Source organism: Cricetulus griseus, chromosome 2 (genome assembly GCF_003668045.3).
Source record: "Cricetulus griseus strain 17A/GY chromosome 2, alternate assembly CriGri-PICRH-1.0, whole genome shotgun sequence".
Taxonomy (NCBI): Eukaryota; Metazoa; Chordata; class Mammalia; order Rodentia; family Cricetidae; genus Cricetulus; species Cricetulus griseus.
In genome coordinates, this window is record NC_048595.1 from 287,557,952 (window position 1) to 287,702,130 (window position 144,179).

General features: G+C 43.8%; 2 protein-coding genes, 1 long non-coding RNA gene and 1 other non-coding gene across 5 annotated transcripts; 1 reads left to right on the top strand and 3 right to left on the bottom strand.

Annotated features, from left to right (window-relative positions):
* The first annotated feature begins 5,406 nt into the window (after positions 1-5,406).
* Positions 5,407-55,641, top strand: LOC118238372. Its single transcript, XR_004768483.1, has 4 exons — positions 5,407-5,665; positions 47,119-47,212; positions 48,343-48,460; positions 53,381-55,641. It is a non-coding gene; the product is annotated as an uncharacterized LOC118238372 (long non-coding RNA).
* LOC113834106 lies at positions 16,498-16,602 on the bottom strand. The gene has a single exon (XR_003482406.1). It is a non-coding gene; the product is annotated as a U6 spliceosomal RNA (small nuclear RNA).
* A 5,376-nt stretch (positions 55,642-61,017) lies between the features above and the next one.
* Positions 61,018-96,424, bottom strand: Rsph3 (radial spoke head 3). Of its 2 annotated transcripts, XM_035440438.1 has the most exons (9): positions 95,683-96,420; positions 89,175-89,262; positions 85,319-85,460; positions 82,430-82,575; positions 81,113-81,316; positions 79,273-79,435; positions 76,234-76,320; positions 75,760-75,878; positions 61,018-61,168 (listed from the first exon to the last, which is right to left on the bottom strand). In XM_035440438.1, exons 1-9 carry the CDS (start codon positions 96,210-96,212, stop codon positions 61,115-61,117), a joined length of 1,533 nt encoding a protein of 510 aa, XP_035296329.1. In that variant the 5' UTR covers positions 96,213-96,420; the 3' UTR covers positions 61,018-61,114. The 2 variants fall into 2 exon arrangements, with proteins under 2 accessions (XP_035296329.1, XP_027256884.1); XM_027401083.2 differs by lacking the exon at positions 61,018-61,168 and having other exon boundaries at positions 74,857-75,878; positions 95,683-96,424.
* An 11,875-nt stretch (positions 96,425-108,299) lies between these two features.
* Tagap (T cell activation RhoGTPase activating protein) lies at positions 108,300-113,631 on the bottom strand. The gene is made up of 6 exons (XM_035439107.1): positions 113,491-113,631; positions 112,876-113,037; positions 112,349-112,458; positions 110,838-111,033; positions 110,140-110,254; positions 108,300-109,706 (listed from the first exon to the last, which is right to left on the bottom strand). The coding sequence occupies exons 1-6, from the start codon at positions 113,614-113,616 to the stop codon at positions 108,475-108,477; spliced, it is 1,941 nt and encodes a 646-aa protein (XP_035294998.1). The 5' UTR covers positions 113,617-113,631; the 3' UTR covers positions 108,300-108,474.
* Between the last annotated feature and the right edge of the window lie 30,548 nt (positions 113,632-144,179).

The following is a 144,179-nucleotide window of genomic DNA, read 5'->3' on the forward strand; positions in this document are numbered from 1 at the left end:
AGGAAGGGAGGGAGAGAAGGAAGGTGAGAGGGAAGAAAGGAAGGAGGGAGGGAAAGAAGCAAGGACTAAGTGGTCAGCCCTGAAATCATATACATACAAGTAACATGGTAGAATCGAACAAGTTGTTTCTGTACATTTAGGAATGTAGATGTGTGTAAGAAAAGAGGCCACAGTGATGGAAGCAGAGGCAGACATCCACAGATATACACTGAACTGAACTCTGGAACTTAGTTGCAGAGAGGGAGGAATGAAGATGAAAGGGGTCGGTACCAGGCTGGTGAAACCCACAGAAACAGCTGGCCTGAACAAGGGGGAGCACATGGACCCCAGACTGCTGCCTGGGAGGCCAGTACAGGACTGATCCAGACCCCTGAACATGGATGTCAATGAGGAGGCCTCTGCACTCTAGGGGGCCCCTGGTAGTGGATTAGTATTTTTCTCTGGTGTAAGAAGGGACTTTGAGAGCCCATCCCACATGAAGGGATGCAATCTTGACCTGGACACATGGGGGAGGGCCTAGGACCGGCCCAGGATGATGTGGTGGACTTTGGGGAGCCCTGTTGAGGGCCCTGTCCTGCCTAGGGAGTGGAGGGTGGATAGGGTGGGGGGTTGGGGGAGGGGAAGGAGAAGGGATTGACATGTGAAGCAAACTTGTTCCTAATTTGAACTAAAAAAAAATAATTACAAAAAATTTTTTTAAAATTTAAAAAAAAAGAGGCCACAGATTTGAAAGAGAGCAAGTGGGGAGGTACACAGGAGGGTTGGGGAGAGGAAAAGGAAAGGCAAAATAATATAATTATATTTTAATTTTTAAAAACTCAGCTAATTATAGCTCACTGTAGCCAGTTGTAACCTGGATGTAAATTTGGATCATCATAGAAATGTTGAGGCCGAAGGCATGCACTGCTGTTTACACAAGAGAAATGCTGTGACCCTGGTGTCATTTCTGAATTTAGGGCCAGCAGAGGCAAAGGGCACCAGGCAAATGGCCCAGGCATAGTGACTTTGTCTGTTTCTAAGCAATCTTCCCAGGGAACCATCCAGCAAATATTATTCCCTTGGGTAGATCTACATTTGATCTCTACCCTACCCCTCCCCACACACACACACACACTGGATGCTAGGAAGTATGAGGTATTAAAAAATAATCCAAAACTTTTCTGCACTGACAGATCCATGTTGAACTTGTGTAGCTGCCACTCCAAAGCTGGGAAATAGTCGGTGCCTTCTAAGATGAAATGATATTTGTCCTTGGCTTGATAAAGATCGATGAGAAAGCTCCTGCTTGTTCCAATAGAACAACTCCCACCAGCTCCAACCCCTTCTCTGCTTCAGTGCCTTCAGACTTAAGGAGCATAGAATTGCTAGCATGTCCATGCTCTGTGTTGTTTTCTAGAATGCACCCCCCATTAAAGTAGGCACCCTGCCTGCTGCATTCTCGGCCACTGCTCTAGGGCCCCAGTCAGTACCTGCCAAACAGAAAACATTCAATGAGCATCGCTGGAATGAGTGAATGAATGACAAATTGGCTTTTCTATAACTCAAGAGATGACTGACTGAGGAGTCACTGCTGTGATCTAAGGAAATGGACTTTGTGACCACAGAGGCTCCTGTCCCACTTGCTGGTCACCTGCACAGCTGCTTCTTTCAGAATTGACATTTGCTGTTGATGGTGGTGGTGTTAACTTAAGGCATAATTCTACTCTTTTATTTTCCTCCTTTTGACAGGGTCTCATGTATCTCCTCAGGTTGGCCTCTAATCTGCTACGTAGCCAAGGATGGCTTTGAACTCCTGGTCCTCTTGCCTGTACTTCCCGTGTACCGGGGTTACAGGTATGTGCCATCATGCCTGGTTTTCTAGATTTTCTAGAAAACTTCATTATATGGACCAAAACCTAAGGGGAAAGTCAAGCTTTTTATCACAGTTTTCTAATTGCCTTACTCCCTACAAACTCTCAATAAAAAAAAAAAAAAAAAAAAAAGTTTTGTTTTTGTTTCGTTTTGTAGTTTTTGAGAAAGTTAGAAATCATGGCGGATTCAATCAAGTCAGAAGTTAGGGAACTCCAGCCCATCTTTCCTGGGGAACCAATGCCAGAAGACCACCGAGAAAGTGAATGTAGAGTTATACCCTGGGGGAGACACTGGTGGACAGAAGAGGGGCAAGTACTAGGGCATGAGAAGACCAGGGGTGCCATTTGCCCCAGAGCTGGCAGTGCCTGGGGGGCTGACAACTCATGTCTTCCTCAAAGGTCAGCAAGGCCAACATCAAACTAATTGTTCAGCTGGTGGACAATGGGTAAATGAAGTCTCTCTCCATTTCCTTCTCCAGCTGTTGCCCCTGCAGGGAGGTGGGGGTTGGGGTAGCTGAGTGAGCCTTCTAATCCCACTGGTTGTGTGCAACTGATGGCATTCTGCATGTTCCTCTGCTCCTGCCTACTTATCTTGCTGCCGGTAGCATTTGTTTACACTTCTGCGTGTGCCCTGGTAGATTGCAAACTCTCCTAGGCCTGGGCCTCTGGACTCATGATTCTCCTTATCCTCAAGCACAGCCCACGAAACATTTGGCAGGTCATTTACAGACCTTGTAGGGAGGTGCACCTTTGCCCTGGAGTTTCGTCAAAGCCGGCGATGGTATAACCTGAGCAGGGAGCCTCAACTGAAGAATTTTCTGTCTCAGGTTAGCCTGTGAATAGATGTATTGGGGTGGCGGTGGGGTTCTTGACTGTTAATTGATGCGGAAGGACCCAGCCAGCAGCCAGCATTCTTCCATAGCTTCTGCCTTCAGGTTTGTTCTCGAATTCTGGCCCCAACTTCCGTCAGTGATGGACTGTGCCCCCCTCCAAGAGTAAGCCAAATAAACACTTTGCTTTTCCTAAGTTGCTTTGAAAACTCAGAGCGTTTTATTTATCACAGCAACAGAAACAACACTAGAACAGAACCATTCAGTATGCAATGAATTTAAAATGTAAACACTAAGGTTTTGAAAATCCTTAGGTCAGCACTGTAACGTGGTTGTTTGTCTCCAGTCAACTGCGGTCTGGTTGTCTGAAAGACAGGGCTGAGTTTCTTGAAAAGCTCTCTAAAACTGTAACAGATTTTGTAGTAAACCGGGTGGGTATTCAGGAGATATCCAGGTGGTGAGAGAAGAAATTTCATTTTCACAGAGAGAACTTCATAGTAATAAACAACTCCGGTCAGGTATGGCGGTACACAGGAGGCACAGACAGGAGGATCCCTGAGGCCAGCCTGGTCTACGGAGAGTTCTAGGATGGCCAGGGCTACACAGAGAAATTGTGTCTCAAAAACCCAATAATAAACAACAATACAAGGAACAGCAGCGACAACAAGCCCAATAATGACCCGAATCCAGTCTCTCAGACCCACATGGTAGGAATGAGAGACCTGGCTTCCACAACTGTCCTCTGTCATCCACACACGCACTGTGACACCTGGAAATCCTCTCTCCAAATAAAGACATACTTTTAAATTAAAAACAGAAAAACTTGTTTCTAGAGTGACACCCATATCTAGATTGGCCCTGCCCACATTCACTGATACTGTACTTCTTTCAAATGCTGTAACTCTTGCCTGGAGGATCAGTATCTGTCCAGTCTTCCTAAGGATAGGGTGACATTTTTCCCCTCTGTATCCTCAGATGTAGCATACCACAGATATTGAATAGATGAATCCAAACAAAGAAAGGATTCGTGGGGTGTTCATTTACTGGCTCTGCTGTGACAAAGTACCACAGGCTAGCTAGCTGAAATAAAAGAGATTTGTTTCGTCACCATTCTAGAGTCCCAGACAGACAGCATGCTTCTTCCTGAGGGAAGGGTCTTTCCCAAGCCCCTCTCTTTTCCTTGGGGATGGCCATCTTCTCCTGTGTCTCACATTCCCTTTCTGTGTGTGTGACTCCAGATCCAAAATTATCCTTCTGTGGCACCAGCTATATTGGATTCGAGTTGCCCTTATGACCTCGTTTTGAACTCGATGAGCTCTATAAAGACCCTGTCTCCAAACAGGACACATTTAGAAGTGACTAGTAGTGGGACTTTTAACATATGCCTATTGGGGTCGGGGGGGCACAGTTCATCTCTTGAGAGGGGCAGGGAGGAGCTATGCATGCTGGTGACAGCAAGTGGGTACTAGACGGATCTAGTTAATTAAAATGTTACCTGTTGCCAGGCGTTGGTGGCATATGCCTTTAATCCCAGCACTCAGAAGGCAGAGGCAGGCGGATCTCTATGAGTTCAAGGCCAGCCTGGTCTGCAGAATGAGTTCCAGGACAGCCAGAACTACACAGAGAAACCCTGTCTCGGGAAAAAAAAAAAAAAAGTTACCTGTTAGCTCCCTGTTTCAGACACTCCGGAAAGTGGAGAGACCAGAGACGACCCCCCCCAATCTTTTCAAAGGCTGACTCACTTTCTGGCAAAGGCTTAACCAAATTAGATAATCTATCCAAACCTATTTATGGGTTGAGCTGTGTCCCCCAACCAAAAAAATGTTTGGAGTTATTTATGACTGTGGTAGCACATACTTTGAATTCCAGCACTCAGAAGGCAGAAGCAGGAGGATCTCTGTGAATTTTGGGCCAGCCTAGTCTATGCAGCAAGCTGCAGAACAGCCAGGACTATACAGAGAAACCCAGTCTCAGAGAAACAGATAAACAAACCTGATTTTAAACAGAGGACCTGAGATGGGAAGAAAATGACATGTCCTGACATCACAAAGGAGCTGGGCACTCTGTCTTTGGTGAGTAGGGTTGGATGCCTTCATATTGAGGCTACTGTCTGTTTACACGAGAGAACCTTTATGCACACTCGATGGAATAGGTATAGACTGGGGTGTACAGACCACATGACTTCAACTAACGTCCAGGCCTTGGAGCCTTCGAAGCTGACAAAGAAAAAACACAAATTAGCGTCTGTTTTAAAAACAGGCTTGGGCATAGCAGCACATGCATTTAATCCCAGAACTCAGGAGGCATGAGCAGGCAAATCTCTGTGAGTTTGATCTAGGTCAGCCCATCTCAAACAAACAACTGACAACAGTAACAAACTTAATAGTGGCTGAGAAGGTGACTCAGTGGATAAAAGTACTTGCTTTGCAACTGTGAGGACCTGGGTTCAAATTCTATTAAAAAAAAAAAAATCTGAACCTGGCTGTGGGCACCTATTAACCCAGACAGACCTCTGGAGGTTACTGGCCAGCCAACCTAGCCAAGGTAGCTAGCTTCTGGTCCAGTGAGAGTCCCTGTCTCAAGGCAATGAGGTGAAGAACAATGGAGGCAGACATCTAATGTCTTCTTATGGTCTCTGCATGCTCATACATAGGCATGCATGCTCACATGCACACTCACATTCTGCAGGCTCATGGGTGGGATGACTCATTTAATCTCAGGGAATACTGAACTCTTCTTGAATCTAAAACTGCCTACATGGCTAGATTGAAAGTCACACTTTCTTTAGTGTTTAATTGCTGGGTCTAATTGCTGAAGGACTGAAGTTTGCATTCCCCCTCCTTTGTAGTCCCTACCAACAGCCGAAAACTGTGGAGGAATAACCGTAAGCCATGCACTTCCACCCTTCCTGGCTGGCAGTTTCTGCCTCCTACAGATGTCCTCGGAGCCACTCAGACGTGTGTGAGACTTCGTGGAAAAAAGAAGGTGAGTGGAATTTCCCAGATGTGGAAGGGTTAAGCCCTGAGTCAACCTAGAGCAAATGGCACACCCAGTGTGAGGTCCATGGGGGTGAAGTGACTTGTCTGTGAGTCACATCGATGGATCACTGTGTTCTATAGAATGTTGGTTAGCAACTCGCTTCCAAACATTGTGTCCAATGGTTGTTACACATCACATTTGAAAGGGAGGTGGGTCACTCATGTAGACCTGGTACCAGGCAGCGAGATGAATGTGGCACGGAAAGGGACTTGGGCTTCGACTCTGAAAAGTAGCGCTATTAGTGTGGGCCTCCATTCCAAGCAAGGAAGCCAGAGAAAGGATCCCCGTGCCCCCAGGCTGAAGAGCAAACAGTGACACCACCACCACCAGGCTTTGAGAGCAGGAAAAAGACAGAAAAAGGAATCCAGCCCAAAGGTCCTCCCTCCGGTCTTGCTGTGCCCTGGCTCTTCCCGAGGCGTGATGGGACTGCATGAGGAGGAGCTGGCAGGACATCACACTGCTTGGTGTTTTAAACTGGAAACGTAAAGTCCAGGAACAGCAACCACAGATCCTATTAAAAGATCTTCCTTCCTATTTGTGAATTAACAGGAATGAGCCTGCAAGAGGGTGGGGCTGTGCGTCTACTGCTGGAGACAAGGTGTGATGACTCCCTGTTTGGTTGCTAGGCGATAGTTTTTATGTGAAAACAATTCCTTTCCTCTCAAGAACTAGAGTGCTTTTTTTTTTTTTTTTTTTTTTTTTTTTTTTTTTTTTGGTTTAATGAGAGCAGTGCGTTTTCTTGGTACAAGCAGTACATGCAGTTTACGCCAATTTGTGATAGTATAGTAAACAGGGTTTGTGTGAGAGAGTGCTAGTCTATTCTTGAATTCTTGTTTGTTTTATACCACCACCATAGAAATCATTTGCCTGAGGGGACAGACTGCCTCTTCCTCTTGTTTGTCATGTCTGGCTGTGGCCTGCATGGCATAGATTGTCTCCAAGCTTGCTTTTGAGCCTCTCAGCATTGGAAGTGGGGGGGGGCACATGAGAAGGCAATGAAGCCCCTCACTCCTCACTGTGGGATTGAGTCAGCCTGTCCTAATGACTGCTAGCCAAGAAACGTCAACGTAATTTACAAAGTCGAATTGCCTTGTGTTGGCTAGTTTTCTGTCAACTCCTCATGAGCCAGAGTCAAGAGAGAACCTCAGCTGAGAATTGCCCCCACCACCAGATTGGCCTAAGGGCAATCTTCGGAGCATTTTCTTGATTAATGATTGATGTGGGAGGGCCCAGCTCACTGTGTGTGGTGCCACCTCAGTCTGGTGGTCCTGGGTGCTATAAGAAAGCAGGTTGAGCAAGCCAGTCAACAGTACTCCTCCCTAGCCTCTGCATCAGCTCCTCCCTTCTTGATAATGGACCTATGAACTGTCAGATGAAGCAAATCCCAGGTTGCTTTTGGCCAAGGTGTTTCATCACAGCAATAGAAACCCTAAGGAAGACTCACTTCCAGAGATAGCATGTGTTTGCCTAACACACCTCTAACAGGTCTGTTAAAGACAACGGAGCCATGTCTATGCAGAGGGAGAATGTTTGTGGCCCTGAATTTTCCTGATTTGTACTCTTCTCTCAACTCTAAACATAAATAGTACTCCTTACCAAAACCACCTTACAGTTTCTTATACAGAAGGAAAATAATGGAAGAAACAGATTTAAGCCAACTCCTGTATTTTTACTTATTCTTTAAACTTTAAGCTTTGCTTAATTTTTAAACCTTGCAAATTGCATCCTTTGAGGAATGTAACGGTGAAAGCCACAGGATCAGGCAGGATGGGTCAGTAGATACTGGCTCCTGTTGCTAAGTCCATAGACCTGGGCTCATCCCCAAGACCCATGTGTAGGGTGGAAGGAGGAAACTGTACTCTGCAAGTTGTCCTCTGACCTCACATATGACATGCGTGTTCACAGACATACATTCAAATACATACATACATGCATACATAAGTGTAACTAAATACCTAATAGAAATTTCAATTTAAAGAGAGAATGAGGGGCTGGAGAGATGGCACAGAGGTTGAGAGTACTGCTCTTCCAGAGGACCCAGGTTCAATTCCTAGCACCCACTGTCTATAACTCCAGTTCCAGGGGATTTGGTACCCTCACACAGGCTAAACACCAATGTGCATAAAATAAAAATAAATTATTTAAAAAAAGAATGAATGAAATGGCACAATTATATATGGCCACTATAAAGACACCTAAGCTTGACTCTCTAGAAACCTACACCCATTTCAGTTGGGTGTATTATCAGTTGGGTTGTGTATTATCTTTCCCTATGTGTTACTCTGTCTAAACACTTAATACATTCTCTGTCTCTTCCTGAGTGGAGGGAGGTCCCTGTGGTGTCTGTGCTGGGCTATGTCTCCCTGCTGCCACTAATGCATTTCTTCTTTCGCTGCTTTTTAATTACATTCAACTTACTTACTTATTTTATGTGTGCACATGTATGTAGGCCAGAGGACAACTTGCAGAAGTCTCTTCTTGCCTTCTGCCATGTAGAGCCCAGGTCATCAGGGTTTGGCATCTTCACCCACTGAACCATCTCCTGGGTCCACTTGTATTGACTTTTTATCATAAAATAAAATGGTATATATTATTATTAATCTCTGTACTATATCTATGAATCCTTACAACCTTAGTATCTGCTAATGTAATATTTGACATATGATGTGTTAACAAATAATTGTCTAGATGAATGAACAGATGTTTAATATAATATTGTGTGTTCCGATTTTTTAATGGATTTCTTTAATAGATTTGGGGCTCTGAAAGCAGTGTGGTGATTGGAATTAAGGATATTCCAAGAAGCAAATCTCCACAGACTTAATTTAGGGTCCTGTCTTGCCCTGTCTTCATGAAGCCACGTATTTAGGTAGAAACATCAGTAGAAACTTCTCAGCTATCGATTCAGAATGTGGATATGCTCTTAGTTTTAGGCTCATGAAATGAATTTTCAAAGTAGAAAATTTTAGGTTCTGGGTCTATTGTGGTGTCAGACGACTTCCCCAGCTAATGAATGAAGCCCTGGGCTCCATCCCCAGCACCCCACATAAGGAAGGCATGCAGGCTCACAGGCCAGTCCATTGGGTCAGTGGCTTTCCCTCAGGCAGTGTGTGTGCTTCCTGGAGTAGAGCCACAGCTGTGCCACATCGCCACATCATCTGAAAAGGTATCTGCAACAGCCGGAAGTAAGATGTGTGCTGGTCTTACTTCCTTTCCACTGCATACGAAAATCCATGGATGAACTTTGCCCTCAGGGTTTCAGAGGATTAAAATGCATGCTCTAATAGGTCATTGGTGGACTATGGGATTCTGATTTATAGTCCCCAACAGTGATGGTTAATAGCCATTGAGGTTTTAAATTCTTTACCGAACCCCCTGAGTCTCACAGCAGTCCCACAGGGTGTGTGTGTGTGTGTGTGTGTGTGTGTGTGTGTGTGTGTGTGTGTGTGTGCTTCTACTGCACTTTGTAGATAAATTGCAAGGCACAGAAAGGTTAAATAAATCGCTTAAGGACTCTATGTAGTGTGTGACAGAACTGTTTGGTTCTAGACTGGCAAGGTCCAGGGTTTATACTCATAACCCTTCTAGGTCTCTGCCTCTAAATCAAGAAGAGAAAAGAAATACCTACTCAGAGCAGTCATCAAGACTGTCTTTTATAACTGTGCTCTCCTTGACTTTGCTCTGGGATAGGCCTGACGGCTCACATGACCCAAGGCTCAAAGGTCTTGCACACACGAGGCAGTGCACAGGTCCAGCTCAACGCCAGGACTCTCCTTGCCTTGATCTGAGATGGTACCAAGGTGGAGATTATCTTCTCTGGGCTTGGCTTGAGACCCGCCCCTGCAGACTCATAGCCTCAGCATCCCGGACTGGACTTCATAGGGAGCCATAAAAGAAGCCTGCTGTACCCAACAAGAGTTTGTCTCCTGCACCCAAGGAGAGGTGATGACAATCACTGGAGGGAACATTCTACTCTCTGCACTTGTTGAAGACCACTGGAAACACAGAAGACCATCTCTGAAAGGGAAGGGGTGAGGGGGCACATAATACAACCCCAACACACACACACACACACACACACACACACACCACTTACCTTACATCACACTCTCATTACAGGTGTACTCTGTACACCACACACACATGCACGACGTGCTTCCCACCACTTTCCTTTATCAGCAAGCCCTTCTGGAGGCATGGCCTACACTAGCATTCCAAAGACTGCACAGCTCACTCCCCTGCCTGCAGAAGGCCTAACTCCCACACTAAATCATAGCAACTGCCAAAGAGCAGCCAGCCCGTGGTCCCCACCCTTTCTCACAGGAAGTAAGAAAGAGCAAATAGCTAGTTTTTCTTCAAGGGCTGGTGCACATGTTAAATAAGTGATTAAAGGGAGAGGGAGAGAGCTGTTTAGGAGGTAGTGACAGCTCTGGGTAAGCACAATAGGGCAGGGACCAGGCAGCAGCCAGGCAGAGACCTCAGGATTGCTGTAAAGTCTTTTATGAACAGAGCTCTGAAATTCCAGAGCCCGCAGGAGGTGGCTCCCTCTTCGGTTCAGTGGGGCTGTGCTGCCAAGAATGCACAGAGCCTTCAGTGCCCTTGGGACACCTGAGCTCTGGGTCAGGGAGGTGGCCCTCGGGAAGAATTCCAGGATTGGGCCTGGGCTCTTTTGGCATTAAGAAAATCAAAGTGTGATATCTTCCTTGAACCCGGGGCTGTATCTCAGAGGGCCTGATAAAAAACAGGGCTTGTTTATGTGCCTTCAGGACCCAGAGGAGGGTGGGACCCAAGAGGCTAGGAGTCTTGGAGGAGTGGTTGACAGCATACCACCATCTATGGAGCTGTGATCCATCACTTGGAGGATGAGGAGCTCCCATTGCCAGCTCTCCTCTAGCCAGAATACAATCTGGATTTGTAGAAGCTGGTCTCAGCACTTACAGTCCCTTAAGAACAAAAACAAACAAAAAAATCAAAGAACTACAGGGAGATAGCTCCAGAATCAGAGGTTTGGTGGTTAAGGGCTCTGGTGTAGAGGGAAACAGAGTTCAGAGTACAAGGTGCTTTGGTCCCACCTGGAGCCTTGTTAAAATGGGAGTTTCAGGACTGGGGAGATTGTTCATGCAATAAAGGGCTTGTCAATCAATCATGAGAAACAGAGGTTGAGTCTTAAAATCTATGTGAAAGGCTGGATGTGGTGTTGTGTGATGTGCTTGCAATTCCTGGGTTGGGGAGGCAGGGACAGGAGCATCTTTGGGGCTCATTCTCCAACCAGCCTGCTCTAATGGGCCAGCTCCAAAAAGAAGTAAGAATCCTGTCTCAAAATCAACATGGAGGGACTGGAGAAATGAGATGGCTTAGTCCTCTTGCAGAGGACCCAAGTTAGGTTTCTAGCACCTGTGTTGGTAGCTCACAACCGCCTATAATTCTAGCTCCAGATCTAACACTTCTGGCCTCTGGATGTACCTGCACACACACACACACACACACACACACACACACACACACACACACACACACACACACACACACACTTAAAAATAATATAAATATCCCGGAGGTTGGTAGCATACACTTTTAATCCCAACACTCAGAAGGCAGAGGCAAGTGGATCTTGATGTGAAGCCAGTCTATTTTACTTGGCAAGTTCCAGGCCAGCAAGGGCCACATAGTGAGATCCTGTCTCAAAAATAACAATAGTATCAAAAAATCTTTTAAAAACAAAGTGGAGAAGCCAGGCAGTGGTGGCACACAACTTTAATCCCAGCACTCAGGAGGCAGAGGCAGGCAGATCTTTGTAAGTTTGTGACCAGCCTGGTCTACAAGAGCTAGTTCCAGGACAACCTCCAAAGCCACAGAAAAACCCTGTCTCGAAAAAACAAAAAACAAAACAAAACAAAAAACCAAAGTGGATAGCAATTAAAGAAGATATTAGAGGCCTCCATACACACTTGCACACATGTATAGGCACATTATGTACACACCAAGAGACAGGTATTTCAAGAAGGGTCTCTATCTCTACCAGGCAGTGCCAAGGCTTCTGAGCCTTGGACTATTCTTTGAATATCAAAGGGCCCAGAGAGTATGTGGGAGGATTTAGTCAGTGAGTGCTTGCCCTTGTTAGCAGGCAGCTGGGAAGGCTTCTTGGAGGAGGGGTTGTATTGTACTCTGTTGTAAGACTGCATGAAGAAGGTGATAAAGATACCCAGATTACCCTATATGTGACCTGATGAGTCTTCATCATGCATGGCCACTGTCTAATCCAAGCCAAGGGTAAAATGACTCAAGACCCTTGAAAGGGGGAAAGAGAAGCCTAAACAAGCCTTGGTGAATAGATTTGCCATTTACTACCTGAGAGACTAAGCAGGCTCATATTCAGTCTTCTCTGAAAATATGAAGGTAACAATCCCCAGCCCCCAAGGATCGGGGCAAGGATGGAACCAAGTGGCATAACAATGTGCTTACCATAGAGCCTGGCAGAGCACAGGAGCAATAAAAAGATGCCTGGTTGAGGACTGTTGTCCTCTTGTTATTAGGAGCGGGGGAGTGGCATGTCTCCTGTTGGCTTTCGAGGTCAGCCTACTCCACAACTCATGACTTTCCGTTGAGTCACCTGCTGTCCTCTCCCTGTCTGTGGTTCTTGGAGTGCAGGGCAGCCATGACTCTGGGATGGATGGATATGTCAGCTTTGTCCCCTGAGGCCAAGGGAAGCCCCAGCTGCCTTGGCACTGGGCAGAACTCACTTCAGAGCAGGGGACTTGAGATGAGCATATGGGGTGGAAAGTTATTTTCAAACCCTCTAAGATGGGCATGGCAGCATGTGCCTGCAGTTCCAGCACTGGAGGAGTAGAGGCAGGAGTTCGAGGCCAGCCTGCGCTGAACAAGACCCTGCCTTAAAAAAATAAAGCAAACCATCCAACAACAACAACGACAAAATGCAACCAAAACAATTTAAATTGCTCTGCCATTCTGCCCAGGGGTGTTAGGCTGTCTACATCTCGAAACACAGGAGAGCTGTAGGCAGAGGGGGGCCCAGCTCAGGGTAGTGACTCTTTAGTTTTGGGTTATGTAATGTCTCCTTTCCCAGCTTAGCTCTCTGCAAGAGAGCAAGAGCATCGTGAACAGGGTCTGGCAACAGAGGGTGGACAGATGCATTTTCCAAACATTCCCTTTGACAGATAACCAGCCCAGAAGGTATCAGGCACCGCCTGGGCCCTGCTGGGGAGGGGCAGCCAGGCTCTCGATGGCATGACAGGAATCTAAACAGAGGTGATTTATTCCCTCACCTCCCTGGCAGGTTTTCATCTTTCCATTTTTCTTCCTGTCTAGCAGGGCAGAGCAAACGATCTTTCGGTCAATTGGCAATGCTCCACTTTTTTTTTTTTTTTTAATGTATTTGTACATGAAACTTGAGTCTGTTAGATGGATGGTAATGTACAAAGTGTCTCCTCTTCTTCTATTCTTTAATTGTGTCTGTTGTGTGTGTGTATGTGGGGGTTAGAGGTCAACTTGGGATGTCCTGCCATCCACCTTTTTTTTCTTTATATTGATGACATTTATTTTGATCCTGAAAAACAAATACATATTATAATACTTAATAGGTTTTAAATTTTTGATGGTCTTAAAAACAAAAGTACAAAGGATATTTTGTCAATGTTAAAATTTTTTTACATTTAAATTATTACTTTGTTATTGCTATTATTGGGTTTTTGAGACAAAGGTCTCTACATAGTCCTGGCTGCCATGGAACTCATTACATAGACCAGGCTGCCCACAAACTGAGACCCACCTACCTCTGCCTCCTGAGTGCTGGGATTAAAGGTGTTCGCCATCACTCCTAGCTGTAAATATTTTATTTTTTAAGATTATAAAATAATTACACAATTTCCCCTTCTCTTTCTTCTCTCCAAATCTTCCAATGTATCCCTTCTTGCTGTCCCTCAAATTCATGGCCTCTTTTTTTGTTAGTTGTTAATTGTTGTTGTTGTTGGTGGTGGTGGTGTGTGTGTGTAAAAATGCAACTTGCTCTGTCTTTATAATGCTATTTGTATGTATGTTTTCAGGGCTGACCACCTGGTATTGGGTAATCACTCAGTGAGCTCTTCCCTGGGAAAGATGACATCTCCCACTCTTAGAATTCCTTAGTTGCCTGTAGTTCTTTGTGTAGTGTTGAGACCTTAATCCACCTTGTTTTTTTGAGATAGACTCTCACTGGAACGTGAGGCTTGTTGATGTGGTTGGGCTGGCTGGCTGGTGAGCCCCAGGGCTCTTCCTGTCTCTGTCTCCCCAGCACTGGTGTTATGGGTGTGCACCATCATGTCTGGCTTTTTACTTGGACTCTGGGAATGGAACTCAGGTCCTCATGTTTAAGCAGCAAGCATTTTAAGCACTGTGCTATCTCTCTGCCTCCTGCTCCTGTTTTTTATCTGATCTTTCAGGAACTGGCCAGATAGGGATGTTTCCCAGGTGAGAGGCAGAAAAACATGAGCAACCTTTACTCTTCCATGCTGAGCACAGAGCCCCACTCCCTGTGAGTGGTTGTCCCTGGCCCAGTGCCTTCCTAGAGAGATCCACACCTGCCTCACCCTCCTGTGGAGCCCCACCTAAGAAAGAACTGCTTGTACATTCGCACAGTAGCTTCAGTGAACAAAGTTTACTGAAGCTAGAAGGCCCTCCCACCTGTGGACTTCCTCATCCCTCAAGACTCGTGCCATAAAAGATGTCATCTCACTGGAGGCAAGGGACTCCCTACGCTCCTCCTCTCACCCTGAGTCATGGATGCATTTAACCGACAGGGGACTGGCAGATAAACAGTAAATAGAATACTTGCTGCTATTATCAACGCCAGTAGGTTAACCGATAGAAACAATGCAGGGCCAGCCACAGCAGACATAGCCCTGTGGGCTGGGTTTGCAGGCCCGAGCAGGATGTGACCCCTGCCTCTGGCAGCCTTCTGGTCACTGTGAAATAATTGCTAGGGCTCATATTATGGAAATGGGAAATGGTGGGCTCTGTGCCCAAGAGACAGTGTGACTGTGAGGAATGAGAGAGACCATAGCAAGAAGGTGACCTGAGCTTTTCTCTCCAGAGAGTGACAAGAGGAAGGGACATCTTGGAAGAGAGAGTCACAGGAGAGAAGAGTAAGGACTCTGGGGAGTGGCTTACTCTAGCTTGGCTGGAGTGGAGTGTGGACAGGAGATAAAGGTGAAGGGAAAGGTACAAGGGAGCTAACTGAGGGACATCCCTCTGCACCACGCAGGAGCCAGAACCTTGTCCTGTGAGCATCAAGGAACTAAACAGGACAGTGGCTTTTGTGAGCCACGGTGGCTCCATCAATAGGAACCTGGGAGGGACCTCAAGGGAAGTGTGATCAGGGGAGATCAGAAGAGAAGACCAGGGACTCCCTGGAGGGAAGAGTTATGTAACACTTAGTGCTCAAGCGAACACACACACACACACCCCAGTGTGTCATCCATTGGGGATCATAGGTGATACTTCCCAATGTACAGATAAGAGAAACACTGCTCCAGCATCTTGCTCCACTCTCCCACGTGACTCTACAGACTCCAGTGTGAAGTCCACAGCTCTTCTCTGGGGTTTTATTCTTTATGGCGGCTTGTTATCTGCATGTGAAACGTGGTCCCCAAACCAACGAGTGTGACTGGTCAACAAACCAGCAGGCCCCTGGCTTGGTCTCTCTTTCTCTCTCTCTCTCTCTCTCTCTCTCTCTCTCTCTCTCTCTCTCTCTCTCTCTCTCGTTTCTCAGAACACTGACATCTTTGAGGGTTATGGAAGAGGGATTTTGTAGACCTTTCCTCAGTTTGGGCTTGTCTGATGTTTCCTCACTGTAAGTTAAGTGTTTGGGTAGAAATTCCACAGAAACAATTCATGTTCTTATTGCAGCTCATCAGATGGAACATGAGCCCATGTGTCTTGTTATCGATGCTATTTATTTTTCATGACAGCTCCTGGTTCAGATTTATTTACACAAATCGCACTTAGGGATATCAACTCTCTGTAGACAGCCGCCCATGAAGACAGCAGTCTTTGTTTGTTTGGTTTGGTTTGGTTTTTGGTTTTGGGGTTTTTGACACAGGGTTTCTCTGTGTAGCTTTGGAGGTTGTTCTAGAACTCGATCTGTAGACCAGGCTGGCCTCAAACTCACAGAGATCTGCCTGCCTCTGCCTCCCATGTTCTGGGATTAAAAGCATGAGCCACCAACGCCTGGCGACAGCAGTCTTTCTGTCCTCACATGGATTGGTGAAGACCTCTGTCCCAAGGATTCTTGGCCTCGGCACTGACCAGCAGAGTGGAGACACTAGTGATGTAGGCGTCCATGCATCTGGGTTGTGATGTGCTTCTACAGTTTGGGGTGGGCAATGTGGACCTGTGTCTGAGCCACTGTTGATTTCGACTTCCTTGGGATTTTTCAGGGTCTGGATAGTAACGGCATGTGCCACAGCCTAGGCACTTGGCCTACAGCTTCTGGAACCTTCCCTCTGATTCTTAGCAAACCATGTGTTTTTCAAGAACTGCTTATGGTTTCTGTAGTTTAATTTCTTCTATGATTTCTGTGCTATGATTTCTATTTGGGGGGTGGGAGGGTTGTGCTGTGGTCTCCAAATTTGGCTGTGTCTACTCAGTAGCTGGACAATAATGTTAGCAATGATTGGCCTGGCTCAGGTTTTAAGTAAGGTTTTTTCACCAGAAACTACCTATTTTCTTTTCGTTTTTTAAATAAGGACTTGAGACCATGCAAATTTGTCAATAAAGCTATGGAATAAAATATGGAATGCTTCACAAATTTGCTTGTCAATTTCACAGGGACCATGCTAATTTTCTCTGTGTCATTCCAATTTTAGCATACGTGCTGCCAAAATGAGCACTAAATGGTGACTTTCTAATCTTATAGTTTATCTACATTGATTGGCATGCTATTGTAAGGCTGAGCATCTATCTATCATCTATTTATCTATCATCTATCTTCTTACTATGGACTCCAAAATTATTTGATGATTTATAATTTTTGCTGCTACATATATATTTATATTTAAGATTTACTTCTTTATGTCTATGAGTGTTTGCCTGTATGTTTTATACACTGCCTGAAGAGGCTAGAAGATGGCAATAGATCCCCTGGAAGCAGCATTAAGGATGGTGGGTGCTGGGAACAGAACCTGGGTCCTCTGCAAGAGTATCAAGTGTTCTTGACCACTGAACTATCTCTCTAGCCCCCATGATATATTTTACTGTTTGAACTATTCCAGATTTGGCTAATGAAAGCACATTATTCAAGTTGGCTTCTGTGTCCTCCTGATTTGTCTCCATCACACTTTCTGATGTTCTAGCTTGACAAGGTATTCTAAGTTTATCTTGTACTTTTACTGATTGTTTCAGTTTCATCTCAGTTGCTGTGATAAAACACCAAGACCAAAAGCAACTTAGAGGAGGAAAGGGTTTATGTCACCTTACAACTCCAGGTCACAGTCCAACACTGAGGGAAGTCAGGACAGGAACTTGAATCTGAAAACATGGGGGAAATACTATTGCTGATACATTACTTCCCTTTCATGCTTAGCTAGCTTTCTTATACAGCCTAGGACTACCCAGGGAATGATGCTGCCCACTATGGGCTGGGCTCTCCTTATCAAGGAACAATTAAGAAATGATGTCTTAATGTCCACAGAATGATCTGATATGAACAATTCCTCCACTATGACTCCCTCTTCTGCCTGATGGTAGTGATGCATGCCTCTCATCCCAGCACTCAGGAGGCAAAGGCAGCAAAGGCAAGCAGATCTCTGAGAGTTCGAGGCCAGTATGGTCTACAGAGTGAGTTCCAGGGAAGCCAGCACTACACACAAAGAGAAACCCTTTCTCAAAAACAAAAACAAAACAAAACAAAAAAACCCCAAAACAAACACCAATGCCCCCCCCCAAAAAAACTCACACAAATAAATAAGAAGACTCCATTGGGTTTCCCCATGCCAGAATAGTGAGTGTGAGCATTTCTGAATGTCACTCGAATGGATTATGTGCCATATTCACAGATAGTTATTCTTAGAGAGTCTAGATGTGGCATAGATGTATCTTTTTAAAAGGAACTCTGTCTTTGTATAACCAATAGTGTTAAGAATGTGCCCCCTCAGTGACTATAGTATTCTGCAATATCACCTCTACAGCTAGAGCCTTCAGTGAAGTTCTTGGATAGGTGCCAACAGAGAGCCCCATCTTGCCCTTTGTAATGCCAGAAAAAAAAATCTCCAACTTGCAGCTCTTAGACAGAAGGCCAAGTCTGCATGTCAGTGGTATCAGAGCTGAATGTGTTTAATGTGATAATTGTCTCCAGTGCTGCTGCTGCATTTGCTTGCCCTTTGGGAACAATGACTTCTGACAGAATGGTTGCCCCCAAGCCCCACAAAGTTACCTCAAGTTCTAGGTCTAAGGAAGAGAGCAAAGTACATTATGGAAAATCAAAGAAACAAAATACCATAGGGAAGGTATTAGGGACAATAGTACTGCTCAGGGGACCTGTACACCACATCCGGTCCTCCACCATGAAAGCCAGCCACTCCTGGAAGTGGCTTTTCTGATTACATTGACTTCAGGATGAGGTAAAATGCCTTTTAGTATAGGCCTGAAGACATTTTTTGTTTGTTTGTTTGTTTGTTTGATTGCTTCATCATAGACACTCCAGGATCCTAAGGCCTTGCGATTGGTGTTGCCTATCTTCTCCATTGCTTCTTCCATCTTTTCAACTTTGTACATAGTACACTTAAATTCTTCCATGTGTGTTACTTGCTTATTTGTCTCTCTCATCCTCACTTGACTTCAATCCCTGCCTTTCTGTAGCACGAGCCACAAGTCACAATTGTTTGTATATACCTGGGACATAGCAAAAGATCAAGAATTACCTGTAGGATGGATGAATGCTTCTAAGGAGTCTACTTAAAATGTAGATTGGAGGTTGACAAGATGACCCAACAGGTAAGGGCATTGTTATCAAGGCTAACAACCTGTATTCAACCTCAGGGACCCACACAGTAGAAAGAAAGAAGCGACTCCTGCAGCTGTACACTATACACATATACAAACACATGAAATTTCAAAAAAAATTAATGTAAATTGAGCTCTAAGGTGAAAGCTGTGTCCTTTTGCTTAGGAAAAGATAAAGCAAGCTTTCTCTACTATTTGACTTCTCAGTTTTGTCAACAAAAGATGTTTCTTTGGGGCATCAGTAAAGAGAGGGAGGGAAGGTTTTCAACAGTAGCACTTGGTTGAAGCAATGACAAGCATGAAATCACCTGGGTCAGCCACACCCCAAATCACCACCCACAAGGCTATAAGTTATATTCAGACATACTGGCACAGGGCATCTGTTTTATTTCATGCTCTGTTTGTGTAACTATTTTTTTATAGTTAATAATTTGTCAGTCATTATATGGTGGATGCTAATTTCTCATCACTAAAATGCAATTTTTGTGTAATATTGCTAAAACTAAAAGTTATGATAATGTAGTCTAAGAAGTGAGCCTGTCTCACTTCTTTTCTGTTGAATTGGCTGCTCAGCTGATGGAATCAAATAATCCAAATCAGCATGTGGGTATTAAATATAAATATAAGTCACATGGGTTGAGTCAGAAAAAAAATTATTCCACTTACATTCAAACCACTCAGTTAATATTTTGTTTGCTTCTGATTACTTAAAACATATTTGGATATTGTATTAGGCGTCTCTAGAAGGCTGGAATTTGTAGAACGAGTATACACTACATGCAGGGATTTATTAGATTGGATTATATTATACTTATTATAAATATATTTATTAAATTGGCCTATATGCTGGAGAGGCTGAGACACAGTAGCCACTCAGTCTATGGATGCCTCTTTCGAGATCTGGCACTAAAGTCCCCAATCTTTAGCCCACAGTGTAAGGCCTAAGAAACTGGGTTCCCATGGCAATGAAGGATGCAGCAACAGAGTAGATGTGCTCACCAGCAGGAAGCAAAGATGGGCAATGGAAAGTCCTGCTTTCCCTCTGACTTCTTTATTCTGGACACCGTTAATCCTCTCTATAAACACCCTCTCAGACCCTCTCAGACCCCCCAGACTTTCCCAGTTGTAGTGCCTTAGTTAATCCCAGATCCAATCTAGCTGACAAGCAAGATTAACTGTCACTAATGGATAATGGCTTATGTCCTGACTGAGCAATGTCAGAAACATAAATGAGCATGTTTGTCTTACCACAATGTCAGAACAACAAAAAATCCAAAAGGTACATCAATTTCGTTGACTTGAACTCACCAAGTACTCCTGATTTCACTTAGTATTTATGGCCACTGAATAATGGATTCTTTTATTCTAATCCTAATTACTAATATTAACTCAGAGATCATACATACTCCATACAATAGTATATAGGTCACAAAATGGCTAAAATGGTTAATTAAAACTCTTGTTGAGGGTGGGGTGGGCTGAGTGGGGCGGGCATGGTGGCACACATCTTTAATCAGATAGAAAGAAGAATGTTCTAATTCGAGGCCAACCTGATTTACAGAGTGAGTTCCAGACTAGCCACAGCTACAAAGTGGGACTGTGAAACAAATGCTGTGGGGTTCAAAGGGTTTACTGAAGACAAACTGGGGGCCACTGTAGTTGTTTGGTTGAGTAACAGAAGAGCAATTAAAGAGCTGGCTCCAGGTTTACTGGATCTACACCAACCACAATTCAAGTAGTCTTAAGTCAGGTAGGGAAGGCAGGGGTCTGCTCAGCTGAAGCCCCAAGGACAGAATCTGGAAGTTTATCTCTTTTTTGAGCCACTGACCTGTACACCAGATGGTCTGATGATGGCTGGTGGGCGTTAGCTGTGGTCCAGATGAGGGGGTTGCATGTTGACTGGTCTAATGTGTTCAGTAAACTCACTGGCCAGTTTTCTCCACCCCCTCCATATGGTTTTGATATATCCATGTGTTCTTGATTTAATCTGGTTAGTTCAGAGTTGGTGCTCTTTTTATTTGTGTAAATATCTTATCAGTTTGTACCTCATGGTTTGCACTAGACAGTAACTGTTAACTTACACAAGCAAGATGCAGAGTCATTCTACGCACTATGGGGCCAACTGCTCTTATGAAATGGAGTCACTTAGGACAAGACACGGTCTGAAAGGAGTATAAATAGGGAGTGACTAAGAGTAAGGTATTGCTTTGTCTTAGGGTTTCTATTGCTGTGAAGAGACATCATGACCACAGCAACTCCTATAAAATAAAACAAAACAAGAATGTGTTTAATTGGGGTGGCTTACATTTTCACTTATCATCATTGTGCTAATGGTAGCATGCAGGCAGACATGGTGCTAGAGCTGAAAGTCCTACATCTCAATAGGCAGGCAACAGCAAGTGGTCTGTCACTTTGACTGTGGCTTTAGTGTATGTGAGACCTCAGAGCCTGCCCCCACAGTGACACACTTCCTCCAACAAGACCACATCTGCTCCAACAAGGCCACACATCCTAATAGTGCCACTCCCTTTGGGGTCCATTTTTTCTTTCAAACTACCACAAACTTGATGTCAAGTTTGTCAAGTTTGCTAGTAACTTCCACTACCGCCCAGCGCTCACCACGCCCACTCATGCACTGCATGCTTTAAAATTTGGTACTTGAAGGACTTGTTGCCCTTTGATTAGTAGCATTGACAATAATCTTTTATATCTCTTATACAAAATCAACTGACAAGAAATTTCAATAGCTTTGATGGGGGAAAAACAACCTCCTCTGAAGTGTGTGTGTATTTATATTTATACTAAACAGAACATCTTTATTTTTTGCTAAAATCTGCTCTCTGTTCTGGTGTTTTTTGTTTAGCAAAGTTTTGGTTTCTTTTGTATGTACTTATTCTTGCTAGTTTGAGTCATATTCATGAAGTGTTGTAAGGTTAGAACCATAGAACAGAAAAGAAAACATGGTACTTCCATAAAGGCAGGCTTTATTTTCCTGATGACTGCTCATCAACCAGGCTCTTGGACTAAACTGTTTTCACAAAGTTCTACTAAAGAATAACAAATATAGTATGTGAGATGCTGGGGGGGGGCACTTGCCCCCACATCTGGGCTTTCTCCCTGCCATCCACATGGTGGAAGAAGAGTATCGACTCCTAAAAGTTGTTTTGAGATCTATACAGACACATCATAGCCCACACAGAGACAGACACAAATAAAGGAATAACTGTTGTGGTGGTTTGAATAAAAATGGTCCCCATAGGCTCATAGATTTGAATTCTTAGTCATTAGGAAGTGGCACTACTTAAGGATTAGGAGGTGTTGCCCTGTTGAAGGAAGTGTGTCACTGGAGGATCGGCTTTGAGGTTTCAAAAGCCCAGGCCAGGCCCAGTGTTGTTGTCTCTCCCTGCTGCCTGTGAATCCAGATGTAGAACTCTCAGCTAATTCTCCAGTACCATGTCTACCTGTGTGCAGTCATGCTTCATGTCACAATAATGGACTAAACCTCTGAAACTGTTAGCAAGCTCCAATTAAATGCTTTCTTTTACAAGAGTTGCTGTGGTGATGGTATCTCTTCACAGCAATAGACAAGTGTGATATAACTTTTAATTTAAAATACCAAATGTCTTATGCCTGACATATTAGCGAAAACCATTTGTCAAACGAAGGACAGACAATTAAGTCTGAAGTTGCTATCTGGAAGTTAGGTTGACATTTGTTGACATTCCAGTAAGGACATTTGGATTAATGGATGGCAACTGGGCATTACTGCACATTGCTTCCGACTTTGAAGCCAGCACAGTCAATGACTGCATCTATGTAAAAGAAGCAATAAAGTTACAATCATCACAGCTCAGATGGGTTTTCTTCTTAATCATTCAGGGGAAAGGGCAAGAAAGTTCACAGTTTTGAGTGCCAATGCATGCCATTCATTCACTAATATAGGAGCGCCACAGGTCTCATCAATCTTTTCAGTATAGTAAGTTACAGGTAAGGAAACAGAAATTCAGAGGTTTGGAAAGCCACACAAAATCAGACAGAAAGGAGGTTGGGGTTAAACACGGGCCTTGCTCCAGGCAGTTCCCACCCCAGCTATCTCTGATGTAGTCAGAACTTAGAACCTCCGTCAGCGAGCAGGAAAGCAGAGAATATTTTCAAGTCATGCTCATGACCTGTTTTCTTCCTAGTTCCTAATCCTGAGCAGATCTGAGGTCACTCTACAAACAGCTCGGTCTCCTGAACTGTGAACACGGAAGAAATCGAAGTCTTAAAAACTCTGTCCTGTAGATTTAATGTGATCTGTCGGTCAGTTTCCCTCTCTTACATCAGCAAGCAGTGGGGCAGATGTCTTCTTGATGTCTGATTTTCACAGAGCTATGCTGAATAGGGAAGTCTGTAACCTCTATAGTGACTGGAGCCACTGTGAGGAAGGCCAGGGAATAATTTGTCATTTTAGTGGAAAATAGGTGGTCACTGAAGGTGACCTTGTAGTTTGAATCTGGATTTGCTTTACCAAATCCAGACGTTCTAAGAAATTAGGATGGCGGGGTGGTGACACATGCCTTTAATCCCAATCAGGGTCCTACCTGGCCACAGGCAGGAACTGTTCTTGCTATTTTCAGCCAAACAGGCCCCTGACACAGCAAACAGACCCCTAGCACTGCAAACAGACTCTTGACACAGCAAACAGACCCCTGGCACAATAAAACAAGACCCCCGACACTGCAACCACAGTCATGAGCCAATCATAAAATGATTCTTATGCCAGTAAGGGTCTACACCTAATCACTTCAAAGTATGCTTAACCACAGCTGGAATTCCCCTAATCCTGCTTTAAAAGGAGCCTTCGAGCTTCTCTCAGGTCGCCATTTTGTCACTATGTCAGATGCTTTGACCCCTGCAGCTGGAATTTTTGCTCTCCAGCATTTAATGTTCTTGTTGATCGCAAACATGTCTGATGGTCTTTTATGGGGCTTCTTGTGGACCCTAACAACAACCATCTGTAACTCCATTTCCAGGGGATTTGACCCTCTCTTCTGGCCTCTAAGGGTATTAGGCACACAGGTGGTACACATACTTACATGCGAGCAAAATACTCATACCCATAAAATAAAAATAAGTAAATATTTAAAAAGAATATTCAAGAGGTTCAATGTCTTTAAAACACAGACCAAACTTTAAACTCATAGACCAAACTAGATACCGGTTTTGTTTTTTAAAGATTAGAAATGTTTTTATTTTGAATGCATGTATGTGGACCATTGTATGCGGGTACTCAAAGAGGCCAGATGAGGGTGATTGCATCCCCTGGAGCTGGAGTTACAGCAGGACTGCTGTGAGCTGACCATTGTGGGTGCTGGCACCTAAATCTTATTCATCTCCAAGAGCAGCAGGTACTCTTACCAGCTGAGCCAACTCTCCAGCCCTCAACTAGATATTTGTGATCCAAGCAATGATATAAAAAAGTAAGACAACATCCAGGTGTGGTGGTTCATGCCTTTGATCCCAGAACCTAGGAGGCAGAGGCAGGTAGATCTCTGTTGAATTCAAGGTCAGCCTGGTCTACATATCGAGTTCCAGGACAGCCAGAACTACTTAATAGTGAGACCGTGTCTCAAAAATCAAAACAAACAACAAGGAAAGAAAAAAAAAATCACATTTTAGTAGTTGAAGGCAAATGGAGTCAAAAGGCCTTGGCACGGCACCCTATTAACATGAGATTTCTGTCAAGATATTCAAGCCCTTTCTGGGAAAGGGACACAATAATATCTATATTATGAGTTAAGTGAAATGACCGTTAAAGATCCATAATTCTTGGCACTTTGCAAGTACATAAAGAATGACATTTTTGTTTTGTTTTATGTGGATGGATGTTTTGCCAGCATGTATGCTTACATACCACCTGTGTGCAGTGCCGTTGGAAGCCAGAAGAGGACGTAAGAGGCCCTAGAACTGGAGTTGTAGATGGTTGTGAGGCACCATGTGGGTACTGTGAATCTGGCCTGTAAGGACTCAGGCATTATGCTGGCCTGCCCCTGTCACTTAGCAGAATGCACTCAGTCAGTACCCTGGTCAGCCCAGGTACAAAGAACCCCTTTAAAAGACAGCCTCCACCCACTTACACAGTCTTTTCCAGCTCTTACCCCACTCCTCTCTTTCTGCTCTCTTCTTTGTGGTTCCCCTGGGGCAGATAGGACTTTTCCTGTCTCCGTCTTCTCTATTGTCCTTGCTCTGTCTCTTTACCTCTTTTCTCTTTCCTTCCCCCTTGCCCTCCTCTTTCTAATAAAACTTAAGCTTTGTCTGCCTGGCATATTTGTCCCTCTGCTTCAGTCACCCTCACCTGCCATGGAATCCTCCAAAGTCCCCCACGCAAGGTTCACCACACTTTATCATAACATAGCCCATGTCCTCTGGAAGAACAGCAAGTGCTCTTAATCACTGAGCCATCTCCTAGCCCCAAGAATTGTAATTTTTAGAGATGTTGAATACTCACCTGTTCTAAATTCTGAATAGTTCAACATTTCTCCCTGCATTCAAATACAATGATCTTCAAAGTTGTGTACTCAGGATCTAACCTCTCTTTTACTCCTGTTCTACTTCCTTATTTTGAGGAAGAAAAAATTCCTGAACAGAATGTCTTCAAAACAAAGTTCCCATCCAATAACAGGCTACTCAATAGCCTCGTTAATCTTAAAAAAAGAAAAAAAAAATGTGTGTGTGCATTTATGTGAATGGAGGTGCATACGTGGCGATCAGAGAATAACCTACGTAGGTTATCTTCATCTTACACCTTGTTTGAGACGGGGTTTCTTTGTTGTTTTAAGGTGCCTATGCCAGGACAGCCGGTTGTGGAACTTTCAAGGATTCTTGTGTCTTCTGAGCTCTGGGATACAGACACAGATAACAGAGACTTGTAGTTTGGGGACTCACCTAGGTCCTCATGGTTGGGCATCAAGTGCTTTAACCCACTGAGCCATCTTGCCCGCCCTTTAAAAGTATCCTAAGGATATTTAGCGAATCCCAAGGGTAGTTCGTTTCGTCCATAACTCACTAACCTGTGAGTTATGGACAGGTTTGAAACCTGTGTGTCCAGGAAAGACATTCACATGCCTCGATACTCAGAAAAGAAACACTGCCTGATGAAACAGGCTGAATCACAATACCACCAGGAAGTCCCTGGTTTCTCTGAGCACTGGATGAGGATGGAGTGGAAATGAGAACATTTTGTGATGTTGAGCCCAGACGGCTGGTTTAGCGAAGGGCCAAGTCAGGATTTCAGAAAACCGCAGGCAGAGGGTTTAAGGTAGCTCTGGGTTCACGCCCGGGTAACTTTTGTCTCCCGACTCTGCCATCTGGCAGCTTGCTCCCACGAAGGCGAGCCAGGCCCCGGGAACACACAGGTTTTCTTATGGCAACATGAAGACACTGTTCAGCAGCTGGAGGCCGCCCCACATTCCGCAAAGGTAAGGCGGTACCGCGCCGCCACCCGGACCAGGCAGCCGGAAGCTCACGTCCGGCGAATCTCTCCTCCTCCACCTCTAGGCGAGAGGGGGCGTGTCGTCATCCCCGACTGGCCAATCAGAGCACGCGACCAAAATAGCGCCGTATAAATACCGACCGGCGGGCGCCGGCCGAGCAGCGGCAGCGCCGGGCGGGGCTGCGCGCGCAGGTGAGGGCCTTCTGCCCCGCCCACTGCACACCTGCTTCCGTCTGACGTGGCCGCGGAAACTGCTCCAAACACTGACGCTTTGGGGCTTGTGAGGGAGTAACGGGCGGTCGGCTGGGCTTGGGCTCGGGCTCGGCCTGTCCCGCCTCACGGGCTTCTCTTCAGAGAGAAGGCCGCCGCAGCCGTGCGTCATCAAGGACGCTCTTTAGCGCGCTTTGCAGCCGCACTTCCGGTGGGGACGCGCCCCACCCGGGTACTGAGGAAGGTCGAGCCCCTTCTCCACCCCGGGAGCGTTCCTTCTCGCCCTTCCTGGCCCTTCTAGAAGGCCGGAGCTCTGGAGGGTGAGAAAGGACCCTGGAGCACACCTCAAAAGCGGGCTTCACCATCATCCCCATCCTGCCTGTGACGTCACTGCATCGCAGCCCGAGCTCACCGCTCTTCTCCCTCCCTTCGGTCTCTGCCTGCCCTCCATCCTCCCGTCCTGTCGGTTATCAGTTACCTGCAGAACATTTAAACATGCCTTTATAAGGGAGGCTTTAAAATTATTTGGGAATAGGATGTTGGGCTGGAGAAATGGCCCAGCGATTAAGAACAAATGGGTACGGTTCCCAGCACGTACTTTGCTCACAGCCATTCATAGCTCCGGTTCCAGGGTTCTTAAGGGAGGTCCCCTGTGCCTTCTGCACCTTGGCGCATGAAGGTACATGTAACAAAACCCACTCATACACAAATAAATCTAAAAACGAAAGAATAGGATATCAGCAATGTGAAATTCTAATATATTTCGAAATTATGTATGAGCCAGTATTTTGGATATATTTAATGACATCAACTCAATAGAATGATGCAGGGCATTGCTTGAGTCCCTCCTTTGAGCCTTTTCCTCCCTTCGTTCTCTTTCGATTTTTCTCCGTCGTTACTCACTTTTTAAAATACACAGTTTCCCCCACAGTAAACTACAGATCTTAAGAATACAGCCAAGTAAACATCTGCATAGGAGTAAAAGAGGAATTAGCCCCAAGGCCAAGATCTGGATCGCTAAAACATTCCAGGTTCCCCATTGTCCAGCCAGTACTATGCACAGATAACCACTATTCAGACTTGCATTGCTTTCTGTCCGTTCTTAAACTTCATATAATTGTAATCAAGCCACGTTCATTATTCTTTTTGCTTTCAGTTACTCAGTATACTGTAAAAATTCAACCATGTCTGAATAAACCACTAGTTTGTAGATTGTTTACTGCGGATGTTGTTCTATTGTGTGAATATACTGTAGTTAATCCATTCTACCATTGGTGGATTTTGGATTATATTCAGTTTGGGACTGTTAAGAACAAAGTTGCGGGGCTGGAGAGATGGCTCAGCTGTTGAGAGCACCATCTGTTCTTCCAGAGGATCCGGGTTCAATTCCCAGGACCCACAACTGCCTCTAACTCCAGTTCCAGGGGATCTGATACCGTCACACCAATGCACATAAAATAAAGTTAAATGAATTATTTTTTTAAAAAAAAGGATAAAGTTGCTGTGAACATTTATATAGTTTTGGTGAAAACACACAGATTTTTAAAAAATCCTGGGAGTTTGTGTGTGTGGTGTATGTGTGTGTGGTGTATTGTATGTATGGTGTGTGTGGTGTGTGTGTGTGGTGTATTGTGTGTATATGTGGTGTGGGGTGTGTGTGGTACATTGTATGTGTGTGGGGTGTGTGTCTATGTGGTGTGTGTGTGTGTGTGTGTGTGTGTGTGTGTGTGTGTGTGTGTGTGTGTGTATGCCTGGAGGCCAGACAAGGATGTTATTTTGTTTCAGTGCTATTTCTCTACCTTATTCCCTTGATGTAAGTGAGCCTGGAGCTGGGCTGGTATGCAGGAAGCTCTAAGGATCCTCTTGTCTCAAAGATCCTTCATAGTGCTAGTGTTTTAGGTTGGCCTTTCTTGTGGTGCTGGGGATTTGCATCCCAGTCTTCATGCATCACTGTGCACACATTTTACATGGATCCTAGGGACCCAATTTCAGATGCTCATGTTTGCAGAGTAAGTACTTTACCATGGAACCATTCTTAGCTTATGCCTATTCACTTTTGATATCTTTATTTGTTTCTAAATCTTTACAGACAATAACACTGCCTTTAAGAAAAACAGTCAGGTGGTGGTGCATACCTTTAGTCCCAGCACCTGGGATGCAGAGGCAATGGATCTCTGTGAGTTCAAGGCCAGCCTGATTTACATAGTGAGTTCCAAAACAACCATGGCTACACAGAAAAACCCTGTCTCAAAACAAAACAGAAACAAATGTGTAGTTTTGTGAAATTTCACATATACACCAAATAGTATGGCCATTACCAAATCAGAATCCAGAACAGTCCTTCATTCTCCAAAGTCCTTGGTGTCACTGCTTTGTAGACATGTCATTCCTACATGTCACCCTTGAAAGACAGTAGTCCATTCGTTGTTGCTTTGTCTTTGCCTTTCCTGGAGGGTCACTTTAAAAAGCACCAGACAGTGGACTCTTTGAATCTGGCTTCTTGCATGCCTGTGTGATCTGTCTCAACTTCCATGTTTCAACAGTCATTCCCTTTTCATTGGTCAGTAATATTCCATAGTGTGATTATAACTTTATTCACTTCTAGAAGGAAATTTGAGTTGTTTATCTCCCCCATTCTCTCTGCCAGTCTCTTGATATTTAGCCTATGCTGTCATTCAACTGAAAGCCCTCCTGGTTCAGCCTCCTGAGTGCTGGGAATTGCAGGCATGCATCACATTACAGTCTCACTTAGGACAATTGGGGCAATTGCCAGAAACAGTTCTCATTTAAAGGCATGCTTTTGTTTGCTTCATTTTCTTATTTTTGAGAGAGGACCTCATCATTTAGCCCAGACTGGCCTTAAATTTACTGGTCTCTGACTCACAGTAATCCTCCTGCCTCAGTGTCCTCAGTGCTGGGATTACAGGGAAACTCCACCACAAGCAGCTTTCATTTCTTTTAATCCCTAGGAGAGGATATTTAACTCTACAGAAGTCTTCTAAGTGTTTCCCTAAGGGCCATTGTGTGCTTTTGTTAGCCACAGGTAAAAGTTCACAGCACCCCTGAGGACATCCAGCCTCTAAGCCCTTCCAGATGCAGGTGGTCAAGCTCCACCCTACAGAGTAGAAAGCCTAAATATAGGATTTGAAGACCCAGGAGTACCTGAGCTTGAAATTCCACCAATGCCCACCCTGGAAAGTTCCAGGCTCTCCGACCCCCACCCCCCAAGAAACCCTATATAAACCCTGTCTTCTGCTCAGTTTTCTGTTGCTTCTCTCCTGAGCAGAGGCAGCCACCTTCCTCATTTTTTCCCCTCCCAATAAATGTCTTGTGTGACGTTTGTTGTGTGGTGTGACTTTGTGGTATTCCTTGGCTCCTGACTGCAAGGAAACCTTTCTCTTCAGATCTGTAACACTTACACCCCCTAGCAGAGCTGTAACCCATTCTGTGTCCTTACTAGCACTTCTCACGACTATTTTTAGCCATTTTAATGACTGATACTGGAATCTCATGACTTTTCATCTTTTTTTTTAATTTATTCATTTTTTGGTGTGTGTTCTATATGCATGTACACCTTTATGCCAGAAGAGGGCATCAGATCCCACTGTAGATGGTTGTGAGCCACCATGTGGTTGCTGGGAATTGAATTCCAGACCTCTGAAAGAGCAGCCAGTGCTCTTAACAGTTGAGCCAGCTCACCAGCCTGGAATCTCATGACTTTAAGGAACCTCTTCCTAAGGGCAGGTGGTGTAGAGTGCTGTGTCACATGATTATTCACCATGTGTTCATTCTCACTTGTGAAAGGTCCTGCCCAAGCCTTTTAACGCTATTTTTAAAAGTCAGGTCAAGAGCTTCAGGCGTAGTCTAGTAATAGAGCGCATGTCAAGCTCTGGGTTCTGTCAGTAGCATAGCAACCCATCCCCCTGGCCCTAGCCCTGCCAAAGAACTGGCTGTGCTGGTTAGCTTTTTTGTTTGTCTTCTTTTTTGTCAACTTGACACAAATTGGGTCATCTGGGAAAAGGGAACCTTAGTTGAGAAAAAGGCCTCCATCTCGTTGGCCTGTAGGCAAGTCTATGGTTGCATTTCTTGATTGCTGATTGATGTGGAAGGGCCCAGTTCATTGAGAGTGGTGCCACCCCTGGGCACGTGGTCCTGGGAGGTATGAAAAAGCAAACTGAATGTGAGCCTGGAGAGCAAGCCAGTAAGCAGCGTTCCTCTGTGGGCTCCGCTATGGTCCCTGGACTCAGGTTCCTGCCTTGAGTTCCTGCCCTGACTCCCTTCATGAAGGACTGCAAAGTGCAAGATGAAATAAATGCTTTCCTTCCTCAAATTGGTTTCGTTTTTATCACAGCAACAGAAACCAAATTAAGACACTGATTTGTTTTTCTGCTGAATTTTGAGAGTCCCCTGTGTATTTGGGATATAAGTCATTACTTAGTTAATGAAAATCATCCTTCTACTGAATTGACTTTGTGTCATTGTGAAAAATCCACTGGCTCCATTTTGTAGGGATTTGTTTTGGGGATTTTCCTCTAAACTATCTGCCCCTTTTCCACTACCACATTGACTTGATGACCATGGCTTTCAAGTGATTCCTAGAGTGCTCCAATTTGTCCTTTCTCAGTTATTTCCATATTCTACTTCCTTTGACTTTCCATAGAAAATACAAGCAATCTTTAAAAAATTATTGTTTTATAGATTAATTATATGGGAACTGACATCTTTCTGCTTGGTGGTTATGTATGTATGTATGTATGAGTTTGAACCCAGGGAATCTTTCATCTAAGCCAGTGGTTCTCAACCTTCCTAATGTTACAACCTCATGTGTGGACAGAAGTTTTTGTTCCTCTCACTCCCAAATAAACACACAGAGGCTTATATTAATCATAAACTGTTTGGCCGATGGCTCAGGCTTCTTATTGACTATCTCTTAATTATTAACCCATTTCTATTAATCTTTGTAATTCCATGTGGTCTTGGCTTACCAGTGATGCCTAGCCCTCTTGCTTCCTTAGCAGCTACATGGAATCTCCTTGAGACTCTGTTTTCTCTTCCCAGAATTCTCCATGTCTGGTAGTCCCGCCTATACTTCCTACCTGGGTATATCCTGTCTGTCCATTGGCTGAAAGAGCTTTATTCATCAACCAATAAGAGAAACATATATTCACAGCATACAGAAGGACATCTCCATCACTCATGTTATGATGGCTTCCACCCATAAAATTAATTTCATTGCTACTTTATAGTAGTCCAAGAATTGATGTCTTAACTACACTGTATCTTTCAATCTGTGAATATAATGTGCCTGTATATTTATTTAGGTTGCCTTTTATTTCTTCACTCAACATTTAGAAGTATTCCTCCTATAGTTCTATTACCTTCTTAGTTAGATTTATGATGTTTTCAAATTATATTCTTTCTATTTTTTCTTAATTTTAGTTCCTAAGTCTGTTATTTGTTATTTTTAAAGAAATGTGGTTTGTTTCTGAGTGTTGATCTTATATATTCCAAACTCAAGGTTGGTTGGTTTGTTTGTTCTGGAAGGTTTTTTGGAATCCAGGGACTTTCCACATAGACAATTACATTGTTTGTGAATGGGGATAGTTTTATCTCCTCCTTTCCAATCTCTATAACTTGTATTAACTTTTAGTGCCTTATTTCATAATAGAACATTGTGATATTGACTAGGAGAGGTGATTTGGATGTTTCTCCTTGTTCCTGGTCTTACGGAGAGTACAACATCTAGTCTTTGCATGTAGTATGTTCATTATAGGCATTTGTGCCTGTGTGTATTAGTCTGATTTTTTACTGGTCTGTTTTTATTACTCCAAGGAATTACCCAAGGCAGGCTGACTTTATAAAGAAAAAGTGTTTAACTCACGTTTAAAGACTGAAAATTCAAGATCAGGAGGCCCTATCAGTTTGGCCTGAGATGATGATGACCTGGTTGACATCACATTTGTCCAAGCAAGAGGTCATCTTTCCCAAAATTCCTTTTGAGGCTTTGATCTCAGTTCATCTAAAGATTTCCCACTTAAAGATCCTGCCTGTCAAAATAAAAACGCAGAAGACCAAGCTTCCAATGCACTGAGCAGTGGTGTGTTTATTAGGTTCAGTTCCTCACTAGTTCCCACTAAGGATCATGTGTTAAACCTTCTCAGATGTCTCGTTTATACCCTTGATGGAGTCTTTGTTCAGATACTTAGGGGTTTTCAAATATTGCACTGGGATAAATCCCACTTAATGTGTAATTCTTTATATTATTGTTTTCAATATGTGCTTTGCCTTTGTGTTCATGAGAGTTATTGATACATGAGGTTATTTCTTGTCTTACACATTGTCGATTTTTATTTGCCTCATGAAGGCTTAAGGGAGGAAAGGTTTCTTTTGACTCTGTCTCAGAGGGTGTCCACTGTAGCAGGGATGGCATGGCACAGTCAGCGGCTTAGTCTGTGGAAGTGGCAGTCTGTGGTGGTGGCTATTCCCGTGGCAGTGGGTCAGAAAACAGAAAGTAGGACCCGCTAGATTGTTCAATGGAGAAATACGCTTGCCAATAAACATAATGCCTTGGGTTTGAGCCCCAGAATCCACATGGTAGAAGAGAACCAACAACCACGGGTTAGTCTCTAACCTCCACATATCACACACACACACACACACACACACACACACACACACACACACACACATATATACATATACACACATATACACATACACACACACATATATACACACATACACACTAAAACACACACATATATACACATACACATATACACACACTAACACACATGCACATATACACATACACACTAATGCACACACATATATACATACACACACTAACACACACATATACACATATACACACACTAACACATACACATGCACATACACTAACACACATATATACATACACTAACACACACACATATGTATACACTAACGCACACATAAAAAAATAATTTTAATGAAAAAATACCCAGAGAGAATTAGGCTGGATCCTAATTCTTGAAGATGTGACATACCCTTTCTTCCCTCCTTCCCTCCCTCCCTTGAAAATTTCTTAGCTTGTTTGTTTTTTGTTTTGTTTTTGACTGAAAGGGAAAAGCTAGGGATTGGCTGACTGTCATTCCTCTACATAGGACGAGCCTCTGGTAGAGCAGTCTGCCTCAGCAGGCAGGCCTGTGCCACGGAGGACCCGCCCTCTCAGTATGATCTCTTGCCTGTGCCTGCAGCTCTTGTGTGGTTTGTGGAAATAGAACCCACACATGGGGCAGGTACAGCCCACACATGGGACCTTCTAAGATGTGTCCCATGACAGTTTAAACTTTAAGTATGGCGATTTTCCAGTTACCTTTCTCTTATCATATTCCTAGACATCCGTTCTTTTGAAGCTCAGTGTGGCTTCTTTTCCATGGTATGTCCTGGGAAGAAAGGGTTGGCTGAAGAACTATACAAATGTCAGATTAGGTGGCTGGCAGTTTTCAGGTCAGTGTCCTCACTGACATTCAGAGAGGGGTCTTGAACTCTCTGTTCTCCTTTCCATGCTCTTAGGCACATGTGGGTTCAGGTGGCTCTTAGCACAGTGTCAGTGGCTTTCACTTGCGTGAATGCAGGAACATGTGTGTTTCTCCCTGTGTGTGCCTTCCACTGACCATCCCACAGCCCCAGGGGCTCTGGAAAAGACACCAGCAGGTTTGAAAAAGTCAGGACTTCATCAGCCACAAGAGATCAGCTATGGTGTCAGCATTTGTATCAGTTCCTCGAGTCCCACCCAGAGGAGACAAAATGACACCTCCATGCAGTAGTTCATTGTGGGAGAGGACTCCATACAGACTTTTATGAGGGGGAGCAGGGTGCAGTGGCTGAGTTCAAAACAAACTCGCTCTTTGCTGGAGAGAAGCCCATGTCTGTTTCCCGTGGTGTTGACTGTGTAAACATCCTTGAAAAGATACTCAAGTTCCAAGGAAGTCATGGGCAGCCACAGTGAGTCACAAGACAGTCGGAAATGAGAGGGTCTTCGGAGAACAGGCTTCAACGGTAATGCTTTTTAGCCCTGGTAATCTTTCTTGCCCAGAAATCTGCTTGGATGTGAACACAGAGTGCTAGTCAGCTTTCCACAGCTGTGACTGCATACCGGAGAGAACCATCTACAGGGATTGTTTGCTTGGGGGTCACAGTGGTTCTGGGCTTGTGGTGAGGCAGGAGACTTTTCACCTCACAGTGGACAGAAGGGACTAGGGACCAGGTGCAACTTCTAAAACATGCCCTAGTGGCCTACTTTGTGCAGGTAGGCCCCACCTCCTGGTTCCCCTAACCTGACCAGCTAGGGACCAAGCATTCAGAATTTGAATGCCAGCATACTGAGTCTCAAGGTTCTGCTCTTGCAAAGGACCTGGACTTTGTTCCCAGCATCCCTATAGGGTGGTTCAAAACCACCTGTACTCCTGCTTCAGGGGGTCCAACATCTCTGACCTCCTGGAGAACCTCACTCATATGCACACACCTACATGTAGATACACACATACACACACTTGAAAATAAAATAAATCTTACAAACAAACAAAATCTTGGGTCTGTGGGGGACATTTTATACACAAACAATTATCTGTAGTTATTTGAACTTCTCTTGGTTTAGTATTTCTGGGATATATTATATATTTCTGGGATATATATATTTTCTCCATTTATTTTTAAATTGCCTATCAAATACTTAAGGTGGGGTATGTGTATGTGCTTGTGAGTTGTTGTTTTATAGATAGCATATAATTTGTCATTAAATATTTTATTTATTTTGGTAAGTTTATATCAAGGGTTATCAAACTATGCCTGGCCAGTTGCTCATCTTATAAATACAGTTTTATCAAAAGACAGTCATGTTAGGGCTGGAGAGATGGCCCAGGGTTTAAGAGTACTTGCTGTTCTTCCAGAGGACCTGGGTTCAATTCTCAGCATCTACATGGTTCCAGGGGCTCTGATGCCCTATTCTTGATCCAAGGGCGCCTCATGTACATGGTACACTTGAATACACGCAGGCAACACAGCTATATACATAAAAAACAATAAATAAATCTTCAGAAAAGACAGTCATGTTTGTTTGCGTATGTATTATCTTGGTTGCTTTCAAAAGCAGAAGTGAGCATATTGCAACAGAGAACATGTCCCATCTTTGAAGGTTGTGTCTGGCCCTGGATCTGGCCTAATTCTATCTGGGGAAATTAAGATGGGATGCTACAAAATTATCATATAATCAGTAGTAAGGCAAGAAAAGAGAAACTGAGGAATAAAGAACAAAGGGGGGCTGACAATGGTGGTACACACCTTTAGTCCTAGCACTCGGGAGGCAGAGGCAGGTGGATCTCTGTGAGTTCGATGCCAGCCTGGTCACAGAGCTAGTTCCAGGACAGGCTCCAAAGGTACAGAGAAACCTTGTCTCAAAAAACAAAAACAAACAAAACAAAACAAAAAGAACAAAGGGGATAAATTTAAAATGCTAGAATAAGTATAACCTAACTCCTAAGATTTCAATAACCAAATGTAAATGACATAAGCAAGAACAATAAGAGTTCTTAACCACTAGACCATCTCTCCAGCCCAACATTTACTTATTAATCCTGATTGTGGTTTATTTTCTATTTTTATAATCATGTCATCTCTAAATATTTTTGCATCCTTCATCCCAACCCTTATCCCTTTGTTTGGTGGGACATGAAAACGTGCTTCCTCCCTACCCTTACAGGTTCTGCGGCTGATGAAGGAATTGACTTGACAGCAGACAGATTAACAGGAAAAGCATTATTTAAATTACATGGTTATGCATTGTGGGGAGTCCCACAAAACTGTGACACTCAAGGGAGTGACCGGACACTGAGGCTTATACATGAGCCTGCCCTATAGAGAGGAACAGACTTGCCCTACACAGTTGGGAAAGAAATGTATTGTGTATAGGCAAGAGCCTATGTGGATGAAAGCTGTTTGAGAGCAGCCTTCTTCCTGGTACACATCTGCTTACCAGAGAAAATCTCCTTCATTGATGTCCATTTCCTTATATTTCATGTTAGGGAGTTGGAGTCCTACAATATTCATTGTTGCCTTAGGTCAACATGGTGAGCAGCCACCTAGGGGGCAGCTGGCTCTGAATTATTTTGTTTCTTACCTTAATGTACTGTGTGGGGACTCTGGTACAATGGTAAGTAGAGATGCTGAGAGCAACCACCCGGCAAAGGACTTGGAAGGATGAAAAGGCTACCCCACCTACCTACGTGTGTGCCTCTGTCTTGGTTAGCATGGTCTCACATGGGTCCTTATTGTTTCCTGAGATGTTAACTCAGCCTTTGGCAGGCTCCAGGGAGGCAAAAGGCCCTAAATTCTGTGTACCTTAGTTCTTTTGTCAATATCCACTCCTTTGGTCTGATCATAAAAGTCGGTGATCTTTTCTCTGGGCTGTTGTTGACTAGCCAGGTCTCTCTCAGGACACAGTCGGTTGAGTGTGGACCGGCTCCCTCCCTCTGTCCCCTGGAAGGATCTGTGCTGGACACACTGAACAGTTCAGGGGGACCAGGAACACATGATAACTTCCTTGAGGGCTAGGACCTACCTCTTCCAGTTCTGTGAAACAGAGGACAAGTCTTTGAGTGTTTCACAGGGCTTCTGACCCAAATCAATGGATGCCACCCTCTGATGCACAAAGATACTACATTCCTCAAATTACGTAGAAAATAATTTCGAATCCCAGTATTAGGAAGATAGAGGGTTATCATCGCCTTTTCAGTCTCTAGTGCCTTTCTGCTTCCTCTCTTCGACCCCTCACATGCCCTTTCAGCATGCATGTGCTTGGTCCCAGGTCAGCTGGATTTAGAGGTCAAGGGAACATGGCCTGGATTGGGAGGTGACAGCTGAGAAGAATTCACTTATTACAGGCAGATCTTCCATAGCCAAACTCTCCACTCAGGGGCATTCATTCTTCCCTGGTTTTCTTTCTCTCTTTCTCTCTTTCTTTCTCTCTTCCTCTCTTTCTTTTTTTTAAAAAATATATTCATCCCTTCAGCCCCCCATTTTTTAGATTTATTTATTTATTTATTTATTTATTTATTTATTTATTTATTTATACAGTGTGTGCCAGAAGAGGGCACCAGGTCACAATACAGATGGCTGTGAGCCACCATGTGGTTGCTGGGAATTGAACTCAGAACCTCTGGAAGAACAGTCAGTGCTCTTAATCCCTGAGCCATCTCGCCAGCCCTCTTCCCTGGTTTTCTATTCCATTATTTTTGTTGTTATCAAGGACTGTGAAAAGTTTCTGTTATAAAATGTAAATGACTCTATAAGGAAAAAGCCCATTAATTCATTACCAGCTTTTAGCACCAGCCTTCATTAGCACACTATGATGTATTTATCAGCTAGCTTTCTAATGACTCAGCATAGTTTTGTTGGCAGAACAGGTAGGATGGTATGAAGACAAGAGACAGCGCCAAGGGAATCTCATAATCTGCAGAATAAGGGAGTGTACACTAACGCATCATTCCCAGCTCCTACAGCTGGGGCTCTCAGTAACACCTGCAGCCCAGTGGGAGGAGGGAGGTGAGAAGCAGAGCTATGATCAAGCTAGTGGTGCCTGGGGCTGGTCAGATCCTCCACCACAACTCCTGTGAGGGAGTCCTTCTACCTAGAGGCCTCTCCTCATTGATCCTGGCTCCTTGAATTTTTTCCAGTCTTTGATCTCTCTGAAGCCTTGCCAGAGGGCGCTGCCAAAACCAGGGGTGTGGGAGTCAACGGCAATACTCATCAAGTGGGATTAGAGACTTTCCTTTACCCCGCAACTTGGTGTGTTCAGAGCTCAGCATCACAGCTGCTGGTTGCTTTGCTCTCTCACTTTAGGCTTTTAGTCTCCAGGGTGGATATTGTTTTGTTTTAACTCTAGCCTCTTCCTCTTTCCCCCCTCCCGCTCTCCTTCTCCCTCTCCCCCTCCCCCTCCTCCCTTCTCCCCTTCTTCTCCCACTCTCAGTCAGGGGGTGGTTTATGTAGTCTGAACTAGTTTTCCTGCCTCCACCACAGGGCCTGCCACACAGTAAGTGCTCAACACAGTATTTGGTTGATGAATAGATGTGAAAGGGATAGAAAGGGGGAGGTGGGGAGGGGGGCTTGAGAGAGGTTAAGAGCACTGACTGCTCTTCCAGAGGTCCTGAGTTCAATTCCCAGCAACCACATGGTGACTCACAACCATCCGTTATGAGATCTGGTGCCCTCTTCTGGTGTGCAGATATACATGGAAGCAGAATGTTGTATACATAATAAATAAAATCTATTTATATAAAAAAGAAAGGACAATCCAATTAAAAAGTGGGGTACAGAACTAAATAGACAATTCTCAATAGAGGAACCTAAAATGGTTGAAAGACACATAAGAAAGTGTTCAACATCCTTAGTCATCAGGGAAATGCAAATCAAAACAACTCTGAGATACCATCTTACTCCTGTCAGAATGGCTAAAATCAAAACACCAATGACAGTTTATGCTGGAGAGGATGTGGAGAAAGGGGAACACTTCTCCACTGCTGGTGGGAGTACCAACTTGTACAGCCACTTTGGAAATCAGTATGGCGACTCCTCAAGAAAGTAGGAATCAATCTACCACAAGATCCAGCAATTCCACTCCTGGGCATATACCCAAAAGAAGCACAGTCATACAACAAGGACATCTGTTCAACCATGTTCATAGTAGCACTATTTGTAATAGCCAGAACCTGGAAGCAGCCTAGATGTCCCTCAACTGAAGAATGGATAGAGAAAATGTGGTGCATTTACACAATGGAGTACTACTCAGCAGAAAAAAACAATGGAATCTTGAAATTTGCAGGAAAATGGGTGGAACTAGAAGAAACTATTCTGAGCGAGGTAACCCAATCACAAAAAGACAAACGTGATATGTACTCACTCATATGTGGTTTTTAGACATAGTATAATGGATTACCAGCCTACAATCCACACTGCCAGAGAAGCTAGTAAACAAGGAGGACCCTAAAAGAGACAAACATTGTCCCCTGGAGATGGGGAAAGGATCTCAATCCCCCTGAGCAAATTGAGAGCATGGGAAGAGGGGGGAGGGAGCTACGAGAATGAGAAGGGAAGAAGAGGAAGAATGCAGAGGTCATGAGGGAGCAGAAAGGTTGAGTAGGGAAGAATAGAAGAAAGGATATGTGATAGGTAAGGTTTTAGTTGGGGGGGTGGTAGGGGAGGACGGGAGGGAGAAGGGAACTGGGATTGTCATGTAAATCAATCGTGTTTCTAATTCAAATAAAAAATGATAAAAAAAAGAGAGAGAGAAAGGGATAGGAAGGTGGATTGAATTTCTTGGGTCTGTAGTCCCACTCTCTTTGATTCTTTCCTTACCGTGGACCACTCATGTCTAGTTAAACACTAAAATTTACTGGTTCTGACTGCACAGTGACTGCCTTTAAAACTGTCCCCCTAAGGTGCTTTCTCTCCGGTGTAAAGTCTAGGTTCCTTCATTACAAGATCTACCAGCATTTCTGTACCAATACCCATCTTGGCAATGCCGTATGATATCTTAATGTGTTTTGAACTCAGCTTGCAAGTATTTTCTTGAGACTTTTTGCACTAATATTCATCAGGGATATTGATGTATAGTTTTTTGTTGTTGTTGTTGCATTCTGTTAATCCTGCCAGGAGAGAATGAGACCACTACCATAATTTTTGAGCAAGCTTTATTAAATACTGGCCAGAGGCCAGATGGTGGTGGCACATGCCTTTAATCCCAGCACTTGGAAGGCAGAGGCAGGTGAGTTTGAAGCCAGCCTGGTCTACAAAGCAAGTTCCAGGACATCTAGGGCTGTTACACAGAGAAACCCTGTCTCAGGAAAAGAAAAGAAAAAAGAAAAAAAGAAAAGAAAAAAAAGAAACCCACCACCACCACCACCAACAACAACAAAAAACTGGCCAGGACAATAGATACTGGCCAGGTCCATACCTGGAGTTCCCAGAGTGTGGCCCGCAATTATATTAGGCAGGGTCTTATAAAGGCAAAACCCACAGGGCCATATAGGTCCCATGAACAACCAGCCTGCCTCCATGTTAGGTTTAAAAGCCACCTTATAGTAAAGATAAACTAGGTTTATTCCTGTTTGTGATTAAACCTGTTTCTCAAAGATGGGGCTATGCCCTACCTTAACTACAAATGGTTCTAAACTTCTTGTTCCAGTAATGGCAACCATGTCTTTGCTTCAAAAAGTTGTTTATAATCAGCCAGCAACCCTACCTTCGTTTCAAAAGGTTATATGACCACCTATGACTACCTGTTGTTATGACTATCTTGTTATGCCCAGCTTGCAGCCATGTCTTTGTTTCAGGAGGTTGTTAGGATTAACTCCTTATGATGGCCCCACCTATTTTGGCCACCAAATTCCCCATTTGAAAACCCCTACCTACCCCTGAACTGTAAAAGCCCTGTCATATTCATTTGCAATGCTGACCTCTCAAGTCCGACCACAGGGGAAGGCAGCCTATGCCCATTAATAAAACAGCTTGCTTTAATTACTTACTTACGTTAATAACTTGGCCATGATGGTTTGTGGCAGTGGTCTTTCTATTAACATCCACCTTCATCCAATCAGGGGAAAGCATATATTTTGACTTACTTCCTGCATATGTAGTGTTCCTTCCCTTTCTGTTTTTTTTTTTTTTTAATTTTTTTAAAGACTTTATTTATTATGTATACAACATTCTGTTTCCATGTATATCTGCACACCAGAAGAGGGCACCAGATCTCATGACGGATGGTTGTGAGCCACCATGTGGTTGCTGGGAATTGAACTCAGCACCTCTGGAAGAGCAGTCGGTGCTCTTAACCGCTGAGCCATCTCTCCAGCCCTCCCTCTCTGTTTTATGGACCAGTTTGAGAAGCATTATTTTTTCTTTTTTAAAAGTTTGATGCAATTCACCAGTGACTGCATCTAGCCCTGAGCTTTTCTTTGTTGAGAGACTCTTATTACTGCTTCAGTCTTGTTTATTATGGATCTGCTTAAATTGTTTGCAACTTCTTGACTTAATTTTAGTAGGTCATATGTTTTAGATGTTTATCCCTTTCTTTAGAGTTTTTTAGTATTCTTGAAATTTAGGTTTTCAAAGTATTCCCTAATAATCCTCTGGATTTCATTGGAATGAATTATAATGTCCCTTTTTCATTACTAATTTCATTAATTATGGCCTACTCTTTCTCTTGGTTTGATTGGCAAGGGACTTGTCAATCTTTTTTTTTTTTTTTTTCCAAAGAACCACCTGTTTATATTCTGTGTACTGTTCTATTAGTTTCCATTTCATTAATTTCTGCCTTGATCTTTTAAAATTTCTTGCTACCTAACAGGGTTGTTCCTGTTTTTGTTTTGTTTTGTTTTTTTTCCCCTGAGATTTTGAGTTACAACATTAGGTTGTTTATTTGTTTATTTGAGATCTCTCTGCTATACTAATGTTAAACACTCATAATTATAAATTTTCCTCTTAGAATTCCTTAGCCATATCTCAAAAGTTCTGGTTTTAGTGTTTTGATTTGATTCTAGAAATTTTAGAATATCCCATCTGTTTCTTTAATGACTCATTGATTCTTCAATTTCTTCATTGAGTTTCAGTTTGGATGATCCATCTAAAAAGGTGAAAGGGAGGTATTGAAGTCTTCACTGTTATTTATTTTTATTTGTTTACTTTTTTGGGGGGCGTTTCGAGTCAGGGTTTCTCTGTGTCGCTTTTTCTGGAGCCTGTCCTGGACCTTGCTCTGTAGACTAGACTGGCTTCAAACTCACAGAGATCTGCCTCTGCTTCCTTGGTGCTGTGATTAAAGGTGTACATCACCACCACCTGGCCAACAGTCTTCACTATTATTGTATCAGGACCTCGATGACTTTCTGCGACCATCAGTGTTTGTTTATGATATTAGAAGAAAAAGAGATTGTATAACAGACACTGAAAAAAGTTATAAACCAAATTAGGTAAATGTATGAGGGGGAATAAGAAATAGTTTAAAAAACTATAATAAAGTAAAATTACCACTGAAAGTATAGTTAAAATATAAAAAGAAGAAAGTTAAGGGGCAAAAGCAAAAAAAAAAAAAAAAAATGAAGCATTGGAGGGTATTCTTTCTCAACCTTTGAAAACTGGGGCTTTCCACCTCTAAGCAGGGCAGGAGGGACATTGATTGGGACTTATAGACTCTTGCTGTTCCTTTGAGTTTTCACTGGAAAAGTCCTGTAGTAGACAAGTGTCTAGTGCCCACCAGAGCTGTCTTCTCTTGAGTAGCTTCCCTTCTTTGCATAACAGAGGTCACTGCTAACCACACCTCAATTTGCAAATCTGTGGGCTGGGCAGGCTCTTAGACTCCATAGTTTTAACCTCCTGGAGTGGCTGATATTTTAGCATTGGAAGTGTTGGAAGCAACCACAGCATAGAGGTCTGTGTATTAAGTATGCGTGAGTCTATTTCTTTATCGTCAAATCCTTCTTGATGGAGTTAATCAGCCTGCCAGAGGGCTGTGTCTGTGAATGGCAAGTTCTCAGGTTCTACAGCAGGGTCTTAGCCGATCTGGGCTGCTATGACAGAACACCAACACCGAGGCTGAGCCATGACTCCAGCACCAAACCCGGCTTATTTTATGAATGAGTCAAGCCTGAGGAGACAGGACAGCAAGTCTCAAATGCACTTCTCCAAGGACGGGTTAGGGCTACTTAGGAGCTAAAGACACAGGGGAGCTTGACGCATGGGGCAAGGTGGTTGGCGGTAAGGAAAGGTGAAGTGATGGGTGCTCATCACACGCACGGTCAAACGCCATGTCTCATCACAGGGCACATGCTCAGAAAATGGTGGCACTAGCAAGATTAGTAGGTGGAATTCTTTTATTAACATTTTTTTCATACAGTATTTTTCATCATGTTTTTCCCCTCCCCCAACTCCTCCTAGGACCTCCCGCACCTCCTTACTTGGAAGATGGAAGTTTTGGCCCTTTGACATGCAAGTCACATGTGTCCCACTTGCACAGACCTGGGTGGAGGTTGGCAGAGAGACGGTCCAGGAGACATGATCAGGATTTACATGTCAGGGGATTTACATATAGCAACACTTACAGCGGTCTAAGATATCTGGCTTTACTATGTGACCTCTAGAGATGGTAAATTCTAAAGACAACCAAAAGCAAACTGAAGCAAAGCAAGTAACTAAAAGCAACTGAAGTGGCTTAAATCTAGATAATTTGTGCACCTTAACTCAGTGGGAAACAGGAAGCAGATGAACTGTTGGTCATTGGGAAGGTGGATACGTGTCTGTTGGTACAGAAGGGTGATGAGGGCCAGTGGAGACCAATGAGCCAGAGCCAGGGTGGCAAACATAGACTGGGACACTTAACTGTCAGCTTGAAGAAGCCAAAAAGAGCATTGTCCTAACTCTCTAATGGCAGTTACGGTGACTTCTTCAAAAACAGGAATAAGGACAGAAGATTGAGATGGAACAACCAGTTCAGGGGTAAGGGCCTTGATTCATATACTTGGTTATATACTAAAAATGTTCTTGAACCTTTCTGGCTGAGGGTCAGAAGAGTCAGTGTTAGGGGACTCTGGTCTCTGGCCTGATTCCTAGATGATTTTAGGTTTTTTTTCTTAAGCTGGGATAATGATGAGATAGGAAGTAGAAACTGGTCAGGCAGGGCAAGGGACTCCCCACCTCCAAGCAGAAGTTCTAGGAACATGATTGCTGGAGGCAGGAACTCCGGAAGGGATTTCTGGCTCCTGCCTTGTGTTCTCCTAAGTATTGTGCCTCAGTGATTCTCAAACAGTGGGTCACCACCCCTTTGGGGGTCAAATATCAGATAACTATATTATGGTTCATAGCTATAGCAAAATTACAGTTATGATGTAGCAACATATAATTTTATGATGGGGGTCACCACAACATGAAGATCTATCTATATTAAAGGGGTGCAGTAGAGAGAGAGGAAGGGAGAGGGAGAAGTCATTTGAACCCTTCCTGCCTTTGAGGGGCTTGACTGGGGTGGCTGGGTGGCTGTGGTGGCTTGGCTGGGGTAGTTGGGGTGGCTGGGTGGCTGGGGCTGCCAATATCTCCTCTCATAGCTGGTGTATTTGAGCCTGGGCTGAGCCCCTAAAAGGATTCCTTCTTGGTGTGTCCTTCAATCTCAGACATCCTCTGAGTAAACAGATCCTGCTGGGGCTCCTATTCTCCTTAACCCTTGACTAGCAGATACTTGTTTGGAAACTCTTCAGTCTCACAGATGGAAAGAAAATTCCATGATACGACTCGATTGCGGACGAGCTTGGTTAAAAACAGTTCGATAGTGTAACTTAATGTATTTAATGCAATCATAGAAAACTTCCACTGCTTGACCTCGATTCTTAAATATTTAAATGTTGCCTTCTCTTCTGGCAGTTCTTTCTGGTGTCTGGGATATCGAGATGTGATAATGACACACGGGCCTGAGCAAAACCTCTTGAATTAAATAAACTATACTGGGAAACTGGCCCCTTGCTAAGTTCCCTCTGGAAGTGACACCTGCCTCTATTGCAAACATTTTCTTCCCGGAGTGGTTTCAATTCCAGGCCAAACCCGTTCTGCAGCGTGCTTTTGTCCCTTTCTGGGACTGAGCGGTATCAGCTTGCCAGGACTTTAAACCCCTTTGGTTTCTTTCATTACTTAAGAGCATCTTTTCAAAGCTTTCCGTAGACCATAGAATTAACATCTAAAAAGTAGCCAGAACCCTGGAGACCTGGCCAGTGTGCCACCTTAGCACCTCGCTGACCTTCCTGAGGTCACTTTTCAAGAGGAAGGGGGCTTTGCAAATGGGAAAATGGTGGCTCTGAGAGACAGGGGGGAACCAGACCAGTTAATAGTGACCTGGGTCAGAGCCCAAAACTCCCCACTCCCCTCCCTGTTTCTTTTCTATCCTTCCTTCCTCTCTCTCTCTCTCTCTGTCTCTCTCTCCTTTCCTCCCTCCCTCCCTCCTTCCCTCCCTCCCTCTTTCTTTCTTCCTCTAGTTCTCTCTTTTTTCCTGTTCTTTCCTCTGCTCTATTTCTCACAGACAGGGCATTAAATGCCCCCCTCCCTCCTTTGTATTTCACATTTTCTCTAGCTCCATCCAGCGCCAGCATCTCCCTCCCAATGCTTAGGAGAAAAAAACCCAGAACAGGGTTTTTATTGTTTTCCTTCTTAAATGCTCAGTCACTTTAGTTCAGTGTAAACTATGTTTGAATGTGCATTTTCTATTCATTTCCATTTTTTGAAACACCAGACAGCGGTTTTCTTTAAAGGAGCAAGGATGATCTGGGGGTCATACTCTAAGAGTCTGATATTAACCAGGCCTCAGTTTACCATTCAAGTCTTTACTTCTTTCATTGTCTCTATCTTCCCCGCCCTGTGGACTTCCTGGAGCAGATGACAGTGCTCAGGCTGGAGTAAGCGGTGGGGTGAAGGATGGGGGTGTTCTCTAATAATCTATCATTATTTTGAATGTGGTTCCTGGCCTTTCTTGTACTTCAGGGTTATCTCAGAGAAATCCGACCACTGTTCTCTTGGTAAAAATGATGTGTCATCGGAGGAAATAAAAGGATCATTCCTTTATTTCTTCTCTCCATTGTTCCTTCATTTCTCCTCTCTATCATCCCTTCATTTCTCCTCTCTATGGTTCCTTCATTTCTCCTCTCCATTGTTCCTTCATTCTCTTCTTTCTGACCTGTTTGGGTACCAAGGTCTTATCATGCTGCTGACTAAAGTTGTGATTTTAGAAGTTAGCAGCTGGAGAGAGGAGAGCCTACCTCTTGCTGGGGCCCTGTAAGGGAGACAGAGCTTTCCAGAAGCTCAGTTGTCCATTCTATAGTAGTTGATCTTTGTACATGCTTTGTCAGAACGGCAAACTAACGGGATGGAGGTCAAAGATCTGAGGGCTGGGAGTGGGACTGAAAGCTGCCTCCCTGGGGAGTCACTCTGCTCACTGACCGTGTTATATATCATATTGTGGGCAGCATCTGGAAGCCTCGAGAGCAATGCAGTGTGGTGACTGCAGTTCATGGGGACCCAGGAAGCCCACAGTGATGGTCACAGGACATGCTTTGTCCCTTTAGAGGGCTGCTGCACATGGCTGGCCAGATTATACTTGCAAATGTGCTTCAGCATGTTGGCGGCAGTAAGGGGACATCAAGAGCACCAACAGTGCGGCCTTTGTTCTAATGATGCTGCAGGGAGGGGCTCTAGAGAAGAGGCAGATTTGGGAAGCATGGTCCATGCCAGGCGATGTCTGCTACATCTACATCTCGTGGGAAGCCTACTCTCAGTCTGGGCTCCTGGTGGCTTTCCTCTCTCTATTTGGGCCTACAGTAAAATTCCACATCAAAGCGTTTGTTTCAGTTGGCTCCTATTGCACAGCCTGGCTTCCTGGTGGAGGTGTCCATCCTCCTCTTTCTTCATTGACCTGTATTTCTCATCATGATACTGTTTAACTTGGGCCATCAGGCTTCAGTAAGACGTCACCTCTGCTGTCATCTTCCCAGCCCCTCTGAGGCTCAGTCCTCCTGTCCTGTAGACAGAGCTCAGCACCACTTCTGCCTGGAATGTCCTTAGTGGTTCCCACAGTCACTTGGGGTTTTTCCCCTTCTGTCTCTGGCTTCTGATTCTCTTTCTCTGTTATTCTTTCCTTGTTTTCTGGCATTCACAGAGACAAGTTCAAATCCTAGTGCTACTGGTTGCCTCACGGAGTGAAGGACATGCTCAAACCCCAGCCCCTGCTCCACCGGGTGAAGCTTGTACAGGTCAGTATTTACAAAGTGATTCACATGGAGCATTTCACAGAGAACATGCTTGATGCCTCCTGCTGCCTTGCGTTACTGTCAATCACTTCTCGTTCAGCCGGCTGCCCATCCAGTCCCTCCTGTGTTCTGAGCCCCGACAGCCCCAGAGAGCTAGCTCTGAGTGCTGCAGAGCGGGTGAGGAGGGATTTTGCTGTGCTGACTGTGGAGTCCATGATGGTTACCGAGAGAAACGAAGCTGATTTTGTTCCTATCCATTCTCCCTGGGGAAAGATGTTGGCTCCGTGTGCCTCTGGTGATGTGGGAGCCTGCTTCTGCTTGAGTCTTCTCCGAAAGATAGACAAATCCCTCACCAGCGTCTTCCCGGACTGTGCCATTCTGACGAAGGGAGTGGGATGTGTTTTCCGAAGTTACCCGCTAGCCTTTTCATTTTAGGCATTCTTGTAGTTTTTTGTACTGTAGTAAAATCACAAAGCTACGTAGCATGGTATCTCTGGGACTCTGTAGCTGGTGTATAGTGTGAGATGTAACCACGCACCTGGGCTGGCCCTCGGGAGGCCTCCAGCTTCCTGTTGTCGTCCCTCGCCATTAGAGGAAAGTCTCTCTCTGCTCACTCAGCACCACCTTTTGTGTTCCTACCCTGCTGCTCTGGGATCAGGGTGCTTTTCAGAGTGCTTTTCAGAATGCTCTCCTTACCCTGTCCCTCCCCATTCCTTCCCTTCTTCTCTTCTCCCCTTCCCATCTCAGCCCCCAGAACTGTGTGAGGAGGATTGGGTTTGCTGCTATGGTCCTTCAGAGGGAGGTGTGTGACAGAGACTCCTTCCTGGCCAAACACTAACTAGGCTCCTCCAACTAGGTACCCCGTCTTTGGGCATATCTCCAAGAGCCTAGTTCTAGCAAGAATCCTGGTAGGTCAGTTTAACCGCAATCAACTGCCACTTGATAATCATTCTGACTAAATCCCTCCTTCCCCCCTCCCCCTCCCAAACACCAGATCAAGACTGCTGACAGCTAGAGTTCTGCTGGGTCAGTGCAGCCACAATCACCCTCATCCACTGAGACCCGTCAGCCGTGTTGGCAGAATTCTCCACTGTCCCTTGTAGTTGAGACCTGTGTCCTCCCCTGTGTTGCAGAAGTCCCAAACCAACCTCCAAAGTCCCCAGGACTCTGAAGATCATTCACTGTTTCTTCTACGTGGAGAGAGCAGTTGCAGCCTGCCAGGGAAGGTCGTGGCTGCAAATGAGCATCCATGTGAGTACCAAGAGATACTTTATTAAAAGCCTTTGTTTTACCATAAGGGAAAAGATATTCATTATTTTTCTCGATTCCAGAAGGCAGCCAAACCATTAAGGGCTTACATCAAGGATTGCCCAGTTCACCTCTATGGGAACTGGCTGGTGATGCAGGTTTGTGAAGGGGCCCTGGTGTCCCAGTAGGCAGCACTGAAGACTTGGGAATGTAGTGTTGCTGTGGAGCAACATTAGTCAGCCCCACTTCCTCATGGGCCTTTGGGAGAGAGAGAGAGAGAGAGAGAGAGAGAGAGAGAGAGAGAGAGAGAGAGAGAGACTATGTGCTGTGTGCCTGCACTGTCTCAGATATTGTTAAGTTTCAAACCCAGGACAAATGGCTGAGGTGCCTATTTAACATATTAAAGTGGACCTGGCCTTCAGGTTCTCCCAGCATCCCTCAGTCCCTACTTGTTACAGAGTATGGCTGGCATACCCAGCCCTCCATCCTGAACCTCCAGTCTAGGGGCTGGGCTGCCCTTTCCACAGAGGCTCATCCAGATATGATCCAGACATTTTGGTTCCCCGCCCCTTTTTGTACTTTTGACCTCCTGGCTGCTGCACCTGGTTCCCTCTCTCTCCTCTCTCTATATGGCTCAGCTTGGCCTGGTCATGTTCACTCTGGACTCTCTCAGATGTCTCTGCCTCTGCCTATACTTTCCCTTTTATCTACAATATACTTTCTCCTCCACCACACCTAGGAAGTCTTCCTTTCCTTTTCTTTTTATTTCCTTTTTTTTTTTTTTTTTTCATTCAGAGCCACAGAGTCCCCAGCCCTATCTGATATCTGAAAGCCTAGGCTGCTTGGTTCTGACCTTAGTAGTGTCCCAGTCAGGAAAAGAATGATATGAGTCACCTTTGCAAGGGCCACTCAGGTTATTAGTGGGTGCCACAGGCCTTCTCCAAGGTCTCTGAATTACACAGGCCCAGGAGTACCTGCTTTGAGTCCACAAAGGTATATCTAAAGGAAACCTTGTGTTGGTCACTCTCAGCCAATTTGATATGAATTAGAATCACCTGGAAGACAAACCCTCAACTGAGGAACTGCCTCCATCAGATTGGCCTGTGGGCATGTCTACGGGGCATTTTCTTGATTAATGATTGATGTAAGAACCACTGTGGGCAGTGTTACTCCTAGGTAGGCAGTCCTGGGTTATGTAAGCAAGCAGTCTAAGCAAGCTATGGGGAGCAAGCCAGTAAGCAGTGTTCCTTCATGACTCTGTTTCAGTTTCTGCCTTCAGCTTCCTGCTGTGAGGAACTGCCCTACTTCCCTGTGACCCATAAGTTGAAATAGACCCTCCCCTCCTCAAGCTGATCTTGGTCTTGATGATTTATCCCAGCGACAAAAGGCTCACTAATCCATACCTAAAACATAGCTCAGACTAAATCATATCTAGTTACTATGGAAAGGAAGAAGGAAAGCAGAAGGCAGGGGAGAAGGAAGAGAGACAGAAAATGTCCCGGGCATCTCTATTTGTTAGCACTCGTGTTAGCACTCAGGTACTGGTCTGTACCTGAGGATTCTGAAGATGAAGTCAAAGTCATCATACAAAGATTGCTTTTCTCCTTTGCAAGCACTTGCCGTTGGTGTGCATTCTAGGCTTTCAGACACCATGTTGCTTTTTCCCACTGAGGCAGAATTTAGGAAACCGTACGGCCAGGTTTCTTTGTACAGATGCTTTGCCAGTTTCTTCTGTCCAGCCCACTGGGTTTATTGCTCTCATTTAGTTTAACTCATCCTAGTGCCTTAACTCCAGGTGCTTAAAATAGAGTTTAATGTTTTCATGACACCCTTTTCATTGCTTGCATTTAGAACTTGGAAGCAGAGGACATTTTATTATGCAGTTTTTAAATTTTGTTCTATGTGTATGAGTGTTGGTTTGCATGTATGCCTATGTTCCTTGTGTATGCAGTTCCTGTAGAGTCTAGAAAGGGGCTTCAGAATCCCCCTGGAAGTGGAACTACAGGTGGTTATGAGCTGCCGTGTGGGTGGGGGAACCAGACCCAGGTCCTCTGCAAGAACTTCCATTGCTCTTAATTGCCAAGGCATCGATCCAGGCCCTATTGGGAGCTTTTTATTCTGAACCTCCTCTGCAGTGTTAGAACCTTCTAGGATGGAAACAAATCAATAGCATTTGCTAAGCACACAGTTCTCAAAAAGGGCTGTTCATATGGAAAATAAATGAGGTCCAGAACACTACATCCTGTTGGTGGAATGGAGGCTTATTTCTCCTGAGGAGCCTCATTTCCAGGGGGCTGAGTGGAAGGGCCTTGAATGATAACCCAGCTGTTTACATTCAAGTGAGTTTGAGGGCGAGCAGCTCCTCTTAGTGGTCTCTGCTATTGAATCAAGGCTGAGAACACCTTGCTTTTTATGACTTTGGGGTTTCAAAGATGTTGACTGATGCCTTTTAGTGATCTGTGACATCAGGATGTCAATATTGTGTTATGCTGTCTGCCTTCTGCCCTTCCAATTAGCCTTCCTTTCTTACACTTGCATAGTCTTTGATTTTTCAAGTTCTTTATAGTTCACTGGCATCAGATACTGGTAGCCAATCCAGTGGAAAATTCCACTGGAGGAGAGCATTTTTTCCAATGTGAGACAGTTAGCTATTAATTAAGGCTGGTGCATGCCCTCAGAGCTCTCTCTCCAGAGATCACATCAGATCATGAGAGTGTCAGGAATAAAGGATTTCTGTTTGGAACTTCCTCTTCTGAGCATAGGATCCTGGGGTTGGGGATATAGAGTCCTTAGCATGTGTGAACCCTGGGCTAGATTTTCAACATCTCATAAAATGGTATGGTGGTCCATGCCTGCAACCCCAATACGGGAGAGGCAGAGACAGGAGGATGAAAAGTTGAAGATTATCTTTGCTAAATAGTTAAAGGCCACACTAAGCTACATGAGACTTTTCTAAAAAAAATAAAACAATAAAATAAAGGATTTCTCTTCTTGGCTTTCTTTTTTTGGAGTGTGTGTGTGTGTGTGTGTGTGTGTGTGTGTGTGTGTGTGTGTGTGGTGTTGTGGCCAAATTCTGAACCCCCCAAAATCACCAACAGACCCATTCCTATGTAAAAGCAAAGAGTCTTTTATTGTTTAACAAGCTAACCCCATTAGCTTGGGGCCTTCATCCATCCATTGTGGCAGATGGCTAGAGAAAGACCCGGAGATGCCACCAGGCAGGGTGTTGGGGGTTAGATATTGGGTAGAGCAAGGGGAGTGTCTAGGGATATGCAACAGTCTCAGTATTTTATGCACTTCCAGGCTTGGACAAACTGTCCTGTGTTGATTGGTCAACTGGTTGTTATGGCCCATAGGCCCTCCCAAGGTGGTTGCTATGCTCTGCACCTGATTGTCGTGTGCTTGTACCATAAAGTACACCCAGAGCTATAAAGCACAGCCCCACCAGCTAACTTCTGATTGGTTTCTTACTGTGAAGAGGGTATCTGACCTCCTAGTGACTAGGGCAGGCCCAGCAAGGTCAGGCAAGCACATGTTGAGTCTTTTCTGCAGCCTGCCATGGCTGCTGAAGCAGGGGGCTGGTGTCTTCATTGTGTGTGTAGGAAAAAAAAGGAATAAGAATTTACTCTTAGCCAGGCGTTGGTGGCACACCCTTTAATCCCAGCACTCCAGAGGCAGATCTCTGTGAGTTCGAGGCCAGCCTGGTTTACATAGCTAGTTCTAGGACAGCCTCCAAAACAATACAGAGAAACCCTGTCTCGAAAAACCAAAAAAAAAAAAAAAAAAAATTACTCTTTTCCTTTCCCACAAATATCAATCAGGCCTTTGTTATACATGCCTTTCACAAATTGTTTTTAAAGAAATTGGTTTCCAGCTTTATGTTTGGTTGTATGTCTTTGCAATTAGATTTTTTTCCTCTATAATCTTAATCATCCTGGAATACACTGAGCACTCTTGATGAGGTGGATCACCCAGTCCCTGAGAAGAAGAAGAGGAGGAAGAGGAGGGGGAGGAAGAAGAAGAAAAGGAGAAAGAAGGAAGAGCCACATAAGCCACACTGTCTTAGTCAGGGTTACTATTGCTGTGATGAAACACCATGACCAAAAAGCAAATTGAAGAAGAAAGGGTTAATTGTCTTACACTTCCATATTGCTGTTTATCATCAAAGGAAGTCAGGACAGGGATTCAAATGGCAGGAACCTGGAGGCAGGAGCTGATGCAGAGGCCACAGATGAGTGCTGCTTGCTTCCCCTGGCTTGCTCAGCCTGCTTTCTCATAGAACACAGGACCATCAACCCAGGAATGGTACCACCCACCATGGGCTGGGCCCTCCCACACTGGTCACTAATTGAGAAAATGTCTTACAGCTGGATCTCATGGAGGCCTTTCCTCTCTGCTGAGGCTCCTTCTCTGATGACTTTAGCTTGTGTCAAGTTGACACACAAAGCCGGCCAGTACACACATCTACAATGAGGATTCTATAAAGATGATTGACCAATTAGAACCTGGTGACTACGGAGAACTGGAATGTCAGATGCAGAGCTAGACTCCCTTGGGCTATCTGTGGCTCCCTTAAGAGCCATTCACTGCCCATGTTTGTCTGACCTAATATGGCATAAATCCTTGGGGGATGAACTTATCAGACGACTACTAGCTTCTACAAATTCAAAAGCTAACTCTGTCATTGGGTAGCATATAAAACCTATAGCAGAGATTCTTCAACTTGCTGTAACCTGTCTTTATGATGTTTCCACTAATGTTCTTTGTTCTGTTACTATAAAAACTTCATGAGCCCAGATACAGGATACCATGATCTTGGCTCAGTTTCAACACCATAGTGCCTATCTGCAACCAAGAAAGACAGGACCTCTACTGTTTTAACAACAATTGATGGATACGTTTCTTTTCTTGCTCCTTCTCTAGAAACCATCTGGGAGGGGCCCCACACTGATTCTAGCCACTTCAAGAACCATCAAAGTGTCTAAAAGCAGACCTTGTGTTCATCAGTCTTAAATCCAGCCTTGGAACAAAACAACAAAAACCAATAGCAAAAGCACAAAACCCCAAAATGAACAAACAAACAAAAGTCACAAAACCAAGGAGGAACCCAGTGAATGGATGCTTTCACAATCCTATCAAGAAATTCTCATGGACTTTGGTTTGGATGCTGGAAAAGCGCCCCTTGTTTTGACCTCTCTTGGTCCCTGTCTAGGCCTTGTAATACTCACAGCTCTTGCCTGTCCTCTTTCACGTCTCTTTCCAGGTACCAGTCAGGGACCCCGTTTCCTCTGTCACTTGGCTGTTATATGAAGGGAACTAGTGATGTGCTTGGGGGACTTTTAGGTAGACCTACTGGAGCCACCCTGGATGCTACACCTTATACACCCATTCACCAGGAAGAAGCCAGATCAGTCATTGTCCCAATACCATAATGGCAGTTAGAGTTACCTCTTCAGAATGGGGAATGAGGAGAATAGAATGTACAAACAGATCAGGCAGTCTAGGATAAAAAGACCCCAAAGGAAATTAGCTAGCTTCTTTCTCAGCTAAAAGCCAGAAATATCCTTGGGCCTCTTGGCAGCCTTGTCCTTGCCAGAGGCCAGAAATACCAGAAGTGTTTGAGGGATCTGATTCCTAATCTGATCCCTAAATGATTTTGGGTTTACCTTTTTAGGGGGGTGAGGTTAGAGTGGCAATTGGGCCTGTTTAGAGATAAGAATCTCTGTCCAAATGGAGACCTAACAGTTTTCCGTTTTCATACACTTGGAGCCTGCTTGCTCTTTCTCTACGGCCTCCCTGCCCACTGCACGCTGCTTCTCCACCATGCGTCTGACCCCCACATCAGCTTATACAGCATGGCCGCCCTCCCACCTTCCCTCCCTCCTTCTCTCCCTCTCTCCATGCTTCTCCAGGCTGTTGCTGAGAGTCACAGCTTGCCTGCTGTGGAGACTTTTAAACTCTAATAAAAGTGTCCTAGAGCTTCCAGAACAACAGTAAAATCAACCACCCTTTATGAAGCTGCTGCCACCGTGGAACGTGGTGTTTGGAGCAATTGGAATCTGCTTTCCTGGGCGACAGCCACTCATAATTAACTCTTGAGTAAGCCATCTCCCGTTTTCTCTGAGGTGAGAACTGGGGCTTGGGTGTTTGAGTCAATAGCCATGCATTAGCATATGCTAAGATGATTCACCACAGTTAGGGGATGATGATGGCTCAGAGGATGAAGACACTTGCCACCAAGCCTGTGACCTGAATTTGATCCCTGGGATCCACGTGGTGGAGGAAATGAACTGACTCATGGACATTTTCCTCTGACCTCCACCAGCACACTCCCCACACTCAAATAAACAAATACAGTTTTTGTTTTGTTTTTGTAGATGGTGTAGGGGAAAAGAGAGCTGATTCATTTCCATGGTGTTAGCCTTCTGCAGGAAGGGCTGTGACCTTTGCAAGTCATTGGAGCCACTGTCCTGTTGATATTTTGGGGCTGACAAGAAGCGAAGCCATTTTGGTAACTGCTGAGGGCACGAGCTGCCCGCCTGCCCGTGTTGCTGGAGAAACATTCTCCGAACACGCACTTTCAGCAAGCCCCAGGACTCTGCATCAGCACCAGCAGACACCACATCTCAGCTTAGGATGCAGGAGGCCCTGTTCTGTGTGCTGCCTGTCTGGTGACCAGGAGCAGTGACTCAGGTGTCAGAGCTGGCTTGGCACAACCTGGGTGACAGCTCCTACTGTCTGGCTACCTTTCTATGTAGACAGTGGCACAGTCCTCGATGTGAGGTTCACACAAAGCCCTGTTTTCAAAACATACAGCAATTCTGCACCACAAGAGATGCAGGGGAGGTTAGGCACCCATCATTTCACATCCACACAGTGATCTCCCTGCTCTGAATGTGCTCACTGCTCCATGCTACATCCTGGGCATTTATTGTGGGCCCAGCCCCGTGCTAGACCTGGCAATCCCGTGTCATGTAATTTGACACAAGCTAGAGTTATCTGAAAGGAGGGGCCTTCAATTGAGAAAATGCCTCCAGGGCATTTTCTAGCTATAGGATATTTTCTTAATTAGTGATTGATGTGGAAGGGCCCAGACCATTGTGGGTGGGGCCTCCCCTGGGCTGGTGGTCCTGTAAGCGGAATATCAGATCAGGTCTTCTTCTTCCTCTTCCTCTTCCTCTTCCTCTTCCTCCTCCTCCTCCTCCTCTTCTCCTCCTCCTCCTCCTCCTCCTCCTCCTCTTCTTCTTCTCCTCCTCCTCCTCCTCCTCCTCCTCCTCATCCTCTTCTTCTTTCTTGTTTTCTCTTTTTTTCTCCTCCTCCTCTGCCTCTTCCTCCTCTTCTTCTACATGGTCTCCCTATTATATAGCTCTGTCTGTCCTGGAACTCTATGTAGGCCATGCTGGCCGGAAACTCACAGATATCCACTGCCTTACAAGTGCTGGGATAAAAAGGTGTGCACCACTACACTGTACCTAAATTAAATTCTTGACCCAAAGAAACAAATAGGGGAGAGAGCAACCTTTTCAGTTCTCCCCTTCTGTTCTCCTCTTGTCTCTATCCTTTCCTTCCTTCCTCCTCCTCTTTCACCCCCCATCTCCATTGTCTAGAAAATGAAGAACTTCTATGGCCTTACCCATTGGAGCCTTGCTAAGAAAGTTCATCTTAGATGAAAGGCCTTGAAGTAAACGGGTAGTTTGCCAGGTTTTGCTTGGGCATGGCTGGCTGTGACTGCTAGCATACGCATCTGTTTACGATGACCCTTTTATTATGGAAGACCATTGGAAGACCATCAAATTACCCATTGTTCTGTGGACTGTGGTATGGAGCCTGAACCTAGGCTAGTTATGTGGGCTGAGTGGTTATTGCAGGACAATCATGCAAAATTGCCAAGGGCATTTTCATGTGAACTTTGTCAGCAATTTCTTGATAAGAATCTCATAAAGCAAGATCTCCCCACTGCCCCACCCCATACACACATCCACATAGACTTGGCCCTCTCTCGGTATGGCTTCTCTATTGGCAGATTCCACCAGGCAAGGTTAGAAAATATTTTTTAAGACTTGCATCTTCACTGAATGTACACAGATTTTGTTTATTTCATCATTCCCTAGTTGATGCAGTACAACTGCTGATTTACCATTTGTAAATGGTTTGGCTTTATAGGTTGTCTAGAGTTGATTTAACATAGACAGCAGGACATGAAACTACTCCACCATGTTATTTAAGGATTTGAGTGTTATGGGGTTTTAATATTTGCATAGGATTCTGGAACCAGTTCTTCATGGACACCAAGAGACGTCTGTGTAATCTCTATGTGCATATGTATGTATATATACCTGCATGTATGTATCTTTTATTTGAAGCACTGCCTCTTATATATAGCTCATATGGTCCTAAAGTTTCTGTGTAGCCAAAGATGACCTTGAACTCCTGATCTTCTGACTATACACCCAAGGACTGGGCTAGAGGCATGAACACAATGCCCAGCTCTATCTATCTATCTATCTATCTATCTATCTATCTATCTATATCTATCTATCTATCTCACCATCCATCAGCTACCACTTGCTTTTCTCTTTAGGAACTATGATATTTTAAAAGAAATAATAGTTCATCCGAATTCACACCACAGCTAGATGAGGATTGGTGACCTATAAGATGGTTTGTTTCCTCCTGGGAACTTGTTACTGATGCGGGAGCCTGCTACCAAAGTTCTGGTGTGAAGCGCCTGTGGGAGTGTCCTGCCACACTTGATACCAGCCCACAGTTCAGATGTGAGAGGAAATGAATCATCATGCCTGTTTGACTAACTTGGTTAATAGGAATCAGAAGCTCATATATCTAATAAGTACTGGGTCACAAGACCAGGTGATCTTAGTCTGGGCAGCTATAGCAACATACCTTAGACTGCATAGTTTATAGGGGACAGGTATGAATTGCTCATATTTCTCGAGGCTGAGGAATCCAAGATGATTTTGCGTTTGGCTGGCTGGTAAGGGATTGCTCTTTGCTCCGCAAATGACAACTTATTGCTTCCCCTTTACATGGCAGAAAGGGACAGGGAGCTTGTCTAAGAATCTTTTATGAAGGCATAAATCTCATTCATGAGAGCGAGAGCCCACATGGCTTAATCATTTTCCGTAGATGGCCCTTTCTTCATACTTACACACTGGGTACTAGGTTCCAAGTTTGCATTTTGTATGGGGAGGGGGAGACAAATGTTTGGGGTGTAGCATTAGTGTCCCTCAAGTGGTGAATCAAGGTTCATCGACGGAATAGAATCCTGTCTAGCAACAAAATGGATTGGGCTATTGTGCATGGGAAAATGAGTGAAACGCTAACTTTTCTGAGTAGACGAGGCCAGGTGAAAACTCTAATACCGAGTGGAGGCTAATCTTTATTGTCAGCCTCATGGGAGTAAGGATAACCTGGGAGGTAAACATCTCCAGAGATGCTGAGCTGAGGTGGGGAGACCCACTCTGAATGTGGGGGACACCCCTTGTCTTAGTCTCAGAAAGTGACCTAGCACCAACATTCATCTCTTTCTGACTGAAAGTGCTGCTGTTTTCTTGCTGTGAAGGACTCCACCTTCAAATTGTAAGGGAAAATAAACATTTCCTTTCTCATGTTCTCAGGTGTTTTGTGATAAGTAAAGAAGTTTCTCCAGAAGTTAGAACAACCATATGACCCAGCTATTTCATTCCTGTGCACACACACAAGGGACTCTGGGTCCTCTGTATCCATCCCTAGGGATGTTTGCCCATTCATGTTTATCACTTCTTTGGTCATGATAGTAAAGAAATGGAATCAGCCAAGATGTCCATTAGCAGATGGATGGGTAATTAAATTGTGTTCTACACGATCTATACAATGTGAATTCATTTGCCATAAGGAAAAATGAGTTCATGCAATTTATAAGAAAGTGGATGGATCTTGAAAATATTAATTTAGGCAATCCAGATTTAAAAAGTCAAGTCACAGCTGGGCGGTGGTGGCACACGCCTTTAATCCAGCACTCGGGAGGCAGAGGCAGGTGGATCTCTGTGAGTTCGAGACCAGCTGGTCTACAAGAGCTAGTTCCAGGACAGTCTCTAAAGCCACAAAGAAACCCTGTCTCAACCCCAGTCCCCCCTCCCAAGTCAAGTTACATGTACTCTCTCAGGTGCATATCTTGACTTTAAGTGTGTGTGTGTGTGTGTGTGTGTGTGAGAGAGAGAGAGAGAGAGAGAGAGAGAGAGAGAGAGTGTGTTTGTGTGTGTGTGAATGTGTGTAGATCAAATGACCAGAGAGTAGGTAATAAAACATATGACATAAAAACAGATAAGAGGATGTGAAGGGTAGAACAAGGGGTGGCAGGAGGTTGAAGAAGAAAAGGCCAAAGGGTTAACAGAAAGAATTATGTTTTAAAATCCCACTATGACACCTAATATGTTATGTGCAAAATTAAAAATTAAAATTAAAAATGGAATTTACTTAAAAATTAAATTTTTAATGATGTGTCCTAACTTGAGTTCTGAGAATTGAACTTGGGTCCTCCAGAAGAGCAACAAATGATTTAACCATTGCACCACCTCTTCAGCCCACCTTCTTATGACTGAATAGATGGATGGAGCTGGAACAAACTTCATTTAGTGAGTGTGGAGAACTATGAAGGGACAATCATTGAGCCATAATTTATGAAAACACAGGATAATAAAAATGAACACTTTTTTTTTTTGTTTTTGTTTTTACTCTGTTGTCCAGGTTAGCCTTGAACTCCTGGAGAACCCCCTGCCTCAACAACCTGTGCAATACTGAAATTAAAGGTGTATTCCACCATACCCAGCTAAAATCAATATATTTTGGATGGAATGTTCTAATTCACTCGTTTTAGCCACTAAATACGAGCAAGTATTTCAATAGTGGGAGCTCATCTACCCTTTGCCTAAAGTGGGAAAAGGCCACAGCATCATGGTTTTGTGAGCATCTGTACAACACACCAAAGGATGAATCCTCTTGTATCTGTGTACATGATTGCAGACACTGGAGTGTTATAGCTGAGGGTGACCTTGAACTCCAGTTCCCCCAGACTCTACCTTCTAAGTGCTGGTGATGCATGCACCACTGTGTTTGGTTTATGCATTGCTGGGGATTGAACCCAGGGTTTTATTCCTGCTAGGCGCTCACTGTACCAACTGACTAGACTAGACTCCAGACTAGATCTCCAGACTAGAGTAATTACTGAGAAGTAGTTCCTTTGAACATATGGTCAGGTTGGGTTAGTAAGTAGGCCAGGAAAGTACAATCAGCTTTTGAGCTAAGGCTAGCATAGTCAAAGGGGATTACTCCAAAGGCGATCTCTAAACTTTCTGCCTGGGAAGATACTGGTGGCGGGAGAAGGGATCCTTAATTGGCTATTAATGTCAAGCATGACATCACTCTCCCTGGTAGATTTCTTAATTCATCACCCTTCTTTCCCTCCCATGTCCGTTCTAGCTTTGGGGTAATCCACCCCCCTGTGATTTGCTGAGATGGTGTGGTTTCAGGTTCCAGAAACTAAATCTGTAAGTATTTTGAGTGAGAAGGGAATTTGCTGGAAGGAAGTCCTGCCATTTCAGGGCATTACTTTTGAAAAGGGTGAGGCCTATGCCCTTTCTTCAACATGATGCCTTTAGTGTCACTTGGGTTTGCCAAGACATTTCTTTCTGTCTCTCTTCAGAAGGCCAGCTTCCTGTGCAGTGTGCTTGAGTTGAGAGATGGTTTGCAGAGGTCTTTAACTGTTTGTCTGTGACTCCACATCCCACAAAATGAAGATTTAAAAAAAAAATGTTCAGACCCTGCCTTAGACTGGCTGGATCATAACTTGTATCCACTGAAAAAAAAAGTACTGCTTTAAAAAGTGCTTCCAGTGGGGCTAGAGAGATGGCTCAGTGGTTAAGAGCACTGGCTGCTCTTCCAGAGGACCCAGGTTCAATTCCTAGCACCCACATGCTAGTTTATAATCATCTGTAACTTCAGTCCTCCTCTTCTGGCCTCCAAAGACACAGGTGTATCAGCAGTGCACAGATATACACATTAAAATAAAGTACTTTTGGGGTGTTTTTTTTTTTAAATGTGGCCTTGGGTACATTGTCTTCAGTACCCAAGTCAACTGTCCAACCAACCAACCAAGAGCTCCTTCAGGAGTATGTCAACTCAGTAAGGAGGCTTAAGAAGTTTGCCTAGGGAGGGAGGCAGGACTGTTAGCAATGCCCAGAGTGCAGGCAAGGGTGTCACCTCAGCTGTCTGCTCACTGTTGTGTTCTAAGTCACCATGATGGGTCCCAACACACAGCACACACCACACGAGTGTCTGCTGACTAACTCAGTGGCAAAGCCTACAGATGAGCTGCACCCTCTCCCTCTGGCTCTTTCCTCAGTGTGCAGCTCCCCCAGTACACAGTGGGAGATCACCATGATTCACACACAATGGTTTTGTATCTGTATTTCTTCATTTTGAAAGGAGTAGATGGCGCTTTATGGCTCCTTAAAAACAATTAAAACGATGATGCTTAAAAAAGATTTTAATGAATAATTACAATAGGTAAATAAATTAAACACAAAAGAAAAAACAAACCCTTTATGTTTTCATTTCTCCCTCCCCCCATTAAAAATGAGCCGATGGTTTGGAAGGCTACTGTTAAAATTTTCTTGATGGTAAGGATGAAGCTTGGTCTTGGAAAAAGTAATACGCCTGTAAGAAACAGAAAAACAATATATGAATTAATGAAGGACAGTCATTTGCTGAAGAAAGCTAAAACAGTAACCAGGTAATGTGATTTCCCATGAGTTCCTCTTCTCAGAAACTGGCATCCAGCCAAGAGTTCCATGGAAGTAGACAAGGAGACAGACTACAGCAGAAGGAAGGACACAGAGCTTTCATTGTTAAGGATTAAGGGTGTTAGCACAACAGACTCAGCCTACTGTGGTAAGGTATTCCTGTAAGACCAGGGTCTGGGAGACTGAGGCGTGAGGATCATGAGGTCTAGGCAGACTGGGGTTATGTAGCTAGACTCTTCTGAAAAATCCCAATCTAGAAACAAAAAGGTAATAATGACTTATGCTTTATGGATGGCTAATATTGATGCAATTCTGATGAGGTAATGAATGGATCTTCTAAAATTATTGTATACTTTATGATAGTTCATATTAACATTCCAGCACTGTGGCTTTGTTAGGCATAATAATTACAGTAGGTTTGCAAATTTTAAGTATTTTTCCCCTTAGAGGAAATAAGGTTGTTTTGTCTGTCTGTCTGTCTGTCTGTGTCTGTCTGCCTGCCCACCTTCCTTATTTATATAGTGATCAGAAGTAGGTGAGCCATTTCAGGTAAACTTCGTTGCCTTTATTGATTGAAAAATAGACACCTGAGATTTAAGGAGGTTTGTAGGCATAGGGCAGAGGACAGCTTGATCAACAAAATGCCGATTGTGCCAATGTGAGAACTTGGTCTGGATCTCTGGCTTTCACACAGAAACCAAGCAGAGTGTTGCAACTTGTCTCTAATTCCAGTACTGAGGTACACACACGCGCGCGCGCGCACGCGCGCACACACACACACACACACACACACACACACACACACACACACACACACATACATGTATAAGCATCCCCACATGGGCACTCCTAAACATTTGAACATCCACATGCTTGAAATGATAAATATTCATAGAACCAGGGATATTTTACTTACAAATACTACACAAACAAACAAAAGCCACTTTTCTTTTCTTTTTTCTTTTCTTTTCTTATTGAGACAGGGTCCAGGCTGTCCTGGAACTCACTGTGTAGACCAGACTAGCCTCAAACTCATAGATTAGCCTGCTTCTGCTTCCCAAATGCTAGGATTCACCCCACCAAAAGCCACACTTCTTGACAAGCTGCTCTCTTGCCATCCTGGGAAGTCTATGTTTGTAAGCTCCTGTTCCATCTCTTCACTAACACGAAGGTAATTAAGTCCTGTGTGAAACACGTGAACATAGTCACTTCTAAATTTCAAACAAGGTCCACCTGACATCTGTTCATACGGTCCATAAAGCGGCATTCTCGGGAATCTGGAAACTCAGGACTTGTATGTCACTTCTAAGTCTCTAAAGACTAATATTAACACAATTTTCCTAGATAAATTTCCTGTTTCTCTAACTGTGGAGTTGATCACTACTGACCAGCAGCAGGGTAGGCACATTGGTCTTACCTCTGAGTTCCTGCTTCTCTGAGTTTGGGCCAATGACAGTCTCAGCTTCCCCTGGGTATAGAGCGAGATTATGGGGGATCAACTATCTTCACCATTGCTCTGTCCTTGGCACTCATGGGCTCTTGGGAGGCTGCAGTGAGAACTAAGCAGGCTCTTTCTGCCCACACTTGGCAAAGCCTCCTACGCATTGACTTACATCATCCTGGGCACTTTGCACACAGATGCTTGAATCTTACTGCTGGTAGCCCACTGCCTTTAGATGCAGTCAGTGGGCTCCCTCTCCTGCCACCACACCTTTCCCATTATAAAGGAATGTATCTCTTAAACTCCAAGCCAGATTAATTCCTTAAGTTGCTTCTTTAGACTTTCTCACATTGAAAGGAGGAAAGAAACTGGGTCTGCCTGAAACAGCAAGGCCCTTTGACCTGCACCTGTTTCACTGACTGGGAAGCCTGATCAGGCACATGCCACACTGTCAAATACCCACTTCAGGAATGCAAAACCAGACTGAGTTTGGAGTCCAGTTTCTTCACCAGAACCTAGTTTCTCTCCCAGGTCCTGTCTCAGATAGACATCTTCTCATCTCTCCCAGTCGTGTCTCTGGCCCTAGCATTCAGCACTACCCTCGAAAAGCCTTTACCCGCTTGTCTCAACACTTTGAATTTACCAACTAACCTTCTTATTTCCATTCTTTTCCAAAATCTTACAGATTTGCTATAGCTATCTTTAAAAAATAGAAACACGATATCATTTCCTGCTCAAGATCTACCCCAGTTGTCTCCAGAAAATGTTAATCTACACAAGACAGAATGAAGCAATCTTTTCTACAACCCAGGATGAGGAGTGAAGTAAAATAGCGGTAGTACATACATACTCAATTAGTCTTTATGAAGCAGATAATCTTTGGAAAGAACTGGTATTTCTAAACTTAATCATTTGACAAAAGCAACCCATCAAATAGATTCATTTAGGTGTGTAGCAGACTAACCAATCTGCAAGTTGCTTAGGCCTAGTGGGTCTAAGTAGGCAGCAGTTCCCATGGAAAAAATTAGCATTTTCTAACCACACACAATGTGCCATAATGGTTTGTATAACCCATCAGAGATAATATTGTCATAATCCCAGACCCTGTGCAGATAAAACCATAGTGTTTTATGACTCCATTGTCTGGATAGTGCTGGCCAGTGCTTTGACCCTGGTGGATGCCATGTTAGCACACTGGTGCTATATTCTAATGATGTGACTGCCAAGCACGTATGGCGTCTGCCTGTCCTGCATTTCTGGGCTCATGAGTGTTTTTAATGTAATTCTCAGCTGTCAGACATTAAGTCTTAAAGTAAAATTTGTTTTCAGAGACTCTCAGTTACCTATGAAACCTCAGGCTATGAACGTTCCATTCAGTTTTCAAAAATGATGGAACCAGATGTAGTTCTACAAAGACAAATGATAAAATCTCATAACTATCATAAATGAACTCAGTTCAGCATTGTACAAAACGCTCCAGTTCCTGTTACACAGCGGCGTGTCTAAACTTCTACAGAACCTTCCTAGTGGGGTCAGTGTAAAGCATGAGGAGCCACACTGTGTTTCCCCCAAAGGTCACAATGGCTCTGTTATACAATTAAAGGACCTGTTGGGATACTGCTGGATGCCAAGTGTTAATATTGGCCATGATAAGGTGGCAGCTTGATGGCGTTGTCTGTTTAGAAACCCAATGCTCTATGAGTGTCTGTTTGCCCTCCCTTCTTGCTATGTTTAGAGAAGATAAATGGCTGTGAAGCAAAGAACAAAACAACAGATATAAGAATTTCACTTTCGTCGCTGGCTAACAGTACACTTTGCTCTATATGGTGTGGTCACATTATAGGACAGGCTGGACTTGAGACAGGGGCTGGCAGCAGCAATTAAGTATCTGGAGAGCTGCTCCCTCTTCCCTCTCAGATGAAGTCCTAGACAGAGTCTGCAACTTTTCTGGGTATTTAAAAATTATAGTGAAACACATAACAAACAAACAAATGCCCCCTCCCCATCTGCCTGGAGACCTCCCACTTTCTCCATCAGCTAGCTGCAGGCAGGGTGCTGTCTCTTTCTACCTTGCTTGCTATAGATTCCTGTTGTCTCTGCCCTTCAGAAGCCAGTGGGCAAGCAGCAGGGAGAATCTGCCATCAAGGTCCTCCAGGTGAAGTGGTGGCCATGTGCTTGCCGCTTCCCTTCTACAGGAAGGCACTGCTAGCCTGGAACCGCAGAGAAGGCAGGGTAGGGCAAGGCTTGTCTGGCAGCTGCCAGTGTTCTGTTCAGTATCCAAGCACAACTGTGTGTCCTCTGGCATCTTAAGTCTTGGCCCCTGGTGGGAGCTGGCTGAGGTTCTTTTGAAGCATACACTGATGGCGAGAACTCCACTTTGACACTGGTGGTTGGGAACCTAGTCCCTTTAGCTACCTGGGCTGATGAACTGGATGCTGTACCACTGCTGGCCACTTAGCGCAGCAGCCAGCTCTGCCAGCAGGGACCATGGGAAACAGGACGTAGCTGTGTGGAGCAGAGTAGTTGAGATGTCCTTCCTGCTGTGGGATAGATACCCTGAGTGTGGCTGCTGTGACCTAGTACATAAATGCATTATTTATTATTGGGCAGTACTTTAAGCTTTGCAATAAACCCATTCAAGGGCAATTAACTCCAACTGTGGGAGATTAGGTCAGACTCCTGAGCACTGCCCTCGAAGCCTCTCCTGCCTGGACACGGTACAACACACAGCACCTTCTGCACAGGCCGACCCTGCTCTTCCTTCTCTCTTGCTGCCTCAGGAAGCCAGGACCTTCTTGTAGGACAGGCAGCACAAAGCACAAGCCGCATGATGCCTGGCCTTGGGGACCCCGCTTCCTTTGAGAAGGGGGTCTCATCTAAACACCTGGGGACATGGCCATCACAGGGGTGGGGAAGCCAGTAGCCATATGCAATCACCTTTATGGCACTTTATGGCACTTGCTGGTTCATTCCAGCAAGATGACTAAAAAGGGAGGCATGAGTTAACGGAGAAGCAGTTTTGAAGAATTTTATGATGTGCGTAATTTCTAAAATAAATTGTTAGTAGTAATAGTTTTAGTATTGAGGAAAGGTTCCATATAGCCCAGGGCTAGCCTTGAACTCACTAAGTCAATGAGGATGACCCTAAACTTTTCATTCTCCACTACATCCACTTTATCCAGTGTGGGGAACGAAACCCAGGGCTAAAGGCCTGCTGGACAAGCACTCTGCTGACAGCCACATCCCCAGCTCCTGAAGAATGTATTAGCGTCCTGTCTCAGAAACAAGTGGAGAACAGATACAGGGAGAATCAAGGGCAGGGGAAAGACCTGAAAGCCAGGCTGGCACAACAGAATTGTAAGTTCTATGGAACAAAAAGGCAAATGGAATGGTCGTTTGACCAGCTGCCATTTGCAAGCTAAAAATATGACTTGTGAAATGAGATGAGCCGGAAGCCCATGTTATCTCACATCGAGGGGCTAGAAAAAGACAGAAAACAAATGAATTGAGCTTGACAGGATTAAAGTCTGACCACACTAAGGTCAACATTGCCTGGCTAATCCTCCTTTCCTTTATCCAGTCAACAAATATTGTTAGATCCCTGCTATGTGGATACTGAGAATGCAAACAAAATGTATCTTGGTCCTCAAGGGCCTCATGGGTTAGTCAAACTGGTAAAAACTCGCAGATAAACGCTGATAACATTGTGGAATACAGCTGAGACTGCCTGCCTGCTGGGAGTGGATGACTGGCCCTGAAACTGAGCAGGCCACACTCATCCTGTCAAGGTGCCATCCAAGAGTGCTCTGTGGCAGCCCCTTCTCATGGTCTCTGAGAAGCCAGCTTCAGTGGGCAAGGTATTCTCCCTTTGTAATGGGAGAATATTCTGGTGGAACATAGAAGACGCCTGCATTCCATAAGTGGTTCCATTCTTGGTTCTGTGTAATTGAGCTGACCATAATAATACCATTCTCAGCTATGCTTGATCAATGGCTAGTAAGATTTACCAAGTCACTAATATTGAGTGGATTGGACTGGGCATGGTGGTTCTAGATGACAAGATCATTTCAGACTCAGGGCCAGTCATGGGTGTGTCTACCCTGCAGTGTTGGATAGGGTCAACACTTCCTCAGAGGTGAGGAAGAAAAATCCAGGAATAAGGAAGAAGGCTGGATGCTTCCCTACAACATTCTGGACAGGCCTGACTATGCTATTTGAGGAGCTCAGTGCCAAATGAAAACACAGAACCCTTATTTAAAGATTAAGAGTTTTAAGAGCATGGCATAGAACATCAAGTGTTGTTGGGAACCCTTCTGAGTACCGGTTCTATGTGGCTCTGAAGGTCACATACCTCTGAGGCTAGATCTCTGATCTGTGTGAAAAAACAGTAAGTGTCCACTGTGGGAACCATCAACAGGAAACCAAATGTAAAACAGGACATGAGATAAAGGCCTGGACATCTGCAAGTCATGGAGTTGGACCCACAGGTAACCATTAGAGTCAACTGATGGAACAGGCTGGGTGGCTTATGCTCTGCCCTGTAGTGCTTGCTGCTTTAGAGTTAGAGAAGGTCTAGTTGAGACATCTAGGAATGATGCATACTTTGGATTTGAAGGAGAACCATGATGTCAGTCAACTTTTTTTTTTTTGTTTTGTTTTGTTTTTGTGTTTTGTTTTTTGAGACAGGGTTTCTCTGTGGCTTTGGAGGCTGGTCCTGGAACTAGCTCTTGTAGACCAGGCTGGTCTCAAACTCACAGAGATCTGCCTGCCTCTGCCTCCCGAGTGCTGGGATTAAAGGTGTGCGCCACCACCGCCTGGCCAGAGTCAACTTATCCAGTACTCATTTCTTGCAGACCAGCCTTCCAGAGATGGGGTTGGTCCTGTGTCATGTGATCATTAGGAGCTAGTCTCACTCCAGAGGCTGCCAATAGCCAAAGTCTTAAGACAGTGAAGTAAATCCTGGTGTAATTCACTGGAAACCACTGGCCCACCTACATATACAGCTAAAGCAATAAGGCTTGTTGTTCTAAGACCTGACTGGGCCAAAGGAGGCATGGTACTTCTATCTGTGGTAGGTCGCGTCCACTGAAGGGTGCAGGACCAACTTCCCTGTCCTGGAATCAAAAAGGCTAGCTCTGTTCAGCCACAGTCACTGTGAACAGAGGGGAAACTATCCTTGCATCTACTCTTTTCTTCATGAGTTTTCCTCTTTCCCATGCCCAATGTGTGAGCTGCCGGATGCTGAAGCCCAAGAAGGTTTTACAGAGTATCGGCCCTTGATCTGAGTTTGTTTTATAGACAAATGGGAGGCTGAGCTGTTTTTCAGTTCTAAAATACCAACTGGTTCTTTATTTAATGCTGAGATTTTTATTCTTTTTTTTTTAACTTCATCAAAGACATGTCCAGGAGCTGGTACATCTTGGCTTGGGATGCAGGTTTTTCTTTAGAATATGTTCTCTTGTTTTCTATGACAGGTAAGTTTACTTTTATTGACATATTAAATTACATACTTATGGGAGGTAGGTGTGATAACTTGATATATGTACATGATCTGTAATGATTAAGTTAATGAATATTTCTATATCAAACTTTTACATTTGTGTTGGAAGTCTTTAACATCTTATCACTTATTTTTTAATAAACATTTTATTCTTTGCACACTCCCTTTATCTACAAATGCCTAATAAACTGTTACAATCTATAATCTCCCAATTGTGCTATGCTTGGAACACTAATATTCCTAACAACTGTAGTTTGGTACCCAATAGCCAACTTTTCTCTCTTCTGTCCTTTTATCCTTCCCACACTCCAATAACCACTGTGAGGGTCTCTACATTTAGAAGATAAAATTTTAGCTTTTAGATCATGAAGATGTAAATGTATATTCCTGTTCTTGGTGTCTCCAACACCATCCACATTGCTACAAATGACAGGATTTCATTTGTGTGGCTGAATATGGTAACATTATATATACATCCTCCATTTAAAAAAATCCATCCATCCATGCTGGTTTGTATCTTGTCTCCTGTGAGGATTGCTATAATGGGAATGCAGGTGTTGCACTGAGTGAATATTGAGTATGAGATTGCTGGCTGATCAGTAGTTCTGTTGTTTTCTAAGGATCCTCCATACTCTCTTTTTTCTTTCTTTTTTTTTCAAGACAGGGTTTCTCTGTGTAGCTTTGGAGCCTATCATGGCACTGGCTCTGGAGACTAGGCTGGCCTCAAGCTCACAGAGATCCACCTGCCTCTGCCTCCCGAATGCTGGGATTAAAGGCATGCGCCACCAACGCCCGGCCCTCCATACTCTTTCTTTAATGTCTGTCATAGTTTACCTTCTCAGCAACAGTGTGCAAGAGCTTCCTTTTCTTTCCTTTGCTGTCTAGGCTCTGAAGACAGCAAGTGTTCTTAACTTCTGAACCATCTCTCTAACACACTGGTTCTCACTTTTCACTCATTTTGCTATTTGATGAGACCACATGCTCATACTTTCGTTCTCTGGACATTTTTGTTTCCTTCAGCTCTTTGAACACAGAGATGATTCAAGTATTTTTTTCTGGTAATCTGAAAATCTGGAGTTGCCTACACAGCTTCTGCAGACTGCACTTTTGCACAGATACACTTTCTGAGTTTTGTGTGTTCTGGACATTTTTTTTTTTTTCTTCCGAGACAGGGTTTCTCTGTAGCTTTGGAGGCTATCATGGAACTAGGTTTTGTAGACCAGGCTGGTCTTGAACTCACAGAGATCTGCCTGCCTCTGCCTCCTGAGTGCTGGGATTAAAGGCGAGCACCCCCCCCCCTCCGGTACTGGACATCTTAAGTATAACACAGTATACTGGAAGATAGATTCCTGTCCCATCCCTACTTTGGGCTTTTTGTTGTGGTTTATATTTTAGTTATAAAAACCTTCCTGCAAAACTGCTGTCAATTTCACTTCTCTGATGTCTGTGACCATTGGGGTCTGTTCAGTAAAGTTAGTGGGTCAGCAGTTAGAATACATACTAAAAGTGTTTCTTTAAGAAAACATTCTTCTGTGTTTTGGGGGAGTGCATGCTACTCTAAAGTACTCTCCCTCCACTATGTGGATCTCAGGGAATTGAACTTGCTTGGTGCAAGTGGCTTTACCCACCCAGCTGTGTGGCTGGCCCTAGACTTGAGGGAATCATTGTCTCCCACCCTTTGCTGAGAAGCTCTGTATGGGTTGGGGTATGCCTTCAACTCCTATTTGTATCAACCTTCAAGGTCAGTCAGACAGGACTGATCCTATCTCAAGTCTTCTCTGGGTGTTGCACAGTCACCTACACACAGATTCCCAGGTATGTCAGCGGTTCTCAAATCTCCCCATGGCTATCTCATCTACCTGTTCTCTATCCCCTTCTTACTGCTTCTGCTGTTGTCTACATCTTAGGTAAATGTCATATTATACTCACTCTTGGTTTAAGCTATTTAATAACAATGCCCTGGTGTTAGGATCTTTGTTAATGAGCAAACTGAGTCAAATCAAATAAAGTCAGGCCCTAAAAATGGGCTTTTCCAGGGAGCTGACACAAAGTCAAATAGTGACAAATGTTTTTGGAATGTGGCTTTGAGGGACACTGAGCCTACTTTGCTCCTTTCAGTGACTGCTAGGCTACTTGTTGTGTCAGCTGTTATGGCCTGAGCCCGCTGGTCTTCATGGCCGTGGGGCTGAAACAAGGCTAAGACAGGGCAAATGCCATCGAGCTTGCTGTTTCCAGTAACAAGCAGGCATCATTGCTGCAAGTCTGACTAAAGTCCAGACTTTCAAACATGCTGATTTGGGTAATTTTTGCCCACCTGCCCCCATTGCTTTTGTGGAGGAGCAAATTTTGAGAAGTCCTTATTCTGCCATTTGAGGTGGTGGTGCTGGTGTGTTCCTCTCTATTTATGATAATTCCTGAACTGCCCCTTAATATAATGGCATGTTTAGGATGGACTGAAGATTGTTTTGTTTTAGCCTAGACTGTTATACTTTAGGATATGTCTTTCTATGCCTTTTCTCTTGTGATTATTAGCTCTATGGGTATGCTCATAGCAATAAGGTGACCTTATATGTCACCTTTAACTTGCTGTGGAGTTACTTACCAAGAGTCAAAATGTTTAGCAATATGTTAGAGTAGGCCATGAAGGTTCAAGGCACTGTGTGTGGACTTTGTGGTGTTGTACTTACTCAATATTACTTTGACCTTCTCCCTGTGTTCTAGAACAGTGGTTCTCAACCTTCCTAATACTTTGGCCCTTTAATATAGTTCCTAATGTTGTGATCATCCCAACAATTATTTCCATTGTTACCTCGTAATTGTAATTTTGCTTCTGTTATGAATTGTAATATAAATAACTGTGTTTCCCAATAGTCTAAGGAGAGCCCTGTGAAAGGTTCATTCACCCTCTCCAAAGGGGGTCACGACCCACAGGTTAAGAACCACTGTTGTAGATGTGTTTGTATATATTGGAGGTAGAGGACGTTTGTTGGTGGTATCTAAGTCATGGGAGTAAGGGTCTTAATAATACTCCTTGGTGCATTAGGTTACAGCTACAATAGCATATGAGCAAAGACATGAGAGGAACCTGAATAAACAGAAGCTGCACGGTAGTAGAGGGTGAGGGCTATGCCATATGAGGAAAAACTGGAAGAGTGATAGTTCACTGAGAGAACACTTAAGGAAAAAAGAGAAACTTACTGGGGTAGATGACTGTGTGATATGATAATAAAATTCTGCCCCCCCCATAATCATGTCTCCATGATTACAACTAAGGTTAGAAATGGGAAGGCTTTAAACATTTTTTTTATATATTTAGTGTAAATGTGTGTGTGCATGTTCATGCCACAGACCCTACGTGGAGGTCAGATGACAACTTGAAGGAGTCATTTCTCTCCTCCTACTGTGTGGGTCCTAGAGCTTGAACTCAAGAGTGTCAGGCTTGATGGCAGTTGCCTTTACTTGGGCTCTGGGATAGCTTTTAATTTGATATACAAAGACTCCTAACATTGAGAGCAAGTAACTGACTAAGCATCTACCACTGCCTGGGCCAGGGAGACAGAACTGAGTATGAAAGAACTGTTTCCTAGCTCTTGAAGTAAAAAGCAAAACATAACACCCTAGCCGGGCGTTGGTGGCGCACGCCTTTAATTCCAGCACTCGGGAGGCAGAGGCAGGTGGATCTCAGCAAGTTTGAGGCCAGCCTGGTCTATAGAGTAAGTTCCAGGACAGCCTCTAAAGCAATACAGAAAACCCTGTCTTGAAAAACCAAAAAAAAAGGGGGGCTGGAGAGATAGCTCAGAGGTTAAGAGCACCAACTGCTCTTCCAGAGGTCCTGAGTTCCATTCCCAGCAACCACACGATGGCTCACAACCATCCCTTATGAGATCTGGTGCCCTCTTCTGGTGTGCAGATATACATGGAAACAGAATGTTGTATATATAATAAATTAATTAAAAAAAGAAAACTAAAAAAAAACAACAAAAAAACAAAACAAAACAAAAAAACAACCAAACAAAAAACCACCCTCATTTTTAGAGTGAGTAAAGAAGGATTAGGGCTGCGAGGTCACTTGGTATGTGACGGTGCTGGCTACCAAGTCTGAAGCCCTCAGGATGAAAGCTGTCCTGTGACAGAGTGCCTCACAGAGTGCTCATGGCATGCCTGCACAGATGGGGTCACTGAAATGAGCTGGCTAGAATGGGGTCTCTGAAGGGTCCAGACTGGGATGAAGACTGAAGGTAGTGAGTACAGCGGGAGTCCAGCCTAAATTATCATCTAAGAGCCTGGCACCACAACAAAGCTGGCAGACGACGTTACAACAAGGCAAATACTCAATGGGAGTCTGGACCTGCAAGGGCTGCACTGCATTTTAAAATGCTTTCCCTACACACAAAATGATGAAGCTCATTTTCAAACATCCATCCTCTTCCCACACCCTCCTTCTTTCCCTCTCTTACTGTCCCCTTCTCTCCAGGAACACCATCTGCCTCTTCTGTGTTCACCTCTCACATTACTCTCTCCTTACTCCCTCGCCTCCCTTAAAGTCATTCCCCTGCCTCACAATTCCTTTTCTACTTTACGCACACACAGGTAAACACAGACAAAACACACACACACACACACACACACACACACACACACACACACACACACACACAGATACACACAAACACAGATATACACAGATGTACACACACAAATTTAAAGCTAAAGTCTACAGATAAGAGAAAAATTCAGCACCTGTCTTTCTGAGTCTGTCTTATTTTGCTTACCATAATAGTAATAACCAGCTGCGTCCCTTTTCCTACCAGTGGGATGACTCCATTTATCTCTATGGCTGAATGTACTTGTGGCACAAGTACATAATGAGATTTTATCTGCACACCAAGCTTTCTTATGGTCATTAAATTACATATGAAGTTGAATTCAAAGTTAACTGACACAGGGCTTTACTGACCCCTAGTGGTAAATATGATCATTAATATACTCTAAAGTTTGTTTTCTAAAAATCATACTGACAAATACTTGTTTTGAACTCTATTTTCAGATATGAGTTAAAACGGCCAGACTCTGGCTAGATCTGGGCAGCACCATGAGAAACTTACCTCCTGTTACCTCAGTGCTAGCTGAAATAGGAGGAGGGGTAGATTCCTGGTAAATAAATAACATCAAAGTGTCTACAGTCTACCCCTTTGTACAACAGCTGGTGGTTACACTCAAGTCTTTCAGACACAAGCTTTTATAACACCCTGAACGAGACTGAAGTAACTTCATAAACTTAATGAAAACTCAAACTTTCCACTTAAAATTCTTGTTTCCAGGGGCTGGAGTCAGTGCTCAAGGTTAAGAGCACTGACTGCTCTCCCAGAGGATCTGAGTTTAACTCACAGCCACCTGTAATGGGATCTGGTGCCCTCTTCTGGCCTGCAGGAACATATGCAGGCAGCACACTGTATAATAAATAACTATTAAAAAAATTCTTGTTTCTAGATAATAAAAAATTGGTTTCTTTCTCTCCGGTACAATACCTTGACCTCCCACTTACCTTTGTCTCTCTAGGAATCAGCAGATTGGGGACAAGGCTAAGCCTGTCTCAATGTGGGGACTCTGGATTTACACATGTTTCAATAAATCATTGAATTATACAGCATACAGTGTATGTCTAGTGAAACATCTGCAAAGCGATCAGAGCAAATGGCCGAGGAAGTCCCAAGCTCTAGCAGGGATTGACTACTGTTTAGTTAAACTGGCACAGCTTAAGCTGTCTTCTAAATACTTCATTTATACCCGCACACAAGACAAAGGGGACTCTAAGCTTTATCAGAGAAGTCTCTCTTTACAGGGAATAAAGAAACCCTGTTGAGAACAGCTGATGATTGGGAGGTCAGCCCTAACAAGGTATTTAACCTCTCCTGAAGAGCCACTAAGAAGAGGGAGCAGAAAGACTGTAAGAGCTGGAAGACAGACAAGGGGTATGAAAATCCATCTTCTGAATACAACACAGCCACTGTAATCCTGAACTCACAACAGCTGCGATTATCTGTACTGGATCTGCACAAGACTTGCCCTGTCACAGTCATGAAGACGGGAGGAAGTCATGGGGCCCCCTGACTACTGGCTACTGACAAGACTCTGGGAGAACGGGAGTCATTTGTTCAGTTGTACCAACTGGTGAGCCCTTCAGGCTCCAATGGACAGTTCCAAACCCATGGTCACACAGATGACCCCAGTTAAGCTCAGGGGGGTCACAGAACAAAACAGACATGGATTTGGGAAAGGGTTTTTTAGGGAGGAGGAGCACCCATGTTTATAATCACATACACATTCTTGCACTGGTCTTCAGAAATTAAGAGTAGATACGTAAATAAGTCACCCCATTCAAATGACTGCAGATTCTATCTCCTCCGGCAGTCTAAGGCTAGACCGAATGCCTGCCTGATGACACACAAGACTTCAGTCATTGCCAGTAGTAGTTAAGACTGTGACGAAGTCTTTGTGCTTTTCACTACTGCAGGAAATGGTGTAAATGAGCTAATAGTCAAGTGTAACTCCCCTGTGTACACCACAGCAGTCTACAGTACCCAATACCTTGCCACATTTTAAAGAGACAAGCCATTTATGTAAGCTAGTATGGAAAGAAGACATACTATTTGGCCAAGAATAAAATATGTAAACAACACATTTATTAGTTACAAAGTAAAAGCCTATACTTTCTAAATGTTGAAACAGGAATAGACCTAAATAACCCACAAAAGGCCTGGGTACCTCTAACCAGCTGACAACAGAGGCTGTGTGTGTGGAGGGAGAGAGATGGTGTTTGCTTTTCTGCTGTTGCCTGAACCTTTGCTAATTCAAAAAAGAGAAGCCAGATTCTGTAATGGGTTGACAGCAGTCAGTAAGCTTTAGTTATATCCTGAAGGTAGAAGGGTGGTGTTTAATTAGCCAAACATGGCTCGGGTTTTGCTCCTCACAGGGAGGAGGCACCTCAGCCTTCAGGAACACACAGGGTTTCTTTACCCAGTGAGGGTATACTAGTTTCCTACAGAGAAGACAAGCTTAATGGCTGACAGCACGATTATCTAACATGAGATATGAGACTTAACAAAAAGGAATTAATTCACAAAATTAGGAGGATTAAGAAAAAATACACTTACAGTGATGGGAAACTAGAGGTTACACAAGATTATTAGTATGACAATATGGTCTTTGAATATTCTGTTAAATAAATGAAAATGTCTTTTTTATTAGTTTTATTTTTTAATCATAATTTGTTCAGTCAATTAGACAGAAAGATTTGGTGGATAAATATCCCATAATTTCTAAAGTCTGGGGTCACATGCACTAGTACCTGACTGTATCACTACTGACCACCTGCTGAGTTGCTTTCTTGCTCCCATGATCCTTCTGGTTGTGACAGCTCCTCCTGTCCAGACTCCTTCGGTTCTCCTTGGTCATTCTTCGAAACAGGCTCCCCCTCTTCCGTGGGATTACTTTCTTGGGAGTGTTTGTCTAAAAGTGACTTCTGGGATTGGGATATGGTTGACTCCTGTAATTCTAAACTCACCGAGGGATCTGCCACTGTGTTAGGACCACGAAACACATCATCCGACCTCATAGAGGGCTGTGTGTCTTCCTTATGCTCATAATTGTTTAGCCTTCTTTCAACCACTTCACGGATCAGCACTGAAAAGTTCAGAGGTCATAATGAGTTTCCACACTTTATCGATAAGCAGAAAGCATCATGTAGGCCTTTCCTTTCCCATTAAGCTTTATCAATTTATCATATTCAACGACTATCAATTAATGCACTGAAAAGGCTATGTTCTTGGCTTCTCTGAATACCAAGTCCACAGCAACAACAGAAGATATTCTATGATGAAACTATAGAAAGCCCAGATCAACAGAGGGTGGAAACTGCACCCTTGTTAATGCAACCGATAAACCAAGTTTGAGAACCACCACCAACTCTAATGTTTCCTCCTCAACTATTCTTCCCCACTGAGAAGTTTAGAAACAGCTTTCATATAAAATAACTTACTGTCAAGCACAGTTCTTCCCACCATGCAGTGTTCCATAGTTTTTTCAACTTCATTCATTAGCCATGGAAGGAATCCTATCTCAATGTCTGCAATAAAGAATTTCATTAAGCCATTTCTGCAAGTCATTAGACATTATTGCTTCCTAATGTAACTGCTCAGCAGCACTATCTTCCCAACATAAACCATTAATAGACTCACACAGAACAACTTTTGCCATATTCTGTCCATATATATTCTCTATATGCTCTGCTCAACTCCCCTTCTCATTAGAAGTGGTATTTTACAAATCATGAGGTTTTCCACAGAATCAAAATACAGCTGGGCCCATAGGCACAACCAGAGCTGGATGGGTCAATGTGGGAGGGCAGAGAGAAGATGCTGATCTGGGAACTCCACTGAAGTGGAGTGAAAGCCAGGACATAAACATTGCTGGGAAGGAGAAGTCACCCTTGAGGGCAGAGCCAATGGAAACTGACCAGCTGAAAGGGTATCCGGGAAGGGGTGATCTAAAAAGCACTGCTGGTGAGGTGGAGACTAAGTGCTTCTATCAGTAGAAACTTTGCTCCAACTTCAGTGGGAAACCCACTGTGCAAGCACAAGACTGCCCATTAAATCTACACTCAAAGTTTCAAGATGGTTTTTAGGGCATCTATTTAATAGGATGATAACAGAGAGTGATAGAATGCAGTATTTGCTCTTATATATAGCATATCTGAGGTACAGTCAAAAAACTAAAACATTACTATTTTCTGTGACTGATAGTAAGAAGTCTACTCTATGGTTTGGATCTTAACTATTTCCCCAAAACTCATGGTTCCCAGATGATGGTGTGTTGGGAGGTGGGGCCTAGTTGAGGAAGAGTGTGTTCTTGAAGGGCACATTGGGACCACGCCCCTTTTGTTTACCGTGACAGCTTTGATTTCCCACACAGGCCCAGAGGCAATGGAGTCAAGTGACTATGTGTGGATCTGTGTTGGAATTCCTGAACCCTGAACTAATATCAATCTTTCACCCTTTTCCACTGATGACCCCAGGTGTTTTGTCATGGTGACAGCTGACTGACACACCTAGCTAGAACACAAGAAAGGATGGAAGCAGAACAATGCTGCAGTTCCATATCAGCTTGATACCTAAACACAGCTGAACTGGCTATTCTTGGTTGTTAACTTGACTGTATCTGGAATTAACTAAGGCAGAAGCAACTGTGCACACTTGTGAGGGCTCTTTCCTTGGCTGGATTATTTGAGGTGGAAAGACCCACCTAAAACCTGGGTCACACTTTCTGGTGGCAACCTATACAAAGGACATGGGAGGAGGAAGCTTTTGCTTCTTGTCTGCTTGCCCTCAGGCTCACTGGCAAGTTCATCCCTTCCCTGGTATTAGAGCCTACATCAGGATTTCAATGATTACTGAAGACCAGATGAGACATCCAGCCTCATGGTCCAAACTACTTATTGGATAAGCCACTCTGACAAGTACCATTTTTATATAATAGACTCATTGTGTTTATCAGCCCTGCCTCTCTAGAGAGCCCCGACTAACACAGATCTTGGTACAGGGGTAAGGCTCCATATTTTGCTAAGGGTGCAGAGACTTCTGAGGGTGAGATAAATGCTCAAGAACTAAAGGGTTCAGTTCTCAGCTGCAGTGGGGATCTCCCACACATCTCCATCCCAAGTGACAGCGTGTCCTTCTTTACCAATAGTGCCTGTGTTTTCAAGCCATCAACAGCCAGAAACTGGCACTTGAATATTTGTTGAATTTGGCCAATCTTACAGTGAGGGCTTCCGTCTGATTTTCTGCAGCTTCAGCTCTGTGACTGTTGGAGAAAGATTCTCTTCCCATTTACTCAGAAACCTCTAACTTATGTGCATCGCAAATCAATTTTATCACTGAGTTCACTGTTGTCCTTTGTCACCTGAGATGGTAGCAGTTGGCTAATTTTATCATGGAACCCACTGGGTAAATTTGTCAATTTACCCAGAGAAGCTAGGAGCAACCAACCAGCATAATCATTCCTATTTTTTCCACAAATTGTCTAGGTTTCATATACAGTGTCAATAAATTCTTTGATTCTTACAGTAGGCCAACCTAGTGCATTTGTCTAGATAAGTCTGTTAAACAGTTCACGTCACAGGTTTTTACTGCCCTCCATGCAGATTCTAAAAAAGACTTTAGTAACTGAATGTGTTGGAATCAGAAAATTGTTCCAGATACTTTTTTTCCCTTGATTTCTCAAGACAGGGTTTCCCTCCGTAGCCCTTACTGTCCTGAAACTTGCTCTGTAGACCAGGCTGGTCTCAAACTCAGAGATCCACCTGCCTCTGCCTCCTTAGTGCTGGATTAAAGGACTGTGCCACTACTGCCTGGAATGTTCCAAGTAATTAAAAATATTCATCCTTATACTTTTGTTGCTCTAGAACCACATCTAATGCCAAAAAATGTGGTAGCCAAGGCTCTCTAGTGAAATAGAACTTATAGAATGAATCTATGCATATAAAATTTCATGTACTTTATGATTTAATTCCTAAAAATTCACCATTTCAAATATGAAGAAACTGGAGGTCATAAAAGTTAATGAAACTGGAGCCTAAACTCATGATTTGACATCAAGTCCATTGTTCTAATATATCATCCTGCTTCTCAATAAAGAGATGCTAATGTCCTAAACTGACACTTTTATAATACACTGCTTTAAATATTTACAATTTTCTTGATATCCAATAATGGCACTATTTAGAGGGCATGATACCTATTATGAACAATATTTAAACAACTATAACTGACTTTTTGTCTCAGAAATATAAAAATTCCAATTTAAAATAAAAACGGCCATGAGGCAGTGCATGGCGGCACACACCTGTATTTCCAGCCCCCAGGAGGAGGAGGAGGAGGAGGAGGCAGGAGGATCATGAGCTTAAGGCTGACCTAGATTACCAAAAAAAAGTTAGGACAGTAATCATACACATTAAATAAATTTGAAGCAGTGAGAATATTTTCAGTATAACAGAATGAATCTAACAAAAATCTCCACAAACCTCTTTCAATTGGATCATAAAAGTAGCCACTGTTCCTGAGACTGTCAAAGACAGATGGGAGAAGGTCAGCCAGGTACCTCTGCGCAAATGCACGCGCCGAGATCTTCTGTGATGTCTCGTTGTGCTTATGTATGATTTCCCACTGCTGTTTCTTACGCCGTTCCTGTCAAGGGAGAGATGTCATTGCAAATGGATGTCTGAACAGTTTGTCCTCTCCAGCACTGGAACTAGTGAGGCTGTGTGTGGAAGTCTACAGCTGCCAAAAGAGCTCAGCACAGTGTCTGTCAAGGACTCACTGCAATGCAACGTGTTTGAGCAATTAGTGGGCAATAAGTTTATGAAGAAATAAAGGAACCTGAGGTAAAACTCATCTCCTGACCCATTTTCAAGTAAAATAATTTCTATGCTTAACTGCATGCAAGCTGTTAAAAAAATAATGGCAGCTAGATGCAATGGCACACACCTTTGATATTTGATGCCTGTACTTGGGAGACTGAGGCAGGAGAAGGGTGAGTTAAATGCTATCCTGGGTTATACAGTTGTTTAGACCTTGTCTAAAACTATGATAGATAATCACATGCATTTTTATTAGTAACATCATAAAGTAGTACTAATACGAAATTTTATCCTTATGTACTTCCATCAAAGAACACAGGCCAATGGTTTGATTTGTGTTTAGTATCTATTTGAATTAATAAAGCTGAAATGGTTTTGAAGATCACAAAAGCTTGTTGTTTTGTGTGGTTTTCTCCTTTAGGTCACATAACGTCTATAGAGATAATGAATGCTTTTCTATGTGCCTATATAGAAGTGGCAGCATTAACTTATTTTTCAAATAATCTATTTTCAAGGTTTAAAAACATGTACAAATCTAGATGACTTATATTCTAGTTTTTCAATATATATATATATATATTATTTCAACATAGCTTCTGCAGTCAGTGTTTATTTTATATATGCAAGCAAAGATTTGCACAGGAACATTTCTCACTATGAGTCCCATGTTCTTCATAAAATTATTAGTAATTCTGGAAGAAAATATAAAATCCAGTTGATTAAGTATTGAGAAGACTTTTCCAGAAAATATACATACTTTTCTTCACAGTGATTTGGGCTCTTTGGGAAGTCATTATCACTGTGTAAGTATTCTGGCACTACTTTCTGTTTATGCAGCATACAAGAAAGAGTGACAGCCACTGTCAATAACAGAAAGGCCCTTAAATATGATTAAATATAGATTTTTGTAGCTGTAGGCTACACTTTATTAAAATGAGTTATAAAACTTTTCTTATTGAAGGTTCATAAAACATAATTTGGAAACCAGGTCCTGACCACCAAGAGAAAGACTTTTAGCACTCTCTTCAGGTCTCTGCTCATTACCCCACTAGCCCCCAGCATCCCTCCTTCTTTCCTTCCTTTCATCTTTCTGCTACTGGATGATGGCTAATTATGGTATTTCTTTCTCTAATGCTCCTTCCAAACTCTTGTTAGTTAACAGCATCGTCCAGTTTGGACACATGTAATATAGGAACCTGCATTTCACTGGGAGCTTTTGGAAGCTGACTAAAATACATTACTAGGAGTTGGAACTTACAAAATATAAGTCAACCACGAGAGATTTATGATCTGCAGGAAAGGCTTGAGCGACACATACTGCAGGTCTTCTTCACATGTATTTAAAAAGATCACTAGCCTAATGTAAGCTTGAATGTAATATATTAGGTAGCCAAAAGACTAAAGAACAGCTCCAGATATTATACATAGAGGACGGAAGGCCTGGGTTCATTCCCAAAGAAATAAGAGAAATAAAAGAGCAAGACAGACAGACAGACAGCTCCACCTTTTCTTCTCGGTGCCTTCTCTCTTGCTCTTCCAGTCTCTGCACTTCAGCCAGTTCAACATTGCGTATTTCTTCATATGCATATTGATTGGCCCGCAGGTTGGCTAGCTCCTCCTCTTCCATCACTTCCAGAAGGGCCTGTTCAATCGTCTTCCCCACCAGAACTTGTAACATTGGTTTGACTTCAAGGTCAAAGTCAAAGAGCTTAAATACAGAAGAAAGCAAACAAAATTTTAATCCTGAACCAAATGTGTAAAAGAATGTAAAGGAGGATGACAGGAGAAGAAGGCTGTGTTATCTGTGTAAAGGAGGGTGACAGTGTTGTCTGTGTGTCAGATTCTGCAAAGCCACTGTGTTTCACTCTCAAAGCTGTCCCACAAGGCACACAGAAGAGGATTGTGAGTATAGGCAAAACTCTATTAATAATAGTTAAAATAATGAAAGAAGTCTACATGTATCAATATGAACACCAACTCTCAATGATTTTAAGACAGAATTCTGAAACTAAAGGGAAATTTCCTGTCTTTCATATTGTCTTTTTTTTTCTGCTAAACATTACTAAGGACCAAGAACAGTACACATTGTGTTTAACAGTCAATACTTCCTGTGCAGTGCCTGAAAACTAACCTTGTCTCCCAATTTTAGTGACAGCTTTTAAAGTTCATTTATTCTCACTTCTCTACATCGTTATTCAGGTAGTTATTAACTTTTATTCCATAAACTGACCTATTCATGCATTCTACATGGAGATGAAAATGTCATTCAGAATTTTTAAACATACAGTCCCTTCATAAAAGTTATGCACTCCACAAGTGACTTTTGGAGTCACTGAGAGAGGTACAAATTTTCAGTACATACATAAGTAATTATGTAAGCAAAATGGAATGTGTAAAAATGTTTGTAATGATTTTTTTAATTGTGAAAGTAGGAATAATCAAAATAGTATACTTAAAAACATTTCTTCCCGGGTGGTGGTGCACGCCTTTAGTCCCAGCACTTGGGAGGCAGAGGCAGAGGCAGAGGCAGGCAGATCTCTGTGAGTTCGAGACCAGCCTGCCTGGTCTACAGATCGAGTTCCAGGACAGTTGGGAAACCAAAATCAAACAAACAACACCCCCCCAAAAAAAAACCCAAAAAGCAAAACAAACAAAAAAATTTCTTGGTACTACAGGAATAAAACCACTGTAGGTAATACCTAGAAAGAAATCCAAACAGTGAATTTGTTTGTGAAGTGGTTCTTGCCTCTATGAAGCTTTACCTGAGCCTAACTGTATGTCATCTTTGAAGGAAGAGGGAAGCCAGAAGGATGTACCGTACCTCTCCTATTAGTATCTGAGTGGCCACATCTTTGCCAGTTTTGGCAGGAATGAAGAGTGGTGTTGGTGGTCTGTCCAGAAATGCATCTGTCTGGCATTCCATGTCAACTTCAACTATTCGGTCAGCAATTTCTTCAAGGTATAATTCTAGGAAGAACATTATGTACAATTGATTATGAATTATTTTAGGCATAGACATCTATTTGAAATGTCAGCTCTCCACAAATAGAACTAAGTTACCAGGCCTGGTGACTCACACCTGCAATCCCAGCACTTAGGAGGCTGAGGCAGGAGGATCTCATATTTAAGGTCAACTCAGGGTCTATAGTAAGAGATTGCATCTTTAGTAAATACAGGATTTGCAATAGTGTGTTAAGAATTTAAGGACTCTGGGAATTTTAAGAATCATGCACCAAACTAACTTGCTCTTTGGTATTCTCTATAGCATAGTTTAGAAACAGACACAAGTAAATGTCACATTAGTAACTTGGTGATGCAGGGCAATGTGACATCACACAAGACTTCAACACTGGTGTCAAAGGCTGAACACAGGGTCCAGTCAAGATAGTGTTCTCTGCCCTCACTTTGTAAAAAGGACCAAAGTTACCTGTCACATGGACTCTTTTTAACACAACAGAGTCACAGGTAAAGGGGCAGAGGGAGCAGTAAATAAAAAGGAGGGCTGTATCATTTAATGTTCAGATGATAACAAACTCTGTGTCCAGTCTTCTGTGCTTATGACATGACATGGCATCTACAAAGTTGAGATCCACACAATCAAGGTACAAAATAAAAGTTAGTAAAACCTCTCATGTTTTGAGTTTACAGTTTTGTGTTGGCCACATTTATAGCTTTTGGACACACCTAGGACCAAGATAAGCCTTAGCAGTCAGAATCCCAAAGATGGCTAATCCCTGACAAGGGCCAGGGAAGCAGTGTGGTTTATTCTTTTTGCTTTTACTCCAGAAATAACCTTGGTGAGTCTTCTCATGGTCTCCACTGGATAGAAGAAGAATCTCAAGTCACACCAGTCTCTGGAAAACACCAAGTATTGTCAGCTCACCAAGATTCTGTCAGTAGGAAAGGCCTTGTCCAGTAGGGGTTTGGTCCTGGAAACTTGACAGGGGCAGCAAGTGAATGAAGAAAGGACAGACACACAGACACATGTCCAGAAAAGCTGGGGCCAGGTGGGCTATGCTCACTCTGATGGAGGAGCACCTACTATCACAGCAACCCAGAATCTCAGCACACTTATTATGCACCCCATGGGTGGGGGGTGGGAAGTGGTTAGCTAGTCTCGGCAAGCAGTCTCTGGTTGTAAACATCTGGGAGGACAAGTCTTCAGTTGCTAGTTTTTGCACACACTGGTCAATCACCTGTGAACACTCATATTTGGACACTGTCCACGTTCACATTCAGACCAGTAGAAGGCTTTGCCAATGTCCTGTGGGTCTGCAGTACTAGGCCTTGCCATGGTTATGCCTATGTCAACAACTCACATTTACTCAGAACTTCATCTGCTGTTTACACATTCTGAGGGCTTCTTCTATTTACACATTCACTCATGCCTTCCTCTGCTGTTTACACATTCAGTCAGGGCCTCCTCAGCTCCCTAAAATGAAAGTCTGCACAGGTGAGCAGAGTGAGAGAAGCAGCAAACCTTGGAACTTACCTAGGAGCACCTACATGAAAAGTCATGGAGAGCAAAGGAGAGAGGCCAGTGTGAAAGGCAGGTGACTAAATATGAGTGGCTCACTCTTACTGATAGACAAGTAAAATGTGCAGACAGAGCTGCAATGCTCTCTTGCCAGTCTTTCCTTTCTTTTGTTTTCCCAGAGCTGAGGACTGAACCCAGGGCCTTGAGCTTGCTAGGCAAGTGCTCTACCACTGAGCTAAATCCGCAACCCCCCTGGTCAGTCTTGATGAAAAGAAAGGTGACTTTTGTTGGGTTGTGAGTAATAATCCTACTTTGAAAGTGTGCTGGCTAATTTTATCAACTTGACACAGGCACCTGGAAGAGAGAACCTCAACTGACAAAACGCCTCCATAAGATCCCCTGTAGGCAAGACTGTAGAGAGGATTTTCTTTCTTTCTTTCTTTCTTTCTTTCTTTCTTTCTTTCTTTCTTTCTTTCTCTTTTTCCTTCTCCTCCTCCTCCTCCTCCTCCTCTTCTCCTTTTGTTTTTGTTTTTGTTTTTTTTTGAGACAGGGTTTCTCTGTGGCTTTGGAAGCTGTCCTGGAACTAGCTCTTGTAGACCTGGCTGGTCTCGAATTACAGAGATCCGTCTGCCTCTGCTTCCGGAGTGCTGGAATTAAAGGTGTGTGCCACCACTGCCCAGCTGAGAGCATTTTCTTAATTAGTGATTGATGAGGAGGGCCCAGTCCATTGTGGGTGGGGCCATCACTGGGCAGGTGGTCCCGGGTTCTATAACAAAGCAGACGGAGCAAGCCACAGGGAGCAAGCCAGTAAGCAGCACCCTCCACTGCCTCCGCATCAGCTCCTCCAGGTTCCTGCCCTGTTTGAGTTCCTGTCCTGATTTCCTTCATGAACTACAAGGGGGGAAATGTGAATCAAATAAATCCTTTCCTCCAAACTTGCTTTTGATCAAGGTGTTTCATTATAGCAACAGTAACCTCAACTAAGACAGCCATATAATATGGGGGAAGGGATGAGAGAGAGTTAGTATTCAGGGAACTCTTACCAAATCCAAACCCCTTCTTGTAGCACTCCCAACTTTGTAACAACCTATGCTCTGTGCATCTGTTTACTGAACACACTTCCCCACAATGGGACTGGGGAAGGGCTAATAAACACAGGAGATCCACAAATGATAGAAAGGAAAGGAAACATAAGTTCCAAGTGAACCGTGTGCCAGGGGCATGGTCAGCTACCTGTCTGTACATCCACATGCTTTCTGCCCTCCACAGGCTCGGGTGTCCGAGGCCTGAGCTGCGCCTGGGCTCGTTTCCTGGCAAGAGACTTCCTCCTGGCTTGCTGCTGTCGCTGAAGCTCCAGAGGATCAGGCTGTCCGGGCTGAGAGGGATAGATGAGGCTTAGAAACATCAGACATCAGTTCTCAAAGTGGATGGCCACTGCCACTGACAAAGCCATTCCTGGCTACCGCCAAAGCATGTGTCAGCTAATGCCTCTGACCAGTGGTGCCATGTGGCCATTTTGCTGGGATGTGGTCAGGTGACACCAAGCTAACAGCAAATCCACACTGGCACACATGGGTGTAGAATCCTAGTTAATCACCTGTTTTTCCTCAAGCAAGCACTTTTACCATCAGTTCCTCTGGTGCCTAGTAAGGATACATTTAATCTGTTACAGTAAATGTTGCTGGATAGTTAAGAAATTGAAAACCACTAGGGCTTTTTTTTTTTTTTTTTTTTTTTAAACATCTGAATTCAATTGAATATATTTCCCTTAAAAATTTTTAGTTCAAAGAGAAAGCATCTTGAGTCCAAAGAAAGTTTCAAGCCGGGCCATGATGGCACACACTTTTAATCCCAGCACTTGAGAGGCAGAGACAAGTGGATGTCTGTGAGTTCAAGGCCAGCCTGGAGTGCCAAGACAGCCTCCAAAGCTACAGAGAAACCCTGTCTCGGAAAAAAAAAGGGGGGGGGGGCTTCTTCAAGTACACAAAATAAGTTGATTAAAGGGCTGAAAACACTGCCTGTTTTAAGTTAAGACAATTACAAAAAGGAAATTTGGAAATTATTTTGTATGAAAAATTTCAATATTTAAAATTTGAAATTGAAATGCATTTTAAATCTTGTGTGTAACTGTGTACATTTGTATATGGGAATGCTCATGTCTGTGAGTGTGACATGTACTATGTATGCTATAGCTGGAGGACATACTCGGTTCCTCACAACGACTGAAAGGCACACACTTTGATAACTGAGCATTCCTGGTTCCCATTTTCATTTTTAATCAACACAAAGCAAGTGTGTTTATTCACAGGTCACAGTGTGACATTTCAACACACATATATAAAGTGTAGTGATTAGATTATCACAATGAGCATGTGTGACATTTTTTTGAGTTGGGAACACTTAAAATCCTATTAGCTATGTAACAATTTTTTTTAAAAAAAATTACATACAAGGAATTCTACAGCATATAACTTCTTGAAAGTGACTTATTTTTTCTCTGCTAAGTTGCTTATTTGTTTGTATAAAGTATTCACAAATTTTCACCTCTGGTTAAAATAATTTTGACTGTCTTATGATTCCTCCATCTGAGTTATCATATATTGTCATCTTGATTGTGTTATCTCATGTGAGACTGTCCTGGTTTTTATAATGAATAACTTCTTACTGTTAGAGATTTGGAGCCCTATGTTGTGACACTTCAGGTCCAACTTAATTCTTTTCAGTACAAGGTCACTCTTTTTGCAGTAGGTGTGCGTTTGACGGGGATGGGAGCCTTATTTCCTGCTAGGCTCTACTGACACAACCTTAATGGTACTGGTAGGGGTGTAGGTCTGGTGTTTGGGGGGAGCTGCAGCACCGACTGTTATCCTATTGTTTCTTCTTATTACTATTAGAACAAACTTAGCTCTACACTGGCTTTGCTGTCAGCACTCAGAAAAAGTAGGGCAGCAACCTGTGTGTCTCCTACTACCTACCTCACTGTGGGTGTGTGAGGGTGGAAATTCAGCTTTCTGCTCTACTTTTGTGCCCAGTGCCTCCACATGCTGAGTAGGGTATGGATCTGCACTCTTGCTGGGTATGTGGGTTTCTGAGAATGTGACTTAGGGGATTTTAGTCCTAACAAGGAAGAACAGGACGTTTTAGGGCAGGTTTTTATAGTAAGGTACTGATTATTTGACTAAAGAAGTTGTAAAAACAGAATTTTCTTTTTTTATAATTTTTATTTTTATTTTATGTGCATTGATGTTTTGCCTGTATATATCTGTGTGAGGATGCCAGATCTGCTGGACCTGGAGTTACAGACAGCTGTGAGCTGCCATGTGGATGCTGGGAATTGAACTTGGGTCCTCTGGAAGAGCAGCCAGTGCTCTTAACCACTGAGCCATCTCTCCAGCCCCCAGAATTATTTTCTTTTCCACTTTTGTTTAGGTATACTGTGCTCACTGTACTACTAAATAAAGCAACCCAATAGATCCCATGTGTGGATCTTCCTGAGCCAGCTGTACCAAAAGTGTCTAGAGAAGCTTATTTAAAAATGCAGTCTTGATAGTGAGTCTCTGTCTCGGGAAAACAAAGCATAGTTAGGTATTCAAGCCCTAGAGGTCCTGATGCAGGAGACTGGGGCAAAGGGCAAGGCTGAGACACATCTTTTTAATCAGTTTTCCAGGTGATGCTGACGCAGACCCAGGCATGGGATCTACTACTTAGTTTGTAATGCTACACAGATGGCCATTTGCAGGGCTTATGGAGTTACTGTATGTGAAGTCTATGCCAAGAAATCACCACTTACTACTATGGCATGTCTCACTCATCTCTGTATCCAAGGTATTCAGTCTAGCTAGATCTTGAAACTAAGTAAGTACTTTTGATTGGGCAATATGCAATTCAGACTTTTCAATTAAATAATATCAGTAGGAGGGGATAAGACAAGCTAAACCAAACTAAATGTTGTCAGATGCCAGCCAGAACATGGCTTCACACTAGTGGTGTCTGTGAATTGCTTAAATTGATCTACAACATTTAGTACAAAAATCCAAAGTCAAAGTTTAGAAACTTTCAGAGGGTCCACTAGGATCCTGTTGAATAAAAAATTAGGACTTATTTTAGTAATTATTTATAATTGTGGAAAATACATAAAATGTAAAAGTTACCACTTTTTCCTTTTTATGCTGGGGAATGTATTGGTTGGTGAAAGGGCTCAACCTTTAGAGAATACTGAAGAAAACAGTGGCAGATGGGGCAGAAACAGTGAACTGCCCATTACACCCACTGTCCTTAAGTATACAACTCCATGGTCCTGAGAACAGCCACACTGCAGTGACAACCACCACTGCTCACCGTCAGAACTATTTGCTCTTCTGAAACTCAAGCTCTGGGCCCATCAAACAATAACTCCTTTCCTCTCTAGCTCCTGCAAGTACCTACATATATATGCATGCACACACATACATATATACACATATACACACATACATATGCATATATATACATACATACATACATACATACATACATACATACATACATACATACTACACACATACTTTGGGGGGCAGTGTTGGGGACTGAACTGAAGGCCTTGCAATGCTAGGCAACTACTCTATCATGGCCCACACCCCCACCTTCTATGTATTTTAAAAATTCACTCTTCAAGTAATTTTTTATTTATTTTATGAATGTTTTAGGTGGCAGATCAAAATGTGACACAAACATATAACTGACCCTTCACCACAGGTAACATGAAAGCACTGGTAGACAGCTGTCCCGTTAGTTTTTATTGTCGACTTGTCACAAACCCAGAGTCACCTGGGAGCAGCAAAGCTTGACTGAGTACCTAGTCAGATAGGATTGGTCTGTGGCCTTGTCTGCACAAGACTGTTTGACTAATGGTTGATGTGAAGGACCCAGCCCACTGTGGGGGGCACCATCCCTAGGCTGTATAAGCATGAGCTCCTGCCCTGGCTCCCCTCAATGATGGGTTGTGACCTGGAAGTGTTAGCCACATAAGCCCTTCCTTCTCTAACTACTTTGGTCATGGTGCTTGTTACAGCAACAGAACTGAATGAGGACAACTATTCCGACTGCTTACCACCTGTCCTGCGGGTAGTGCATAGGTGTTGCCTCGGATCACCCTTCTGTCATACATTATGTTTCCATAGGTCATAGATTCGTCAACTCTGTAAAACAGAAAGTTCTAAGTGAATAGTATAGATGAACCCATTTTAATATAATTTAGATTTAAAATATTTTACAGGGGCTGGAGAGATGGCTTGGCAGTTAAGAGCACTTGCTCTTCCAGAGGACCCAGGTTTGGTTCCCAGCATGGCATCTGACAACCATCTACAATTCCCAGTTTCTTGGGACCCCGTGTCTCTAGTATGTGGTACATACACATGCAGACTAAACACTCATATACATAAAATAAAAATATCTAAAAATGTATAAAAGAAAGTATAGTAAGTCTATAAAATAAGGAGACAGATAGCTATCGTTTACATAATAGTTACAATAGCTGGGCCTTACAAATTTTACTTATTACTAACAATAAAAATTTCATGTTGGGAACTATTACTTCTATTGCACAGAAGAAAAATGCAAAAGACTTTGCCAGATTCCCCTCCTAGTAAGACACAGAGCTGGGCTCAGGCTGTAAACACTCAAGACTGTCCAGCAAATGTGAAAAGGGCCAATGAGTCAGAGTCTCTTCTACATTTAAAAAAGGAATCAAGTTTTAAAAAGACTTTACATTGTTCTTTAAAGCTCCAGGAACTGTTGAAATGTAAACAAATTTTGAATGTCAGGAATCATGACAGTGAAGAGTACAAATATAAAGTTGACTTCTGAGGAGACCTTTAGTGCACTTCTGTTCACAGCCTACACCAGTGATATGCTATCAGAAGTGACCAAGTGAGCTGAGCTGCTGATACAGACTGATGCCTTTCCTGAACACACAGACATATTTTTCTGTCCTTGTTCCCCGGCCTCAGGTTGTGCCCAGCTTCTGCATGGGAACACTCTTTTTTTTCTAGCCCTGTATACTACTCAAGAGTTGTTTCCAGCTACTTATCTGTACTTCCTAAGGGCTCAGCTTTCTATCCATGAGCAAAGCTTCACCTATAACTTACAGGACAGTTTTATTTTATTTTTAGTTCGTTACTCTCCACTCCAGGCACATCCAGCTGCCCAGAGATAATCTTACTAAGATGTCTAGAAGGCAATTTCAACACTGAACTATTCTTTTCTCATTCCAACTTATTACTTTAAGTGTTTTATATTTCACTAAATGGTGCCAATGACCACAGTTGTGACTTATTTGAGAACACTGGGAGTCATGTATGATTACATTCTCTTCCCCATCCCTACAGCTAGCAAGAATTTCTGACTCCACACCACACCCTGGCTGGTCTTCCTTACACTTATCCAGTACTCACTTGTCATCCATATCTTTTACCTGGACTGCCACAAAACTTCTCTTAATTGACCAGAACAACATTTCTTCCTCAAATTATTCTATATCCATGGAGGCCAGTAACATTTTAGAAGAGTAGTAGTATTGATTTGGTTAATGCTTTCTACTGTTAATTAAAATAATAAGGGAAAATATTGGGTTCACACTATCAAAACAACAAAATCCATGACACCTACTGTTGATATGGACGAAATGTATATGTTTAAATATTCTTGAAGGACAGGTATATTGTATTTGTCCACATTAAATATATGTATAGTTAATAATCACATTCCTAAGAACCTACCTCATAGAAGTTGTTTGTTAAAACCTCATTCTTTGTAGGGAAATCTAGAAGCAAACCGAGTATGTATCAACAGTGCAAAGTTTTTTTTTGTTGTTGTTTGTTTTTTTTTTTTTTTTTTTTTTTGAGACAGGGTTTCTCTGTGGCTTTGGAGGCTGTCCTGGAACTAGCTCTTGTAGACCAGGCTGGTCTCGAACTCACAGAGATCCACCTGCCTCTACCTCCCGAGTGCTGGGATTAAAGGCTTGCGCCACCAACGCCCTGTCAGTGCAAAGTTTTAACAGTGACAGTTACACCCATACTCTGCATTATCACAATGCCATGGAAGACAGTGAGCAATCCAATTATTAAGAGGGTCAAACCTGTGTATGCTACTGTTGCTGTGAAACAAACTGTGATGTTCATCTTGATTGACTGGCTTGAGAGATACCTAGGAGATCAATAAAGCAAACTTGTAGGTGTCTGTGTGGATGTCCTAGAGATGACTAGTCAGGAGCTCTCCGACCTTATCAATAATTTGGACCACTGGTGGATTCAAAATTTGCACAGACATTGGAGAAGTGGAATTATAGAAAGTTATGTTTAAATGGATGAAGTGAAGTCATTAGAGTATGACCCTGAAGGTGAATCTTGGCTCTGGATCTTTTCTGTTATTTTCTACTCTGCTTTCTGGCTGCCATGAAATGAGCATTTCTGTTTCCCCACACTCTTTCCACCATGATTCTCTGCCTCACCTCCAGAAACAAATGACCGTGTAACCAAAGCCTCCCAAAGTGTGAGCCAAAATCAGTCTGCTCCCTCCTCTGTTAGTTTTCTTGGTCCCTGTTCAGTGATGGAAAGTACACACACACACACACACACACACACACAGAGAGAAAGAGAGAGAGAGAGAGAGAGAGAGAGAGAGAGAGAGAGAGAGAGAGCGCTATTGTTGTGTAGTCACAAATAAGCCGTGAATTTGAAAATAAATATGAGAGCCTGGAAAGAAGTACAAAAATGAAGTACAAAAAATGCATACAAAACTGATAACATGGCTTGCATTAAGGACAGGAGTGGGCCTACAGGCAAGAAAGTGGGAAGGGTTGAAATATAAGTCCTAAGAATGCCCTAGGCATGACGGATTCTTTTGAATGCTTTTTATAAATATGTATGTGCTTGTACAAACAAGAAAATAGGAGGAAAATAGACTTAAAGCTTATTTAATAAGAGGGGAAAGCTAACTATATACTAGTTTATTTTATTTTGGAAAGAAATCTCTCTGATATATATGGTCATTTATATGAATACAAACAAGAACAATCAAAAATGGTTAAATCTGATTTTAACACAGAAGAAGCAGAGTGATCAGAAGACGATTAATTGTTGTTATCCACCCATCTTTTATTTACAGTTGTTTCTATAAGGATAATATACTTTTATAAGCTGAAAACCAACAATGAGGGTCATTTTTAAGCCCCCCTCTTAGCTATTCCCCATTCTCTTCCCTGGCCTTTCTGCTTCCAACACCAGTGGCATAAAAAGGAAAGCTGAATGTAGCCCTCTGGTTTCACAGACTGTTTCCACTGCTTTCCCATGCCTACCTGGGTCTCTCACCTCCTGGGTCTTCCTGTTTTCTAACCACACTGGTCTTACAGAGTCTTGACTTTTTTTTTAATGGGAGTTTTGAACATGTGATTTCTTCTTTTGAAACATTTCCTTCCCCTATGCCTTGGCCCAATCTCCAAACTCATTTGACTATTTCTTCAGGCCCTACTACATGTCCTATGTCCTCTACAGGGCTAGTGGCCTTCTTCTATGCCCTCCCAGCATGCCTTGCTTCTCTCTTGGTGTACAGTGACATGTTTAGTGCCTGCCTTTCTCAGTATTTGGTAGACTCCTAAGGGTCTTTTCTTAAATGTTCCCTCTGAATTCTAGCATGCTGACACACTGCACACAGATGACTTAAAGAAAGAAGTGAATTGCTTCCATGTACAGCCAACTGGTCCACAAGTGGTCTAGATTGTGAAATCAATCTGTGCATAGACTGTGGCTATAACATATTAGTTGCATGACCTTGGGAAATGAAAGTAATACTACCTACTTCTTGGAGCTGTTGTGAGGGCTTTAATTCCTGGCACCACAGCAGTGCTTAATAAATGGGAACAATTCTCATTGTGGTGTGTGTGTGTGTGTGTGTGTGTGTGTGTGTGTGTGTGTGTGTGTGTAGGGGGGGGGTCTCTTTAAATCTGAATTAAAAAGTTACACAAATCCATCTGTGTTGTGGGATATTTGATCACACTATGAACAATAAAGAGCCACTTTCCCTGCTATGATGAATGGCATCCCCTTGAATCAGAAGCCAAAGTCAACTTTTCCTCCATTCTGTTTCTTCTATAAGGTATAGGATCATAGCCACCAGAGAGGAGTGTCTAATAGAGCCTTCCTCTAGCCTCTGCCTCCTCCTTTCACTTGTATGGGTTCACTGAGATGACACTGGCCCCACCTAGACATCCAGGACAACCTCCCCATCTTAACATCTGAAATTTAATTATACTGATAAGAGCATCTGACCATACAAGGCAGTTCATTCACAGGTTCTGGGGATTATGGTGAGGACATCTCTAGGGAACCAACAACATATTCTGTCCACCATGACAATGCTAAGCTTCATTTGATTAGAGTCAAACAAAAGGTACAGTGCAATTCTTTTAGTTCTTTGTATTAAAAATACTTACTAAGGTTTGTATGCTCTTTACTAACAGATTTGTAAGAGGAGGATGCCGTATTTTGGTTTGGGCACAAGCCTACTGGTGGATGTTACTGTGCTTATGTATTTGTGATTGTTAACTATCAACAAATACATATAATGTGTACACACTGAGTACTCTTATCTGAACTAAAATATTTCACATTTTTTCTCACAGTTGGAATATATGACTCAAATGTAAACATGTTCCATATATGCCTTACATACATAGCCTGGAGGTAATTATATACAATATTTTTACAGTGCCTGTATTCTGACTATGACCAGTCACATAATGTCCTATGTGGAATTTTCTATTGTGGCATCATGGCACTCAAAAATCTTTAGGTTTGGGGACTAGAGAAATGGCTCAAGGGCTAAATATTCATACTGCTCCTTCAGGGGACCAGAGTTTGGTTCCCAGCACCCATGTTAGGCAGCTCACAACCCTCTGCACCTCCAGCTCCAGGGGATCTGCTGCCCACTTCTGGGCTCCACTGACACCAGCACGCCCATGCACACACACACACACACACACACACACACACACACACACACACACACACACACACACACACAGAAACACTCACATACACATTTTAAAAAAGCTTCAGGTTTCCAGATTAGGGATGCTCAAACTGTTAAAACTTTTGGCTTATAAATAAGAAAACTTGTATTATAATGGTTTCTTCCACTTTTACGATTTATTGTGTTAGAAATGGGCAGACGCCCTTGAACCACATCAGGCTTGTATTAATCTTAAAATTTTAAGTTACTGAGAGAAAAATGAGATAGTCCTATTTTTGTGTTGGCTTCTCATACCTAAATAAAAAACCGGGAATCATCCCAGTTATATACCTCATCAAGATAATTTATAATCTTGACTCCCCTTAGACACCTTGTGATCTAGTCTATCGATGTGTTATCTGGAGAAGTTATTTCCTATGGTCAATACAGAAACTTTTGAACAAGATTGGTTGGACTAAGGACCTTGTAGAGCAGAGGCAGACTGACCTAAACACATTCACTCTTTGGACATGGTTACATAGATAGTCACTGGCCAGCAGATTCAGCTAATGGCATTCCCCCCAATATGTTCATTTATAAGGGTATCATGAAGGTAATCATTTTTTTATGGTAAGGGTCTCACATATTCTGATTGGTAATAACTACTTCCATGAAACATTTTACTGTGGTTTCTGTATTACTTTGATACACTGACCTATTAGTCAACACATTTCAACATAAAAATCAATTGACTGTAAGAAAAAAAAAATCAACCATCCCTACTGCTTCTATTTCTGGGTGAGCTAGGGTAACAGGTTTGTGCCAGACCTGGCCAAGAGTTACAAGTGTTCAATCACCACTTCAATTTACATTGAGAGCTTCCTGTGTGACAGGCAAGGTCCAAGGTATAGGAAGGGTGCAGAGATCCCTGCTTCCTGAAGCTTGAACTCTTTTGTTTGTTTGTTTGTTTGTTTTTTTCCAGACAGGGTTTCTCTGTGGCTTTGGAGGCTGTCCTGGAACTAGCTCTTGTAGACCAGGCTGGTCTCCGAACTCACAGAGATCCACCTGCCTCTGCCTCCCGAGTGCTGGTACTAAAGGCGTGCACCACCAACGCCCACCGAAGCTTGAACTCTTACGTTCTGCTATTCCAAAACTTAACTCCAAGAGAACTATAAACTCTGTGGTCTCTTACATAAACTGTAAATGCTAGGGCCACAATACATTTTGTGGTCCTGCATGGAAGGCTAACCCAATTCCACCCAGACGGGTGTGAAAAGAGCTTTAGGTGGCGGGCTCTCTCATTGTACTATATATCACTCCATGCTTCATTTTCCTCGTCTGCAGGAAGGGGCGGGGGGAGGGGAGGAAACACGAACCCAACTTGGCAGAACTGTGGATTAATAGTGTGTATGAGAATGCCCCCTCGCCGCGTGGTGTCTGGTGGTGGCTGTCTATAACCACTCGTGTCCACGCCATGGCTCAGGCCAGCTGTGCTTCTGTTTAACCACACAGTTGCGTTCTTTCAGGGCAGGGGGTTTTGACCGCGTGTACACATGGGAAAGCAGATGGGCATGCAGAGTGGGGACCGGACAGGAGCTACTCGGGTCACTCACGGCTGCAACAGGCTGTCCCGGTAGCGGCGGCGCTGGCAAGGCACGGCCCGGGGCCTGCTGGTGTAGGTGTAGGTGCCAGAGGCCTCGGCCGCGCGAGGATTGTGGTCTGTCATCGCCGACGCCATGTCGGGGGTCGAACTACCTCCCCTTCGGTGGAGGTGGGCTCTGAGGCAGGTGGGGGTTAAGGAGTCGTGGAAGTCGGAGACGTGTAAATAGTGCCAAGGGCAGGGATGCTGCGACGCGCGAGGACGAGGCTCTCTGGGAAGCGGGTGCGACGCGAGGGGGCCCGCGCAGCAGGGAGGCGCTACTCTAGGCTTGCCCCGGGTAGCCTGGAGCGAGTCTGCCGCGCCCCCGCCGGTTGCCGGGCAACGCGAGGTTCCGCCTGGAGGCGGGAATTTCAGGCAGTTCCGGCCGGCCGGGTTTCCGGAAGGGACCTCAGTAATGGACACTTCCGGCTCGTAACCCCGCCCACCTGCTGGTCCTCGGGCGCGCCTGTGCACTGGCCGCTCCTTGACGGGCCCGGCGTCCATGGCGGTGTTGGCGGCGGCCACTGGGGCGGAGATGACGCCGGCTGCGGGGCGCCGCCTGGCGGGGCTGCTATCAGCGCCATCCTCGCAGGGCCACGTGCTCTTGCTCTTTCGGGGGCGTCCGCGGTTGTTTCTGCCCCTGGCCGCCGCTGCGCGTCTCCTTCCCGCTACCCGGCGGTGACGTGCTCTTGGCAATCCGGCCGCAGCTCTGTTACGCGCAGGGCGGGCGGGCGGGCGGAGGCGGGCCGTCTCCTCTCTCAGCTCCTCCTCCGCTCCACCTGCCTTCACGCTCGCTCACCGCTCTTACAGGACCCTTGGGCTCCCGCAGCGACTCGGGCCGCCCTTTGGACACCTAAATTTGGGACAGGGCCGGGCAGGATTAAACAGGTTCCCCGACGCTCTCATCCTCCACGCTCCAGGCGCCCTAGAGCAGAGCGTTTTAGGATTAGTTTTAGAACCAGAGATGTTGAAAATTTTGTTAGGAAGTATGCATCCCTGTGGTTAGTTACTCGGGTTTGCATTTACACCTTCATTTCAGCTATTTGCTCCCTATCTAGGTAGGCTTCAATCGAGCTTCTGCGCAGCAACACCGGGGCAAGCTGTAATTTTTGTGCTGCACGCTCTGTTTTTTCTAATTTACAAAATGAGAGTAATAGAATTTTTCGCTTTGGATTTGTGAGAATTGAAAGTGTACTTAGAACTGTACCTGGCAAATGTAGTTTACAGTGTAAAGTAGTGTAAGTAATAGTATTTAAAAAGGTTATAATAAATGCTATAGACAGACACTGCTTAAGACTTTCGATCTGACTACTTTTGAGGAAACACTTGAGAAAGTGACATTCAAGTAAATGAATATAATGCTGAGGTTAGCGTCTGGGAAAATGTACCTTTAGAATGGCCCTGATGGGCATAACTTAGAGGCTAAAAACAAGCTTGTTGACCTGAGTCTGGGCACCAGGAACCCACAGTAGGAGAGACCCAATTCCTGACAGTTGTCCGAGCTCCATCCATAAACCTCATACATTCACACACTAATAAATTGAAAACGTTTGACTTTGATCAAAGGTTCAAAAGTCTGAGAGGTAGAGATCCAGAAGGGTTTGTGTAGATTTGTAGAGATGCTAAAGAAGAGTTAGCATAACTTCATACAAGTATTGGACAGCTTATCAGAGTGTTTTTACCCACTCGGAGCAGGAAACCCATTGCAAACAGCAGAAACAATAGTCATCTCTCTTAGGTTCAGAGATAGGGTGATAACTTGGGGTTTCTGCACTCTGTCTTCCAGGAGACAGGAGGAACAGATTGGTTGCTTACACAGAGGAGAATGAGTACTGAGTGGGTAGCCAATAGTGATGTCTTAGGCCATAGCTGGGATTTATCAATAGTATGATCGCTACTGAAAGTTCTGTAAGTTTGTATCCTCAGTCTGGTTCTTTGTCTATGACCCCTAGGGCAATCTCATTTACTTGCTTTGTTACAGTAGCGTTTATGTATTTGTGATAAAACCTTTTGTGTAGAGTCTCTCTCAGCTGAGGGTCCTAGATACCTGTGTTCTACATGGTTGTCTTGGATGGTCTGAAATGCAATGGTTTGGTCTAAGGGTTTTGGGTATCTGCTATATGCCAAGAACTGGGCATTGGAAACTAGAGGTATAGAAGTGAGAAACAAAACAAAATTAACAGTCTTGCCTTTGGAATCTATATTTTAGTGGATGAATCATAAAAACTAAGACAAGGGAATAAAATTTGTATTTTATAAGAATGAAGCAGGAAAAAATTCGTGCAAGACTAGGTCTAGGGATACAGGGATTTTAGGCTGGTTAGAGAAGACCATGGAAGGATGCAGACAGTGGCATTCCAGCAAAGATGAGAAGGGGTGAAGTAATGAAACTTAAGACTAATAAAACATTCCAGATCAAGGAAGCAGCAAGAACAGAGTTCTCCTCCCATCAGGCATGTTTGAAGACAAGGCTAAGGAGTAAGAGTGGGTGGAGCAGGAGAGCAGAGGGGAGATGAAGTCAGTAACCAGATTGCATGTCCCACTGAACGCCTGGGTGTTTACTCCAGGCTTAAAAGCCCCGAAGAATTTCGAGTAGGAATTTGACAATTTGATTAAAAAGAGCCACACCACTTAGTTTCTTCATTGGGAATAGACTGCTGTGAAGCATAGGCAGGGAGACCTGAGAAGAGACCCACATATCCAAAGATTTACCTACACCCCAGTGATGACTCCTAAGGGGTGTGGGTAAATATTGCTCAGTGTGCAGAAAAACACATTGACTGACATGGTCTGTCTCCAGAGAGGATTAAATTATTTATTTTGATGCTGAGGATCAAACTCCGGTCCTCAAGCATGCTAGCTAGGCAAGCGCTTTAGCAACTGAAGTACTTCCCCAGCTTGAGCATTTGATTTTATTGTAGCTGACAGAGTAGGAGAAGATGACTTTAAAGGAAGGATTCAGACATTGTTTTTCCTAGTTGCTGTTACCCTAAAGCATAGATCTTTGTGTCCTTCCTCAAGAAAGCCAAGGATGTTCAGCAGGTCCCTATCTTTGGATGAACTTGAATATATATATATATATATATATATATATATATATATATATATATATATTCCTTTTTTCAGCTTTTAGAGATTGTTGAACGGTCTACGGAGCTCTCTAGCCGTGGAGTGGTTTCTTTGTTTCTTGTTGGCTAGTGCCTCTCTAGCATAGAATTCAGCAGATAGCTCTATTAAAAGCCAGGCAAATTGTCAGCCTGGCCTCACTACACTCTCCACATCTCTGGGCTTTGTCCCTTTACGTCTTGTCTATTGTTCTCAATTGTAGATTTTCTCTCCCTACATTGGAAATATTCCTGAAGTCTCCAGGACATGGCTTTGTGCTTGACTTAAATGCCCTGCACAGAAACCAAGAAAATGCCCTGAGGAAAACCAATGGAAAGTTGTGTACTGCTTTCTATATTTCCATCCTACCTGGACTCTGGTCCTTTACACCATGACCACACCAACCACTCTCCAGCACTTTTTTTTTTCTTTTTTGGTTTTTCAAGACAGGTTTTCTCTGTGTAGCTTTGGAGCCTGTCCTGGCACTCGCTCTGGAGACCAAACTCACAGAGATCTGTCTGCCTCTGCCTTCTGAGTGCTGGGATTAAAGACATGCGCCACCAGCACCCGGCCACACCAACCACTCTCCAGCACTTTTAACAACAACTTATATTTTTTTTGTGAGGTTGAATTTAAAACAAAACAAAACAAAAAGTCTGTTTTCTTTTGAACTTTTATACTTATTCCTAAAGAATGATTATTCTGATTGGGAGTCATAGGTAGAGGCTACTCAGGTTATGGACCAGAGTGACTGGGAGAATGAGTTGTCATTTACAGGAAACCCTGAAGCAGAGCAGGTTTAGGAGTGGTCCTTGGAAATCTAGTTGGGTCATCAAGATAGAGGTGTGCACCCTTCATCCAGGTGGGAATGACTAAGCAAATGGTGGGTAGCGAGTGTGAAGTTTCTGGGGACTGGGCTAGGGCAGAAAGAAAGATTTTTGACACAATGGCATATAGATGGTATTTAGAGTTGTAAACCTTGTTAAGATTACTAAAGGAGTGTAGAGAAAGAACAGGCCCCTTGAGCTCTTCCAATACAAGTCAGGAGATGGAGGAAAAACTATCGAAGGAGACTGAAAAGGAGTAGCCAAAGAGATGGAAGAATGCCAAGTCTGGTCACCTAGGAGTCAAGAGAGGGAAGCGAAGGAGAGGGAAGGACCACAGGGTCTAACATCCACAGGTCTAAGTGAGGACCCAGCAAAGGGGAAGGAGTTGATCTGTGCTACTATGGACGAGAAGGCCCAGTTACAGTGGATTCAGAGGGGAGTGGGAGGGAATCTGTGACTAGGCCAGCTTACTGTGAAGGAAGAGAAATAGTCCAGGAGACAGAGATGAATTGGACCAAGAGAAACGTTTCTGTTTTCAATGAGAAGATTGATCTGGTGTGTGCTTATAGGGATGACTCAGTGGGGGTTTGGAGGATGTGGGACAGGAAGGGAAGAGTTGGTAATAGTTGGCCTTTTTGCACAAGTAGGGTGGCCAGCTCCTCCATAGTCAGAGGAGAAAGGTAAGCATGGGTCTGTAACCAAGCCAGCAAGAAACCCCACGGTTTCTGCTTCAAGTTCCTGCTTGGTTTCCTGCCCCAACTTCCCACGATGATGGACTAACCCGTAAGGTGAAATAAACCTTTTCCTCCCCTAAGCTGCTTTGGTCATGGTATTTGTCACTGCAACCGAATGAAATTAGAACACCTCATAAAGGGTTAGATGTGGGAATGAGGAGTAGGTAGATATAGGATGGTCACCACGTTTTGGGCTTGAGTGAAATTACACAACAATCACATGATTCTCTGAGATACAGTGATCTGTTGGAGGCAATGGAAGCCCAGAGTTCTGTTCTGGATGTGCTAATTCTGAAATTCATGTGCACATGTAATGTAGGTTATAGCTATGACGGAACAGGGTACTTGCAGAGGACCAAAGACATGAGAGGCAGACAAGAAACAGAGTGGTCTGTGATTAGCTCTCCTAGATTTTCTAGCTCCTGTATGAAAAGTATGTCAGATTTTTCTACATTGGTGATTCTAAACATCTATGTGTTATGACCAACTTGAAAAGCTAAAGCAAATAAATCCCTCTGCAAGTGTACCCTGAGTTAGTACCAAGCTGAAAGAAAACTACCATCCTTTCTATAGGAGACATTAAAAAAAAAAGAAACTTTTTTTTTTGAAGAAGTGAATTAATTTGTATTTGCAAGCATTTCTTTTTTCCTACAGAGAAACTCCAGAATCATGTAAACACTGGGGCCTCAGAACCTTGTTCTGGCCTGAAGGAGCCCGGCCTTCAGGCTGATGGTATTCTGCACGGTGGTGGTTCCTTGAACCCGGTGGTAATACCCAGAACTGTAGACACACTGCTTTTCAGTTTCCTACAGACCTGAGAAGCAGAGACGATGTTCCGATCACTTCCTTTTGATCTAACGGTTTCAGAAATTCTCTCTAGTAAGAGCCAGAGGGGGGGCAGAGATTCCCAGTCAGAGCAAAACCGTGACTCAGAGGGTGTAGCATGGCTCCCTTCTTGGGAAGTTTTCAGTACCAAAACATGTTGTGTTTTTTAATGAAAAAGTAAAATCTACATCCAGTGGGCGGAAATTTCTTATAAGAAGATATAAAACCCCCGACACTTTCTATTCTTGAAAATGAGAGTTATTTTTGTCAAAGGATATGAGACCCGAACATGTATTTTTGTTTTAATTGACAGGTTATTATAGGGCCTGTAATTCTGTGATTGCATTCACTGGGACCCTTCTTCCCTTACACACCACCTCAGTACAGTCCTAGGCTGTGTGCCACCATTTCAAAACACAGGAAATGTGGGCATGAGGAATGAAAGTAGTTTAAGATTTGAGAAATCTTTTAATTTAAGTTGTCTTAATACCAGATCATTTCTAAGTTCTACTGATGGGATTATGCTGTGATTTTAAAGACATTTCAGGTCCGTAAACTCGAACAGGCTTATTACAGAAGGCACACAGAATCAGAATCCAGCCCAGATTATTGTCCCCTTCTCTTCAGGCACAGTGAGGGCTGTACTGTTAGGTGATAGGGCGGCTGATCATTTCACCCATGATTCCAGGTGTTTGTATCTGAGTATTTACAGCAAAGTGTTATGGGATTTTCATTGTGATTGGAAATGATACTTAGTATGGTATGGCATTTGAATTTTGTTGTTCCTAAGAATAACTTCATATTATAACTCAAGTGTAAACAGCCACAGGCCCCAGAGCACACTGGGATGTATATAGCTGAAATCTGTCCCTTTGGGGACTTTACTGAGAAGGATTGCCTAAGAGCTCGTTTAAAGACAGGGACCATCTCTCTAGTCAGCAAAACTTACAGCAGATCCCTAGTAACAAAAAAGAAATTGGAAGTTGTAAAATTGTGCATCTTGCCATAGAGAGATACCCCTCTCAAACTTCTGGGCTTGCTGTTTCTAAATCTAGCTGTTCTTGCTGAAGAATTGTCACAGGTGTTGATTTGCATTTAAGAGATTCCTTCTGTTACTTGGATTTTTAAACAAATCGTTTCTAGAATGGTTTCAGGTCTGGTTTGTAGAAACTGATGTCTGACTATTCATACCCACAGAAGAGAGAGGAATTTTCCAAAATATCTTGTCACTCCTGGAGATGAGGTAGACTGGTGAGTGAATGTTTGCTGAACATGGAAAACCACTTTAAATTGCTGAGAGAAACTTTAAAATAGCTAAATGAGGGCTGCGGTACAGTTCATTGTCAGATCTCACATACATGAGACCTTAGGTTCAGTTCCTAAAACCATTTTTTTAAAAAGGGCCTAAATGAGTTGGAAGACATATTATTTTCATGGAATGGAAGACTCAACAATTTTGAGGCTCCAATTCTCCCAATTGATGTAGAAATTAGACTAAACTCCAATCAAAGTTTCTAGATATTATACTGAGGATATAGCTCAGTTTGCAGGGTGCCGTAGAGTTGTGGTGGCACAGGGCAGTGACACCCATACTTTGGAGATAAAGACAGGACCAGACATGCGAGTCATCCTTGGCTACTGAAAATATGTAAGGATATAAGGACTTGGAATAGTCAGAGAGAAGGAAAAGGCTGGGACATAGATTCAGGAATTCCTGTAAAGTTCCAGTGTCAACACAGTGTAACGCAAGCAAGATAGTTATATAGATCAAAGAAAGAGAATACAGTCCCTAAGGAGATCTATAAAGTCAATTGTTTACTTTTGGTGTAAGGGCTGCTGGGGATTGAACCTTGCTCAGGCTAGGCAAATGTTGCTCCACTGAATATATCCACAGGCCTCAGTTTTCGGCAAAGGCACTGACTCAAGATGCAGGGAATGTCTTGTTTACTTTTTTATTGCTATGATCAGATACCATGGCCAAGGCAACTTAGAAATGTTAAATTTGGGACTCACAGTTCCAGACTAGCATGGCAGAAAGCACAGCAGCAGGCAGGCAGGCAGCAGGCATGGCATTGGAGCAGTGGCTGAGAGTTATGAACCAAAGAATTTGTAGAATGCATAAAGTTTCAGAATATATAACTACTGAAGTTTATTACTTAAAGAAAGGATGATTTTAAGGAAAGTTCAGGTAATTCCTAAATAGACAATAAACATGTGAAGAGATGCCCATCATTGTCTAGTCAATGGAAAATTCAAATGAACCACAGTGAGATACTAGTATATCCCCCACTACAGTGTGCAACGATAAGTCTAGTCTCCCCTGGAGGCAAGGGTTCTTATCCCATTCCTGACACCATTCTGTAACGATAAATCTTTCTGCCAGCTGCCCAGTTCTGCCTGCCACGTGGGTGGCCAAAATAACATAGAGAGACTTATATTAGATACAATGCTGCTGGCCAATGACTAGGATTTCTTATCTGCTAGCCCAGTCTTAATTATCAACCATAATCATTAATCCTTATATTTATAAGACTTATTGAGGATGCTGGCAGAATGTGTCCATTCTTCTTCAGATCACATAGTGATGACTGTCTCTACTACACATTTCCCAGAATCCTCCTCGACTCCTAGTTCTGCCTAATTTGCTCCCCTATTGCCCAACAGTGCCTTATTCAACAACCAATAAGATAAACATACATACAGAAGGACCTCCCCCATCAACAGTGGCTAACTAGAGTAAACTAGCCAACCAAACCAAACCAAGCAGGCAGTGCTAAGAATTTATTGATAACACTGTACTCTATGATTTGATTGTGACAGTGTTCTCTTAAATATCTATGCAAGATAAAATTAACCACACCATGCATTCTGAATAGATGAGGTTTATTATATGGTCAGACTGCAATAAATTTGATAAAAAATAAGTCAATGGAAGAATAAAATTGTTTACTATCTTGATAAAAGACCAAGGATGTACAGATGCCTAAGCAGTTATTAAAATGCTGTCTCCATAGTAAACAGCTAGGATTAGATTTAGCTCTGACTTACCCCAGATAGTTTTTCTTTCAAATTAGACCAGAAGGTGCAAACAAAGGAGAGGAAGTAACAAGGAGAAAAGTAAATCTCCTGAGAATTGACCTTTGCTATCCAAATTCCCATGCTTGCCCCAAACACTGACATCAAAATACCACCCAGAATGCTTAAGATGGGTCTTTATGAATGATTTCAACATTTTAAAATACCTTCCTCATTTCTCTTTTTCTGCCCTAATTGAAGACCATCAATTTGAATTATATACACGAGTTATGCATTAAAAGAGAAAGATCAAATGGTATATATCATTTTGTAATGGGAACCACACACTTTGAATGCATCACTTCCTAACAACTTTTGCAAAAACAGAAAAGTTTTTTTGTTTTTGGAGCTTTTAAAATTATGTAGCTAGGCTAAAGTTAAGAATTAGGGTAAGCCAGGTGGTGGTGGCACATGCCTTTAATCCCAGCACTCGGGAGGCAGAGGCAGGTGGATCTCTGTGAGTTCAAGACTGGTCTACAAGAGCTAGTTCCAGGACAGCCTCCAAAGCCACAGAGAACCGCTGTCACCAACAGCCCCCCTTCAAAAAAAAAAGGTAGTTAGATCAGTTTATTGTGTTCTAGTGAGCAACAAAAACCCATAAAACAAACGGAAACAACACAGGCACATATAACCACACCCAGATTTTTTTTATGTGAGTGCTAGATCTGAACCCAGGTCCTCGTGCTTGTGTGACAAGCACTTTTATGAACTGGGTCATCTCTCTGGTCCTCCTGTTAAACTGTATTCTGTAGTGGACAAAACACAGTGTCTCAGTTTACATTCAAGATATTGCTAAAAGCGATTCATTTTCACCTCTAGCAAACTGTGTACATTTTTGACCTTCTTGGTAGTTCTCCTTTGGCAAAAGAAGAGTTAAAATCACATAATTCAGTTAGTGAAGAATCTTCAGCAATTTGAGATGCTATCTGATGTGGCTTCTTCCCTCATGGTTGACCATTTAGAGAGAAAGCATACACTGGCAGCTCTCCCAATGGGATCACAATCAGGCATTTATCTAATTATTCTTTCAAATGTGCATTAAAATAGACAGCATTGGACATTCCCATCCCCAGCACTGGGGAGCACTGTGGCCGTTAGCCATTGCTTGGTATATTAATGTTACAGACCTAGCTGCTGAGTCACCCCCTGTAGGCCCCGCCATTGTGCTGTGTTTATTGGGTATAAGTTTCAAGCAATTGTTTTTATCTCTAGCAAAAGTGTCCAATGTTGATAAATTTCCCTAAGCCAACATATCTAGGGAAGATTCAGTTTACTTAAGTCCTAGGGTCAGGGACAGAATGTGTCTTTGGAAATAATTACAGTATATTGTGTGTCACGACCTCCCTCCTGTCCCCTCTCTTTATAGGAAGAGAGAAAAATTCTCAGGAAGGAACAAAAGGCTGGCCATCTGTGTCAAAGAAGAGCATGGAATGAACCTTGCTAACACCTTGGTCTCCAAATTCCATTCTCCAGGACCATAGATAATGCATTTCTGCTGTTTAAGCACCCCCTTCTAGCTATAGTACTCTTGTGGCAGCCTCCACAAATGAACATGCTTGGAAATGGAATTAGGAAACCCACTTTGGAAGCATCAGAGGGCCACATGGAAACTAGTGGGTTCCATGAGGTGTGATATTTTAAACGGTCACCTGCCTTCTCCTTAGTCAAAGACATCAACAAGAATGGCAGAAGCTTTCCTGCCAGGAGCCATAGGTATCTGACAATGAGCCATACTACAGGGCTTCCAGTCTCATCGTTACTTTTAAAAATATGGACAGTTAGTCGGGCATGACAGTGCACCTGTGTCTTTAATCCAGCCCTTGGGAATCAGAAGCAGGAGGTTGCTGTGAGCTTGATGTCAGCTTGGTACATACAGCGAGTTCCAGGCTGCTCAGAGAAACCCTGTCTTAAATACATATAAGGATATTTGAGGAGTGTTTTCAGGACCAGAGGAAGGGTCACATGGAGGTGGAGTCGATAGTTAAGCAGGAATACGTTTAAAACTTCCTGACTTCTCATCTCGGTTAGGCACTGGAGACAATGCTCCAATTCTCATGAGCAGGTCACTGAGAGCTATTGTGGGACTGCATGCCTGTAATCCCAGTGCTTAGCAGGCTAAGGCAGTAAGGTTTCTTCACATTCTGTTACTTCTTGGGCAGCAGGAAAATCCTATATCAAATAAATTATATATATGTATGTGTATGTGTGTATACATTCGTATATAAGCACACATACATACATATATATATATACACACATATATTTATACACACAGACATACACACACACACACACACACACACACACACACACACACACATATATATATATATATATATATATATATATATATATATTTCCACCTACCTATACAAATCTGTATCACTAAGAATCTGGTGGGAGATAATCCTATCCTAACACTGAAAGACTTGGCATAGTGCCTGGCATGTGGTAGGTACTAAAGTCATACCTCTGTTAGTTTTCAGTTCTGAGAAGGGGTTACTTTTGTTGACTTACCAGTGAGGTGGAAGGCCTGCCCTTTGATATCAAATTATTATCAGTGCTTAAAAACAGAACATTAAAAAGATTTTATTTAATATATTATGTTTTGTCTACATGTTCACTATGTGCATTCCTGGAGGCCAGAAGGCCCTTAATAGATCTCTCTCTCTCTCTCTCTCTCTCTCTCTCTCTCTCTCTCTCCTCTCTCTCTCTCTCTCGATCTGTGATATGGGTTGTCTATGTAGTTCCAGCTATCCTGGAATTCATTCTGTGGACCAGTTTGGCCTCTAACTCAGAGATCTACCTGCCTCTGCCTTCCAAGTTCTGGAATTAAAGGTGTGTGCCACCACTGCCTAGCTTAATAGAGCATTTTAAATGTTAGTTTTGATCATGTTGCTTGAACAACCCAGTTTACGACATGGCTGACCAAATTCTCAGTAAATCACCTCTGGGGAAGAATCAGGTCTTTTTTTACGTGTTATCTAAACACCAAAATCAGAAATGTACACAGTGTCATAAAAATGGACATAATTAGGAAGATTGGAGCCCAGTACTCTAAAACATTTGGATAAATAACTTAGTTATTAGGTAGTAAATTCTAAGATCACAAACATTTATCCTTATGATAGCTAGTAACAAAGGAGACTGAGCATCACAGAAGTGAGATATGTAAAGTCACTGGAAAGTCTAATTTACTACAGACGGAAACCATTACATTTGCTAGATTATCCTGTGTCTTCAAGTTTTTTTCTGTCCCCCGAGTGATGGCTTGCTAAAAGAAGTGTCTCAAATCCCCAGAGAACAGAGACTACATCCCCTGGACACAAGCTCCCCAGGGTGTGACAGCCCAGAACAATGAGCATATAGTGAACAGATACTGGCTGAATGGACCAGATGTGGATAATGTTCTTGATTGATTCCTACTAATTGAAGGAAAAGAGATAACAGCAGCAAAGAATGAGCACTGTAAAGGAGGAGGGCAGTTTATTGTAGTGAAACCTCACTGAAGTTTTATACACGACCCCCAATGCATACCACATCATGTACCTCCACACTGCTGCGCAAGACATCACTTGAACCCAGAGGTTCAAGGTGCTCTGCCTGAGTTAATACTGACATAACGCATTTCCACCCCTCCACCCACTTTCCATTCAATGATTGGGAGACCTTCTCCCGGCTGCTCACGCTGGGAGCACAGTGCCTTTCAGTCTACTTCCCTCTACTATGCTGGTTAGTAGTCACAAGTATACTTAGGAGAACAAACATATCAGAGGTTCAGACATTTCCACCTACGTGCAGCGCTTGGAAAATGTGACCATTGGCAAGATATTTGAGGTAACTAAGAAAAGTAAGGATTTTTTTTCTAATCAATAGAAACATGCACCTAGAGACACCCCCCCAGCAATATATAGAAATACACAAATGCATGCATGCAGGGATGTATGTAGACACCCTTTTCATCTAACACCTTGTCTATGGTACATTTTACACATTTACTACATATTGCACAAACCCAGACACACACACACACACACACACAATGCGGTGTGTTGCTGTGTAAGCCATCCTCACAGAGGAGAGCTCTATACAACATCCTGAATGAGCTTATTCATGACTCTTTGGAAAGTAGAATCGACAGGCAATTCTCTGTCCAGTCATATATTCACATAAGTTAGCCATGGTACAAGGTCTCCTTTCCTAAATGTAGGATTCTTTAGCACCCTGTAGTTGGTCGACCTCAAAGACCATGTGGCTGTGTTGTCGCCTGAGACAGTCTAACTTAGCCTTCTGCATCGTTTCAGACACCATCCTCAATCCGTGCTGCTCAGATCTCCCCTGAGTTTCCACAGAGACACTGACAGTCTGACTCTGTTTCCAGCACTCAGTCAGGGGAGACAGTCTGTGTCCACCGGGTGTCCCTTCACTGTGGTCACCTCCAAGGCGAGAAGGCAGAGGAGGCAGAGCCGTGTTCCATTTGAGCATTCTTGCTCTCATACTGCTGACCGTCTGGCCACTGTAGGCTGTGAATCCAGATGCCTGGTAATGAATGGCCTCTTCGTAGGATGGTGGGCTTCCTGGCTTCCTCACATCAATTAGCTGGAACACATTGTCAACCGAGAGGGCCCAGGTTCTAGACAAGCTGAAGCTTTGGATTTCTGACTCATTTTCCTGGATGATTCTGCCAGCAAGCTGGCTGTCTTTCCTCAAACCCTTCTTGATTTGGTCTCTAGAAAAGTCTTTGGATTTCTCAGACCCAGTGCTGGAGGTCCGGGGCAGCACTTTTTTGTGAGAGGTGAAGGAAAACGACATGGAGTGCTTTCTAATTTCTCTTTGTGGTTTGATCTTGTCTGTCTTTGTGGTGAAACTCTGGTGCCTAGTGAAGAAGTTTCTTTTGGGAAAGGAAGGAGAAGGTATGGGTGAGCTGTCCAAAGATTTACCTGGGGAGACTCTGGACAAAGTTTTGGGTACCCATCCCTGTGGTGATGCTAAACCGTGGGTCAAGTTCTTTATCTTTAAATCCACTGGTCTCTTGGGCTTGCCTTCAACTGCTGGGAAGACTTCCTCTGTAAATGGATCTTCAGCCTCATGACCCTCAAAACAAGAGACTTCCTGGGGCATGGTGAAGTTATCCTCGCTCTTGGTTAGCTTTTGTTTCGTCATTTGGTCCATGAGGCACTCTTGCGAGGGTGACATGTTGGGTTCAGAGAACCGTCTGTCTGGCTGGCCAATGGAGCTTTTCAACCTGGCTACCATGCTATCAGCAGGTTCTGAATTTGACTCACAGGTGTCCTGTGAAGCCCGGTTATCTGGGCCAGTCACTGTGGCAGTGGGCCCCTCCAGCTGCCTGCTGGGAGAAGTGATGGCGCTTGTGGGCTCCACATCCGGGTCATTGCTGTCATAAGCTGAGTCATTCTGCAGAGTTGACACATCTGGGAAAAGTTAAGGCAGAATTGAGCATTTTGTCCAAGCACTTTTAGCAACAGTTGGTTTCTGTCTAAAGTGGTCCTTTGAGTAGCTCTTGTATTGGACCATTTTCCATTTTAATGGACTCACATTCCATTATAGAGCTGGGACCTTCTTACTCAAATGCCACAGCTAAAGTTTAATAAGTAGACTCATGAGTTATTTGTGTCTTAGAATAGGAAGGAGAAAATTAAAGATCGATAAAGAGTACAGCATGAGGTGTTGCAGGTAAATCTAAGAGCAAGGCCTCCGTGCTTAACTACTTTCTTACAGACTTCTGATTTGTGAAGGCGTGTCCTGCTTCTAATACCAGGGATGCTTGACATCACTGAGCAGAGCATTGAGGACCAGCATGCACTTCTCCCCAGAACCACAGTCAAGTGACAGAATGTTCCGTACCTGAACTGTCAGTGTGTTCCAGGGAGTCGTCAGAAGTGATACGGGAATGTGTGGGAATGTTCTCCCCAAATATTTCAAAGCAGTTGTCAATGAGGAATTCCACCAATGTCTTAACCTGTGAGGAAAATGTAAGCAGTTTGTCAGCTTAAGTACATTTGTAGAAAAGAAGGTAGAAAAGAATGAGGACTTATTGGGGCCAACTCCTAGGGAAGTGGCAGAAGTAGAAATAGATACTTTTATGTGCCCAAAAAGCACATTAGGATTGGTGGTGATAATTCACTTTATTATTTTATGGCTTTTTTTTGAGGCAAGCTTTTTGTTTTGTTTTAGGATTAAAAGAAAATTACTTTGAAGTAACTGAAAATTTCATTTTAGAAAGTAGTTGTCGAGATTTCTAGTTGAACAGACAAAATGTGATACACAGAAGAAAAAGAACAAAGTGTTTTTTCTAGCCAGGGAGTTACTGCTTTTAATGTCTGCTACTCTGGCCCATCTCCTAGGACAACACAGGATGCATATATCTCACTCTTCAGCAAATATGTGTATCTAAGAGAGTGGAACTACAAGAAACACATCCTGCAGTAGAGACTTCCTTTTTGGGCCCTGAGTCACTTTGAGAAACTCAGCATTTCAGTGCTTAGCTGTTACAGAGGGTGGGCTCATGCCCAGGGGCTTTCACACACAGAGGCAGGCCATACCTTACTGTTCAGGTCCTTCTGGACCTGGAATGACAGGCTCTGGTCATTCTTCAGAGTGAGCACGTTGGGCCCGATGCAGATGGCTAGGTTGCTAGAGTCCATCTTGTTGACCTCGGCATTCTTGCTGATCAGGTGCAGCACATAGACCAAGTGCCTGAGCAGTAGAAGGTTGGGCCGGGGGAGGCAGTCTGCAACCCTGGAAGAAGTTGAGGGATGATGGCTTTCATGTGATTTTCACCTGGCCTCTCAGGAGGTTCTACCCAAACTGGACTTCCTCTAAAGCAAGGAAGGTGCATCTTCAAAAGAAACACTGTGAAACACTCATTTAGGCTCCTGCAGCAGCTGCTGACATGGATCGGGGCCAATAAGCCACAAGGTCATATTAACTGGGACTCCACTAGTACCTCTCTGTATTATACACACGGGTGCTGATTATGAAGTAACTCCCCCTGTACAACCCCCACAGTCTGCTTTACATTTTGAAAACAATTTTGTTGCCCCATTAAATGACCGTGTCAGATTTGTTCTGTTTTGAGTCCTGTTGAGACTGATTTTCTTACACTTCTTAGGACTGTAATTTTTATATCATTCTGAGAAATCTTTAGATAGAATCTGTCTATAAAAGCACATTTATAGCTAGAGGCATGCAGTACTTAAACACAAACATTGTTCTAGTGATAGCAAATTAAGATTGTTTCTTTACATTTTGGCACTTCAGAAGATGAAGTGAATCCAACACATGGATCCTTTTTGTCTCTTAGTGTTACTTTCATAAACAAGTTTCACGCCCAAGTAGAAACTTATTGTGATAATCTTAGAATTCTGGGGGTAATGGTGGGCAGAAACTATCCTCCTCTTGGTAAATATTTCATGGAAAATATTTGGCTGTGGGGGACAGCCAATTGCATATTGGTAGGCTTTCTTAGGATGTGATGAAGGTTCTGACATGTTAACGAAAGGCATTGGGACTCTAGTTATGCAGAGGTCACACTTTCATTTTTAAATATAATTTAAATAATAATAATAATAATAAATAAAATTTCTGCTAACTATTGGACTTTGTTCTTTTCTATTTCTTTTTCTTTTTATTAACCATAAGAATTTAGAGTTTACTGTGGAGTTTAATAAACAAAACAAATCCTTCCAAGTTGCTCAGCTGTGCCAAGGGTTTGTGAGAACAGCGGCTGTCACGACACCAGTTAATGAGTTAAGGATAGCTCCAACCGCATTGGCTAGCCTGTGGTAAAGCATTCACATGTCTGAGTTTAATCTGTGTCTTTTCAAACTACTCCTGTGTTTAGGCTCTCTCCTGTCTGGTGGTCTATGAGTACTGAAGTGCACTTTCTCTCGTTTGGGTAGAACTACTTCCTTTAAGTAGCCAGGGCTCCTCTGGCTGCTGTGATGGGAGCAGAGGCGCAACCCCACTCAGATTCTCTGTACCTCAGTTTCTGTGAGGCAGGAATCCAGAAGCACTTGCACAGGTTTATGAAGGAGTAAAGATGGAGACTTACTGCTTTAGGGCCTCGATTCTGTCCTCCTCACTTGGCTTCTCCAGGGCGTCCATCCACTCCTCAAAGAGGTCACAGGACAGCAGCTTCAGGGGGATTCCTCGGAGGAAGTCCTGGAGGGAGGAAAGGGGTGTGTTTGCTTGTTTGTGCCATGCAGTGAGTCTTTCCTCCTTGTGTCCCATCTCTGCCAGGCACCCCTGTTCACCATCACATCCCTGTATTTGCTTTCTTTAGGCAGCCTCTTCCAAACTCACACTGAACTCAGAAACTGCCCAGTAACCAGTGTGATAAGATGCACCGTCCATAGGTTGGTGCATCTGGGGAGACCAGATCTATGAATGGACTTGGCCATGGAGCAATCAAATGTTTTGAGAGAATCATATGTCCCCCTTTCTGTTGAAACAGAGGAAAGGCTAAACTCCCAGATCAGCTGGCTCTGCCTGGCAGGGGGCAGTGCCAGGTCCTGGGTTCCTGACAGGTTTGTTAGCCCACCCCCAACAGTCCATCTGACCCAGATGCAGCAGACTCACCTTGAAGACCACAGCCAGGAGGTGTACTGGGAGCTGGTTCAGGTTCACGGGGCTCCCACAGTTAAGTTCCTCCTTCAGCTCCTTGCGGGCTTTCTCACTGGCAGCTTTCCTGAATATCCCTTCAGTTGAGGGGCCTTTAAGGCAGAGGATGGCGAGGATGTCCTGCAGGAGCAGACACAACGGTCACATGGAGACATACACATTGCTGTTAATGCACAGAACCCTATTCATCGGTTCTTGTTACAAAGAGAGCCTTTCCAAGCTACCAAAGTCAGTGCTACCAAAGATGCCTTTTACTCATTTTCCTCAGAGGAACTAAATTGTGAAAGCACTAATTGTGCACTCTTGAAAATTATTTTGGGCCCCCTCTCTCCTCTCAGAACTTCTCACAGAAACACCAGCTTTCCCACAAACATTCTCTGCTCCCTCTCGGCAGAGCTTTTAGAAGTGACACACGCTCCACCGTCTTCATCCCACAAGTCAGAGCACATGGGTGGATAACAGCAGGCGGATGGCTTCCCTGCCACACTGGAAAGCAGGGGGAGGCTTCAGGTGTGGGGCGTTCCATCAGCATCCCCAAAGACTTTTCAGGTTTATGAGTCAACAGACACCTACCTGGATGGGTTTGGGGAGTGTGTCATTCTCTCCACAGATGATTGACAAGGGTTGATCAAACAGTGACACTTTGAGCTCTGGTTCTAATGATCCAGAGAAGTCAGATGAAGGAGAGAGCTTCCTCATGAGAGAGGGCCAGGAGAGCACTTTCTTTCTCTTCTTAACTTCTATAGCCAAGGAAACAAGGAGATAAAGAGAAAAATCAATGTTAATAATAAGCCAAGATGCATACTAGAGCATAGGTGGTGTTGGCCACATCGTCTGTCCATAGCATGCCACGTTGGAAAAAAAAAAAAAGAACAAAAGTGCAAAAGTGTTGAAAACTTGAGAAACCAAGACCAAGGGCATAACCCTTGATCTAGAAAAATCAACCCCAAAACAACCACATTGTTTCCAGGGCAGCCAGTCTCTAAACATCAACACCAGGGTTCCTCAAACGCCCCACCTTTCCTGTTTTTACCTTCACAACTATTAGCTACAGAAAACTAGCAGAATTTAACTGTGGATCAACACCACCCATTTTAGTGTATTGTTCCTAATAACTATAGAGAATATTCCTAATTAATGTGATTATTTAAATTTATATCCTAGAATATGAAAGTTACAAAGAGAGGAAGTGTCTTGCTCAAGATCCTCTGGAAGGTTCTGTGGAGGGCTGGCTGGTCACCTCCATCTTAGCATTTAGCCACCACTAGAGGGGGCTACGTCACCCAGGGAATCTTGCAGTCACCCTGTGAGTTTCAGAAGCTAATATATAATACATAGTTCTCCAGGAAGGTGGCCACCCAGGCTTGGCACTTTCCCTAGTATCCGACCCTCTGTCTACCAGAAAACTTGTGTGCAATGTGTGTCAGAACTCAATAGTCCCCCTTTAATCTTTTCTTTTTTATTCCTTCTAATATTATAGGCTGTATTCCCTAAACAACTGTCGTATGTTTTTACACTGTTTGTACCAGCAAGTGGAAGACAGACAAGAACAATGAGGCCCACCCTCATGCTTTGGGAGGTGTGACCAGATCTGACGCTCATCGTAATGAAATATGGTTCAAAAGAGAGTATGAGTAGATGCCTGAGATCAATGACCATTGCCTCATGAACTCTTAGATGCAGTCTCTGCTAAAGAAGGAAGAGAGGTGGGAAGAGTGGTGTGTGTTCCTCCGATGCCTGCACACTTCCATCCTCAAGGTTTCCAAGGCCTGAGACTTGCCAGCCTGGTTGGAGACCCCCTGTGGAGCTGGGCACTGCCTGCAGTCTCCCCTCCTACAGCACCAGCTGTTCTAGTCAAGGGTTAATGTTCTGCGGTCTCTCAGAACACTTAGAAAACAAATTCCTAGTAAAGTAAAAGCCCTGTGGTTTTGCAAACCCAGAGCTCTAGTTAGGCTGGCAGAAGAGATCAGTATGTTTTCAAAACTCACCAATTAGCTGGCATATGCTGTCTTCACTCGCACACGATGTCAGCGGCGGAAGAGCCTTGATATCACCCTGAAAACGTATTTAAGTTAAAATAGTTGCCTAAGACACGCACAGACAGCCTCTTATTCACCTTAGAAATTAAGTCAATTGTGTTGAATCTGCATTCTTCTCAGGTCAATATTATTGTAGAAGAGCTTTGTACGTGTGTTTAATTTATAATCTGATGTTCACTTTACACTGATAAACAACCCAAACATTCAACAAAAAGAACACTTTCCATCTTCTTACAGTGCAATAAAAAGTTGAAAACATTATTCTCTTACCTCTGACTGACATTCAATTAATGTCTCCATGTTACTGGCATTAAGTGTTTTTGACTAAAAGAGAGGAAAAAAATAACATTAGCAAAGGTTCTTGGGCTCTTGTCTGTGGGTAAGAGGAAGGAGTAAGGTGTGAGGGACTCACGTACATGGAGACTGCTTATCAACTTCATTGGAGTTGGGGCTGACAGTCCAAGGGGGGATTACACCAGTGTGAGGCTTTGATTCTGTCTACAATAAATGGCAAAGGAAAAGAGTTACAAAGTAGAATAACCAGTCAAATTTCAGAGTCAGGCTGCCAACTCCCTGCCCCCCCAGGTTAAAGCAGCTGGACAGAGTTTTCATTTAAAACCAACCTGCCACTAAGAGGCTGCATGAGAGTCCCATCCAATTTTTTGTTTGCATTTATTTTATCCACAAGAAATAAAAATTCCTACATTTCCCTGAATTGAGATAAAAAACACTCTTTTTTACTCAATGTCACCTATTATTAAGAAGAACATCCGAGAAACTTGCTCCTACATTCCTTAAGCCAGATGTCTTAACTGCTGCGAAACTTTGTTGTCTGTTATTGCATTCCTATCAGAAGAATCTGAATAAAATTGTAGGAACTAACACTTTTTTTTGAGTGTTTATACATACTATATTAATGCTCTACACACTCTCATCTAACCCAAGTAGGAAAGAAATTTATTTCTAGGATACTAGTTACAGTATACAGAAACTAAATCCAACATTTACAGAGTTCCTGAATCCCCAAATTGCAGCTGTCACACAGCCAGGGCAGCCGAGCAGTCTACATTCAGAGTCCTTCTAAGACAGACACATGTTTCTCGGCAGAGGTTTTTGTTTTTGTTTTTGTTTTTTTGTTTTTTTTTCCCAGGGACATAAAATCTCAGGGATCTAAGATCCATTGCCCTCAGGGCAGTTTAAGTTCTGTCCTGTTCCTCTACAGTACTTACCCCCAGAGGGTCTTTTGCCAGAGTTCTTCTACCTCCAGTGAACTATGGAAAACAGGAGACACAGCATGGTACTCTGACCCTAGGAATCCACCCACAGAGACGCGACACTGGAGCCCTCAGCCTCATGTGCTGGGCGTTATATGTGGGGGGCGGGCAGGTGGAAACTCAGAATGTGACTGGGGCCGGAAGGAACATCACGGGCTGTCACACAGACAGAGCCAGCCAGACAGTGCACGGCTCTCACTTCCTCATTCCTTTTAGGGCAGCGATGGTTCTTTCCAGCCACCCCTCCCACCCATTTCAAAGTAAAAATTTCTACAAACTACTAAGGCTGGAAAACATGACATCATGAACATAGGAGAAGGAGAAGGCTTTGATTACTGAATGTCAAAGGTGGTGTGTGCGGACGAGAAATTTTGTTATTCTGTGTGTAAACATCATTTTACTTTCAAAAGTGGTCATCTCACCCCCCCCCCCCGTTTGTCTGTCCTGTTTGGGTGCCTCGTCCCTTTCACCCACCATCCTCTGTGTCCACCAGGACTAGGTATTAATTGGCACATCTAAGTACAAGATGTTGCTGTAAAACCAGAACAGAGATCAAGGAAATGGTTTTCCCTCTTTGAAAAATGATCACTGTCAAAAGCTACTTCGGTCTCTTTGGGATGAGGGGAACTTCCCACTGGGAATTATCCTTATTTCTCATGTAGAAAACCACAGCACTAAGTTTGTTGTAAAATGCACTAAGAGGCAGTCACACTGGCGCAGCTGGGTTCATTTTAGGATCAATGCTTTTGAAAAGTGAAGGGTCACATGCTTGTCAATATCAGGGCGTCTCTGGAAAGTTTAACAGAAAGAAGGAAATGGTGGCAGTGCAAATGCTGTAAACTATCTTGCGTGCAAAAGTGTCCTACTATTTGCCATCCTCTGCTATATCACCTCCTCTTCTCTCTTTGGGATCAAATCATGTCCCGGTGGCTGCCGGCTGACATCGCACCTCAGGACTATGGCTTTGAACGTGTGACCCATAATTTGATGTTCGGCTCTGCAGAATTCCAGTTGTCTAAGTTGGTTGTCACATTTCAGGGCTGGAGATTGAAACCTGCCCCTGAGAACACACTCGAGGTTTACTAGTGTCCAGGTCACTGCTGCCCTGGAGAAAGCCTTCTCTCCTCACTGAGAAGGGGGCTCTGGTGATGTGAAAATGGAATCCACTTTCCAAGGGCTTTCATCTTAATTCCACATCTGTGTTGTCACCCTATGGGACACAACTCAACTCTGCTTGAGAGGAAAGACTTCAGCACCTTTGTGTAAACATTGTCCTCGGGGACCCCAGCTGTCATTCTTGGCATTGTCACGAACTCTACACATATTCTGAGGTTAAAATGTGAGCTTGCCAAGTCACACTTAGCACCTTTATGTGTGCCACACACTCTGTTGAGTATTTTCAAGTACCTCATCACGTAGTTACCAGCACACTGTGCTGAAATGTGCCTTCTGATGCGAAGTCCCAGGGTACCCATGCCTCCTACAGACAAGCCAGGGGTCCTCACGAGGGACACTTTTCTAGCAGCGAGTCAGATTTGGGACATGATCCTAAAACTTCTGAACCCTCACTTGTCACTTTCACTAATAATAAATTAATAAAACGCAATCCACATCATCAGTGGTTTGAACTGCAGAAGCCGCTACATCTATAGCTTTGTGGGGGTATGTATGTGTTGTGTATGTGTTTTGTATGTGTGCTCAGGTGTGCTTATGGAGGCACAGTTAGGTTTCTTTCTCTATTTTAGCTTACATTTGGGACTGTGTCTCTTAGAGTGTCCACCATTCTGTCTAGATTAGGTTAGCCGGTGAACCCCTTGTCCATCCTCTGCTCATAGCTAGGGTTATAGGAACATGCTACCATTCTGGCTTTTTCATAGCTGTTGGGGATCTAAACTCAGTTATCCATGCCTATGTAGTAGGCCATTACCCAAGGAGCCATTTTCCAGACCTCTACATTGACAAATTTATGCATATATCTACAACTTTCCACGGGCCAGCAATGTTCAACTTTTGCTAACTAAGGTAGATGTTGAGTTACTATGGCCAAAATATAGCAGCAACCATGCAATAGCAAAGAGTAAGTTTGGACCTTACTTTTCTAAAGCAGAAAGATGTTGGCTTTTATAGGATCCAGCTGTTGATAACAGAACCCAGAAGTAAGACTTTCATTGACTTTGGTGCCCCTGGAAACTCTAATAGTCATCTAATTAATAGGTACATTTGTGTGACTGTTGGAGAGCCGTCGTTGGCAGATGGTCCTGCTGTGGCACTGAAGAAACACTATGTCACTGATGTGGCACTATCCAAATGCTATGCAGTGGGAATAGAGTTGGAAATAGCTGCCTGGAAGACATGCCTGTCCCCTGATTTGGAAAAGCTCACAATAACTTTGATGGCAGTATTCTAAGCAGTAGGAATATTTGTAAAGAGAGTGTGAAATTTGGAAGTATTCGTGTCTTTATTTTTTATATTTATTTATTTATTTATTTATTTATTTATTTATTTATTTTTGGCTTTTTAAGACAGGGTTTCTCTGTATTGCTTTGGAGGTTGTCCTGGAACTTGCTCTGTAGACCCTGCTGGCCTTGAACTCACAGAGATCTGCCTGTCTCTGCCTCCTGAATGCTGGGATTAAAGGCATGTGTCACTAATGCCTGGTTATTTTTTTAAGATAAAAATATTTATTTTATGTGTATGGGTGTTTTGTCTTTGTGTATGTATGTGCATCATGTGTGTGTGTCTGGCACCTACAGAGAGGGTGTCAAGGTCACTGGAGCTAGAGCTACAGGTTGTTGTGAGCCTCCATGTAGATGTGGAGAATTGAACCCATGTCCTCTGCAAGAGCAGCCAGGGCTCTTAACCACCGAGCCATCTCTCCAGCTCCTATCATATTTTTCAAATATGAAATGATCTGTTTTATTATTTTTAATACCTCTTTCTCCAGACCATTTCTTTGAGGAACAAACTTGCACCCTCCTGCATGACAAAATGTCTTCACTTGATGGGAAGGATCCCAGATGGCTTCTGCAGGGTCAGGTTGAAGAAGAAAGAGGTCTTCTCATTCATTGTGGAATGAGAACCACACTTGTAGACATGCTTCTGATTCCAGGACTCGCATCACCTGCTTCCTGGCTCCAATCTGCTCTCCTCCCCGAGACCCAGCTCTGTTCTCATGGAGGCCAGTTTGTAAGGACAGGTGGCTCTGCTGTGGAGCCTGTGCCTCACACAATGAGTTAGGTGTGTGTGTGTGTGTGTGTGTGTGTGTGTGTGTGTATGTGTGTGTTCTGTGGGGAAGTACTTTCGTTCCTTTTCCAACTTCCCGTCTCAGTGACCACTTCTGTCCTGCCTGTGGTACATAAGACTTTGTGAATCACTTACCATGAACTGTTTGCCCTGCATCCCTGAGAAGCACCAGCTTACTGCTTAGTCTTCTTGTTCTGAATAGAGACCCTTTCTCCTCTCAGGACCGCCAGGGCAGTGGTTCTCAACCTGTGGGTTGAGACCCCTTGGGGGACTCACAGAAGTCTCATATAAGATACCCAGATATTTACATGACGATTCATAACAGAACAGAATTACAGTTATGAAGTAGTAGTGAAAATAATTTTATGGTTGGGGTCACTACAACACAAGGAACTGTATTAAAGGATGGCAGCATTAGGAAAGTTGGGAATCACTTACCTAGGGCTTCAGGTCCCTGTATTCCTTTTCCTTATTCTCATCTCTGCACAAATATCCTGCTTTTTCAAACAGTTCATGGTTTCCTACAAGATTTCAGCACCCCCCCCCCCCAGCCTGGTCACCTATAGACTGACTGAAGCTCATCTTCTAGAAAGTTCAAGTTATGGATTATTTTAAAGGGGAAACCAGCATCCCCTAGAAACTCTCCTCTCACGTGCTTGCAGTCTACTGTCATTCACTAAACTCATCTTCCAATCCTCTACACCTGGTAAACTGATGTGAGGTTCACCCCAGCCTCTGCCTGGTGGAAACCCCACCTTGGCCCAGAACCTAGCTGAAGTTCCATCTCCTCTATAAAGAGACTCTTCCCCCTTGGGTAGTCTCTAGAAGTCAGGGAGCAGTGGTTGCCTTATCCTTATACAAATCCAGAATAGTGTTTTGCATCCAGTAGTCACACTGCACTTCACTATTTTCCTACTAAGACTTTTGAAGAGATGAGAGCATTGAGAGCTCACTGTGAATTTCCTGAGATTAAAAATTGCCAGGCTGGGGAGGTGGTTCAGTGGGTAAAGAGCTTGTGTAGGCATGAGCACCCCAGAACCCATGTTAAAAAAAGTCCAGGTGAGATGGCATGTGTTTATAATACCAGAGCCAGGAAGGTGGAGACTGGCGGATTCTTGGGGCTCACCATCAGCATGCTGAATTGTCACATTCCAAGTCAGACAGACCTTGTCTTAAAAGCAATGTGGGTTGTAACCTGAGGGATAATCTCCAGGTTGACCTCTGGCTTCCACATGCATGTGTCTATATATCCACATCAATGAACATGCACACACACGTGCACGCACACACACACACACACACACACACACACACACACACACACTCACAATTCCTATGTAGTCTTCCGTCACTGTTTTTGATTCATAGAGAAAGCTATGTACATGATACAGCAAAGGCCGACAGAGTGGCATTTGGTCAAGTGAAAGTCAGCCTTTGCCACTTGTCCTTAACATTATCAGTTGTCTGTGAATGGCCACATTTTAGATCTGACCCTTGACCTTTAAGTGGCGAGCAAGGGGGGCTTGTCACATGTAGTTTCAGAGTTGAGGCTTAGAATTGTAGATGTTGGTCTCTCCACAACATTCTGTCACAGGGAAAGAAACTTCCCATGGGGGTCTCTCTGGATTCCTTTTGTACCAAGTTCTGACTCCCCACTGTCATGGGGGCATCCTCATTAGATGAGACAGAAGAGGCCTGGGAATCAAGACTTAGAATTAAGGTCTGAGGTTGCTGGGAAGCAACACAGCCTGGTCATCCTTATGGGTCCTGTAGCCAGGCTGGGTCTTGGTTCTCAGCTTTAAGTGAGAACTTGGGATTCAGGAGGCTTCCCCATATCCTGGCCTCCCTGAGTTTCCTTATATGGTGAATTCTTATCTGCATGTCCCCTAAGAACCTTCTAGGACAGTTGATGAGCAGGCGGTGTGCAACAGGAAGGTTTCTAATAGCCCAATCTGGGTCAGAATAAATGATGTTCACAACTCTCTGTCTCATCCTTGGTAGGAAAAAGGCTGTCCTCCAGCCAGATTTTAACTCTTGTTATGGAACAAGGATTACCTAAGTGTCTCTGAGTTTGCTGGGATCCCAGGGTCCCTTAAAGGATGCACGACATCACTGCATCCTTGCAGAATCATCCCCCATACCCACAATGCCAGTACACATGGTTTAAATTTTCACCCCAGATTTCATGATAATTAATTTATCTTTGTGTCAGAATATAAAATGGACTCACTATAAAATAATATTTGAAGAACTTTGTGTATTCAGAAAGCCAGCTTGAAATCCAAGAAAGGTTAGTACAAAATGATCCTTTAAAATTGCCTTTCTTGGTTATGGGGATCCAAATGAAGAATTAGAAACAAAACACCCTGCAAGGAGGAGATTAGAATCTGAGATGTTGATGTTGCAGACTTCCACAGTGCCATGGGTGGAGCTTCAACTCACATCATGTATCACTTGAAGAACCAGAGCATCACCCCGCCTTTAAAAAAAAAACTGAGCCCATTTGGACCTGAAAAAAGTGAGCAAAGTTACCACAGCAACCCTGAATACCAGTCCTTATAGTGTAATTGAAGAAAAACAATACAAAACACTGGAGAAACTCACCCAGAGGTTTTATCTCAGTATTTGAAGGTTTGCTTGCTTCTTTATTTTGAGACAGAGTCTCAATACCTAGTCCTGGCTGTCCTGGAACTCACTATGTAGTCCAGGCCAACCTTGAACTCACAGAGCTCCAATTGCTTCTGCCTCTGAGTGCTGGGATTAAAGAGGTGCATCACCATGCACTTTTAAAAAGTGTTTTATTTTGGGCATATGGTTCATTTCTTAATTTCTGAGCCTTACTTGGGAAATCCTTAGCAATGGGCTCTTGTGGTAGATTCAGGGATTGGGTGGCATAGGCAGCCACTAAGTGATTCCTCCACAGGCAGTTAGGGCTGGTGGGTATTTCCCACAAGCAGACAGCTGACAATAAGCCCGACTTGATGGCCAGAGAGGGATGACCCACAGCTAGGGCACATGGAGACTGTCTGTCAGAGTTGCCTGCATGCTGAAATGCTCAGTTCCCTCTTCCAGGGTCCTCCTGGAATGGCAGAGAGGAGGCCCCAGCTGTGATCTTTGGGATCCACTACTCCTGGGCCCTTCCCCACAGAAATAAGAATCCAAGGATGACTCTGCCAGCCTTTGGTCCATAAAATTGCACAGGAAACTCTTGAAATTATTAGACATAGCTGTGCAAATTCATATCTCTCCTTGATTTTCGGATGTTGACTGGAAAACTGTGAGCAAATGTAGCCGGGCTTTCTTTTCTACCCCCAGCCCCAAACAGCAACATGGAGGCTTATTATTAATAATAAAAGCTTGGACTTAGCCTAGGCATTTTTCCAACTAGCTCTTACAATTTTAGTTAACCATTTCTATTAATCTATGTTCTGTTCCGTGGCTTGGTAACCTCTACTCTATGCTGTATGTCCGACCTCTTCAATGAATTTTTCTTTTTTGTAAAGTTAAAGAATTTTTCTTCTTTTTTCCCCCTCCCTTTTCCTTTTCTTCCCCCACCCCACATAGTTTCAAATGTGAATTCTAGGGTTCCAAATTCAAGTCCTCATCCTTTACTGACTCAGCCATCTCTCTAGCCACACAGACACCACTTCTCTAAGCTGTGACCTGTGTGAGGGCTTCAGTAAATCTCAGATGGCAGCCGTTTTCAAATGTCTTGCAGTTCTGTCCAAAGTGTAGCGTGTGTGGCAACCTCCTGGGTGAGGGACTCCATGAAACACTGGCAGAGACCTCACTCCATAGCTTCTGTCTCTGCAGGTTTGGGGTGGCCTGGGAATATGCATGTCTGGGGAGCCTGCTGCAGATAGCTTTTCAGAGCCACACTTGAAGGACTACTCTGGTGTGTTTTACTAGTGTTTGGGGGAGTTAAGGAGTTTGCTTGTTTGGTTATTCCCCCATTCGTTGCTGGTTTCGCACTTATGTCCTGTTTCCCAAATTAGACTATGGGCCCCTGAGATGGAGGAACTCATTGTGACCCTGGGACTTGGGTCCCAGGAGTCCTGTCCATGGTTCACAAATGCTCAGTTTTGAGAATGAGCGAAGAGACAAGTTTCCTTGCAGAACACAAACTTCTGTGCTTTTGGGCTTATTTCTGCCCCCCAGTGTCGTGCTCAACTCTGTTTTCCCAGTGACCACATGGGGGTTGTTCCAAAGGGACCCTACAAACTTCTAGGAACAATCACCAGGACATTTGCTAGGTGACTGAACACAGATATCCTCCCGTTGGTTCACTTAGAGCCCAAGATCTACCTAAATAGACTTCGTTAACTTTGTCTTTTCTTCCCTTAAATAAATCTGGTATTCCCCTACTGGTGACTCACCCCCAGTTGCCCTGAGTTAAGGAAACCAAATGAACTTCAAGTTGTGCCAGTGTGTTCTGAGCCTGAGCCACCTGTGTCCAAGGTGGCTGGCTACCCCTCATTCAGCACTGAAGTGTCGTTCAGTGTTCCTCAAACACAGGAAGGTAAGCTTCCTCAATATCACCCACAAGTACACGGTGCATGTCACATTAGGTTTTTACCACAGGTATTAAGTGAGCAAAGGCAGTGTAGACATGGTTCATTCTCAAGCTTTCTTGCTGGGATTTAGAGGCATTCGGACAAAAACAAAAACAACAACAGCAACAAAAACCCCAAACCAATGCCCTTGCTACATCTTACAGGAACAAGGTCAGAATTTATAAAGAAAGGTCCAGACATCAGAGTTTCTTATGGTGTCAGGGATGGAACATAGACTTGCCTATGCTAGGCAATCGAGCTGCCACTAGGCCACACCGGAGCCAGCACTCTACATACAACCACAGTAGGCAGCCAGGCTTGACCTGGAAACAGTTTCTGAGTAAACTGACCTGGCAGTTTTGTGCCTAGATTCTTTCCCATTGCAACCATGGGCACTGGGCAACCCAATGAACAAGCAGGTCATTTCTTACTGGAAAAGATAAAGGTCTCAGTTTCTCTTCACCAAAGAGCGCACCACCTCAGAGGGAGGCACCACTTCCCTAATTCACCCGCCCCACTTCTTTGCTCATAAAATGAGAACATAGAACGACCCATTCTGCTGCAATCCTGTGGTTGATTGGATGTGGCCACTACTCTTTGCAGCTGCTCCTATCGGGAGGCCTGGTCCACTTCCTTAACCCTCGAAGCCACTTGGTCTCATGACTTGTAGAATGTAGCAGAACAAATGTTGTGCAGGCCTGCAGCCCAGGCCTCTGGGGGGGGGGGGGCCCACAGCTTCTACTTTTGTTATCTTCAACCCAGCCCCGAGATAACACGTGAGGACACCAGTCTCTCCTTCGGAGGGTTGAGAGGTCAGGCATCCTTCGTGAAGCCTGCACTAGCACTTAGAAGACTTGCCTGAGTAAGCCCACGTGAAACCCACAGAGCCCCTGCCGTGATGACTCAGGAGGCCAGACAAACCAGACACTTGGCATTGTCTTCACAGACTGAGTCTCCAGGTGGTTGTGATCCAGTGGCAGTCGCCCACAACACAAATGGACTCTGTAAATCATTGTCACATTTGCAGCCGAGCCACCAAACTAGCAAATGAGTTGAAAACACCAGTCTCAGCCATACAGCTTTATTTTGAAACAGCTTATTGAGTCACTGATAGTCTTTCTCATAGTGTGCACCATGTACAAGTTGATTTATTTATTATTAACATGTGTGTACATGTGCATGTGTGTGCATGTGCTAAGAACACATAGCGGTCAGAGGACAACTTGCAGGAGTTGATTTCCCTCCTTCTGTCATATGGGCTCCCAGGACCCAGCTCAGGTTGTCAGGCTTGGTAGCAAATGCCCTTCCCTATGGAGCCATCTTTCTAGCCTCCCTTCCTTATGCATTTTTAAGTGTTTTCAAGATGATGATCTCTGCGTGTGCTGGTACGAGACTGTAGCTCAGGACTTTCGAAGCTGAGGCAGTTGGATTGTAAATTTGAGGCCAGCCTGAGCTACATGGAGATTCTGCCTCCTCACCCACCCCCATCCCCATGCAATAAGGAAAGGATAATAAACTTTGAAGTCGATGGTAGAGACAGTAAATAAGACTCAGCCATCCATGGGTGTGAAAAGAATTGATGGGTACAAGCAACACAGAAGGGGGTCTTGAGGATACTAAATCCCACTGGAGTCACAGAGTTCTGAGTAGGACTTCACAGACTCCAGAAAAGAATGTCTTTCTGTGGTGGCTTCCAGGGCTGATCCGGGGTACCTGATTCATATTACCCATCGTGGGTCAGTAAATACTTCTTGAGTCTCTACTGTGTGTGAGATGCCCGAGGAAGCTAGAGAGCATGGCTCCCACACCAGGAATGTTGGACATATCCCAATCTTGCTATTCCAGTTTTCCAAGTTGTTGGCTGCTGTTGACAGGCATGTCTCCATCTTAGCAAGGTGACTTCAGTTCAGCTTTGAAATGTTTGATGCTTTTCAGTGTAGGGGGAGTGGCCTGCCTTCCTATGGGCTCTGTGGAGTGAAGAGGCCCACCATATTATCACTACACCCCTGAGAGTGGAAGAGGTAAGGGTGAGACTCCTTACATTGTAGACAAGGGGCTTCCACTGGGCTCCAGAACCATGCTCTGAGCTGTTCAAAGACAGATTTGGAGAGAAGGCTTTGCCTTGTGACCGCTTTCTCCAATTTCTCTCTCTCTCTCTCTCTCTCTCTCTCTCTCTCTCTCTCTCTCTCTCTCAATGAAAACAAATGATTAAAACAACAGAAATTTGACCCCACAGTTCTAGACCATAGACGTGATCAGGATGTTGGCAAATTTGATTTTTTTCAAGACCTCTCTCTGTCCTTGGCTTGGAGATGGGTGCCTTCTTTCTGTGGCTTCTCTGTTTGCACTCATTAGTAGGGTGTCCTGTTCTCCAAATGTCCTTCTGTATGGCATCAGCTTAACTAATCTTCCTGAAGGTCCTGCCTCCCTGTGTCGCTTTCTGAGGAGCTGAAGGATTGGACTTCTCGAGGAAAGCACCTTTCAGCCCCTAAATACACAAATGTATAAATGTATGTACTTACATGTGTGCCTTTAGTTGCTCGGAAGTATATCAGGTCTCTGCCCTCTGGGCTACCCTAAGTTTTAACAGATGAAGATGAAATGAAGAGGCAAGCATGCGGCTTTAAAACAACAGTTTTTGAGCTTAGTCCTTGAAGGCAGAGGCTGGGAGCTGGGGGTGGGGCACAAGGTGGGTGATGCACCCTGAAGGTGTTTAAGCAAAATGGTGGGCCAGTCTGGGTCTGTAGGGAGGGGCACCAAGTTCAGATTTTCTGAGTAAATAGCTGGGATGGAATTCCCACTTTCTTGAGTATAGTTGCTCAGGTCTGTATTCAGAAATAACTGTCAAAAGGGAAATTACATTTTTTTGGCGGCTCTTTTCTTCTCATTTAAAAAATTTCTCCTAAATGTGATAGGCCATCAGGACTTCTCCTTCCTGAAATGAAAATTACTAGGTTCCTGTTTTCTGTCATTGGAAGCATTTCAAATAAAAAGCCAAGCAACCAGATGGACTATAACAAACAACCCACATTCTAACTGAAGGGGGATTCTGCAGATAATTTGGGTATTCAAGAGCAGAAGTTCAGGAGATTTGCCCAAGTCCAATGAGACGTGTTAGTTTACAAATTCAAGCAAGAATGGCCTAGCCCTTATTCCATATTGGAGTCAGAGACAGCTGCTCCCCATGTGGTCTCTGCTCAGCTTTCACAGTGGAAGAGGCCTGGAGGAGGGGAGGGGGACATCCCATAACTTCCCCAATAAGGGCTGGAGCCACGGAGCAGAAGATGATGCCCTTGTTGGGGGGGGAGTAGGAAGAAGTGGGGGTTAAGAGAAATGTGAAAAATCTTCCCAGGAAGGAATAATGAAATGATGGTAACATCACAGTCCTGAAGCAGAATTGCCAAAAGAAACCACAAATTCTGTTAACCTTGAACCCTGTCCCTCCTCCCCATCCATCATCCCCCCCCCACTGCCATGGAAACCAGCACAAGGAGATGAGTTAAAGATTAACTATTTCTCAAGTCCCCATAGCAGTCCCCCATGGGAGACCTTCCTCACTCAGGTTTAACTTACTGTTAGTTCAGCTTTTTTGGCACCTTTACTTGGGTTGGCTGTGGAGAAGATGGAAAAGAGAAAAGAAGGAAGAGCCCCAGACCTTTCTGGTGCCCCTGCAGTGACCCTGGGCACCCACGGTTCAGCTCTTGCACTTTCCTCATTGGAAGCCCCTTCCCCCCTATCCCAGAGGAGCTGTTGCTGGGATAACCCAGCAACAAGCTCAAGGGTGGAGGGTCTTCAAAAATTGTCCTAAGGAGCCTCACCCAGTTTTCCACACTAGTATCTGGTAGTGTTTTTTTAAATTACTTTTACTTTTTTAATTTCACAGCTAAATTCAATGGAGAGATGAAAGTAGCTTGTCCTTGTCCCCATATTTATTACAAGCATGGGAATCTACTCTGAAGGAATTAGTACAAGACTATGTAAGAACTTCGCAGTCGACACACTAAATTTTTATGGTGAACAAAAAATTTCTCTCTTTTAGACACTCCTACCTGCAAACAAGGCTAGGCTCACACTGGGGTTTGCCCATCTGCATCTCATTAAAACTAATGCCACCACCCCATCCCCATGGCCCCTGGCATACAGCTGGCATTCAGCAGAGGCTTGCTGCGTACACGTTCTTGTAGGGGACATGTGTGAGTACAAGGCACACCTGGCCACCACTCTGCCGATCTCGGTGAGGACATCAAATGGGCTCATTCCAATAGGTTGGGGTCATTCAGGAAGAGGAACAGAACCCTCTTCTGGTTTCTGGAACGTATGCCCTCAAACCCTGTCCAGACGGAAGGGAGAATCTGTCTCCTCGTGGTCATGAGTCTGGTTTCTCTGTGGCCTATCTTGGAAGCCACATTTCTCGGTGTGACTAGAGGGCAGAGCTCTGCCCTGGCTGCCTTCATAGAGGGGCATTTAGACAAGTTTCGTGGGAGAAGTAGTGATTCAGAAGGATGGGAAAAGGTGGTCAAGGAACCAAGGAAGTGGCCACTTCGCTGGTATTTCTCCTGTTCTTTGACAGCCAGAAGAAGGAAGAGAAGTCCTTTGTCCAGTGCTGGTCAGGGACACTCCTTGATGTTACTAGGAGCTGGACAGCCAATCTCTCCCAAAGGAACAACAAGTAAGGGACACTGGATTAAGTGGTATGTGATGGAAGTCTGAGTTAAATCTCCTTCACATTGCTTTCCTTGTTCTTTCACTCTTTCCCTCCCTCTCCTTCTTTCCTCCCCTCTCCCTCCCTCTCTCTCCTCTTTCTCCCTCCCTCCCTTTCCTCTCCTCCCCCTCCCTCTCTTTGTTCCCTCTCTCTCTTCCCTTTCCTCTCCTTTCCCCCTCTCTCTCCTTTCTCCTCCCTCTCTCCCTTCTCATTTCCTGCATTCTCATCATTCTGATACTCAGGATGGAATCCAGGATGTCACACAAGATGGACAAATGCTCTATTACTGAGCCACACCCCTGACTCCTTTAAAAAGACTCCTTGAATACACACTGTAGCTCAGTAGAACTTTAAACTTTAAATCTTCCCGCCCTAGCCTCCTGGGTAGCTGGGATTTCCTACCTGAGCCACTAGACCCATAGAGCTGTGGACCTCAGATAGTAACAGTTGAACTCTTCTCTCAGCAGGAAGAAAACTATGGCTGGTAGGAATTTGTTTTCCTCCTGCAAGCTCCAGACCATGGCATCATTTTTGAGTTTGGACACTGGAATGGTTGTATCCTAGGATACCTCTGAGTGAAGTTTGAACATTAGAACCAACCAGAGAGGGTTTTAACCACCTAGGAGCTAAGGAAACCCAAGCCAGCTTATTGGGAATATTTATTTTTTGAAGAATCTGGTGTTACAGCACTGGGAACCAGTACTTAAGGTCTACCCCAGAGTCCTCAAAAGTAATGGTTTGCATTTAAAAAGTAGTAAGATCAAATAATTCATATTTCTAAAAATATCCACCCTCAGAAATTATCAATGGGATTTCCCAAGCCCCTACCCCTTTCTATTAATAAAAAACAAATCAAGCTATACTGAAAACAATTTGGAGAAAATTCAACCAAAATAGAATTTTCAGAAAGTTATGGGCAAGTTAAAAAAAAAAAAAAGAAGACTATCATTGAAAACAAAATGCCTTTACAGGAATTTCACTTGTCATGCAAGTCTCATTTCAAAGATGGATAAACAGCATTAACCAAAAAGTCCCACCTCCGGCTCTTGCTAAGAGCTCAGTGTCTAGCGATGGAAATGCCCACGGCAGAGTTAACTCATGCTGACTCAATGTGAGATTTAAAGAAGAAATTAACAAACTGTGACAGCAAGAGCATAAATGGGTGACAAGATGACTAGCCACCCAGTGACTAACTGGGCAGATTACCTGGTCAGCAAGGACGGGTAAGGACAGGTGGCTTGGTCTTTCGAACACGTCTCTCTAGGGATGGCATAACCCTTCTTCGTGTGGCAAAGGAAGTGTGTCTCATTTGCTAAGATAACCTGTGTGTACATGCACGTGGAGACCAGGGACCAGTTCTGGTGGTGGTGTTGCTCGGGTGTTGTCTACCTCTGTGGTTTTAATGTTTTGTTTTGTTTTTTTGAAGACAGGGTCTCTCACTGGTTTGGAAGTCACCAAGTAGGCCAAGCTGTCTGGCTGGTGCGTTTCAGGGGTCTGCCTGTCACCAAAAAATGTGCCCTACCACATTCCAGATTTTTTTTATAGTTGTTGTTTTTATTTGTTTGGTTTTTGTTTTTTGGGACAGGGTTTCTCCGTGTAACAGCCCTGGCTGTCCTGGAACTCACTCTGTAGACCAGGGCAGGCCTTGAACTCAGAGATCCACCTGCCTCTGCCTCCTGAGTGTTAGACTAAAGGCATGTGGGGTTTCACATCTAGCTTTTTAGATGTGGTCTCCACAGATAGAGCCCTGGTCACCATGCCTTCACATCAAAACTGACAGACTGAGCTGTTCCCACCCCAAGCATTTCCTAAGGCACCAAGTAATTGTTTGTCTTTGGCTCTCCTGATGTAAAATATGGCCCTTGCTGACTTTCATGGCATCAGCTTCCCATTAGCTGACAACATGGCCTCAGTAGTGAAGATCTCATAGCAGCTTCAGGATAAAGGAGAACTTGCTGAGGCTGACATCCAAGCCCTTCCAGAGCACTATGACGGTGTGCATTTGGGTCTTTGTATCTATGCTATACTTTTTTGGGGGTGGAGTACAGTGCTTTAAAAAAAATAACTACTTAGTGAAAGATTCACTCTCTGCCAAGAGTCCAGGAGAGCCAGCTGGTAGTGGCACACACCTTTAATCCTAGCTCTCGAGAAGCAGATCTCTGTGAGTTCGAGGCCAGCCTGGTCTACAAAGCGAGTTCCAGGACAGATTCCAAAGATACACAGAGAAATCTTGTCTCAAAAAACAAAAACAAAAACAAAAACAAAAACAAAAAAAGAGTCCACGAGAGACTGCCCAGTCCCTGTACTGTTTACTTTCTGCTGTTGCTGGTACCTCCCTGTAGGTTGGCTTCCCTGATTAAGGCTTTATAGACTTGCTTTCATTTGCTCCTCAGCATAAGCCTGGGATGGGGCCTATGCTGCTGACCTTGGCCAGCCATCAGAAACAGATCCCAGGTGAACCAAGAAGCCAAGCAGGCTTGTAGGTGGTTCTGTTACCCAGTGGATGCAACAGGCCACTGGGCACAGCCATCCTCTGCCAGGGTGAAAGGATTTTCCAGCAGATTTCTCCATCCCCTGGTAGGGAAGGCCAAGGACTCACACAGTGGTAAGAGAAACCAGGTACTGCAACCCACAGGAAACATTTCTGGAAAGAAGATATGTCAGTGCCACCTGCTTTGAAAAACTTACCTCAAGTAATGCCAGAGAATCTGGGCCAGAAAGGAAGTGAGTGACTCAAGTGTCACACACGCACAATGGTGTTAGGACAGTGCTGAGGGACAGAAGTTATTAGCATCACAGTATATAGACTTACCCGAGTCTTTTCTGCCAAGAGAATGTGTTGCAGATAGTTTATTTTAGCACAAGTTGATTCTATGAAGTTGTTTTAGGATCACAGCCACCTATGTTAAAGACAAGATACAAAACATTTTCTTGAACCCCATAGCAACCGAAGGGGAGTGATACAAAATCAACCACTTCTCCCTCCAGCTCAGGATCGGTGGCTGCAGAGTCCTTGGGAGCCAGCTCCGCTACCCTGGTGATGGGTTCTTGGATGAGATTCCAGACATCTCAGCCACAATCTGGACATTTTTAAGGGCTGCAAAGTCCACTCTCCTCTTGCCCATACTTTGCAGGTGTGTGTATCTTTTCGATAACGCCAAGAGAGACCTTCTCCAGTCTTTGCCATTAAATGCTTTGCCAGGACAATTTGAAGCAAATCAGGGGGCAGATGAGAAAATTCCCTAGGTTATCCTCTGGGATCAGAAACTTTGTTGGGAGTTTTATTTGTATCAGTCATCCTCTTACTGACCTTGGTTCCTCCCTCCCCCCCAATCATAATTAGTTGGCAGCTAGTGACTTTGCCGGCCTGCCAAGAGCTAGAAGTTTTGGATTAGCTATCTTCTTTGAAACCATCTCATTTCTCAGTCCTTGGCAATATGTGGCAGCCACTCCTTTAATGCCCCCAACATTTTATATGGCAGGTACAGTTACTCTAAAATATATTTTTATTTTGTGTGTATGTGCATGTGTCTGAGTGCATATATGTGTACCATGTTTGTGCAGGAGCCCTCAGAGGTCAGAAGAGGGTGCCAGGTGCCCCAGAACTGATAGACAGCTGTGAGCCACCAAGTGGGTGCTGGGATCCAAACCTGGACCTTCTGCACAATGAGTGTGTCAATCACTGAGCCATCTTGCCTGTTCCTATAGTCACTTTTTTAACAGGTAGGGAAACAAAAGAACTTGCCCAGGTGAAATCGTAAAGGAGAGGACCAGGTTGTGTGTCTGTCTGAGTCTTTGTGATTGCTAGTGATTTCTAAATCCCCATAGGAGCATTGAGAGGAGGGGTGGGATGACTACCTGAACTGGAAATGACAGGGCTGGTGAAGTATGCTGAAAAGTTTTCATAAACAAGATCTCTCTGGAGGCATCTGTAGCTCCTAGCATCTGTTTGGGGATGAAGTATCTTTGCAAATACTGACCAGTGTCTGATCTGGAAGCATCAAGGAAGTCCTGTTTCCATACCTGGAAGTACCAAGGGAGTCCTGCTCCCATGAGGCTCCTCACTGAATGGCTGCTAACTACTAGCTGAGGGCATAGGTGAGAGGAAGAATACTTTAGAGAAATGGGAGCAGCTCTCATTCCTGTACCCATCTTTCTAAGTGATAGATTCACTCTTTGCCTATGTGGTTTCAAGAGTGCCTGAAGGAAAAGCCTTTGTTCACACATGAAACCCTTCACAGGAATATCAAGCTGTTAATTGTCTGGGTTCTGGAATTGGCAGTGAATTACATTCAAAGCTACTACATCTCAATGTTGCAACCCCCAACTCCATCCATTTGCTGCAAATGACTAGACTTCATCCTGCATTCTTATAAGTCACATAGAATGAGAATGTCAAGTCTGGAGTCCTACTTGACTGCTGGACTTTTCAGCTAGGGTACAGCGGTGGTGTTCCAAGAGATAAGCCAAAGACCTTGTGAGATGTTCTGTAGGTGGAGTTCTTCTGTTCCGGCAGCTGCTCCCAATTAACCACTCAGAGACTTAATATTAATTATAAATGCTTGGCCAATAGCTCAGGCTTATTACTAACTAGCTCTTACAACTTAAATTAACCCATTTCTATTAAGTATGTATTGCCATATGGCTTGTGGTTTTACCTGTCCTCCAGCATGTCTTGCTACCTCTGCATCTTCTCTGACTCTACCCTTCTTCCCAGCATTCTCTCTTCCCCCCAAATCCTGCCTAACCATCCACCAATAAACCTTTTATTAGCAACAAGAGCAATATGTATTTCCAGTGTACATACAGAGACTGTTCCACAGCAATGTCTGACATGTTCCAGTTTAAAAGCTTGGCTCCTCCTTTTTTTCTCCATTCTGACACCTGATTGGTCATCTCTTCAGTTTTCACACAGCATCTGAAAAACAGAAAGTAGCAGAATCTGCTAGTGTGAGTACCTGGTGACCAGTGGCTTTGGTTTTAACACGGAATGTACTTCCATGGATGACCCATTTCTAACAGGCTCCCAGTCCAGGGGGAGGAGGACCCTGGCTGAGACTGGACACAGCTTCAGTGACAGAGCATCCTTTGTCGAGTTGAAAGAGGATGCCCACCCCGACCCCACCATACTGACTGCTTGCAGTCAACTGTTTTGATTATGAAAGCAACAATAATAAACAAGGACCGTAATTTTCTCCATGATTTTCAGTTTGAAAGCATTAAAGTCAATGAAAAGATGTCTCCTTTTGCTTAGGAACTCACTAGCTTTGTTGTGGTTGTAAATAAAAACAGCAGTTTAACAGATCAAAAAGAGGAGCACAGCACCAAGACACAGAGGCACTTAATAATGGATAATTTAGAGGCATCGGGATTTATCAGGAGCTTTGAAGGAAGAATAAGGACTTGAGAGTACAAAGAATGTTTGAAACATTCCTTTCTGACAAGGACAAACTTGAAAGTATCCCTTTCAACCCCTGTGACCACCACCAGTTACCATAACAGACTCCATTCTGTAGGGAAAAACAAGTCCTGAAGGCAGGAGTCATCTAGCCCCGTAGCAGTGTGCTCTTTGGCTCTCACCAGGCTTTTCTTTTCTATGAGGTACCTAGTTTCAACTCAACTTGAGAACTTTGGCCAGAAAACAACTGTAGCTTTGGCTAGGAGTGGAGAAGTGGAGAGCCAGAGTGGGGAACGGCCTCCATCGTCCCTCGATTTAGGAGGGGAGGACTGCTTTATCTGTCTGAGTAGATCGGAGCTGAGTAAGAGGAATGGAATAGCTGGGGAGTGCAAAACAAGGCGTCATAAATCCCATTTAGCCTCAGCGTATTTTCAAAACATCTCAGCCATCCTGAGGCACTGGGGCATGCTAGCAAGCTGAAGCAGCAAACACAGGCCAGGAGGACTCTGGCGGGTTTGGGAGTTGTCGGGGCTGAGGGAGGTGGGAGGGTGGGGCAGGTCATCCTAACACTCATTTTCTTCTCCCAAGGACCAACTAAAGGGATTCCATCACTGCCTAGCAAAAGCCCGCTTACTCTTTAGGGCAGGCTGACCTGTCAGTCCTAAGCCTATGTATTTATAACAACAATTTTCTCCTGCAACAATAAACAAGAAATATGGCTGCATTCCATTCTCCCCTCTCATGCCAGTACCAGGGTAACTTGGATTATTCAGACTACTGAGATTTTAGGCAGCTCTTCTTTTACGCACAGATGAGGTCTCCGCATGTTGCCCTGAAGCCCATACCATTGTGGCAATTTAGTTCCTCAAAGGATACCCATACCATGCCATCACAGACTGTTATTTGACAGCAAATAGCCAAGTCCCTCCTCCAAAATGTTATCTTTGTGAGAGTTGGTTGGAGTAAATCAAGGGTCCAGAGACTGCTAGTGAGACAATGTTCTAGCAGGCACAGTTTTGTCTCTATGGCTGACATGCCTGGCGCCGTACACCCTCTACAAATAACATAGCTCCTTCCTCCCTGTCCCATCACACTCCTCCTCCTTGACTCCATGACCTGTAGGTCACCTCTCCACCCATCTTGGCATCTTGCTGGCAATGCTGGCATTTTGCTCATGGTCTGTGGAGAGCAAAAGGGCAGGCTCAGTGACTCCAGGGCCGCTGGAAGTCTCCTCTTAACTTTTGAAATTTTAAATCATGTGTTCTCAATGCTCAGAGTGACTCACCCTTCAGTAACTGCAGGCACCATCCATTGTGCCTTCCGATCTCTTGGCCGAGTATTAGAGACCCACCAACTTAAGGGGACTGCAGCCTGGGGTGTTTCATGCTTGGTGGTGTTACTGTGTGATTGAACGCATCTGTGCCATGTTGTGTTCTGGGTAGCTCGTAGGCTACAAGGCAGGCGCATGATCTCCCCCTTTCTACCAGCTCAGTAGCAAGCTGGACAAAGGACACTTCCTCCCAGTAAGACGCCATGGTGCTTTGGTTCTTTCGAAGAAATATGAAAGTCGAACGATGACTAACGTTTTCTCTTCAGGGATGCAGGTTCATCCCCCTAAGTTCATTTTAAGCTGTTTTTGGTCTTAGTTTTTATCTTTACCCAAACAGAATATGAACATATAAGCTGTGAAATATGATCAAATCATAAAGTAATGGTATGTGATAAGTATTGGATCCCTGGTTGCGGGGTTCCTCCGCTGCCGAAGCAATAAGCCAAATCAAACCAAATTAATAAATCCAGATTTAATAAGCGGGGCGACGCAAACCGGAGCACTCCCAGGTGGCCTTCAAGAAGGCAGGGGGCAAAACTGGAGGGCACACATGGCAGATCTGTGGGTTGGGTCTTAAATAGCTGGTAGGCGTGGCCCCGGCATTTCCGAGGGAGGAGCCGCTCCCGGAGGCTTTCTGAGGGAGGGGCTACTGTTTGGTGGGCTTGGGGGGGGGGGCAGGATCTGGGGAAGAAGAAGAGGGAGAGGGTAGGGGAGGGGGATTCTTTGGTTGTATGGAAGCCAGACACTGGGGTGGAGCTTCCGCCAGAACAGTATGAGCGCCAGAAACCACCAGAGAAACCATGTCCTTGTTTGCAGCCACCATCTGTATATGTTCTTCAAAACATGGAGTCAAGGAGGAGGAGCGTGATGGTCCAGGGTGGGGGAGGGGGTGGAGCACATCACAGTTCCAGAGAGGGTTCTGCACAATACATGCTGTGGTGCAGCGCTTGCCCTCCCTACTGTGACGGACCCCTTGCTCCACTCACAGATGGCTTTGAACTCACACAGACTTGACTCAGTGTGATGCATTGCAGTTTCAGCCTCCGCAACCCCCCCCCCCCCCCCAGTTCATAGTACCAGATGACAGTTTTCACATGCTCCTGGAAAGTACCACCTTGCTTCTGGGGATACACCCTTTTGTAGCCAGGAGTAGAGGACAGTACAACCTGGATGTCACCTCTACACCCAGTGTTAGATTTCTCCTTAAATTATAAGAAAAAGGCACAAGATGAGACATGAGAACAAGAGATACATTAACGATAGTTTATTATATCATGGGAGAGTGAGTGAGAGAAAAATGGAACAGAGCAGGACAGAGAGGAAGAGAGAAGAGAGAAGAAAGAGGAAGAGAGAATTAATGGCTGACCGCCAAGGGGAGAGAGAGAGAGAGAGAGAGAGAGAGAGAGAGAGAGAGAGAGAGAGAGAGAGAAGCAAGGAAGTTGGAACTTTTTAAGGGAAGACCAAGCATGCGCACTGAGGTTCCACGCATGCACAAATTCCTCACACAGGTCCATAATGCATGAGTGGTGCTAACGTAGCAGTCCCTGTGCGTGCCCCGCCTGTCATCAGGGGGTGGGGTCAGCCCTATGTCCGCCCTAACACCCAGGATGCCCCAAAAGGCCAATGCTGTTCCTCAGGTGATAGATCCACCATTCACGGTGTAGCTAGGTTTATTGGGTCATAAATCTCAGTGTTGTCCCCAACAATGACCTTGAAGAATCTCTGTTTCCTCTTGTCTTGAACCCGAATTCCTTTAGGACATCTTGCTTTGAAGGGAGAAATGTTTCACGAGGGACTCCGGTGGTGTCTCCATTGACGGGGAGAGAGTTAAAAAATCTGGAGAAAAATGAATGGACTTAGAATGTACAGCGATAGGCAAGGTCATGCATTCTTGTCATTTTGATGGTAGATAAATGAATAAAATATACTTGAAAGTAAAAGTGTAAAATTTAATATGAGGCTTTATAGATTTCATTCTAAACACCCATTCTAATTGTAAAGAAGCTCGTTGAGTTATACAGATTGGGTCTGGCTACCTTTGGTGTGTAATTTTTTTAAATTTATTGGTAAGTCTTAATAATAAGTTTATTTAAAATTTTAAAAGTACCTTTGCTTAAATAAAAGGCTTCCCTAGGCCTACAGCTCCCAGAGCACATTTTGAACCCCTTTAAGACAGATAGCAATAGCAACTTCTTACAGGAAGTGGCGGCTGGGGACGATGGACCTGCTTCAGGGTCTTCTGCCCTCGGAAGCAATTGTGTGACTGTTACCATGCTCAGATGAGAAAAGAGCATGATTGCCGGGAATTGTCTCAGCCTTAGATATAACGCTCATCGGGGACTCAGGACAGTCAGAAGATGAGAGCCCCGTAGTTCCCCTGCCCTCCGTGGCCCTTGAGTAATTGTGGTGCAGCCCACTCAGCAGTGAGTGGGAGGAAGTGTAAGTCAAACAGTGGGCTTCGAGCAGCACCTGCCTGCCTCTGTCCTTCTACCCTGAGGGGCTCAGGAGGCCTAGTGGAGGAAAAGAGGGGTTGGGTGTCAACAAGAAGGTCCTGTCATGGTTTCCGTGGTAAGTCATGGGGTTTCCAGACCTCTGGTTTCAGGGCCCACCTATTGTCCATCTTCTTTTTTGTTTTTTGTTTTTTGTTTTCTTTGGTTTTTCGAGACAGGGTTTCTCTGTGTAGCTTTGGAGCCTCGCTCTGTAGACCAGGCTGGCCTCGAACTCACAGAGATCCACCTGCCTCTGCTTCCAGAGTGCTGGGATTAAAGGCGTGCGCCACCAATGCTTGGCTATTGTCCATCTTCTAACCACACACAGGTTGCCCACTGGTCCCCAGGAAGTGGACAATGGGATCCTTCTGTTGAAACAAGAAGCACTTGGAAGAAGATTGGATTTTGATTTCTAAGAGATCAGTGAAAGAAAAAAAGTAATAATAAAGCCATCTAGGCACTTGGACTTTTACGTTGGTCTTTTGGAGGCATTTCTACTGCCTGGACTGTCATGTGTATTTTCCGGTGTTGACTTTTTTAGCCTTCTGATCACTATGATGTGAGAATAGTATTGTTACCACAGCATTTTAGAGGAGGAAACTGTGGCCGTTTCATTAGCACTGACCATTACTGTTGGCTAGTGCTGGTTCATTTACTCAGTAGATCTTGGTGGCGCTCCTGTTTGTGGGAATCCCTGAGAGGTCAGGTTTGCCCTATTCTCGAGGCACCTGTAGAATCATGTGGTTATAAAGAGTGAGGCTGAGGCCATGGGCACTTGGAGGGCAGCATCGCTGTATCCACAGTAGCTGGGGTGGATCTTAGTGCAATGACACACTCGAGTGAACCCTCAAAGAGCAATTAGAGTCTAGCCAAAAGGAGTAAGGGAGCCACGTGATTCCTGGAAGGGGAATCGGCAGGGTCAGGGCTTTGGAACTGAGACTCAGTGAGTCCTGGAAAGTCTGTGTTGCTATGCACAATGAGAAGAGGACAGACAAACAGACTGTAACAACACCATGAGAAGAGGATGGGCAGACTGTAACAGTGCGCTCACCACAATACATAGCTGGTGGGCTTTGTAGAGAAGGTGTGGATCTTGGTGTTCAATTGAGCTGATGGGTGATGAGGGCTCGGAGGGATGTGAATGAGTGGAGGGGACAGGCAGGCAGCCTTAGAGTAATTGTTCTTTGGGGTAATGTAGACGATGAAAGGAGTGAACTGCCTTGGGCATGAGTGAGTCCCCAGGAATGATCACTGTGCCTAGGAGAGGAGAGCAGGGCATGGGTACAATGATATGATCTTGGTCATCAGGTAGATTTGGGGAGACAGTCAGGTGAGCTTTCTCAGTGGCCATTGTACAAGGAGAGGGGATGGGTTTTTCAATTCCTATATTTGCTTCTGCTTCTCACTTGCATTGTTCTCTTACCACAAACCTGCAAGTAGAACTATAGCCCATGTGAAAGCCATAGTGGGGGAAGCTGGAGGTCGCTGAAGAGACTGCCCGACTCAGGGGTCAAAGATGGCGCCTCCTCTTCCTTCTGTATTTCAGCTCCTCTCATCCACGGGATGAGCTGCTCCCAATGTTACAGGGTGCAGTGATCTGGGGTTTATACTTTGGCTAAAGATAAGTGCATTCAGCATTCAATAAAAAAACCAACAGACCCAAACTGAAGAAATGTCACCTCCAGCCAACTGAAGAATGAAACCTCCTCTTGAACTATCGAGAATTTAATTATACCTTTGTGTACACATGGGCTGCAAAATGTGGGGAAGGAAAAGACAAATGATTTTCTTAATTTGAATACTTTGGTAAAACTGAGTTACAGCTTCTTGGTACTAACTGTTTCGTTTTTCTTTTTCTTTTTTTCTTTTTTGCCTTAAATTTTGTTTTGCAATTTTGTTTTCATTATCGACATCAAAAGAACCTGGTCCAGTCCAAGAGCACATTTTTCCGTCCTCAAATTGAGGCTAAAACTACACAATCCGGCTGCTATGAGAACCCTACAATCTAAATAATGGGAAAACATCAGTGCTGTGCCTGGCACAGAGTAAACACAGTCTAGGAAGGCAACTCTTTGCTGTGCAAAGTCACACAAGGGCTTTGGGAGCTCTGGGGAGCACAGGGTTCCTAGTCCTGGGAAGCTGCCCACTCTGTTCATCTCCAGAGACTGAATGTGTGTGCTGCAGTAGGTCTGTGAACTCTGGAAAGAGATTGCACCAAGGGCCGCTAAGAACGGTGTTCCAACAAGACCCGGTAGCGGTTTGTTTTAGGGCACTTTCTAACAGTGAGACACCAAGCCTTCAGGAACCTTAACCCTAAACCCTCCCCACATCCTCCACCCACTCCTGGGCTCTGGGCCTCTGTCACCTTTGTGTGCACGGTGGAGGCTGCCTTTCGCCAATGCTGGGACAATGTAGCTGCCACATCCACCAAACGGGGAAAGTGAGTGGACAGAAGTTGTGTTCCCAGGGGTTTCCCCTCCAACAGAAAGGACAGCAAAACTTACCACAGGTCTAGAGAAAAAACGGTCCCTTTCCTTGCTTCCCTCCTAGCTGTTTGGTTCAGTCTGATAATGTCCACTGAAGGCAAGAAAGGGTCTAAGGATTTTGTTTCTTATTTGTTTTACTGCAACTCTCATTCCTATTGTTCCAGTTGTCCCATCGACAGCACACACAATGCAGACTGAAGCAGAAAGAACTCAAGGGGGTCCTTGGTGCAGACCTAACGCCTGGTCCCTCCTGTTCCCAGGACTCAGGCTGTCCTGGCAGTCTGCAGCATCTTTACAATTGGTGTCACCGAGAAAAGCAGCCCAGGAACAAGGAAATATGTGGAGGTGGAAGGTGCACAGGGATTTGGAAACACGCCCTTTACTCTTCTGAAATCCATTTAATTCCAGGCTTAAAACATTTATTTCATTTTATTGAGACGAGGTCTCTTGTAATGCTTACTCTGTACCCAACGCAGGAAGCCTTGACCTTCTGCTGCCTTCACCTCCCAAGTGCAGTGATTACAGCATGTGCTACCACGCCCGGATTCATTTCAGTTTTTAAATCAACAGTTAACACATTACCATTAAATATTTACTTGTTTCTTGTAAGGGAGATCAGGTAACTTCATGTCATAGGCAAAGGAGAAGTGTCCAAACTCACAGAGCACAGCAATAAAAAACCCTCCCTGAAGGGCTTGGAAACCGTCCCTGAAGGTCACACTCACCCTAAACTGTGCCATGCCATCACTGACTGACACTGTCCAGCACCTCAGGACAGAAGTCTCATTTCCCATGGAAAAGAGGATACAATGAAGTGTTTTTAGCAATGAACTTGCTGATTCCTAGAAGAGGGCTGGAAAACAAAATCTCCCACCTGTACTTAACTGTTATATGATTTGGGGTAAATCATTACCCCAAATGTGCTGGGGTGTACAGTGGTGGGGTATTTACCTGGCATGCAGGAAGCCCAGGACTCTATCCACAGCACCATGAAAACAAACAACCCTTACAAAGGATTTCTGACATTAAAAATTTTGAATGAAAAAGGGTAAAACTTTTAGTAAGTGGGTCTCATTTGGACTTGTAGCCCAGCAATGGCAATATTTTACTTCAGTGAAAATGGTAAAACTGAAATCTACCGATGCTATAGATATCCATATCCATATATGCATCTCTCTGTGTGTGGAAATACAGTCCGAGGCGATGCAGAACATTCCCAGATAGTTTGCAGAAAGTACACCTTAGTGACTGGTCATAGAGTTACACAAAGTGTTCTAATGTGGGTCTCTTGTTGTTGCATGGGGACTATCAGAATCAGTGGTTCTCAACCTTCCTAATTCTGCAACTCATGTTGTGGTGACCCCCAACTAAAAAAAAATTACTTTAGTTGCTTCTTCATAACTGTAATTTTGCCGTTGTTATGAATTGTAATGTAAATATTTTTGGAGATCGAGACCCACAGGCTGAGAGCCACTGGCTAAGTGACAAAAAACATTGATCTTCCTTTAGTTTCTCTTCCCCCCTTTCCTCATATTGCCAGTAACTCCATATATTTGTGTGTTCCCCTTTTTGGGAGAGAGAATGACTTAAGAAAACAAAACTGTAAGAAAATCAGCCATCACCCATAATGCCAAGACCGGAAGATGTCTGTCATAATGATTTCTGTGGTTTACATTTTGTTGTAGCTGATGGAGGTGGCAGGGCCTGTCTCCCTGTTTATCTCCCTTAGATATTTTAGCAGGTTGAAGAATTTAATAACCAGATGATTAAAAGGTCACCCCAGGATTTTGATCTGCACAAAATTTACAATGATATGTGAAAAGACAGTTTCATAGTCAAGCTTCCTTATCCATGAATATGGTCATCTTCTGTTTCCCATTTAATTAAGGTTCCTTTAAAATTTTTTTTTTCATGTCTTATTTATTGTATGTTCCATGGCACTGTGTGGGGATCAGAGGACAACTTTGTGGAGTTGGCTTTCTCCTCCCACTTTTATGTAGGTTCAGGGAATCAAACCCAGGTCGCCAGGCTTGTTATAAAAGTCTTGAATTTTTTCCTTGAATACATTAGCATTTCAAAAATGATTTCAGCTGGGTGTTGGTGGCACACGCCTTTAATCCCAGCACTCGGGAGGCAGAGCCAGGCGGATCTCTGTGAGTTCCGAGGCCAGCCTGGTCTCCAGAGCAAGTGTCAGGATAGGCTCCAGAGCTACACAGAGAAACCCTGTCTCGAAAAACAAAACAAAACAAAAAACAACAAAAACAAAACAAAACAAAACAAAAACCAAAAAACAAAAACAAAAATGATTTCAGATTAAATCTTTTATTGATTGAATGATAGAAGATCATGCTATCCATGCTTAATTTTACATTTCCCAATTTTAAATTTCTTTTAAGGCTTTCTTGCTTTTTATTTTTAATGTATTTTAGTTTTTCTTGTCTATATTTTTGCTAAATGCTGGATTCATGCATTGTTGGTTCTTATTTTGTAGTCACTGTATTTCTATTTTTAAACATATTTGTTTATTTAATCTTCCTCTGTGTGTTTGTGTGTACGAGTGCATATGGGCATGGCACAGGTGCCATGGAATGCATTTGGAAGTCAGAGGACAACTTGAAGGAGTCCGTTCTCTTCTACTGTGTGGGTCCTGAGGTTTGGTGGCAAATGCCTTTACCTGCTGAGCCATTACTGTGGCCCCGAAATTATCGAATTAAAAACATGTGATGCTATGTAACACAAGCCAGTTTTTGGTTTAGTAGCAAAGCTTCCATTTTTAAATAGTATATTTACTGTTAATATGTGTGGAATTTTTGCCACAATTATACTTATTTATTTTATTTGTTATTTAATTTCAAAGTGTGTGTGTGTGTGTGTGTGTGTGTGTGTGTGTGAGAGAGAGAGAGAGAGAGAGAGAGAGAGAGAGAGAGAGAGAGAGAGAGAGAGAGAGAGAGATCAGGGTTAGAAGACAACTTTTGGGAGTCTACTCTTTCCCTCTATTTTGGGTTCTGGGAACAAGACAAACCCTTTGGTCTTGGAGGCTAGCCCTTTAACCCACCAAGCCCCTAAACCAGCCAGTCATAATTAAAGTTCAAGGCTTTTATAGGTAATATAAAATTCTTACTTGCAGTTATCTGCAGCTGAATAAAAATGAGTAGAAGTTGTGCAGTGGATCAGGATGAGTAACACCAGTGACAGGGTTACATGACAGCTCTTTGTGTCTCTATGAATGGGAGAGTGCTGTGTCATCTTTGCAATAGCCGAAACTCATCTATTCTTGGATTCAAATGTGATTGCCGTGTCTCCTTTAATGGTGTCCTCTTTGAGTTGCTGTTTCACAATTCTTCAGTCTATTTTGGATTTGATTTGGTCAGGAATAAAAGCAGATTGATAGAAGATAGTTGCTTGGATTTCACTGACATTTTCAGAAATATTGCTCAAACCACTATGGGTTTGAAAACTTCATTTTAAAACTTAGAGGTTAAAAATCTTAAATACAAATCACTTTTTTCATTAATCTTAATCGGACACAGTGTAATTTGTTTTCATATTTTGAATAACGATGCATTGTGCAACTGCTCATAACCAACAGTGAGATGAGTGTCTGAAAAGTTTCTGCACCCTGATAAGCCTCTCTGCCGATGCAGCAATTCAAATCAGACCAAATCAAACCAAATTAGCAAAAGTCCACATTTAATGGATACAGCGCTCCCGGGTGGCCTTCCAGCCCCCCCCCCCAAAGAGGAGACAG

Excerpts from the sequence above, each read along its gene's own strand:
- Rsph3 (XM_027401083.2), bottom strand. The coding sequence starts at position 96,212 with ATGGACGCCGGGCCCGTCAAGGAGCGGCCAGTGCACAGGCGCGCCCGA. Across the intron at positions 89,263-95,682 it reads CGGGACAGCCTGTTGCAGCC|AGTTGACGAATCTATGACCT; the intron begins GTGAGTGACCCG and ends TCTGTTTTACAG. Across the intron at positions 76,321-79,272 it reads TTATGATCCAATTGAAAGAG|ACATTGAGATAGGATTCCTT; the intron begins GTTTGTGGAGAT and ends TCTTTATTGCAG.
- Tagap (XM_035439107.1), bottom strand. The coding sequence starts at position 113,616 with ATGAGGAAGCTCTCTCCTTCATCTGACTTCTCTGGATCATTAGAACCA. Across the intron at positions 112,459-112,875 it reads TCCTGGCTGTGGTCTTCAAG|GACTTCCTCCGAGGAATCCC; the intron begins GTGAGTCTGCTG and ends TCCTCCCTCCAG. Across the intron at positions 109,707-110,139 it reads GGAACACACTGACAGTTCAG|ATGTGTCAACTCTGCAGAAT; the intron begins GTACGGAACATT and ends AACTTTTCCCAG.